At 36.0% G+C, this 144,179-nt stretch overlaps 6 protein-coding genes across 10 annotated transcripts; 5 read left to right on the top strand and 1 right to left on the bottom strand.

Annotated features, from left to right (window-relative positions):
- The first annotated feature begins 6,613 nt into the window (after positions 1–6,613).
- LOC132126927 (membrane-spanning 4-domains subfamily A member 12-like) lies at positions 6,614–22,828 on the top strand. Of its 4 annotated transcripts, none has more exons than XM_059538535.1 (7): positions 6,614–6,737; positions 6,926–7,109; positions 7,350–7,469; positions 7,548–7,604; positions 9,061–9,189; positions 9,603–9,664; positions 10,050–10,188. In XM_059538535.1, exons 2-6 carry the CDS (start codon positions 6,942–6,944, stop codon positions 9,642–9,644), a joined length of 516 nt encoding a protein of 171 aa, XP_059394518.1. In that variant the 5' UTR covers positions 6,614–6,737; positions 6,926–6,941; the 3' UTR covers positions 9,645–9,664; positions 10,050–10,188. The 4 variants fall into 4 exon arrangements, with proteins under 4 accessions (XP_059394518.1, XP_059394517.1, XP_059394516.1 ...); XM_059538534.1 differs by having other exon boundaries at positions 9,527–9,664; XM_059538533.1 differs by having other exon boundaries at positions 9,527–9,673; positions 10,050–10,183.
- A 3,684-nt stretch (positions 22,829–26,512) lies between these two features.
- Positions 26,513–27,856, top strand: pmaip1 (phorbol-12-myristate-13-acetate-induced protein 1). The gene is made up of 2 exons (XM_059538749.1): positions 26,513–26,620; positions 26,721–27,856. Exons 1-2 carry the CDS (start codon positions 26,608–26,610, stop codon positions 26,843–26,845), a joined length of 138 nt encoding a protein of 45 aa, XP_059394732.1. The 5' UTR covers positions 26,513–26,607; the 3' UTR covers positions 26,846–27,856.
- An 837-nt stretch (positions 27,857–28,693) lies between these two features.
- Positions 28,694–35,593, bottom strand: golph3b (golgi phosphoprotein 3b). The gene is made up of 4 exons (XM_059538532.1): positions 35,192–35,593; positions 34,529–34,660; positions 34,334–34,448; positions 28,694–30,566 (listed from the first exon to the last, which is right to left on the bottom strand). Exons 1-4 carry the CDS (start codon positions 35,402–35,404, stop codon positions 30,142–30,144), a joined length of 885 nt encoding a protein of 294 aa, XP_059394515.1. The 5' UTR covers positions 35,405–35,593; the 3' UTR covers positions 28,694–30,141.
- Positions 35,594–36,708: 1,115 nt separating this feature from the next.
- On the top strand, positions 36,709–40,621 carry isl1b (ISL LIM homeobox 1b). Its single transcript, XM_059539094.1, has 6 exons — positions 36,709–36,853; positions 36,987–37,176; positions 38,241–38,485; positions 38,746–39,020; positions 39,898–40,026; positions 40,113–40,621. Exons 1-6 carry the CDS (start codon positions 36,835–36,837, stop codon positions 40,227–40,229), a joined length of 975 nt encoding a protein of 324 aa, XP_059395077.1. The 5' UTR covers positions 36,709–36,834; the 3' UTR covers positions 40,230–40,621.
- Positions 40,622–63,493: 22,872 nt separating this feature from the next.
- Positions 63,494–104,997, top strand: LOC132127844 (integrin alpha-1-like). Its single transcript, XM_059540011.1, has 30 exons — positions 63,494–63,676; positions 79,522–79,642; positions 82,364–82,476; positions 83,854–83,945; positions 85,421–85,535; positions 85,925–86,046; positions 87,256–87,404; positions 87,753–87,903; positions 88,020–88,194; positions 89,270–89,343; positions 90,010–90,154; positions 90,866–91,008; positions 91,583–91,726; positions 94,266–94,526; positions 95,783–95,913; positions 96,527–96,690; positions 96,772–96,908; positions 98,466–98,576; positions 100,599–100,678; positions 101,018–101,147; positions 101,260–101,340; positions 101,444–101,520; positions 102,098–102,187; positions 102,679–102,787; positions 103,081–103,194; positions 103,279–103,383; positions 103,470–103,580; positions 103,672–103,767; positions 104,374–104,487; positions 104,581–104,997. Exons 1-30 carry the CDS (start codon positions 63,634–63,636, stop codon positions 104,641–104,643), a joined length of 3,561 nt encoding a protein of 1,186 aa, XP_059395994.1. The 5' UTR covers positions 63,494–63,633; the 3' UTR covers positions 104,644–104,997.
- A 12,335-nt stretch (positions 104,998–117,332) lies between these two features.
- Positions 117,333–130,213, top strand: LOC132127605 (integrin alpha-2). 2 transcript variants are annotated; one of them, XM_059539542.1, is made up of 30 exons: positions 117,333–117,459; positions 118,624–118,747; positions 119,428–119,540; positions 119,738–119,829; positions 119,946–120,060; positions 120,145–120,272; positions 120,360–120,508; positions 120,587–120,737; positions 121,491–121,644; positions 121,768–121,841; positions 121,951–122,089; positions 122,713–122,858; positions 122,947–123,090; positions 123,174–123,377; positions 123,522–123,652; positions 123,733–123,896; positions 123,988–124,136; positions 124,262–124,372; positions 124,463–124,545; positions 125,862–126,003; positions 126,094–126,180; positions 126,289–126,365; positions 126,459–126,542; positions 126,960–127,062; positions 127,166–127,276; positions 127,418–127,528; positions 128,062–128,175; positions 128,264–128,353; positions 129,336–129,452; positions 129,573–130,213. In XM_059539542.1, exons 1-30 carry the CDS (start codon positions 117,414–117,416, stop codon positions 129,657–129,659), a joined length of 3,540 nt encoding a protein of 1,179 aa, XP_059395525.1. In that variant the 5' UTR covers positions 117,333–117,413; the 3' UTR covers positions 129,660–130,213. The 2 variants fall into 2 exon arrangements, with proteins under 2 accessions (XP_059395525.1, XP_059395527.1); XM_059539544.1 differs by having other exon boundaries at positions 123,733–123,901; positions 123,996–124,136.
- The last annotated feature ends 13,966 nt before the right edge of the window (positions 130,214–144,179 follow it).

Below are 144,179 nucleotides of genomic sequence, written 5' to 3'. Positions count from 1 at the left end.
CCAATGAGGAAACAAAATTTGAGTGGAAACTTTGTAAGTTTTAGAGTGAGGGTAAGGGGATAGAAAATACAGTTTGTACAGTAGAAAAACTATTATGCCTAAGGAATGTCCCCATAATGATAGGAATACCAGTTTGTTTGTTTGTGTGTGTGTGTGTGTGTGTGTGTGTGTGTGTGTGTGTGTGTGTTATATGTTAATTTCATTGTTTCAGGGTTCATGAAAGTATGTATAATTGGTTTGTGAACTGATCATTAAACTAAGAAGCTTAAATAATAGAAATTCTTTGTTTTTACAGAAATGTATGATTTTGTTCAGCAAGGACATATTAAATTGCTCAATTTTATTTTTCAAATAAATGCTGTTCTTTTAAATGTCCTATTCATCAAAGAATCTCTTAATAATTGCATCAGTTTCCACAAAATATTAAGCAGCATCTGTTTAAAACACTGACGATGATGATGATGATGATGATGATAGTAATAATAATAAATGTTTTTGAGCAGAAAATCAGTATATTAGAATGAAGACTGGAGTAAGGATTCTGAAAAGTCAGACTAACATCACAGGAATAAGTTACAAATGATTTATAAAAATGAGAACTGGAGAAAGAGTTTACTTGTATATTAAACACAGTTTGAGTTTTAAGTCAGTAAACAAATTGTATTATCTAAATGTGTCATCTGGGGGCAGTAGCTCTAAACTAAACGTAAAGTGTCAAGACACACGTGTTAGGGACTCTCCTGTATTTTCTATCCACACCTCAACCTACACCTTACAGAAAACTCTGTGCATTTTTTGATTTAAAATAAATAAATAAAAATAAATAGTGCATCAAATTACTTAGGCCTACTTACTAGTTTGAGGTTTGTTGGTTTTACACTTGATCTTGGTGTCAGTACATTTATATAGTTTACTTGAAAAGTCATGTTTGAAATGTCTGGAATCAGAGTTTAATGTCCACTGAAACAGGATTCTGTTTAATGATTAAGAATGTGTCCCTGTGCATGGCAAGAAAACATGAAATTGTGTATGTGTATGTGGTTTGTGGTCAGTGCATCTTCTGCATCCGTTCTCAACCGTTTCTGACTAATATTTCAGTAAACAGGCCAATGGCTTTTACCTCAAAAGTAGATATTGATCACAATCTGACATCACGTGTATGTTGCTCACAAGTTCATAAACGTGTCTTATTCTTGATTCCAATTTGGCCAGTGCTAAAAATGAGAAAGGAACATTTTAATGATGTTGCAAAGTCTGTGCTTTATAGTTAAATATTTTACATGACCCAAAACAGCAAAGGCACCGCTAGTAGACTGAGAAGGAAATATGATACAACCACAAATGTTCCCTGATGAACCTTCTTCAACTTGATACTATAGGAACATCTATTACAGGTGTCTGAGCTTGTAAAAGAGCTGTGACAACACCAGATTTCTGTTCACTTGGAGCAGATCTTAAGAGCTCTGTCCCTTTTTGTTTTAATATGGTGTAAATGTGCCAAAGATACTGTAGACTAAGTAACTAATTTAGCTTAAACAGCACAGAAAAGAATTATGTATCTACAGTATGGCTTTCAGCTGATGAAACATTTACTAATATGGATGTGATATATAATTAATTTACTGTATGTGTTTGGAATATGCATCCTGGTGCTCTATTATTACTAGTTTAAAACAATTACCAAAATTATGTTTTATAATGTCTAATAAGGTTAATTTAAATTATGTCAGACATGTCACTGAATACACTGGTTCTCTTAAAGTATTATTTAATGTTTAGAACATTTAACAATATTGTATTAATCCTGACTGTACTAACTTTTTTTTTTCTTTTCAAGCCCCTCCTTAATGTTTCTTCGCCGAGTCTACGTACACACTCTGAGATACTTCAAAACAGTTTCCAGACTTTATCTCATTTCAGGTAAAATGTGATATTAATATCTTTCACAGATATGTATATATATTATTATCTTTTTTGTTTGGTACTAAATGTTTAGTAAAAGACTGTAAAATGTTTACTTTAAAATAACTATTTAGTTAACACTAAGTTTCCTTATTCTATATGGTGAAAAAAAAAAAAACTATTAATAATAATACAACTATAATAGTATAATAATAATAATAATAATAATAAAACTATTACAGGACATTTTATGTTTCATTTTACAGTAAAATGCTGTTCAGTTTACAGTTTTTTAAGTTAAAAAGACAAAATCATCTTCCAGTTTAAAGTGAAAATGATTGTGTATTTTTATTTGTGCACCTTATATTTTAGTATTTCCCTTGTGATGCGCTTTGATTCATCAATGGACTTTCTCACTGCCACTTGTTTTTGGGGCTTGTATTATACATTTTAGTATTAACATTATATCTGTATGTTAATGGAAGATAAATTTACAGAACATACAGTTTTATTATTACTATAAATTTAAGTTCATTCCATTTAAATAAAATAATGTATTATTACTATTACTAGTATTATTACTATCAATTTAAGTTAAATGCATAAAAAAAAACCACAATAAAAGTGTGTGCGTCTAATTTTTAAGAGATACTTTTATACTCTTTAAACATAATTTCTCCTGCATGCAAAGTACTTTGCTCTCATTTTTTATTGAACTTGAAATGCATATTACAGAAATCGAAAACTTTTCCAAGAATGGAAAGCAGCGAGGTCATCTCAGTTGACAAATCTCCAGTTGTTATCCAGTTAAATCCGCGGGTGACACACGACAGGGCTATTTGTGATGAGGAACAGACTGCTGGTGGAGAAATTCATTATACCGCTCAACCAAAGGCACTGGGGGTAATGCACTGAATGATGAATTATAATTATATGATGTATGGTTTGGAGAATTATCTGTTAATTTAAATATGTCTAGATCGCTGTGTCCAAACATGCCATGATGAATAAAGCATCTGAGCTTAATCTTCCCTCCAGACAGTGCAGATAATGGTGGGACTGATGGTCTTCTCTCTTGGTATTGTACTCCGCATCAGTGCCCCTGGTTATGGTGTTTTTGAATATAGTGGCATAACCTACTGGGGATCCCTTGTTGTAAGTTAAATTGAATGGTTTTGCTTTTTTGCTTCTCATTTCCAGAATCTTTGAAATGTCCTGTGTTTACTTCTCAGAACATCATTGCTGGATCTCTGTCTGCTGTGGCACAGAATAAACGTCATCCGTGTCTGGTATGTACAAATCAACCACCAGTTCAGCCCATTATAACTCTTTAATTGTAACATTGTTTTTAATGTATTTACATAATGTTATCAGTTGTAAACTTAGGTTGTTACAAATGAAGCAGAAGTTCAGATTTCATCTGATAACAAGATTGATTGTCTGGAATCTTGTAGCCTGCAGCTAGTGGTAAAAACTAATGGCTATTTTATTTTATTTTATTTTATTTTATTTTATTTTATTTTATTTTATTTTATTTTATTTTATTTTATTTTATTTTATTTTATTTTATTTTATTTTATTTTATTTTATTTTATTTTATTTTATTTTATTTTATTTTATTTTATTTTATTTTATTTTATTTTATTTTATTTTATTTTAAAAGTAGGTCTCCTCCACTTAAAAGTATTCATGAGTATAATGCCTTTTCACTGATCTGTGCACTGAGTATAAAATACTATCAGTGGTCTGAAACAAGTATAAAACAATTGTTTTATTGCAGGTGAAAGTCTCTCATGGAATGAATATTTTCAGCACCCTATTTGCAATGATAGCCATTATTCTGATGAGCATGCACTTAGCATTAGTGCCAAGAGATCCTGTAAGTTTACATCCTCAGGAATGCACAGTGTATGCGATATTTTCCATTCATGTTTAATATGGATTAATTTGCTTTTTGCTTGTAATTACTGTGGCAATTGCAATTGCTTGTGTGTGTGCATATATTCTGATTGTTAAGATGCTCTAATAACTCACTTAATTTACCTGCTTCAATAAAATCTTTGTTCAATTTTTGTAGTATTACAGTTTTTGGATCGTTGTAATATTGGCATTTACCATCCTTCAGTTCATCATCTCCATCTGTATCTCAGTATTTCCCTGCAAAGCCACCAGCAACAGTGGCTCTACAGTGATGAATGTGGCACTAAACCAGGTAAATGATTTACAGAAGATGCTATTACTCCCATCACAAGGGTGGCAGTCAGTTATCTGTGTTGAAGTCAATTGACAGGAAGATGCAAGAACAAGCAACAACCAAAGAAAGCTATTCGAATGAAAAGGAATGCAATAAAGCTATGTTTCATGGTAAACTACCTTTTGTGCACATTATACTGTATGAAATGGGTATAAGAATATAACACAGCTTGTTTTATTGCTTTCCTCTTTATAATTTAGCAAAGACAGTACAGCCTGATGTACGGTCTGTATGGTGTGTGTCTCTTATAAGCAGAAATAAAACTGAATCTCTTCTGTACTAACATACAGTTTCTTGTCTGTTGCTTCCCAGGAAAACTGAGTCACAGTGAAAAGATCAAAGACTGCAGGAAATTGATATCTCACATTGTTGCTTTATAATCTGTTCTAGTGATAGTTTTGTGTTCATGCTTATGTTGTTAAATATATTAAAATTATACTAATGCATCATTCCCAGCATGTTGACACACATTTTCTTTATGTTTGACACGGTTAAAAAGACTGTATTGGTTAACCAAGTATCTGAATGAGTATATTCTGAAAGTATTTTAAGACCAGTGTTGGGGGTAACACTTTACAAGTAGTGTGAGTTATGTAATCGGATTACTTTTTCAACACTCACTGATTGGACCCTGTTTGAGTTTGTGTAGTTAAAATGGTTTTCATGGTTGTTCATCTGATTTCATCATGTTAAGGTGTATTATCTCCCCTACTTAAGTTCAGTTCTTTCAGTGTTTGATTGTTGGGTCTTGTCTCTAGTTGTGGTAAATGTACTGTTAGACTTTACCCTGTGTCATATTAAAGCCAATCCCATTTTAATAATCAATGTCTTCGCTGCTGACCAGCGATGATCCAATTCAACCATAATAATAAAACAATATATTGCTGAAGAGTGTTGAACTTTCTTCTCCTGCATCTTTTGCAGTTCAGAATGGCAGTCTCTACTGTAAAGATATGATTTTACATTTCCTGTACTACTTTTTAAAAGTAACTTTCCCCAACAGTGGTTAAGACTGTTTTGTCTTAACGTTTGTTAATATAGCGGATGCAGATGCTACCTTGTAGTTTTTATTTGAATTTCAGTAGGAAGAGAGTTACATAATCCTTTAAAATCAAAAGTAAGTTCATATGACACAAGCTCCTCCTCAGCGGTTCTTCACAGCGCACACAAAGATACCTGATCATAAGAGCGATCAGACATCCGCATCAACACAACTCACTTCACTTCAGGTAAAATATTTCATGCATCTATGATTAGTATAATTATAAAGCCTAAAATTATATACACTTTGACATGAGTTCAAAATTCAACCATCATCTTTTGACTGTTCTGATCTTTCACACCAGTGATTGTTTTAGTGTAAGTTTTTGTTAATTTACTGTTACACTTTGTTATATGTCAAAACTACTCTATACATTTTGAAGTGTTCCAGACAATTAAATGATTATGATATGAGCGAGAGTGACAACATTTTTAGCTGTTCTCTTTTTTACTTATTACATTACGAGCTAATGTTAGTCGGCGAGCGTGATTTCACCAAGTACAACATGTTCCTGGATCAAGATCCTTGTTGATCAGAATCAGAATCAGAGTTAGCTTTATTCACCATGTGTGCTCAAAAACACAAGGAATTTGTTTTTTTAAGGTGCTCCTGGTACATACATATGCATACATATACACATGACATGAGAACAAAAAAACAATAACATTTAAATAGTAAGACTTAGCAATAAATAATGTGTATGAATTTGGAACAGTAGATTGATTTATATACAGATTTGTGCATTTTTACTCTATATAGAACTGTATAAATAATATGCATTTGCATAATACTTGAGAAAGGCAATAATTTAAGATGTAGAATCGTTTACGGAAATTAATTACAGTACACTGGTAATGATTCATATGTTAGCTGTTTAAGCTGGAGATGGCATGGGGAAATTTTTTTTTTTTCATTTTCAGGAAATGTCCATTTTAGGTTTACAATCAGGGTCAGGTGCTTCTACACCCTTGTTAATCAGCTATCCCACTGGTTTTAGGAATAAATTATGGGTAAGGTTAGGTTTTAGGGGTAGGGATTGGGTTAAGTCTGTAGTTTTGGACAATAATATTGATCCAGGATCAGCAGAAGATGTTGATTCTGTAACAAAATCCTGGCGACCAATGTAAGTCTTTGCAGTGTGCCAGTTTTAAAGTCAGTCTAGACAAAAGTATCATGTTTTAAATATTAATGCAGATGTACTGTGCATGAAAAGCAGATAACATGAACTGTAAATGAACTGTAAACTGCAGAATCTGAATGCTTAAAGGGTAAATTAATCCCAAAATGAAAACTCTGTTATCAATTATTCCCACTCATGTCGTTTCAAACCCGTAATACCTTACATTCATGTTTGCAACACAAATGAAGATATTTTTTTGCTGAAATCTGAGCGCTTTCTGAGCCTCTATAGACAGCAACACAACTGACACGTTCAAGGCCCAGAAAGGTAGTAAGGACATTTTTAAATTAAACAGTTTTTCAACACAAAAGAAGATATCATCATTTATGTCAGTTTCTTACTTCTGTTGAACACAAAAGGTATAGTATTTTTATTAAAAGTATAGTATAGTATTAGTATTTTTTCCAAGCCAGTGATCACCGCCAACTGTTTGATTACCAACATTAATTCAAATATCTTTGTGTTCAGCAGAAGAAAGAAACTGATGTAAATTATGTAAATTATGACATAATTTAAATTTTTGTGTGAACTATTCCATTAATTCCAGGTGAAAACTGCCTAGAATGGAGAGCAGCGAGGTCATATCAACTGACAAAGCTACAGTTATCATCCAAGTCAATCCACAGGTGGCACAGCATGGTGTTATTTCTGAGGATGGACAGCAGACCGGAGGAGCATATCACAATACAGCTCTCTCAGCATTTATCAGAGCACAACCAAAGGCACTGGGGGTAATGCATTTAATCATTAATTATAATTATATGAGGTTTTGGGAATCACATTTTGCTCTGTGATAAAATAAGGAAAAAATATTGTCCTAAGTCTTGAAGTGAATAGATGTGTGCCTTTCTGATTGCTTTAAGACTGTAGTGCACAAAGCATACTGTACATTACCTTTGTTTGTGTGTCCAAACATGAATGATATCATTATAAATAAATACATACATTTGACCCATATCTGCTTTGTCTAGACTGTCCAGATAATGACTGGAGTGATGATTTTTCTATTTGGTATTGTACGCACCATTGGCTATGATTACCGTTTCCCTGTTTCTATTATTTCTGGCATAACCTTCTGGGGATCCCTTATTGTAAGTTTCTTTTATTGGCTTTACTAGCTTCTGATTTTAATTTCCAGTGACGCTGAACATGTCCTGTGTTTCTTTCAGTACATCAGTGCTGGCTCGCTGTCTGTTTCTGCGCAGAATAAACTTCATCTGTGTGTGGTGCGTACATACAATGTGATCAAATCTTCTTTTCTCATATTATGATGCATTTATATAATATTGTACATACTACTTTTTAAATGTTGTGCAATTTATTCCACTAAAAGAGCAAATCAAGCCATTTTTTTATCTGTTCATTCAATAAAGCCTGCATGCAGTAGTGTATAATGTGGCTACAGCAATATACTTTTATTTACATGATTTCTAATGAAAACTAAAATAATAATGTTGAAAATATAAGGAAATCACAAGATTTCCATGGTAAATGTACTTTTACCACAGTAGTCTGAAAACTGAAATACTTTTACAACAAAAAAAACGATGTGAACTAAAAGAAATATGACTAATTTTCAATATACAACATAAAAAAATGCCTTGAAAAAAATGGTGAAGCCAAGTTTCATTACATATGGCAAGTAACACACTGAATTAAACACAGAATTTTTAAGTAGATAGAGTGAAATCATATTAAATAGAAATTAGTACTTTTATTTTCAGCAAGGAAGCTTTAAATTGATGAAAAGTGATGATAAAGACATTTGTTATGTTACAAAATATTTCTATTTCAGACAAATGCTGCTATATATATATAGGGCTGTCAATAGATAAAAACATTTTTAAAATCAAAATCATTACAATGTTCCTGTGGCTCAGTGGTAGAGCATTGCATTAGCAGCACAAAAGGTTGTGGGTTGAATCCCCAGGGAACACACATACTGGAAAAAAAATAATTAAAATGTATAGCCTAAATGCACTGTAAGTTTCTTTGGATAGAAGCCTCTGCTAAATGCATTAATGTAAATCACACCCTTATACTGGGATTAATCACACACTTCATGAAATTAAGCATAGACCATTTATCTTATTTGAAATGTTTTTGTTATCATTTGCTATATCCAGCAAAGTAAACCAAAACATTGAAGAGTGATTCTCAAAAATCTATATTTTCTGCGAGCTTTTTTTCCAAGATAAATATAGATTTCTTTCCAAAATAGGACTCCAAAAGGAAACTCCAAAAGGACCAAATGATATAAGGAGCCCACATAAGCACATATGAAAAAAAAAGAAATTTTTTTTTATAGTGTATGTACAGTGCAACAGCAAATAGTTTTTTTTACATTCTAAGTCAAGTTGTGACCGAACAGGACCACATGGAGATGCAAAAAAAAAAAAAACCTAAACCAACCAATGGCTGACTGCATAACATTAATAATTAACTGAAAACGCAACATGAGTCTCTGTTCTCTCTGCAATCTCTGATGTAATCAGCCTGGTTTCCTTTATATTAGTGCTGTTTTGGACAGATTGTTTGAATGCAGACAGAGTTTAGCTGCTTATATATATATATACATAATTTTAATTAACTACAAATATTTTACAGTGTGAGTTCAGGCTGTTTTACAAGTGAACACCATTACTACTGTCATCCTTCATGTGTCAGCTTTTCTTCCTGCAGGTGAAAGGCTCTCTTATAATGAATGTGATCAGTGCCATAACTGCAGCGACCGCCATTGTTCTGATGAGCATAGACATTCACTTGTTAATGTATGAATGCTACAGTTATGAATACAGCTGCACATTGAAGGTACAGTGTGCAAGACTATATTAATGTTATCTGTTTAAACTTATTTATTTATTTTTATTGAGGTTTTATTTAGAGAAATAGTTTGTGCCATCATGTACTACTTTTCATTAATTAAGATTGTGCTGGTCATACAATTACAATAAACTGGACATTTTCACTTCAATTAATGCAAAGGCACCATCAAAGCATAATAAAAGTATCCCATTTGACTCGTGCCCTGTGTTTCAAATGTCTGAAAGGGATACATATAATCTAAGAACTTTTATAAACTCATTCAATATAGCTGATATTATTTGAGGAACTACTTTTTTATATTAGCATGTTGAATATTTTTTAGAGAACTGAACTGGGGATCGTTGGAATATTGCTGGTGTTCTCCATCCTTCAGTTCATCATCTCCATCTTTATCTCAGGATTTGCCTGCAAAGCCACCAGCAACATCCACTCTACAGTGATAAATGTGGCACTAAACAAGGTCACCAGGGTCAGTATTTCCTCCAGTAAAAAGCATGTACTTCAATTTTACATCAAACAAGTCACATTCACAAATGTAAAGCTATCAAAATGAAAAGAAAATATTTAAAATGACCATAATATAACATTGCACACCTCAGTGGTCTAAAACTAGGACAAAACACTACAATACAAACTGTTTAATTGAAAATATTTTTTTTGTCTTGCATTGCTGAAATGTAGTTATGTTACTGTAAAACATAAAAACAACAACAGCACGTTTGTGTGTAGTTTTCCTTGGATAATTCCTCACATACTGTATAATCTACAGTGTGGATGTTAGGAAAATTAAAACTTATAAGTCTGAATCTCTTTTGTACTAACATATCTTGTCTGTTTCTTCCCAGGGAAACTGAGTCACAGTGAGGAGATCCTGTTTAAAGGTTGCAAGGAATGAATAACTCACAGCCTTTTTTATTATTATTGTTTTTAAATTATATATATAAAATAATAAATAAATAAAAACGAGATTTAAGAATTACATCAAATATTTGATTGTTGATACAAAAACACTTTTTTAAGGAAAATTATAGAAAGAGCATATACAGGTGCATTTCAATAAATTAGAATGTCCTGGAAAAGTTAATTTATTTCAGTATTTCATCTCAAATTGTGAAACTCATGTATTAAATAAATTCAGTGCACACAGACTGAAGTAGTTTAAGTCTTTGGTTCTTTTAATTGTGATGATTTTGGCTCACATTTAACAAAAACTAAACAAAAATGAAAAAATAAATATTAATAAATTAGAATATGGTGACATGTCAATAAGATAATCAACTCAAAACCCGAGTCTTCAAAATGGTCTCTCAGTTTGGTTCACTAGGATACACAATCATGGGGAAGACTGCTGAACTGACAGTTGTCCAGAGGACAATCTTTGACACCCTTCACAAGTAGTGTAGCCACAAACATTCATTGCCAAAGAAGCTGGCTGTTCACAGAGTGCTGTATCTAAGCATGTTAACAGAAAGTTGAGTGGATAGAAAAAGTGTGGAAGAAAAAGATGCACAACAAACCGAGAGAACCGCATCCTTCTGAGGATTGTCAAGCAAAATCAATTCAAGAATTTGAGTGAACTTCACAAGGAATGGAGTGAAGCTGGGGCCAAGGAATACAGATGTGTCAAGGAATTTGGCTCCAGTTGTCGTATTCCTCTTGTTAAGACACTCCTGAACCACAGACAATGTCAGAGACGTCTTACCTGGGCTAAGGAGAAGAAGAACTGGACTGTTGCCCAATGGTCCAAAGTCCTCTTTTCAGATGAAAGCGTGCAATGTCATCTGCCGGTGTTGGTCCCTTGTGTTTTTTGAAAACCAAAGTCACTGCACCCGTTTACCAAAAATGTTTTGATGTACTTCATGCTTCCTTCTGTTGACCAACTTTCTGAAGATGCTGATTTCATTTTCTAGCAGGATTTGGCACCTGCCTACACTGCCAAAAGCACCAAAAGTTGGTTAAATGACCATGGTGTTGGTGTGCTTGTCTGGCCAGCAAACTCCCCAGACCTGAACCCCAGAGAGAATCTATGGGGTATTGTCAAGAGGAAAATGTGAAACAAGAGACCAAACAATGCAGATGAGCTGAAGGCCACTATCAAAGAAACCTGGGCTTCCAGACCACCTCAGCAGTGCCACTAACTGATCACCTCCATGCTACAATCAATTGAGGCAGTAATTAAAGCCAAAGAAGCCCCAACCAATTATTGAGTACATGTACAGTAAATGAACATACTTTCCAGAAGGCCAACAATTCACTAAAACTGTTTTTTATTGGTCTTATGAAGTATTCTAATTTGTTGAGATGGGTGGGTTTTTGTTAAATGTGAGACAAAATCATCACAAAAGAAAAAATGAATTTATTTAATACACAATTTTCACAATTTGAGTTGAATTACTGAAATTAACTTTTTCCACGAAATTCTAATTTATTGAGATGCACCTGTATGGTTGAAAAAAATTTGTGTTGTTCAACTTAACAGAGCATAAAACCATCATTAAATAAACATAAATGTCTAATACGGTAATTCAGTGCATCTAGGACATTATGGAAGATCATTGTCAAACTGTCAACAACACTAGTCTAATGTAATATAATAATGTTTATTGTATATTATAAAATAAAAAAATTATAAAATATTATAAGCGAACAAGTATAGTGTTGTGGAAACAGTCTAGTTTAGTGCTGGCAGAGAGTTGCTGGGTTAGAAAGATTGACAAACCCTTTACTAAAGGACCAAGAGAGATGAACAGTCTAACTCTATCTATCAAACACAATGCAAATATCAGACATGATCTTTGAAACAAGAACGTAATAGTCCCTGACTGTAATCCCTCATAATGACACACTTTGAAAAGCAATGGATATCAAGAGTTTGTCAAAGGTCATGTGAAGTGCACTTAGAAAGCTATAAAATGCTCTAAAATGTCTTTTTGCTGCTTTTTGCTGGATACTGTTGGTGTAAAACGTCTAGATGACAGCTACATTATACACACACACACACACACACACACACACACACACACACAGCTTCTTCCAGACAGGTGTAACTATCATCTGCTGTCAGAACAACCAACAAAAACATGTAACATTACATGCTAGCAGAGCCATCAGATAAACCGACTCTATACAGAGGTAAATGTGGCACTGTAAATGATTTAGTGATGTTATTATTCCTGTTAGCAGAGTGGCAGTCAGTATTAACCCTTCAGCCGATAGTTATGTTGAAAGAATGATCTAACTAAATTCACAACCAAAGTTAAATCTATTAGAATGACAAGGACATATAGAGCAATGTTTCATGGTAAACTCTCTTTAATTTAGTGCACATCATACTGTATGAAATAAATATAAGAACCTGTTTTTTTTAAAGTTTAGAGTTAATATCTCATATTTCCCAAAACAAACACACACATACACTAACAACTAGAGGAGACAGAGTGTTGTCTACTGGTGCTTTTAAAAGTATTTGGGTTCACAAATTTCTATAATTGATATGCTATCGTGTAGTTTTTATTTGAATTTCAGGAGGAAGAGTGTTAAATAATCATTTAAAATCTAAAGTAAGTTCATATGACACAAGCTCACACACAAAGATCATAAAAGCGATCAGACATCCACATCAACACAACTCATTTCACTTCAGGTAAAATATTTCATTAAGAGCTGGGGGATGTAAACTTTTAAACAGGACGATAATGTATAAATTATTCTCATTTTGTTTAACAATCATATTTTTTTTTTCATTTAGAACATAAATACTTACATGTTTCCCAGAAGACGAAATAAGTACAATATACCCTGATCATCCAAATCAAAAGTTTACATCCCCCGGCTCTTAATGCATTGTGTTCTTGAGCATCAGTAAATGTTTTTACCTTTTGTAATAGTTATGCATGAGTCCCTCATTTGTCCTCCGTGTTAAAAGATGGATCTCAAAATCATACAGAAGGGTTCAAATATGCAGAAAATGTTGGAAAACCAAAGAGTCTGCATGAGCTGGAAGATTTTTCCTGAAGACCAGCAGGCAGTTGAACTACTCCAGACAAACAAGGAACTCATGAACGACTCTCACAAAATATATAAACATTCGTGGATCATACAGGAAATGACACACAGTATTAAGATTCAATGGTATGTAAACTTCTGAACAGGGTCATTTTTTATAAATTCAGTTATTAGTTTGTCCTTTAGATATATATACACTCAGGTACACCTGTTCAATTGCTTGGTAACACAAATTGCTAATCAGCCAATCACATGGCAGAAACTCAATGCATTTAAGCATCTAGATGTGGTGAAGATGACTTGCTGAAGTTCAAACGAGCATCAGAATGAGGAAGAAAGGGGATTTAAGTGACTTTGAATGAGGAATGGTTGTTGGTGCCAGACGGGCTGGTCTGAGTATTTCACTGATGATCTACTGGGATGTTTAGGCACAATCATCTCTAGGGTTTACAGAGAATGGTCCAAAAAGAGAAAAAATCCAGTGAGTTGTGTGAACTAAAATGCTATTTTGATGTCAGAGGTGAGAGGAGAATGGGCAGAATGGTTAGAGGTGATAAAGGCAACAGTAACTCTAATAACCGCTCATTACAACCAGTGTATGCAGAACACCATCTCTGAACACACAACACGTCGAACCCTGAAGCAGATGAGCTACAGCAGCAGAAGACCACAACGAGTGTCGCTCCTGTCAGATAATAACAGGAAACAGAGGCCACAATTCTCACAAGCTCACCAAAACTGGACAATGGAAGACTGGAAAAAAAACTTGCCTGGTCTGATGAGTCTCGATTTCTGCTGCGACATTCAAATGGTAGAGTCAGAATTTGGCGTAAAGAATATGAAAGCATGTATCCATCCTGGCTTGTCTCAGTGGTTCAGGCTGGTGGTAGTGGTCTAATGGTGTGGGGGATATTTTCCATTTTCTAGAATGAAGTTGAAGTTTCTTCCATTACATCAGTGCTGGCTCTCTGTCTGTTTCTGCACAGAATAAAATTCATCTGTGTGTGGTGCGTACATACAATGTGATCAACTCTTCTTTTCTCACATTAAATTAAATGTATGCATTTAGCAGACGCTTTTATCCAAAGCAACTTACAGTGCATTCAGGCTATCAATTTTACCTATCATGTGTTCCCGGGGAATCGAACCCCCAACCTTGCACATATTAACGCAATACTCTACCACTTGAGGTACAGGAACACTATGATGCATTACTACTACTTTTTAAATGTTGCACAATTTATAGCACTAAAAGCACAAAGCAAACCTTTCTATTATCTGTTCATTCAATTAAGCCTGTATGCAGTAGGGTACAATGTGGCTACAGGGTAAATTGTGTTTTTATTTTAAATCACAGCAATATACTTTTTATTAACATGATTTTTAATGAAAACTAAAAAATAATGTTGCAAAAACATTCTGAAGGGGATTTTCAGCATCACTGACACATTTGTGTAAATGCATGAAAGGAAACCACAAGATTTCCATGCTAAACACACTTTTACCACAGCAGTCTGAAAATTGAGACACTTTTACCACTGAAAGGATGTAAACTAAAAGACATCTGACTCATTTTCAATTTACAAAGTAAATAAATGCTCTAAAAAATGGTATAGAAACTATTTATGATATTGCTAGTACATTTCATAATTAGTTACAAAGAAATGGCAACACACTGAATAAAACATAAAATTTACAAAGACTGAAATCAACATACTCCAATAGTTTTTTTTTATATATATATATTTTTTACTTCAAATCTTTTTTTAATGCGAGTTCCACTGTGTAATAAAGACTGTGCTGGTCATAAAACAATGAACTGTCATACTTAGAAATGATACAAAGACCATAAAAGTATCATAAAAGTAGTCCATGTGACTGGTGCCCTGTGTTCCCAATGCCTAAAAAAAGATATTAGAATGTAATATAATTCTGAATAACTCTAAAATGTAAATTCACTTAATATTATTACAAACCCAATTCCAAATAAGTTGGGACACTGTACAAATTGTGAGTAAAAAATTTATGGAATAATTTACAAATCTCATAAACTTATATTTTATTCACAATAGAACATAGATAACATATCAAATGTTGAAAGTGAGACATTTTGAAATGTCATGCCAAATATTGGCTCATTTTGGATTTCATGAGAGCTACACATTCCAAAAAAGTTGGGACAGGTAGCAATAAGAGGCCGGTAAAGTTAAATGTACATATAAGGAACAGCTGGAGGACCAATTTGCAACTTATTAGGTCAATTGGCAACATGATTGGGTATAAAAAGAGCCTCTCAGAGTGGTAGTGTCTCTCAGAAATCAAGATGGGCAGAGGATCACCAATTCCCCCAATGCTGAGGCGAAAAATAGTGGAGCAATATCAGAAAGGAGTTTCTCAGAGAAAAATTGCGAAGAGTTTGAAGTTATCATCATCTACAGTGCATAATATAATCCAAAGATTCAGAGAATCTGGAACAATCTCTGTGCGTAAGGGTCAAGGCCAGAAAACCATACTGGATGCCCGTGATCTTCGGGCCCTTAGACGGCACTGCATCACATACAGGAATGCTACTGTAATGGAAATCACAACATGGGCTCAGGAATACTTCCAGAAAACATTGATGGTGAACACAGTCCACTGTGCCATTCGCCGTCGCCGGCTAAAACTCTACAGGTGAAAAAAGAAGCCATATCTAAACATGATCCAGAAGCGCAGGTGTTCTCTCTGGGCCTAGGCTCATTTAAAATGGACTGTGGCAAAGTGGGAAACTGTTCTGTGGTCAGACGAATCAAAATTTGAAGTTCCTTTTGGAAAACTGGGATGCCATGTCATCCGGACTAAAGAGGACAAGGACAACCCAAGTTGTTATCAGCGCTCCGTTCAGAAGCCTGCATCTCTGATGGTTTGGGGTTGCATGAGTGCGTGTGGCATGGGCAGCTTACACATCTGGAAAGGCACCATCAATGCTGAAAGGTATATCCAAGTTCTAGAACAACATATGCTCCCATCCAGATGTCGTCTCTTTCAGGGAAGACCTTGCATTTTCCAACATGACAATGCCAGACCACATACTGCATCAATTTCAACATCATGGCTGCGTAGAAGAAGGATCCGGGTACTGAAATGGCCAGCCTGCAGTCCAGATCTTTCACCCATAGAAAACATTTGACACATCATAAAGAGGAAGATGCGACAAAGAAGACCTAAGACAGTTGAGCAACTAGAAGCTTGTATTAGTCAAGAATGGGACTTGACAGCTACATTACATTAAACTTGTCTCTTTAGTCCCTAGATGTTTGCAGACTGTTATAAAAAGAAGAGGGGATGCCACACAGTGGTAAACATGGCCTCGTCCAAACTTTTTTGAGATGTGTTGATGCCATGAAATTTAAAATCAACCTATTTTTCCCTGAAAATTATACATTTTCTCAGTTTAAACATTTGATATGTCATCTATGTTGTATTCTGAATAAAATATTGACATTTGAAACTTCCACATCATTGCATTCTGTTTTAATTCACAATTTGTACAGTGTCCCAACTTTTTTGGAATCTGGTTTGTAATTGAATATTATTTGAGATACTGCTTTCCTATAAGAATGTTGAATATTTTTAACTGACATGATCTAGGGATCATTGGAATATTGCTGGTGTTCTCCATCCTTCAGTTCATCTCCACCTTTATCTCAGGATTTGCCTGCAAAGCCACCAGGAACATCGACTCTACAGTGATAAATATGGCACAGGTAAATGATTTAGTGATGATCACCAGGGTCAGTTTTATCCCAGTATTTTACATTAAACAAGTAACAGTAACACATTTCATCGTAAACTGAGTCATAATGAAAAGATCCATAGGCTCCAAGGAAATTAATATCTCATAAAATTGTTGCTTTTTAAATCTGTTCAAATGTTACAGTGTTGTATTTATGCATATTTTGTTATATATTAGAAAATTGTACTTCTGCATCAGTCCCATATATATTCATTTTCATGTTTGACATGATGAAAAAGACCATATTTGTTAACCAGGTTTTTGAATGAGTATATCCTCCTGAACGTGTGTTAAGACCAAAACTAGGGGTAACATGAGTTATGTAATCAGATTACCTGTTTCAAGTATCTAGTAACGCATTACTTTTTAATTTACAGAAAAAAAAATCAGACTTTTTAAAATAATTAATACCAGTTTTCCTTTATTGACTGACAGTTGTCCTGTTACTGTGTTGAAAGAAATCAGGAGTAAATGCAGAGGCGTTGTTTGCGCTGTAGAAACATGTTGCTTACTCTAGTTCCTGTACCCACTAAATTAGAGTTGTTACCTGTAGCCGAAGAACCACTTCTCAATATTATTAACTCGTCATCATCTTTAGGTCACGTCCCAAAACCATTCAAGCTGGCGGTTATTAAACCTCTTATTAAGAAAACAAAACTAGATCCTAGTGTACTGGCAAATTATAGGCCTATTTCCAATCTTCCATTTATGTCAAAAATTAAAAAAAAAGTTGTGTCTGCTCAATTGAGCTCCGTCCTGCAAAAACATTATCTGTATGAAGAATTTCAGTCAGGTTTCAGGCCCCACCATAGCATAGAAACTGCACTTGTTTAAATTACAAATGACCTGCTTCTTGCATCAGATCAAGGCTGCATCTCATAGCTAGTTTTACTTGATCTTAGTGCTGCGTTCGACACCATAGATCATGACATACTCATAGATCGATTACAAAACTATACAGGTATTCAAGGGCAGGCTCTAAGATGGTTTAGATCCTACCTGTCCGATCGCTACCATTTTGTTTATTTAAATGGGGAGTCATCTCATTTATCACCAGTAAAATATGGAGTGCCACAAGGATCCGTCCTAGGTCCCCTTCTATTTTCAATATACATGTTGCCCCTTGTTAATATTATTAGAAAATACGGGATTAGTTTCCACTGTTATGCTGATGATACTCAGCTATATATCTCAACGAGACCCGATGAAACTTCTAAATTATCTAAGCTAACAGAGTGTGTTAAAAATTTAAAAGATTGGATGACCAATAATTTTCTCTTATTAAATTTGGATAAGACAGAGATATTAATTATTGGACCAAAAAGCAGTACACAGAATCTTGTAGATTACAATCTGCAACTAGACGGATGTACTGTTACTTCTTCTACAGTCAAAAATCTGGGTTTTATTTTAAACAGCAACTTGTCTTTTGAAAACCATATTTCCAATGTTACAAAAACTGCATTCTTCCATCTTAGAAACATTGCCAAGCTATGAAACATGTTATCTGTTTCTGATGCCGAAAAGCTAGTTCATGCTTTCATGACCTCTAGACTGGACTATTGTAATGCACTTCTAGGTGGTTTTCCTGCATCTTCAATAAACAAGCTACAGGTAGTCCAAAATGCAGCAGCTAGAGTCCTTACGAGGTCAAGAAAATATGATCATATTACCCCAATTTTACAGTCACTGCACTGGCTACCTTTTAAGTTCTGTATCAGTTACAAATTATCATTACTTACCTATAAGGCCCTAAATGGTTTAGCTCCTGCGTACCTAACTAGCCTTCTACCACGCTACAACCCATCACGCACCCTAAGGTCACAAAACGCTGGACTTTTAGTAGTTCCTAGGATAGCAAAGTCCACTAAAGGAGGTAGAGCTTTTTCACATTTGGCTCCCAAACTCTGGAATAGCCTTCCTGATAATGTTTGGGGTTCAGACACACTCTCTCTGTTTAAATCTAGATTAAAAATGCATCTCTTTCGCCAAGCATAACTATTATCTTTGCTGCTGAAATCTGATGATCCAATTCAACAATACTAATAAAAAAAAATTGTGAAGAGTGTCCTGCATCTTTAATGCATTTTCTTTTGCCTGAGGCTTTTCATTTTACTTTTGGTGTGAAAGCACATTTACATTTACCAAAAATACAACTTTTTTACATTAAAAACAACAAAAAAAGGAAGCCAAGCACAGATAAGGAAAAAAGTAATATACTGCATTACTTTCCATAAAAGTAACTAAGTAACACAATTAGTTACTTTTTTAGGGAGTAACACAATATTGTAACACATTACTTTTAAAAAGTATAACTTTCCCCAAAAGTGCTTAAGACTGTTTTGTCTTGGAGAAAACACACATGCGGTGGAGAGACACACACACACACACACACACACACACTAACAACTGCTTTTTAAAGATATTTGTGTTCACAAATTTCTATAATTTATGCTACCTTGTAGTTTTTATTTGAATTTCAAGAGAGTTACATAATCATTTAAAATCTAAAGTAAGTTCATATGACACAAGCTCCTCCTCTGCGGTTCTTCACAGCGCACACAAAGATACCTGATCATAAGAGTGATCAGACATCCACATCAACACAACTCACTTCACTTCAGGTAAAATATTTAATGAATCCATTAACATCTATGATTAGTAAAGCCTATATTTATAATTACACTTTGACATGAGTTTCAAAATCAACCATCATCTTTTGACAGTTCTGATCTTTCACACCAGTTATTGTTTTGGTGTACGTTTTTGCTCATTTATTGTTATACTTTGGTACATTAAAACTCTACGTTTTAGGGTTTTGTTTGGATCCCTGTCAAAAAGACTCTATAAGTTTAGAATAAGTTTTTATCATAAGTGGCAATCAAATAATTATTATTTGAGTATATATTAGTGACAACATTTTTAGCTGTAAAGTTCGTTTATAATATAATTTAAAAACAATTATTACATTGCAAGCTAATGTAGGCCTTAGAAATGTTCTTGTTTTACCTTGGGAGTATCAGAGTTTCTAACTCATATAATGATGATGTACTGTACATGGAAAGCAGAAGAAAGCAACCTTAAATGAGTTGCGAACTGCAGAATTTTAAGATTTTTTAAAGATATTTTGAATAATTTTGGTTACCAAACAGCCATTAATTTTGGGTATTTTTTTCATACTAAAAGAGTCAATGGTCTGTGTTCAACAGAAGATAGAAACTTATACAGGTTTGGAAATAACCTGCGATCACAGAATTTTTATATTTGTGTTAACTATTCCATTAATTCCAGGTGAAAACTGCCTAGAATGGAGAGCAGCGAGGTCATATCAACTGACAAAACTACAGTTATCATCCAAGTCAATCCACAGATGGCACAACATGGTGTTATTTCTGAGGATGGACAGCAGACCGGAGGAGCATATCACAATACAGCTCTCTCAGCATTTATCAGAGCACAACCAAAGGCACTGGGGGTAATGCATTTAATCATTAATTATAATTTTGAATGATTTTGGAAATACCTTTAGTATCTCATTTTCTTCTATGATAAAATAGGAATAAAAAAATGTTTTCATAAGTCGTTAAGTGAATAGATGTGGGCATTTCTGTTTGTTTTTAGACTGTAGTACATAAAACATTGCAATATTGTAGATTTCCTTTGTGTGTGTCCAAACATGAATGATAATGTTATTGAAAACAAATAAACATTTGACCCTTTTCTGCCCTGTTTAGACTGTCCAGATAATGACTGGAGTGATTCTTTTTCTATTTGGTATTGTACGCACCAGAAATTTCAATTACGCTTACGGTTATGGTTCCCCCATATCTGTCATTACTGGCATAACTTACTTGGGATCCCTTATTGTAAGTATTAGTTCAATTCAATTCAATTCAAGTTTATTTGTATAGCGCTTTTTACAATACAAATCGTTACAAAGCAACTTTACAGAGAATTATGTTTCTACAATATTTAGTAGTAGCTTATGGTGGTGGCTGTCAGTTTGTGCACGTTTGACAGGATTTTAGTATTAGTCAGTCACGTTCAACGTTAATTGCTGAAATTGGGATCTCGCCCGAGATCCTAACCATTTTTCAGTGTAACAAAACAAGCCAATGGATATTGATATTGCATTTCACACCCCGCATGCAATCACACATTCAGCTTTTCGCTTTGGAGCGTTTGTGCTCTAAGAAATCATCTGATAGTGACGAGTTTATGATCATTTGAAAAAGCTCTTTATACAAGTGTGGGTGTGATGGTGCCTCAGTGGTGGTAGAAATCTTTATTGTATTTCCTGATTCTGCTGCAGCTTTTCAAAAAAGAGCCTCTTTGTCCTGTGTTTCTTTCAGTACATCACTGCTGGCTCTCTGTCTGTTGCTGCGCAGAATAAACTTAATCTGTTCATGGTGCGTATATTCAATTTTTTTTCTCAAATTGTTTGTGATGTATTCATACAGAATCATTAACATTACTTGTTTGCAATTTATTAAACTAAAAGCACAAAGCAAGCATTTCTATTATCTGTTGATTCAGTAAAGATTGCATGCAGTATAGGGTACAATGGGGCTGCAGGGTAAATTAAAATTTTCATCCCTAAACACATTAAAAAAACTAAAAAATAATGGGGTAAAAAAATTTCTTAAGGGGACCTTCAGCCTTACTGAGACAAGCATAAACAGAATAAAAGGAAACCATGAGTTTTCAATGATAAACTCCCTTTTACCAGGGTAGTCTGAACACAGAGACACTTTTAGGATCTGAGCTAAAAGAAACATTTTAAATTTACAAAGATAAAAACAGCACAGAAAAAAATGCTAATTTCACAACTAATTGCAAAGAAATGGCAAGTAACTCAAAGTAATTGTGAAATTTATAGCAGAAATCATAGCCTACTTTCCTGCTACTATATATATATATGTGTGTGTTCCTGTAGCTCAATTGGTAGAGCACTGCGCTATCGAGCGCAAGGTTGGGGGTTCGTTTCCTCGGGAACACATGATATGTAAAAATTGATAGCTTAAATGCACTGTAAGTCGCTTTGGATAAAAGCGTCTGCTAAATGCTTAAATTAATTTTTAATTTTTTAAAAGTTTTAAATTTAAATTTAATATGTACAGCTGTTTTACAAGTGAACACCATTACTACTGTCACCCTTCATGTGTCAGCTTTTCTTCCTGCAGGTGAAAGGCTCTCTTATAACGAATGTGATCAGTGCCATAACTGCAGCGACCGCCATTGTTCTGATGAGCATAGAGATGCATCACTCTGCAAGGGAGGACAGATGTTACAAGAGTTACAGTGGCTATACCGATGACAGATGTTTACAGTTACTGGTACAATATGAAATACTATATTAATGTGATCTGTTTACAAGTATTTCTAGTTTGTAATTGCAGTTATATTTATTTAAACAAATATTTCACCCCAAAATTACAATGGTGTCATAATTTATTATGGTACTATTTTAAGGTAATTTTCCCCTAAGAAATATTGTGCTGCATACAATTACAATGAACTGGACAATTCATACTTTAAATAATGCAAGGACACCATAAAAGAATCATAGCAGTAGCATTATGTGAATTATGTGACTTGTCATGTTTCAAGTGGGTTAGCTATATGTATAGTGTCAAGTATAATGTAATATGACTTTTAGAAAATCACTCAAGAAAATTAATATTAGCATATTGAATATTTTTTAGAGAACTGAACTGGGGATCGATGGAGTATTGCTGGTGTTCTCCATCCTTCAGTTCATCATCTCCATCTTTATCTCAGGATTTGCCTGCAAAGCCACCAGCAACACAGACTCTACAGTGATAAATGTGGCACTAAACAAGGTAAATTTAAAGTGTGGCAATTTTCCGTTTGTTATTCCTCACTTGTATAGTTATATCCTGTCTGTTTCTTCCCAGGGAAACTGAGTCACAGTGAGGAGAACCTACCGTTAAAAGGCTGCAAGGAATGAATTACAAATATTGTTGCTTCTGTTGACTCAAGCCATTTTTCTTTTTATAAGTGTTACAGAATAAAAGATAACAAATAATTAAAAGTACATCAAATTATTTGTTTATTGACACAAAGACACTTTTCTGTCTCTGGTGTTTTATTATATATATATATATATATATATATATATATATATATATATATATATATATATATATATGGTGGTCATAAAGGGATGGACATGGTCAGAAACAATGCTCAGGTAGGCCGTGGCATTTATACGATGCCCAATTGGCACTCTAGAAAAGTATGCCAAGAAAACCTCCCCCACACCATTACACCACCACCAGCAGCCTGCACAGTGGTAACAAGGCATGATGGATCCATGTTCTCATTCTGTTTACGCCAAATTCTGACTCTACCACATGAATGTCTCAACAGAAATCGAGACTCATCAGACCAGGCAACATTTGTCCAGTCTTCAACTGTCCAATTTTGGTGAGCTCGTGCAAATTGTAGCCTCTTTTTCCTATTTGTAGTGTAGATGAGTGGTACCCGGTGGGGTCTTCTGCTGTTGTAGCCCATCCGCCTCAAGGTTGTGTGTGTTGTGGCTTCACAAATGCTTTGCTGCATACCTCGGTTGTAACGAGTGGTTATTTCAGTCAAAGTTGCTCTTCTATCAGCTTGAATCAGTCGGCCCATTCTCCTCTGACCTCTAGCATCAACAAGGCATTTTCGCCCACAGGACTGCCGCATACTGGATGTTTTTAAATAGCTGGTTCAGGATTAAATAGCTACCAATTTGTAGGCTACCAGAGAGAAAATGTTGTCATAGTTTAGGCTACTAGCATTATCACAAAACAGAATGTGTTTTGAAAGATCTCTTGACCATAAAATTAAAGTAAATGGGGTGCAGTGTTGTTTGGACCCCAGCATTATTCGACATGAGAGAAAGTAAACGACAGATATGCCATTGTTGGTGAACTATCCTTTTGAACGTGATTTCCCAGCAGACTTGTTAAATTAACGCAGGTAATATAATGAACCTGTATAAATTGCAAATCAAATATAAATGTACCTTACTGGCCAGATTCAGATTAAATATTATTTACGAATTTACAAAAAAACGTCATATAAAGGATGAGTTTGACTGAGTTTATGTGTTATGAAACAGCGCCACCTGCGGGTCAACCTACAATTTAAACACGTGCTGCTTTCATGGCAAGCAGTGAAGCTGTTGAGCTGCAGGAACTTTTCTACTTTTCTACTACTTTAAACGTTTTCCCCAGCATGTGTCTTATTATTATGATTGATTTTTACATGATCAATACTCTTTCTGGATTCATGAGGATTTAAGTAAATTGTATGTTTTTGTCTTTATCCATAATAAACAACTTAAGTGAACTTCATACAATAAGGTCTATAGAACAATGACGTAATCAGAACAGTACTAAAATAAAAACCAAAAGCCAGCAAAAAGAAACATTTAGGCCTATATAAGGCTAAGAATTTAAAATAATGATTGACTTTTCAAAGATTTGTTTTATGTCCATCAAAGAAAAAAGATATGAATTATATTTGAGAAAGATTAACAGTAATCTGGGATCTTTACCCCAAAATTTGTATTTATGAATTAAAAATTACCCCGAATAAAAAAAAATAGGCTAAATAATCACTGTACTCGAGAATATAACAAAAAATATTAAATGTGTTTAGTTTAGTTTACCCTGGAGCACAAAACCAGTCATACGTAGCATGGGTATGTTTGTTGTAATAGCCAAAAATACACTGTATGAACAAGGATTATGAACAAAGTGGTTTTTAATTTGTCACCAGCAGTAAGAGTTTCCTCCATTGAGCAATAATAATTCCTCTGTGCTTCCCCGCCCAGTGGAGGAGACCAGAACTACATCAAATAATTCTGCTGATCATTAGTTTTATATCAATCTTCTGTTCAGGTTATTCATTTTGTATAGATTTAGTAATGTGTACATAGAATTAAGAATGCATATGTTTCTAGATTTATTTTTATTAAATCAAATTAGGTAAGATAAATCCTTTGACCTAAATTGTAGTTAACATTTTGCTCAACACTATTAGGTAATTTGTAAGTCATAATAAAATCTTTAAGCAACAAACATAGTTTTTATGATTTTCACATTCTTCCAAACATAGGCTAAATGTTATCTGCACATGTGATGATGACAATCTTTCAATGCAAATAATAATGCAAATAACAGCTCACCTCAACTAACCAAGAGACACTTCCGTCTGTCAAAACAATGAGTTGCAATGCTGGAGGCATGTCTGAACAAGTGAAACTATAAGAGGGTTACAGGAAAAGGAATGTTTTCTTGTAATAGAATTTGTATATTTGATCACCTGATGAAGATCGAAACTCCATCATGAATAAAACCACAATGATATTAGAGAATTTGAACGACAGATTAATCAATAAAATTAACTGAGTTAGAACTTGTGATAGCCCACACCTTCATTTTTCTCTTGACCTACAGATAACAATTCAATGAATGGCAGTTTTGAGATTAACTGACCTTTGTGTCACTGGAAAATAATGTTCTGATATTGTATAATGCAAAGTATCAACCTTTATTGTGTGTCTGTTTGTACATAATGGACTTGTGGACACGTCATTAATGTTTCTTTCTATTTGTGCATTAAAATTGTTGTTTTGATTTTGAAGTAAAAAGATAATTCCATCAGTAAGTTCAGATGTCTTTGCTATCCATACAGGCTAACTGATTGAAATCCTTCCGTTTGAATTCAGTTGCTGTTGCTGTTGACATATAGGCTAAAATATGGACAATTAAATATGTAGGCCTATATTAATATGCCTGTGTATAAGTCACAGAATAATACATTTACATTTAAGATGCTTTGTCTATTATTAGTTATTCAGTTTAGTTAATGGAAATCAACAACAAATATATATATATATACATTTATATATATATATATATATATATATATATATATATATATATATATATATATATATATATATATATATATATATATATATTTAATGACATTTTACAAAATATACAAATATTATTAAGAATTTGTTAATTTAGCATTTTATTAAACTTGACCTGAGAGGTTTCTTGCCCCAAGTGGGGGTAATTAATAATTCTAATAATTTAATTAATTTAGTTCTTAGAAAATACATGTTGTGCTAAAATTAATCTCCATTTCAATTAATAACACAAAAATAAATGCACACTGGTCTTAAAGAGCATCTTCCCCCATGTTATCGCTCAGTTGTTTTTACGAAACAAGTGCCGATGTTTAACGTTACATTCAAATATTTCTGCTGTTATCGTTCTCACAGTGTCTACAGTGCAGGCTGCTGCTCGTGTAAGTAAAGGTGGTGGGTTTATCAGTTGAATTGAACAGGTTTCCTCTCAGGAAGAACTGAACAGGTAGACGCCATGTAAACAAAACATCATCTAGCGTGACGTGGACGGGAATTCTCAGAAAGTCACGATGTTTAAAACGTCACGTCACGTCACGTCACTCTATTTAACTCTGCCGCTTCTATCTATAGCTATAGTTCAGAGAAGTGCGCTCGTCGCAGTCAGGAGCACTTGTGCATTCATACGAGGAACACACTGTTGAAACACCTGAACGAGTCAACTCTTCGATCTTAGATGGCGAAGAAAGGTAAAACAAACTGACTAATCTGTTTAAAGACCAAGTTTTTTTGTAAAATAACCCAGGTGAACGATCTAATTGAATTACTCTCGGTTACTTCCTTGTACAGAGAAAGCCGCTGTCGTCGAGTGCGCGCAGGAGCTGCGGAGAATCGGAGATCTGCTCAACTGGAAATACAGGTTGCTGGAGCTCATACTAACACTCCAGAAACTACACACGGATGGGAAAAGCTGAAAAGGACAGCTTTTTGGGATGGAAAATGTCAATACCGAACCAACGTGGACCCAGCATCTCGAGAGGATTCATATCCGAAGACGAGATGTGTCGTCTAACAACAACAACAAAAGTTGAACAGGAATATAGCCTTCCAAGATGAAGACGTGGATAAGATGGTCCTTGTGGACTCACAAACACTTCTGGGCTCTTCTGAGCCACATTTATCTCTGGTCGGTTTCTCTGAGGGGTTTGAACTGTGTCAGCAGGAAGAGTTTTCTTTCTTGATGTCAAATGGTGGAGATCTTTACAAAAGGACTTCTGCTTATTCATTCTCATATATTCTCATAAGACTGTAAAATTACACATGGAGGCAAATGGATGCCCTGTTTTGTAGCCTACTTATGGAATTTATTATATATATATAGGCCTAGCCTAATAAATTGCAATTTTCAATTTCAGACTTGGAAACATGACCCCGTTTAGCTATAAAAATGACCTGGAGACATATTTGGGTTATATATGTAATGTGTTTGGTTTTGCTTTTTTGTGGAAAAACTGAAAAACACTTTGAATTTGTTTGCAGGTGTCACTTACTTGATATTTCAAAAGTAATGCAGTGACTTACTTGTGCAAATTCTATTTAGGGACCACTCTTTATTTTTTTCTGAGGACCTGCAGTTGCATTTAGATTCTTTTTTTGTTTTTGAACGATCCCCAATGTGCAAATTCTAAGAGTTGCCTGTTTTAAAGGAGTATTTTTATAAGCCATTTCAATTAATATATTTAAATATAAAGGTAAAGTTTGGGGCACAATTTGTCCAGGTGTAATATATAGGCTATTTATGTGTAAATCTATAATACTTATAGGCAACACTTTTTAAGTGATCACAATGTAAATGTTTCTACTGTAAAACTCAATTTATTGTCAAAGCAAATGAAATGTTTAACACTGTTCTGAGTAATGTTTATGGTGTTTTCTGAAACTAATTCAATATAATCAAGACTACAAAATAAACTGCTTGTAAGTTGCATTTGTGTGATTTGTCCCTTAATTTTTTGATTTATTAGAAAGTTAAACACAACTAGTCTGACTCTTAAACAATACCCATGAGAAGTTTTTTTTTTTTTTTTTAATTCAGTTTTATTTAGTAAATCAAGAACAGCATAAGCAACGTAGTCGTAGACTAACCGGACTAAACTTAACCGGTTCTGATCAGTGAATCAAAAACCCTGAGCACAAACTACTTCAGTGTTTGTATTGATGGTAAATTTGGTGAAATTTATTATTATTATTATTATTTTTACAATTTATAATAAAACTAGCTGCATATACAAAATATGATAGTAGACCTAAAGTATGATTACGATAGGTTATTAAATTTAAAGCAGCTTCATGATTATTATATAAAGCTAATTGTACACATCTGCATTGTACATATGCTGTATAAAGCATTTTTGTTCCATTTTTTCATTGGATATAAACTCCCTGCGCCCCCCGGAAAACCCCCAAATTCGCCATCTTGAAGACATCTGTCGTTTTAATAATACGATCTTCACAAGAGGACAAGAGCGCATAATAAAACTTCACTGAACTGAATCCGTCGGAGCCATTTCTGATTCAACAATCAACTCATTTTAATGAAACAGGTGAACTTGCAGTTCAATCTTATCTGAACTGCTCATATATGATGAGTGAGAGAGAGAGGTCATGGACAATTTACTCAGGTGTGCAGATAATGCCACATTTATACCATGTTCTCAGTACAACAAATGAGGATTGACTTTATTATAACTCAGTCACAGCACTGAAAACTCTAAATCAACAAGAAAACATCTATGACACACAGAGGAGGAGGACATCTAATATTTATATACCTTCCAGGCACTTAAAGATATTCTTTATTATATGGTAAAAAGCAGATGTACAAATCAGGGCATCTATTTCACACCATCTCTACTTTTACAGCTCATGAATTGTTTACTAACAGTAAATCATCATGTCGAACACCTGCTTGCGTACACAAGAAGGGCATATCCCTTCCCTGTGCTTTACCTGTCCTCTTTCAGAACAAGAGACAACCAAAAACATGACAAACGACTTGGAAATATTGCTAACGAACAACAATAAAAATGATTAAAAACAGTATAAAAATTGGAAATATAGCGAGCGGAGAGATTATGACATGAAGAAAGCCATATATATGTGACAAGACAGCTACATCAATGCAGTGATCACTATGAAAAGGCCTCGGGAGTGCAAGCCTTTCTTAAAGTTGGGGCTCTGCTAGTGTTTGACTGGCCTTTTGCATGAAATGAATGAATCTGTGAGGCAACTTAAACCCAGACGTTTGATTTAAGGTGTATTTATGAACTCAATGCTTCCTTGACCTGTCTGTGGTGTATTTGAGTACAAAACCAGAGCCATTCGTTGTCAGAATGAACTGTGGATCTTGTATTGGAGAGATGAACCAGATTTGATCAGCCAAACAAAGAACAAAAAGGCTGAGAGTAATATAACATTTCCTATCAAGCAATAGTCAGTTCATACACAGGCCGATGTAAATCGCCAAGCAAAAAAAAAAAATATATATATCACACATTAGAACATTTTATTCTTCGAGCATTTCTGGAAAGAAGACTTGCAAGGAAGCAGGGACGTGTATCTTTAAAGCACTGACGATAAACCGATGCTTGCTTTTCAGTCTTTTGAAATGTGAAATAGTTTATTTTCTCTCAACTCAAGACCTATTTCAGGTAGCAGAAGTTAATAGAACATTTACTGCTGATTATGCAAATACAACCCAAACAGGACCTTTTCATGTAACCACGACAAGGATCATCAAGCCTGTGTGTTCGGAAGAAATGGCTCCTTATTCAAAGATGCATGGAGTTCGAGATAATTGTAGAATTATACCAGGATCTTGATTAAGATTAGAGTCAAGGCCTATTTAAGTACAGACCCTTTAAAAAAACACTTCCTTCAATGCATTCATTTTTGTTCTTGTGTGAACTTTATGATCTAAGTGCATTAACTACAAGAAGCCTCACAGTGAATTGCAATCATGTAGCAACTATTGGCCATTTGAAGTAGACAGGGCAACACCTTTGTGAAGGTCAGACACAAAACTGTGACAATGAGACAAATCCATCCCTTTCCAAGTATCGTCATCATCAGCATCATCATCTCCTTCAAAATTTGTATTTCCATCATCACCATCACCAATATTAGTCCGAATCAACCAAGCTTGGAGCCAGCCGTCCGAGTCCAATGCCATGAGTACACAGTTGAGTCCCTTTCTCTCTACTCTGGATGTTCATTTGGTGAAAGCGGCCACCACCGCCCACAGCAGCTCGTTGGCTCCTGACTTGGCAGCTTCAGCCTCAGGCTCGAGATCCAGAAGCATCCGCACCCTCTTCATGGCCAGATCGTACTGGTCGTCCAGCAGAGGAGCGAAGGCGTTCTCTAGAACATCAGAGGAATGTGCCAGGAACAGCAGCGCCAGAACACGCTTATCCATCCTTTGGGGATCGTTGACCCATTTCTCCAGGACGGTCTCCTGGACCTTGCGCACCAGCCGCTGCTTGATGGTGTTGTTGGTGAGCGGGTGGGTGGTCATGTCAAAAAGCAGGAAGTTTTGCTTCTCTGTGGTGAGGACGCCCTTCTCCACCAAGTTCTTAGCCAAGCGCTCTCTCACATTTCGCAACTGGTAATGCAGCTTCAATGGATTCCAGGTTTCACCTACAGAATGTAAAAATGGCTCTTGAGATGACTAGAACAACTAGACTGACCCATTTGTAGTACTTTTTTTTTTTTTTTTTTTTACATGTGTAGCAATCTTAAATCTTACAAAATCAATGTCTTATATAAGTCAATATAGTCTTATAGAACAATCTTATACAACACCAAAAACTAAGGGTGCTTTCACACCTGGACCATTTCCCCCTTTAGCACAGTTCATTTGGACATATGTGAACATGGCAATCGTGCTCAGATCCGCGCCGAAACAACTGGTCCGAGATCACCTAAATAAGGTGGTCTCAGCTCGATTAAGAACGAACTCTGGAGTGGTTCAGTTGTAGTGAGAAAGCAATCCGATCCAATGGACCGATGAACAGGGCTATAGCCACTGTATGATGGGTAATTACGTAAGTTCCGTAAAAAGCAGTGCACAGTCCCGGTGTCCCAATGTGCATACTATTCATACTATACTGAAAATTACTAATATCACATATTGTAGAATTTAGGATGGATAGTATGCACATTGGGATGCAGGCGATATCTGTGAGTGAGCACGTCTTCGCCATTAAAATTCCAAGCGCGCCTTTTCATTTTATAATGAATAAATTAATATAATGACAGCTACAAAAAAAACATAAACCAAAACAACAACAAGCCCTCGAAGCTGTTGTCGTCCATCCTGACGGATGACAGCTAGTGGAATTTTGGAAAATAAACTGTGGAACTTTGACCAATGAGAGTGTGTGGGTTTCACTCACTTTCCTGATGAGCGTGACTGACGCGCTGCAAGCTGTCCTTACCAAGCAACGGGGTAAACAGCTGCTGGCTTGATGACGCAAGCGAACTGTGGTTCGGACTCAAATATTATAATATGAACACAGTCCTGCGGGGGCAGGGGGAGGGGGGAGCAACCGAACTCTGGTTCGGACCAGGCAAGTGAACCAAGAGTGAAAGCACCCTTAAATTCTACATGACATCAAAATCACTTTGAGGCATTCTTTCGATTTGGGCGATGCAACAAATTTCTCCTATTTTTTCAGCACTTCAACCATTTGAACCAATGAAGTGCAACAGTCGGGTTGCAGAAATAAAAACTCAAATTTTCTCTGTAGAAAATTAAGATTTGATAATTACTTAAAAACCTTAAATAGGCAAGCCTATTTTGAGCTCTGAGGATGTTAATCTCTGTATTTGTTGAAACCATCAGCCAACATTATTTCAACTTATTTTTAAAATAATCATGTTTAACAACACAATTTGTGGTGAAAAACTATTACTTGTGATTCTGTATATAAAATCCCACCAATCAGAATTGGAGTAAGCAAATTGCTCCAAAAGAGCTTGCAAGGAATGTCCAATCCCATGAAGCACTGCAAATGATGTAACTGAGACAGTCTTGAATAGTATTTATGTATTGTCATTTTTATAAATACAGGCAACAACTTTAAAGGGGAGGTCTAATGCTATTTCACGCATCCTGACTTATTTTCACTGTTAAAGAATTGGATTCTCATGCTAAACATGGCCAAAGTTTCAAAAAAACAAGTTGGACGTATATGACTGAGTATTTCTGTGATATACACTCCTTCAGGGTTCATATAGTATAGTATATATTCATTTAATGCTAAGTCAGCATCTAAGGCTATTTTCATGGAAAAGAAAATGCAAAAAATACAATACAAATACAATAAAAAACAGCAAATAAGCAAGTTATATTTTCTGCATACATTAAAAGCTGACAGAGGGGAATCTTGATGAACATGCATGGTGTAGGGTCCTCACCTTTAAGCAAAAACGCATGAGTCTGTCTTTTATGAACTATGCAACATCTAGTAAAATGTCCGGATAGATTTCATGTAATTTATTATTTATACATGTATCGCACTTTCTTGCCACTTATTTAATATATAATGATTAGTGGTTCAACGGATCACAAATCTAATGGTTCAAATCACATTACGGTTTTTGACCCATGGATCTGATCATTTTCAGATCAGCAACTAAAGAAAAAAGATTTCAATTTCACTTGCTTTCTATTTATTACATAGGGCAAAGTACTTCTTTGATACATCAGCAAATACTACTAGATTAACTAAGAATGTTTAAACATGATTAAAGAGACAAGAGAACAGCAGTAAAAATAAGAACAAATACACAAAGCACATATAAATACAACACAATATGTTACAAATAAAATATGGGTGGTAGTATTTAAATACAGAAATGTAATAATTAGGGAAAATAACACTGCAGAGTGTTCACTGTATAAATTAAACATAGATTTTTATCACAGCTGTTTTGTTGTTTGACGATCATTAATGACAGCTGCATTATTTATTGGCCGCTGTCCCTTTAAGACCTGATGCATGGATGCGATCTAATGATACATCCCTTTCCTTTCTGAGCTGTTTTCATTCACTTGAGACATAACTGACTGCATTTAAATCAATGACTGTTGAGATGGGTATTTTGTCAATTTTATGTGTATGTGTCTGTTCAGAGGATTCAGACGAGGATTCAGTTCTGTTCACATGCCGTCTGAAACGCATGTGTGCACTTCGTGTGTGTGGCTGTGCGCCTCGAGTACTGCACGTGAGTAACAAATCGAGATCCTTTTCGCCTTTTCTCTCAGGAATTGTACAAACCGAATTCCAAAAAAAAGTTGGGACGTTTTTTTAATTTTAATAAAATGAAAACTAAAGGAATTTCAAATCACATGCACATGCTTTCACTGAACGTAATCAGCATTGTTTACATTTAAGTGCATGATGAATGTAAATAATGCTCATTACCTTGATTACGTTCTGGGGTATTCTCCAAAATGACGGAAGGTAACTTAGGGAGAAGAACTGCTTAATAAATTATGTTATTATTGTTTTCTTTGCGCACAAAAAAGTATTCTCGTAGCTTCATAAAATTAGGATTGAACCCCTGATGTCACATGGACTATTTTACCAATGTCCTTGTTATGTTTCTGTGCGTTGATCATGATAATATCACTGCTGTCTATTGAGGGCCAGAGAGCTCTCGGATTCCATCAAAAATATTTTAATTTATGTTCTGAAGATGAACAAAGGTCTTACAGGTTTGGAAAGACTTGAGGGGGGGGGGTAATTAATGACAGCATTTTTATTTTTGGGAGAACTCTCTCTTTAACATGAGATTAGCTGAAACTGTGTGTGTTATGTCCCCTTTTAAATAAATAGGATTCATATTTCTCCATTGCTTTGAATTTTATTATGCCATTCGCAATGCTTCGTGGGATTTGTAGTCCTAAAGCCTAAAGAAACTCAGAAAGCCATTAAGAACACAAGCTTTTACATTTGTCTTTACAGATTTTTAAATACTTTGCTTCAAATTAGTGTCTGCAATGCAATTCCCCTTGTATCTGATCGGTTCGGGTCCATGGCCTATAAAGCTTTAATGAACACTTTACTCAAACCCCAATAGCTGTCATTTCACTCTAAAAAGCATCTCAGAAGTAGAATGGGTTGCGAACAGTGTTTCGTGTACTTAGAAAGTTTTTAAGTGCAAAAATTAAAGTTCTGTCATCATTCACAAGCTCCAAACCTTTGTGACTTCCTGCATGACACAAGTTGATATTCTGAATGTTTCAAAAGTCTTTAGTAGAACAAAAAAGTCAGCAGGGTGTAAACAAAAAACCACAGGCCTATCTTCTTTGTTTCACAGAAGAAAGTCTGTCATATGGGTTTGGAACTGTGAACTTTCCCTTCTTGTATATATATGTTGTATCATTCACAACTCACCACTTAACAACTCAATCCAGCTCTGGACTGTCTCAGGAGGCTGAGTCTCTTTAACATGTTTCAATGCCTCGTCTAGCAACATATCTCCAGTGGGGGCATCAGATTTACATATAACCTGAAGAACAAACAGGTAGAAAGAGTAAAAAAAAGTGAAGCATTTTAAAAACCAGCTGCAAAAATCACACACAAACCTACCTTTCTGGTTAGCAGGCTTTTCCTCCTCATTCCAGTTGCCTCCAGTTGCAGGCGTCCTCTTATGGCCAGTTCAATCAGCATACACCCTCTCAGTCCAGACGATATGCAATCATTCCAGAATGATGTGTAACCCTGAGCAACAAAAATGTCAATCAATTATTATTCTAAGAATAACACCAGCAGGTATCACATAAGATACCCTGCTATTATCATTAGCGTGGATATGAAAAAAAACAATGTCATAATTGAATAAATCAACGAATGTCTAAAACTTTTTACACTTAACTTTAAAGTCAATGCCACTTATGTTCTTGACTGCGTTCATTTTGTGTGACAGTTTGAAATAACTGTCCAAACATTTATAAGCCAAGTTGTTTGCAACTGTTATTATAGGGCTAAGTTGTAAAGAGTTGCACAATTCACAACCATGACAGAACACTTTACGTTACTTAAACAGCTCTACAGACTTTCCTTTCAGCCATATTTTACTATAAAACTCGACTGCGACCCTTCTAGAGGGCTAAATGGTGAAGGTCTCCAGGGCCCGCTGCTCTTAAGACACTTAATCTCTGTCGTGTTTCAGGATTTATCTAACGTAAGTCCTTCAGTTACTAGTCGCTTCCTGTCGACCACTGGACTAAAGCCACAGAAGTCTCGTCAAACCTCTCTATCCTTGAGTCCGAGCAGCAACACCTCCTCCATTAAAGTCAGACGCGTCTCTTTAGCGTCTCCCTGGTCGTCGTCATCCTCCTCTCCGCGGCGGGACTCGTGCTCATCCTCGCCGGGGCTTTTCTCCTTCTCCGCGGCGGAGGCGCTACGCGAAGCCTCGGTCCGTCTCTGCACCAGGCCCGAGTTTCTCTGCGTTAGGGAAGCCATTGTTAGCACAAACCTAAAACACCACCGTGTTAAACAGTCTTTTAATTATACATCAGCCAGAGCCGTTAATGTCTATATTCGCGCTCTTCCGTGCCCTTATAACAGTTTCATCAATACACTTTCCGTTGACGTGGATGTTTACATGCATCCGGGACGTTCCTCTTCTTCCTTATTCAATATGGCGGACATTGATGACGCAATGACGCATGTTAGGTGACGTCAACGAGATCGTTTAAGCGAGAACGCCTGCGTTTCCTGTTACTGTGGGTGACAGATTTAATTTAGAGTTGATAAATGTGGTTTAAACGACAACGTGCTGTTGTCCTCCTGGCTTTTTCTCAATAAGGTATCTGTGTATTAGGTTCAAATAAATGAAACTGTTCCTGTAAATAAATGTAGCTATAGAAAGTAATAAATTATGTGGAAACCTCAGCTGGTGGAAACCTTACTCTCTCTGAAACCAAATAATAACGTTTTAGATACGTTATTTTTAAAACCAAAAACTGACCTAAACTTTGCATGAAGTTTTGTTTTATTAACAACCTAAAGATTATGTATTATTATTATTATTATTATAGTCATAGTAAAACAAGAACGTTGCACTTATTTATTTGTGTGTGTGTGAGAGAGAGAGAACTTTCACACACTAGTCATTTATACACACATTAGATATGTTATGAATCCACAGAAAGTTTCAAAACAGGGCTAAACAATGTGCTTACGGTCATAAATCTATGGATATGTTACTGAAAATACCATTAAATATTTAAATCTATTCAGTTTCAAGAAATGAAACAGAGATGCAGTTGAAAATGAGACTAAGAATCTCACATAAATAAATAAGTTTCAAAATATACAATTTATATAATTTATTTTAGCATTAAATCTATTTAATTTCAAGAAATGTAATGAATAAATGCCCTTTATGTTCTTATTAATAATAATAAAAAGCCTGCTAATACAGCACTGTCAATATCACTGCAAGGAACACCTTCGTTAAAACACTTTATTGCAGAACTTGAGCAGATTTTAAATTGTTGCATAATTCAGATTCTATTCAAATATGCTTATAAGTGTTTTGTACCATCATTTTTCTTTAAAGTATCTTTTGTTCCCTGATATATAATTATATAAGCAATAATTCTCTATGTTATTTATTTGTTTTTATGTAGAATACAGCATTATCAGTGTTCCACATGTTACCTGGGCGTGTCCCAGTGTTAGTGGGCGGGGACTCCGCTGCGTCTATTATTCTCAGTATATACTCAAGTTCATCACTGAGCAGCTGATTGGCGCTCCTGCATTATGCGTCACATCAAATAAATAAAGAGGAGTGAGTGAGTGAGACAGACTAACATTAGTGACCCTGTAGATCGATAGTGTCTTCCTTTCTCTTTAGTGTTTAATATCAAAGAAAACGGCCTTCTGACATGGGAGATCCCCAGAACAGTAAGTTATCATCGATCAAAAGTTGAACTTAGGTATAGCATTATATGAGATGCTTGAGTAACTAGTATCTTCGTTAAATGTCACTACAATTGATAGATCAGGCATATAAATATTGTAATGTGTGTTCTCAAAGATGGTAAGCTGGGCTCCTACTGCGTGGGCTGTGGCCATCAGATCCGGGATCGCTTCATCCTGCGGGTTTCCCCAGATCTGGAGTGGCATGCGCAGTGTCTGAAGTGCGCGGAGTGCCAGCAGTCTCTGGATGAATCCTGCACCTGCTTCTTCAGAGACGGCAAGACCTTCTGTAAAAACCACTACAGCAGGTGCGTGCTGCTTTGCTTCTCAGAAGTAAGTTAGAATAAATCGAAAGGGATAATAACAAAAATAAAACTTTTTAAATGTTTAGTTTAACACTTTTACCTTTATAATAGACTACTCCGACATCCACCAAAAACCCCAGGTGGGAAAGAGAGAGCCACATGATGAATCAAAGCTTTTCCTGACCGTGTCATCCACAAATACATCATTACACTCTTAAAAATAAAGTTCTGGTTCCCAAAAAGAACCTTTCAGTGAACAGTTTTTTTTTCTTAGTGTGGAGAACATTTATTCCCCTTGGAATTATAAGGTTCTATCTGACATTTTTGTCAAAATTGAGTTATTCACATATTCTTATTCTGTGTCAACATATTTACATTATGTGATAGATTTTTTAATGTTGTGTACATTATGGGACTTTTTATTTAAAAAACAATAAGGTTCTATCTACACAGTCGAATGGAACACAAAAACTTTGAAGCTCAACATCTCAAAACTACTCGGAATGCAGATAGAACCTTATAATTCCAAGGGGACGATTTTAATAATCTAAATAACCTTTATTCACTGTAAAGAACCTTTTGTGGAATGAAAAGGTTCCATGGATGGGAAAGGTTCTCTGTGGAACCATTGATGCCAATAAATAACCTTTATTTTTAAGGATGTATGGTAACACACATGACACTTAAATAAGGCAATAAACATAAATTTAACAACATAAAATGTAACATATGAAGAAACATTTCAGTGAAAAACCAAACCAATATGAGCTTTTACTGAGAATTCTGGGAATGTAAATTGAAAGTTATATGTTCTTTTTCACTCCCATTTAACAGTATTTTACTGTCTATTAGATTTACATTATAATTTTTTTGTCTGTTTGTATGTTTTTTACATTGACAGTCATTTGCCTTAGAATTAGGATTATTATAATTAATTTATATTTCCATGTATTTTTTAAAATAGACATTGTATTATTAAGTGCAATTTTCTTCCATTAAAAAAAAATGTAGTTTGTGATCTATATAAAATGTCTCTTGGCTCTTTTCTCCTTTATATTTTCTGTCAGATTATGCACCAGTAAATGTGCAAAATGCCACAAAGCCTTCATCAGCAAGGAGTATGTCATGCGAACACGAGCAAATATTTATCACGTCCAGTGTTTTCGATGCGAGGGCTGCAATCGTCCGCTAGTCCCTGGAGATGAGTATGTTCTGCGGGACGGTCAGCTGCTCTGTACAGACCACCATGAGCTTTTCAACAAATTCAGTGGTACTTCAGATAACCAACAGAAAGAGACTGTTGATCCGTCCGGTAAGTGGAGTTTATGAAGTTCTAACACTTATGAACAATATCGAATCGCAGTTGAATTTTGTTTTGATAGTGATGATGTTTCAATGTCTTATTTTTTGGATTTGTGAAGTCAAATGTATCAACCTTTTATAACCATTTAGCACTATATTTAACTTTTTTTCAATGTTGGAAGAACAGCTGACATAATTGCAACCACATTTTTGCTATGTGTAAATGAGCAAAAAGTTTTGAGGTAAAACCTCTCATTATGTATCTGACAGAGGGCATCAGATCCACACCGTCCTGGTCTTCGATGCCGAGGAGGTCAGAGAGATCCACGCGTGTGAGGACGGTGCTCAGTGAGTCCCAGCTACACATGCTGCAGACCTGTTACAGCGCTAATCCCAGACCGGACGCCCTCATGAAGGAGCAGCTGGTGGAAATGACGGGCCTCAGTCCTCGGGTCATCCGCGTCTGGTTCCAGAACAAGCGATGCAAAGATAAGAAGAGAGGTCTGATGATGAGAAACACACAGAAGCAGCTTGAATGCTGTCTGGTAAGTGAGCTGTTACTTACCCAAAGTAACATTTACTTTTCTGGAACTTTAACTTTTAACAATTCACTTTTTATTTGAAAGGAATTACATTCTATCATGCATTTCCTCATATTAACTATTGTCCATGGCAGCTTTTCATATGCGTCTGCAAGTTTTCTTAGTGGTGTATATACTGATGTGGCTTAATAAAACATATTTTTGTCCAAATGTTTTTAAAAAGAAATCTCTTATGCTCAACCAAGGCTGCATTTATTTGATCAAAAATACAGTAACGTTTTTAATATTGTGAAATATTATTACAATTTAAATGAACAGTTTTTTTATTTGAATATAATTTAAAATGTACCTAATTTATTCCTGTGAAGATCAAAACTAATCAATTTTAAGGTTACAACAGATTTTAGTTTCAAATTAACTTTCTATTCATCAAAGAATCCTGAAAAGTTCAATCTATCACTGTTTCCACAAAAATATGAAGCAGCACAACTGTTTTCAATGCTGATAATAATAAAAAATGTTTCTTGAGCAGCAAATTAATATGTTAGAATGATTTCTGAAGGATCATGTGACACTGAAGACTGGAGTAATGATGCTAAAAATTCAGCTTATTTTTTGATTAAAGCATAGAAGTGAGTATAGGAGACTGGTGTTTAGTTGTTTAGTTTTAAAAACATTTAAAAAAAATCTTTATCCTTTCAAATTTTAACAAATGCATTACATGGATGCATTTGATTTCTTATTGTACTGAAGACAAAAGCAATAATAAATCCTGGAAAAGCAATAATAAATCCTGGACCAGAGAGCTCCTCTACACTCTAGCAGCGTCTATGGCTTGGTTAAATTGCATTAGAGAACTCAAGTGTTTCATTCCCCGAAGGTTTCAGATGATCCGCTACTGCTGGCCAGTCCAGAGCTGGACAGTGACTTGTTGATAAACCCACCCTGGAAACTACTGACAGACTTCATTCTGCAGAAGGATGCCGAACACAGATCATACCAGCGATTGGTAAATATCAAAATATCAAGATATACAAATGATGGCTTACTAACACAATTTTATACTGTTGTTCACTTGATTGATTTGGTTTTCAGCTTTCTTTATCAAAGGAAGGTCCCTGTTCCACTGGAAGAGAAGTTGTGTCAATATCAGCTCAGCTAGCAGACACACCCAGCAGCCTCACAGCAAGTCCTGCAGACATCAGTGAGTAAACTCAGCCTCTCCCACCACTGACACAGACGGTGCTGGACAGTTAACTGGGAAAATAATGAAGGTCTCCTTTATATTACACTGCCTTTTAAAAGTTTGGGGTCTGTAGGAATTGTTTTTTTTTTTTTTTGAGAGAAGTATCTTAGGCTCATAAAGGCTGCATTAATACAGTAAAAGCAGAAATATTGTGAAATATTATTACAGTTTAAAAATAACTGTTTTCTATTTGAATCTATTTTAAAATGTAATTTATTTCTGTGATTAAAGATGCATTTTCAGTATCATTACTCCAGTCTTCAGTGTCACATGATCCTTCAGAAATCGTTCTAATATGATGATTTGTTGTATTTATAACATTATAAATGTGTTTAATGTCACTTTTGATCAATTTAATGTGTCCTTAAAGAATAAAAGTATTAATTTCTATTAAAAATAAATAAATAAATAAATTTAAAAAAAAAAAAAAAATATATATATATATATATATATATAAATATATATATATATATATATATATATATATATATATATATATATATATATATATATATTTTTTTTTTTTTTTTTACTAATCCAAAACTTTTGAGTAGTAGTATATATTATTAGAATAATAGTCAATTATTGTGTTTAAAGTTCATAATCTCAGGATTTAGAGTTTGACAATGTGTTAGTGCTCTGACTAGTATTATTTTACCATGTATTTTTCAGCTAGAATGAATTGTTATTGTATTTTATTCCTCAGCATATGTAATTATAAATGGTTTTATGAAGCTGTGTGCATCGTTTTGTTCATTTGTTCAGTTTCTTACTTATGTGAATTCATGTATTTTGTTTTTGTAGAAAGTTTAACTGTTAAATTATTGTATTTATTTCTTCAAATATTATGTAATCATTTTGTAAATAAACTGGTGCTGTGTTGTTCATGTGCCATTATAGTCTAATAAATACATTATAAATATTACTTTGGTGATTATCAAGCAGTTTTTGTACTATTTTGATTTCTCTGACCAAAATTGAATCCATTGATCAGTACAAAAACATAATTTATTTAAAAATGTTAACCAAACTTAAGGACATTTTAGGACACACTGTAATTTTTTTTTCTTTCGATATTTCAAATAGAACAAAGATCAATGCAGTACAATTTACAAAAAATACTATTTACTTAACATGGAATTTATTGCCAATATATTATTTGTAAAATTTATGAATTGTACTGCATATTCTGTAGAAATAATAAGAAAGTGGCTGTTATCTGTATGCCCTATGTTTTGTCCTTAAGCAAGAAGGATTTCCATTTTTAATACTGTTCCTTGAAGGAAAAGAAAAGCAGATGTGCTGTTCTGAAGCTCATATTGCTCTGTGAAGTACCTCTCTTATGCAGGACCTGTGTTTTGAACTGAATCATGTGCCGCATAATCAAATCACTGTTTCCCCCATTTCTCCGCTGTTAAGCATGTGAGTGAACTGAAAAGATCTTGTTTGGAGATGGTGCTTTATAGCATTGGTCTGGGCTCTCAACCTTTTGTGCTCCAGATCAAATAATGAAAGAGGTGCTGCACTTCAACGGGGCAATTCATCCTCACAGAAAGAGATGAATTAATGGATCAAATCTCTGCTTTTTGCTCTCAGAGCTTTCATCTTTGCCCCTACCTATTTATTGTCAAGTTACAAAACAGAGTGAGAAATATCAAGCCTCAACCGTAATTATCTACGTCTTTGAGAAGGTTTTATTAAAATGCTAATTTTGTGAATGTGCCGCAACAAGGAAAGTACATCTAAGTGGTTGCATGAGACAGAAACATCAAGCATTTTTATTTTACTATTGATCTATTCTTTTATGAATTTTAAATAATTTTAAGAATTACATTTTGTTGTGTTTTGTGCTTTGTTGTGATTGAAGTTTTGTTTTGTGGTGTTTTGTTTCTTTTAGTGTTTTTTGTGTGTCTTGTTTGCGGTTTTGTCTCTTGTTTTTTGGTGTTTTGTTTTGTTTTATGTTTTGTTTGGTGGTGTTTAGTCTTCTGTTGTGTTGTTTTTGTGTTTTGTTTTGTTGCGATTGAAGTTTAGTGGTGTTTTGTTGTTTGTTGCAGGGCTGTTGGTTTAATGCATTAATTAATTAGTTATGAAAAAATAAGGTGATTAAAATATTTTAACAGTTAACGCACTGGCCCAGCCCTCAGACCATCATCTTACATTTCACACAAAGTTGACAATTATGACGCAAGGCAATAACTACATAAATATATCATACCAGTACTGTTTGTCCCGAATATAACGAGTAGAAATGTGAATGTATACTACAGTTCATTAAATAAGTTAATATTGTGTTATATTTTAAACACAATATTGTCTGGTTTTGATTACTTTTGCCATCAAAAACATAACCTATATAGACATAGCAGATTTACTGTGTGTCTCCGAGCACATCTGCGTTTTGAACGAACCATGTGAACCAATGATTCAAAGGTCCATTCATTAAGAGAGCCATTTACTGAATTACTTAATGAATCAGCGATTTGAACAATTTGAATGAATGACTCACAAAGACATTTTCCTCCACCTGCTAGCAGTTTTAGTTTATTATTTAGAGTATTATTTCATTTAAAAAAGGGGCAAAAAAAAAAAAACTTTAAAGGGATAGTCCGCCCAATTTAATTAAATTTTTAAAATTATGTCATCATTTATTCAAACGTGAATGACTTACTTTCTTTTGTGGAACATAAAATAAGGTATTTCAAAGATTGTAACAAAGCTGTTTTGTTTACCAGTGACTTGAACCATTGCATGAATGAAAAAAAAATGAAAAAAACCTGAGACGTTTCTCAAATTATCTTCTTTTACCCACCTTTTTCCTCGACGCAGAAGTAAACCTATGGGTGAGACTTCCATTTAATTAGGCGCTTTTGGTAAATAAAGAGGAGAATAACAATGTGTAGTAAACGGTAAAACTGTTTGCAGTATAAACCAGTGTTTTCTTAATTATGATAACAGATTAAAATAATATGATAGGAAAAAATCAATTGTCAATATCAAGCAGCCAAACAAACTGTTTTGTACAGCTTAAAATAGCTGGACGCAAATGAGACCGGAAGCTAGACCCATAGAATTTACAAATGGTGGCGCCCATTTTTACGTCAGGAAAAAGGTGGATATTTTATGTTATGTTATGTGTAATACATTTAATGTTGAATCAAATAAAATATTTCATTCTAAAACTACAATTTGTAATGTTTACTTAATACTTTCTCATTTAAAACAAAAATAGCTTTAAATAATCTTTTGGGGGTATTTTCACAGTCAAATCTAATTTGCAAATAATTATATAAATTAATTGCCACACCATGTAATTAATTACAGTAAAAAATTGTAATTGACAGACAGCCCTAGTTGGTTGTTTTGTTGTGATTTATGTTTTATTTTGTGGTGTTTAGTTGTTGTCTTTGGTGTTTTGTGGTGTTTAGTTGTTGTGCTTGGGGTTTTATTTTGTGGTGTTTAGTTGTTGTGTTTGGTGTTTTGTTTTGTGGTGTTTAGTTGTTGTGTTTGGTGTTTTATTTTGTGGTGTTTAGTTGTGTTTGGTGTATTGTTTTTGTGGTGTTTAGTTGTTGTGTTTGGTGTTTTGTTTTGTGGTGTTTAGTTGTTGTGTTTGGTGTTTTATTTTGTGGTGTTTAGTTGTGTTTGGTGTATTGTTTTTGTGGTGTTTAGTTGTTGTGTTTGGTGTTTTGTTTTGTGGTGTTTAGTTGTTGTGTTTGGTGTTTTATTTTGTGGTGTTTAGTTGTGTTTGGTGTATTGTTTTTGTGGTGTTTAGTTGTTGTGTTTGGTGTTTGTTTTTGTGGTGTTTAGTTGTTTGTGTTTGGTGTTTGTTTTTGTGTTTAGTTGTTGTGTTTTTTGTTTTGCTTTGTGGTGTTTAGTTGTTGTGTTTGGTGTTTTGTTTTGTGGTGTTTAGTTGTTGTGTTTGATGTTTTGTTTTTGTGGTGTTTAGTTGTGTTTGGTGTTTGATGTTTTGTTGTGTCTTGTTTTGTTGCGTTTATTTGTTGTGTTTGATGATTTTTGGGGTTTAGTTGTGTCTGGTGTTTTGTTTTGTGGTGTTTAGTTGTTGTGTTTTGTGTTTGGTGTTTTGTTTTTGTGGTGTTTAGTTGTTGTGTTTTGTCTCGTGGTGTTTAGTTGTGTTTGGTGTTTTGTTTTATGGTGTTTAGTTGTTGTGTTTGTTGTTTAGTTGTTGTGTTTTGTGTTTGATATTTTGTTTTGTGGTGTTTAGTTGTGTTTGGTGTTTCATGTTTTGTTTTGTGGTGTTAAGTTGTTGTGTTTGATGTTTTGTTTTGTGGTGTTTAGTTGTGTTTGGTGTTTTGTTTTGGGGTGTTTAGTTGTGTTTGGTGTTTTGTTTTGTTTTGTGGTGTTTAGTTGTTGTGTTTGGTGTTTGATGTTTTGTTTTGTGGTGTTTAGTTGTTGTGTTTGGTGTTTGATGTTTTGTTTTGTGGTGTTTAGTTGTTTGTTGTTTTGTTTTGTGGTGTTTAGTTGTTGTCTTTGGTGTTTTGTTTTGTGGTGTTTAGTTGTGTTTGTTGTTTTGTTTTGTGGTGTTTGGTGTTTTGTTTTGGGGTGTTAAGTTGTTGTGTTTTGTGTTTGGTGTTTTGTTTTGTGGTGTTTAGTTGTGTTTGGTGTTTGATGTTTTGTTTTGTGATGTTTAGTTTTTGTGTTTGGTGCTTTGTTTTGTGGTGTTTAGTTGTGTTTGATGCTTTGTTTTTTGGTGTTTAGTGTTTGGTGTTTTGTTGTGTGGTGTTTAGTTGTGTTTGTTGTTTAATGTTGGTGTTTGATATTTTGTTTTGTAGTGTTTAGTTGTTGTGTTTGATGTTTTGTTTTGTGGTGTTTAGTTGTGTTTGGTGTTTTGTTTTGGGGTGTTTAGTTGTGTTTTGTTTTGCGGTGTTTAGTTGTTGTGTTTGGTGTTTGATGTTTTATTTTGTGGTGTTTAGTTGTTGTGTTTGGGGTTTTGTTTCGTGGCGTTTAGTTGTTGTGTTTTGTGTTTGGTGTTGACTTGACTATTATGCCTTTATTGTTTATTATAAAAGCAGTTATTTTTCATTTAAAAATAAGATTTTTTTATAGGCACATTTGAGCAGTCATTCATTACTGTTAATACTTTTTACCTTTGAAAAAAGTGTTGTGAGATGAATATTGCATGAAAATCAATTTAAAAATGGGCCGATAATAACATCACACTTCAATTACAGATGCTGAAAATCAAGAAGCAAGTACATTAATATGCATTCACCATTGTCAAAATGATTACATAGAAATTTAATTAGAGATCAGACAAATGCATTCCTTTCTTTGAGGCAAGTGATTTTCTCTTTTGGAGTTTTAATTTTTTACTTTAGTTGTAGTTTGCATCCACGGTTGGCAAACAAATACAGTGTGATTTGTATATGATACATGCATAGTAAAATCAGTTGACTGAATTCTCTAATTCCCCCCATTTCTGTTGTTGAATTGAAAAGACCCTGTATTCTTTATACTGTTGCTCTGGGCTCTCAAAACCGTACAGACACCATTGTGCTCTATAGATCAAATTATAAAAGAAATGAAGCACTTCAACAGGCCAATTCATCCTCACAGAAAGAGATCAATTAATGGATATAATCTGTTTTTTTGCTCTCAAAGCTTTCATATTTGCCCTGATGTATTTCGTCACCTCAAGTTGCAGAAAATAGTGAGAAATGTGAGACCTCTAACATAATTAAAAAATAAGATGTTTTATTTGGTGTTTGGAGTTTTATTTTGTGGTGTTTAGTTGTTGTGTTTGGTGTTTTGTTTTGTGGTGTTTAATTGTGTTTGGTGTTTTGTTTTGTGGTTTTTAGTTGTGTTTGGTGTTTTGTTTTGTGGCGTTTAGTTGTTGTGTTTGGTGTTTTATTTTGTGGTTTTTAGTTGTGTTTTGTGTTTGGTGTTTTTGTGGTGTTTAGTTGTGTTTGGTGTTTTGTTTTCTGTTGTTTCGTTTTGTTTGGTGTTTAGTTGTTTAGTTGTGTTTTGTTTTGTGGTGTTTAGTTGTTGTGTTTGGTGTTTGATGTTTTTTTTTGGTGTTTAGTTGTGTTTGTGTTTTGCCTTGTGGTGTTTAGTTGTTGTGTTTGGTGTTTTGTTTTCTGTGGTGTTTAGTTGTTTGTGTTTGGTGTTTGATGTTTTGTTTTTTGGTGTTTAGTTGTGTTTGGTGTTTTGTTTTGTGGTGTTTAGTTGTTGTGTTTTGTGTTTTGTTTTGTGGTGTTTAGTTGTTGTGTTTGGTGTTTTTTGGGGTTTAGTTGTGTCTGGTGTTTGATGTTTTGTTTTTGTGGTGTTTAGTTGTTGTGTTTGATGTTTTGTGGTGTTTAGTTGTTGTGTTTTGTGTCTTGTTTTTTGGTGTTTAGTTGTTGTAATTGGTGTTTGGTGTTTTGTTTTGTGGTGTTTAGTTGTTGTGGTTTGTGTTTTGTGGTGTTTAGTTGCTGTGTTTTGTCTTTTGGTGTTTAGTTGTGTTTGGTGTTTTGTTTTGTGGTGTTTAGTTGTTGTGTTTGGTGTTTCTATTTTGTTTTGTGGTGTTTAGTTGTCGTGTTTAGTGTTTTGTTTTGGGGTGTTTAGTTGTTGTGTTTGGTGTTTTGTTTTGTGGTGTTTAGTTGTGTTTGGTGATTGGTGTTTTGTTTTGTGGTGTTTAGTTGCTGTTGTAGTAAGTTCGTGGGTGGAAATGAAGAGGACAAGGGGTCAGCTGGACTGCTGATGAGTTTATTAACAAAAATAAAGTAATCTTTTCTAACACCAATGGTGACTTTTACTCTGACATTGATACACTCTATCGCAAAACACTTCCGGGTAACTCCTTCCGGTTCAGGTGCAGGTCAGCAGTCCTTCTCTCTCTCAACTGCTCCTGTTTCTCCTGGCGTTATACACTCTCTCCACGCCAATTACTGAAACAAGAGACAGGTGTTGATAATTTCTGTCCAAACCACTCACACACCGTCCGTCTCCTGATTCTCTCTCCCGCTGCAGACTTCGCTAAACCATGCCCCCCCGCCACAGTTGTGTTTGTTGTTTAGTTGTTTTGTTTGGTGTTTGACATTTTGTTTTGTGGTGTTTAGTTGTGTTTGGGTTTCATGTTTTGTTTTGTGGTGTTTAGTTGTGTTTGGTGTTTTGTTTTGGGCCGTTTAGTTGTTGTGGTTTCTGTTTGGTGTTTTGTTTTGTGGTGTTTAGTTGTTGTGTTTGGTGTTTGATGTTTTGTGGTGTTTAGTTGTTGTGTTTGGTGTTTATATTTTGCTTTGTGGTGTTTAGTTGTTGTGTTTGGTGTTTTGTTTTGGGGTGTTTAGTTGTTGTGTTTTGTTTTTGTTTTGTGGTGTATAGTTGTGTTTGGTGTTTGATGTTTTGTTTTTTGGTGTTTAGTTGTGTTTGGTGTTTAGTTGTGTTTGGTGTTTTGTTTTGTGGTGTTTAGTTGTTGTGTTTGTTGTTTAGTTGTTGTGTTTTGTGTTTGATATTTTGTTTTGTGGTGTTTAGTTGTTGTGTTTTGTGTTTGATGTTTTGTGGTGTTTAGTTTTGTTTTGTGTGTTTTGTGGTGTTTAGTTGTGTTTGTTGTTTAGTTGTTGTGTTTGGTGTTTGATATTTTGTTTTGTGGTGTTTAGTTGTGTTTGGTGTTTCATTTTTTGTTTTTTGGTGTTTAGTTGTTGTGTTTGATGTTTTGTGGTGTTTAGTTGTGTTTGGTGTTTTGTTTTGGGGTGTTTAGTTGTTGTGTTTTGTGTTTGGTGCTTTGTTTTGTGGTGTTTAGTTGTGTTTGGTGTTTGATGTTTTGTTTTGTGGTGTTTAGTTGTTGTGTTTGATGTTTTGTTTTGGGGTGTTTAGTTGTGTTTGGTGTTTTGTTTTGTGGTGTTTAGTTGTTGTGGTTTTTGTTTAGTGGTGGTGTTTGGTGTTTGATATTTTGTTTTGTGGTGTTTAGTTGTTGTGTTTGATGTTTTGTTTTGTTTTGTGGTGTTTAGTTGTGTTTGGTGTTTTGTTTTGGGGTGTTTAGTTGTGTTTTGTTTTTGGTGTTTTGTTTTGTGGTGTTTAGTTGTTGTGTTTGGCGTTTGATGTTTTGTGGTGCTTAGTTGTTGTGTTTGGGGTTTTGTTTCGTGGCGTTTAGTTGTTGTGTTTTGTGTTTGGTGTTGACTCGACTATTATGTCTTTATAGTTTATTATAAAAGCCGTTATATTTCTTTTAAAAATAAGATTTTTTATAGGCACATTTGAGCAGTCATTCATTACTGTTAATACTTTTTACCTTTGAAAAAAGTGTTGTGAGATGAATATTGCATGAAAATCAATTAAAAAATGGGCCGATAATAACATCGCACTTCAATTACAGATGCTGAAAATCAAGAAGCAAGTACATTAATATGTGTTCACCATTGTCAAAATGATTACATAGAAATTTAATTAGAGATCAGACAAATACATTCCTTTCTTTGAGGCAAGTGATTTCTCTTTTGGAGTTTTAATTTTTTACTTTAGTTTTAGTTTGCATCCACGGTTGGCAAACAAATACAGTGTGATTTGTATATGATACATGCGTAGTAAAATCAGTTGACTGAATTCTCTAATTCCCCCCATTTCTATTGTTGAATTGAAAAGACCCTGTATGCTTTATACTGTTGCTCTGGGCTCTCAAAACCGTACAGACACCATTGTGCTCTATAGATCAAATAATGAAAGAAATGAAGCACTTCAACAGGCCAATTCACCTCAAGTTGCAGAAAATAGTGAGAAATGTGAGACCTCTAACATCATTATCTACTGATTTTGACTGAAAACACTTTGACCTGTCATTATTATGCACCCTCATGGTTTTCCAAATGGCTTACTTTCTTCTGTGAATCATAAAAGATTATAAAGAGAAGATATTTTTAATTATTTCCCGGTGTCATTATGTCAGATTACAATAACATAAAATAGATTGTAAATAGATTATTAATGGTCATTTCAAAATGAAAATTTACCTTCCATTTTTAAATATGCTCCTATGACTCCGATGTTAAGCAGGCCTAGGTTTTTGAGGTAGTAAAACGGAGACCCCAGACAGAACATGAAGGACAGCGCAGCACAGCCTGTACGCTTCTGACATATGTTGTAAAATAAACAAAGCAAATATGCCGAGCCAACAAATGTACACTGTTAATATTAGTTTAAGCTGTTTGGCTTGTGGTTAAGCGCCTGGATCTGCACGAACGGGGGAACACACGCAACGGCCTTCTGTGTGAAAAACACCGGCGGCCACTAGATGGCAGACTAAACACTCAATATATTACAGCTGGAACACATCTATGCAAAATAAAATAAAATCTAAAATAAAACAAAGCTGCAGAAAAAAATAAATAAATAAAAAATTAAAATAAATAAATTTACAGCTTGAACACAGCTGTTGCACTGATATAAAATAAAATAAAATACAATTAAATTAAAAACTCATCAGTTTACAGCTGGAACACCTGTTGCCTTTTTTACAGCTGTGCCACTGAATGAATGAATGAATGAATGAATGAATGAATGAATGAATGAATGAACGAACATCAATTTACAGCTGAAACATGGCTGTTGCATTACATACATCTGAGCTGTTGAAAATAAAAGAAAATATTATTTTAATTTAAAATTTAATTTAATTTTACATAAAATTGTTAAATAAAATCAAATGAAAATGTATCAACCTGAGGTGAATAGTTGGTCTTCCAGTTTAGCTGGACTTGCTGCACTTTCAGTTGAACTATGCCTGCTGCTTTATGTACAGGGCAACCAGCTAAAATCCAGTCTGGGTAGACTGGGAGACCAGTGCAACCAACTTAAATCAGCTAAGACCAGCAGAATCAGACTGATTTCAGGTTTGAAGATAAAGAGAGGCAGGAAGAAGAAGGAGTAGCAATGCACATCTCACACGTGCGTTCCCACAGTGGGCAGAAAGCTCAGCCTTTGCCCCTTGTGGCTGACAGTGTAACTGATAGCTGCAGCGGTCTGTGAAAACTACAGATATTTACACTATTAAAGTATTCACTTCCAGACCTCAGACATCCAGCTGCACTCATTACTGATGATGAGAGTTATGATGATTACTGACTGTTCAGAGGAAGGACAGGCCTTTCTGGGCCGTTCTGTTTAACTTGTTCTGCAGTAATGGGACAGCAGGATTCTGTCCTGATGAGGGGTTTTACAATCTAATCTGATCTGTGTGTGAAACCAACAGAAACAGAAAGGAAAGGAGAGCAGAGGGGAGGGCTGGATGATCCTGAGGTTGTATCTCCACAATCCCCATGAGGAACTATCCCCAAAAGGTATTGAAATATGTCCTGTGTAAACACAGTCTTTGAATAAACAGTCACATTCAAAATGCCTTGCCTCCCTGACCATTTTGGTAACATATTTGTGTGTTATCCAAGACAGAGGACAAAGTATCTGATTTAGTTCTGTGAAGATGACAATATAACCAATATAAATATAAAATATAAATATAAAACCAATATCAGTCACATTAAAACCATCTTGGAAATGTTTTCAAGATGTCTTCATAATATATATATATATATATATATATATATATATATATATATATATATATATAATTTGTTATCAGGGAGAAGAAAATAACAGAATTCCTCTGTGATGCATAGCCTATATGTACACTGATTTTAATCTTAAACAAGATCAAAAGCACCAGCAGAACATGATCAGCTCATCTAAAACATCAATGTGCTCATTTACACAGTAATGAGTTTATCATAACTGATAATGAGCCTATGTGAAAATGGGAAACATGAGCCAGTCAAGTAAATCGATGATAATACTAACTCTCAATTAAAAGTTTAAGGTGTTCCTTAAACTTAAACCTAGCCCCTGCTGCTCACATCAAAGGAAGCACAGAAAGTTTCAATTACGGAAGTTAGAAAATGCAATTTCCAGGCCTTAAAAAGAGAAATAAACAGTCGCTTTCTTTACTTTTCTGCGCAGTCGACCCGTGATTCAGCATGAGCTGCACTGACAGGCGTGCTAAATCACTCCAGAGAGGTTGGCCGTGAAGACCTCCACTCACTCCAGCCCATACTGGAGACATTTCCTGGCCCATTCGTTAGCTGTAAGCCCCCTGTGTGATCCTGCAGCCAGTGCCCCTCTTTAAGACAACAGCCGCACACTGAGAGATACTGTTACCCCAAACACACGCTTCAGGCCTCTAATGGAATATACAATGCTCCACAAAACAGAAACTATTGTGGATTATTTATGAGCCGAGGGGACAGCAAATGCAGATGATGGGCAGCTCTTTAAAAAGCTTTTTCCTTGCACTAGTACATCAAGTGAGCTCCATGTAATCTCATTTGAAGATGTATGAAGGCACTGAAAGACAATACCATTGGTGCTAGGACCCTTTAACAAGTTTAGTATTGGACCATATTATTTATTCAAAAATAACCTTAGCTACATTAAGAATGCAAGTCCGTTTTACAGTGACATAAATGTATAATTCACTCATGAAACTCTACATGGCGCAGGCTGATGGGTCGTTAACTTAAATTGATGATATTCACAGCATTAAACGACTTGTCACAAGCTGATTGGTTCATGCTGCATCCGCAGGCAATAAGCTTGCTGCTTTACATTCAAAATGATGTTTAGCATCCACTTGAGCATTTTGCAGCGCAAAAAGAGTTCCTCTTAAATCCTCCACCTCCCCCAGCTCCACCTGTATAGATCTGCTATGGGGTTATTTTATGTGCTATTTGTGCAGCAGCAGTATGTCTTAATAAAATACCCGCAGCACTGTATTGCCATATGCACTGGCAGTAGCAACTTCCCATACTTGCTTGTAGCAGCAATAATCTCAACTATAACCAACAGCAGCAGCAGCGGAGCAGATCTATTCCGCCAAGACCACATACATTAACATTGTCATGTGCATTACCATGCTAAAATCTTCAGAGAGCTGTCATGATTACAACAGGCTTACATCTTCCCCAGCTAACACGAGTTACATAATCAGATTACTTTTTTTCAGGTAACTAGTAAAGTAAGGCATCACTTTTAATTTAAAAGAAAATAACGGTTACTTTTTTAAATAGAAAAAAATGGGTTTTAAACTGGCTACTGTACAGATATGACTTTAGATTTCCTTCAGTCTGAGGTTTAGTAATTTAACTTTTGGTGTGAATTAAATTAAATAAATTATAATTAAAATCAAACATGGAAGCCCAGTCCAGAGGTGAAAAAGTAATCCAAAAGTAACATTTTGCTTATGTTTTCATTTAGCTATGAAAAATATTATTATTATTATTATTATTATTATTATTATATTTGCAGGTAGCTTTATTTTTATTGGAGCTCCAGCTATTTAAAGATAAATTCCCATACCAGGGCACCAAAGAAAATTATCAAATAGATTCAATAAAAGCGGATAAAACAAAATCAATGTTTTTTCAATTTGAAATGTGCACAGTTTGCCTAAAAAGAACAGATGTTGATGCCCTTTCTCCACACAGCTTCACAGTTGTCTTCAAAACTCAACTTTGAATCAATGATGTCCCTAAGTATTGATAAGATTGCACACACTCCACTGTTTGACCCTTAATGGATCTCACGCATAGAAACATTCTTTCAAAAATCAATTACCATATCCTTCGTCTTCGATACATTCAAATGAAGATTACACCACTCTATAAAGTAGGGCTGTGAATCTTTGGGTAGGCAGCGATTCGATTCAATTCACGATTCATAGGTTTTCGATTCGATTCAAGAACGATTTTTGCACATTTAGAATGATTCGATTCGATTCGATTCACAATTAAATTTGATTCGATTCGATTATAACGATTCTTTAACTGCATTCACAGGATTATTTAAATGATTCCCCTAAATTCTTTAAATGCTCAGTCACGGGTAAATTACACCAGTCTATATGGTTAGAGAACCATAGGTTAGAAAAAAAAAAAAAACCTTTTGTCCATTGTTAATGATGCTATGGCATGACATGGCATACGTAAACATTTATGTAAGCCAAGATTTAAAAAAAGAGCTTTACAAGTATTATGCATAAGCTAACATTTTGTCACACCAGGGGCGTAGCCATCATTTCAGAAGTGACAGAAATGTTGTTACACCCCTACTGCAAAGTCATTTATAACAGCTCCATGACTAGTCTCATTATTCTGAAGCAGACATTGGAGTTTTACAACTGTCCTGATATTATAATTAAGAAAAAACTAATTGAAAGAATTAAATTCTTGAAAATAAAGCATTAATGAGTAGTTTGGCATAATGTTGTTTTTATTGTTCTTATTAAATTGCTTCATGCTTTTTTTTCAAAATCAAAATCATGTGGTGCAACCAACATGTGAAAACATTCAGGGGGAAAAAAACTACAAGTGTAAATGAACAGTGTAAACTATCACCTTATTATAGAATGCCAAGGACACATTCCTCATTATTCATAAACAAAACCAAGGCTAAACAGCCAATGCCATGTGCTCACAGAAGCTCATTATTTGTGTAAAATGAGACCAAGCGACACAGGCGTGCAGTTTTTTTCCGAAAGCATTGCAGATGTCATTAGTTCAAAATAGGACAATTAGAGGAAGCTCTGTCCTGTACCTTAGTTTTAGAAAACATGCAAGAACAATCATCAAGGCTTGATAGAACAACAATAACACAGATCTGAAGAGTTACAATCAGTAGTCATTGTCTGTAAGGAAAGGGATAATGTGAGTGATATATTTGCAGTGTAAGCAATTAAAACTCACAACCTCACACATTCTGACCTCAAACACACAAACACAAAAAAAGTGAAATATAGATTTTTTTTTTTTTACATTTGACAGCCACCTGTGGTTTTTAGCTTTTACTTGTCTTGAAAAAGGTTGCTAACAAGTGGCTAAATGTAACTATAGAGGCTGTCGGATTCATTAAACGTCATCGGAAAGAGCAGAAAATCTCATCTACACACTAGTCGCTTCCACAGCCTCATTGTGTTTAGAATTGCTCTCTTGCAAACTATTCCAACTCAAACTTTCAGAGAAAGTTTATTTAAAAAGAGACTGAAAAAGCTGTCGAACGCTTAATGATGGTGTTCATTTACTGTATAGCATACTGTATAGAGTGATTTCAATACAATTTTGATGACCATTTCTCCATTGGGCTTGTTTTGGCCATGTTTTTGCTGTGATGGAGCTAGTTTTGAGTACGAATCAGGTTGGTTTTGTAATGCAGATCTAGAAACCCTGGAATTTATTAGCCACAACTCTCCCAGTGCATTATTATTCTCTAGCAGCAAGCTGTTGAGTGTACATCGGTTGTTGCATTGTGGGATTGAATGAGAGCATTTAGTAATGGAAATCCACTATGGTTTTGGACACCACTACAAATGGCCGTCTCGTCAAATAATGCACTATGTGTATATATTGTTTTTATATTATTTCTGTCATCTTTATTTTATCAACCTTTGATAAAAATGGCAATAACATCACATTATTGTGGCACACACAATGTTTTGAGAACATTTTGAACTCCCCACCTAACAAAACAATGCTCTAAGAAACTTTTTGCTAACATTTCACTGAATGTTCAAAAAATTCAATCATAAAAAAAAATTATATATATATATATATATATATATATATATATATATATATACAACCCAAATTCCGGAAAAGTTGGGACGTTTTTTAAATTTTAATCAAATGAAAACTAAAGGAATTTCAAATCACATGAGCCAATATTTTATTCACAATAGAACATAGACAACGTAGCAAATGTTTAAACTGAGAAATATTACACTTTTATCCACTTAATTAGCTCATTTAAAATTTAATGCCTGCTACAGGTCTCAAAAAAGTTGGCACGGGGGCAACAAATGGCTAAAAAAGCAAGCAGTTTTGAAAAGATTCAGCTGGGAGAACATCTAGTGATTAATTAAGTTAATTGATATCAGGTCTGTAACATGATTAGCTATAAAAGCTTTGTCTTAGAGAAGCAGAGTCTCTCAGAAGTAAAGATGGGCAGAGGCTCTCCAATCTGTGAAAGACTGCGTAAAAAAATTGTGGAAAACTTTAAAAACAATGTTCCTCAACGTCAAATTGCAAAGGCTTTGCAAATCTCATCATCTACAGTGCATAACATCATCAAAAGATTCAGAGAAACTGGAGAAATCTCTGTGCGTAAGGGACAAGGCCGGAGACCTTTATTGGATGCCCGTGGTCTTCGGGCTCTCAGACGACACTGCATCACTCATCGGCATGATTGTGTCAATGACATTACTAAATGGGCCCAGGAATACTTTCAGAAACCACTGTCGGTAAACACAATCCGCCGTGCCATCAGCAGATGCCAACTAAAGCTCTATCATGCAAAAAGGAAGCCATATGTGAACATGGTCCAGAAGCGCCGTCGTGTCCTGTGGGCCAAGGCTCATTTAAAATGGACTATTTCAAAGTGGAATAGTGTTTTATGGTCAGACGAGTCCAAATTTGACATTCTTGTTGGAAATCACGGACGCCGTGTCCTCCGGGCTAAAGAGGAGGGAGACCTTCCAGCATGTTATCAGCGTTCAGTTCAAAAGCCAGCATCTCTGATGGTATGGGGGTGCATAAGTGCATACGGTATGGGCAGCTTGCATGTTTTGGAAGGCTCTGTGAATGCTGAAAGGTATATAAAGGTTTTAGAGCAACATATGCTTCCCTCCAAACAACGTCTATTTCAGGGAAGGCCTTGTTTATTTCAGCAGGACAACGCAAAACCACATACTGCAGCTATAACAACAGCATGGCTTCGTCGTAGAAGAGTCCGGGTGCTAACCTGGCCTGCCTGCAGTCCAGATCTTTCGCCTATAGAGAACATTTGGGGCATCATTAAACGAAAAATACGTCAAAGACGACCACGAACTCTTCAGCAGCTGGAAATCTATATAAGGCAAGAATGGGACCAAATTCCAACAGCAAAACTCCAGCAACTCATAGCCTCAATGCCCAGACGTCTTCAAACTGTTTTGAAAAGAAAAGGAGATGCTACACCATGGTAAACATGCCCCGTCCCAACTATTTTGAGACCTGTAGCAGAAATCAAAATTGAAATGAGCTCATTTTGTGCATAAAATTGTAAACTTTCTCAGTTTAGACATTTGCTATGTTATCTATGTTCTATTGTGAATAAAATATTGGCTCATGTGATTTGAAAGTCTTTAAGTTTTCATTTTATTAAAATTTAAAAAACGTCCCAACTTTTCCGGAATTCGGGTTGTAATGTATTGGTTATTAATGTTATGTTAAGGGAACATGCCAACATTATGAGAATGTTACTTTTGATTGTTCTAGATATGTTGAAACTTGGAACATTTTAGTCCAACTAAAACGTTTCAGAAATGAAACCGTTTATAAAAACTATTTCTAAATACAATTTTTGGGCTAGCATTTTGAGAACATTATTAGAGACCAGATAACTCTGAACAAATGTTCTACAAAAATAAATGGAAGTATGTTCCTTTAGAATTTTGAGGGAACCTTGGCAGAACATTAGCCAAAGTTCCAAGAATATTGCTTGCTAGCTGGTGTATTACATGCCTGATTGCATATCAAAATGAATTTTAGAAATGAAAAACATGTTCAAGTACATTTATAATGCATTTTTTTGTATAAATAAACAGAAAAGAAAGCAAAAGTCATGTCACAGACCATAATATCGTATGTTTTGAGTAACAGTTTAGCCAATGCCTTTCCTGTAGCAAGGAAATGACATGTAACAGCTTTCTGCTGCCGAAATTTCAAGGTGCTGATGAAACAAACCTAGATTATATCCATTGAAATGTTCTTTGAGCCTGCAAGTGGCTGCCAAACCGTGCCGTAACCTCCCTTCCTCTTCCCTCTACAGAAGACGTGCAGGAAGCATATAACAATAGGACCCCCTCTGCTCAAGACTTGCTTTGAGAAAAGACCCACATTGGGGACCATGCAGCTCACACAGGCCTGTTTACCATTAATCCAGACCAGGTGATGTTCAAGCAAGGTCACGAGAGAGAGCAGAAGTCACTGCCTGGTGGTCTGGCTCTAACCTGAGCCAGTGATCGGTCCTGTCAAGTGAGTAAGTGAGGCCACATGGTCTCCCAGATGTGATGTAACAACATGCCGAATGCTTGTCATAAAAAACATAAGACGTCCCGCTGTGAAGAATTTTTATCGCAGTGCAGTGCTTTGATCAGACGCACTGGGTTCCAGGCATGATAGACCCTCCATGAAGACACTGTAGTTGTGGATAGAGACCAAAGTGGGCATTAGATTACAGCGAAGAGGGTGAATCTCAATGAGAGTATCACCATAGCAGTCTCGTTCTTTCTTTCTTATGGCTAGACGTTTGACATTTGAACTCAAGCGTCCTGGTGGAATAGGTAGCTGGTTTTTCTTCAGCTCTTGTTACATTATCACAGTCCTCTTCAAAATCATACCAGACATATGGACTCTCACACTCCTAAACATGATCACTGAGCAGTCATTGAGAACCTTTAAATTGGTGTTGATTGCTTGGGTACCTGCTGAGAGCTGTCAAACAAGCAGATCAGTAAAGGGCTATCCTGTGTCTGCCAATCAGTGAACATGACCATATAGATTAAAGAGCAGAAAGCTCTCATCTGTTTGTATTGGCTCGTCTCAAACTAACATGTCCAGATGACAAATAATAAATCAATAGATCAATAATATTAAAGTAAATATTAAATTTCAATCACAAATCACAATTTAAATTATGAATTAAAGGCACTACAACAAAATGTTATTTAATTTAATTTAAGCCTTAGAATATGGAGAATGCAATAAGAATAAGAATAAACTAATATTTATAATTGTATAATATTAATTATAATATTAATATTAATCATGTAAATAATTAACAACTAAAAATTGGAGATTAAATTGACTATTTAACCATTTTATTATTATTATTATTATTATTATTATTATTATTAATAAATTCATATTAAACAAATTTAGTAATTAGTTTATTGTGACAATATCACATAGTAATACATTCTGACAATTTTTTTCTTATTAGATTCTCTTATATTCTCAGATATCTGTATTGTAATAAATATGCATTACTTTGTTAATTCAAATCATCATATTAAATACATTTGATTGAATAAATAAATAAATTAAGTGACTTCGTAATGAACCTGCAATGTTCCAATATCTCTTAATGCTGGAGTCTGCAGGATTTGTGGTCACAAGTTGCAAACAACTGTGTGATTGGGGAGGAAGGGAAAAAAAAACAAAAAAACATTGGCATACGCAGAATTCCACTAAGAAAGTTCACACAGATCCATCCCAAGCCAAAACAGTTGCACAAAAACAAACAGGCATGAAACTGGGGTGAAGGGCACTTCATTAATAACCCGTATCATTGTGTCCAGCAAGTTTCCAGATTTTTTTCAGAATCATTCCAAGGTCCTTTGGCAAACAACAAGAGCTTGATAATTTGGCGTAATGTAGTCAGTCAGTGATTTCCTAATTAACCGTCAAAAAGCCGCCACTTAGTGTGACAGCGCATCTGACTGTGTTTAAGTATTCATTATACTGTTTACCAAAATGAGTTATGTGGGAGTAAGAATGCAACATTTCCAAAGCATTGCTGATGTTGCCTAATAAATGAGTGGGTGTGGACGGAGTAAACCACAGAGACACTCAGTCATCCAACTGGGCAGGAGGGGAAACACATTCATTAAACTATATATGAGTGCCATAATGCCACAAATCAGGAGAAAAGGTTCCATCAGGTTTGTTTGTTTCCCAGCATTCCTTGTGTTCTTTCTATCTTCAGTTGAAAAGAAATTAAGGTTTTTGAGGAAAACATCCCAGGTCTTTTCTCCACAGTGTAGACTTCGTGTCTACAGGGAAGTCGTGGCCTAATGGTTAGAGAGTTGGACTCCCAATCGAAAGGTTGTGAGTTCGAGTCCCGGGCCGGCAGGAATTGTAGGTGGGGGGAGTGCATGTACAGTTCTCTCTCCACCTTCAATACCACGACTTAGGTGCCCTTGAGCAAGGCATCGAACCCCCAACTGCTCCCCGGGCGCCGCAGCATAAATGGCTGCCCACTGCTCCGGGTGTGTGCTCACAGTGTGTGTGTGTGTGTGTTCACTGCTCTGTGTGTGTGCACTTCGGATGGGTTAAATGCAGAGCACAAATCCTGAGTATGGGTCACCATACTTGGCTGAATGTCACGTCACGTCACTTCAACAGGGATCAATGGGTTGAAGGTCCAAATTGCTGTTTCTACGAATACTCTTTCGTAGTGATGTAGACAGAAGAACTGACAGTGTATACAAGTATGGAGAAGGGGGATTGTTTATTTACACATATTTACATGTCTTAGTTTCAGTTTATTGTTTAAAATGGTCCATTCATGTGCGTATTCTTGACATTTAAATCTTTTGAAACCTAAAAGATTTCTTACGCTAGCAAAAAAGTGACCTTTCCACGTGACTACATAATGCGAGGAGACATGGACATGCTTTGCCGAGCTAGTGCAAAATGAGCATTAATAGTTAAAAGGGATATCAATTTTTATTTTTGTAGTTTGTATAACCTAAACACACACACACACACACACACAAATATATATATATATATATATATATATATATATATATATATATATATAATTTATGTATTTATTTTAATTGAACAATGGTTTACTGAACAAATTGCTCTTTTATAAATTAATTCAATTATTATAAAAACTATTTTAAGGATAGAAATCTACTTCAGCTTCTGCTCTGATCTATAACTTGAGCGATTACGTGAGGGGTGAGATGTTCATTCATGTTTATTTCATGTTAACACAAGCAAAAAAGAGGAGGTGATCACACTCTGCGCTGCTGTTGGAACTTACAATTTTCAGAACAAATATGTGTACTGTTACACCTCTAATTATTAGAGATCTGCAATGGTTTATTTTTGAAAATGGAGAAGAACAGAACATAGGCCTGAAGAACAGACATCTGACTGTCCTGGACACGAGAAATCAGATTATGTTGTTGTATAAGAGGACTCCTTGTCCTCCATCAAACATCTTTTCCGCCACATTAAGGCGAATTTATTATTTTAAACCAATCTGACAGGCATCTTCTGAAATAATGGCTCATGTACGGCTTTCTGCTGAAAAGCAAATCACATCTTAAAAGCTTTCCTTTGGTAACAGGGTAACTAATCAAGATCATGCTGTGTCCAAAATAAACAGACCAGCCATAAAAGAAATTCTGAAAGTTTGTGTGTGTGTGTGTGTTAATAATATTGGTTATTATTGTTAAATCTGTGTTATTATTGATATTTATTTATTTTTGGGCCATTTGTTAACAATTTTAGGAAGGATTTTAATAAGGCTTTTTATTATCTCTAAACAATTATATCATTATAGAATTTAATTCATTTTCTTTACAAATCATTATGTTGTGATTTAAAATGCCCTAATAAAGCAAAAACATTGTTTGGTTATAATCTGACCTATTGGCTAAATATTTGTCAGTCAAAGCTGCCTCATTTCCTTCAGTCAGGGGGAGGGGGATTTGTTTGGGATATCCATACCCATAAGCTGTTGGTGGGGTATGTCTTACATGCATCGGATGTGTACGGTCTCTTCTGTAACAGGCCGTGTCTGCTCGTTCAAAGACAGGCCTGCAGATGGGTGTGGTGGAGGAAATTGATTAAAGAACGGCACAGACTAAAAACACTAATCAGTGTTTTCCTGAAACAGGATTCTGAGAGGAGCTAGAAAACAGAGGAAGCTGGAATAATGTAAACTATCTGTTTCTCTAGAGATTACATTCTTTTTCGGAGATACACAGGACTCGAGGGGACTATACAACTGATGGCCTCTCGCTCACTGACAATTTGGACGTTTCATTTTTTACGTGACTGCTTGCCATCTTTAAATGTGATTATTGCAGGAAGAATTCTCCAGAACCCCCTCGGTGCTGCTTTAGTCTCTGATGAAGAGCAGGTAGTGTATACGAAGCAGACTTATGGCCACATTATTGTCAGGAACTCAAAATAACTGATGACTAGTGAGATTTCAGTTTTGCTTTGAAGGTTTGAGATGGTATCGAGCACTGTTGGCATTTGCAATGTAAAAACAGCATTTATGAAAATAGAAATTAAGTTAAATAGACACAACAACAGAAGAGCTAATGACCACTTTAGACCAGCCAATGACCAAGCTGGACCAGCCAATGACAAGACAAACCGATGACCATCTTGGGCCAGATAATAATAAGTTTAGACTGGCTAATGACCACCTTAGACCAGCCTGAACCAGCTATTGACCATCTTGGACAAGTTAATTACTAGTTTAGACCAGTTAATGACCACATTAAGGCCTTTCCACACGGAGCGTGTAAAAGCGAAACTAATATCAGACGCAATGACGTGCTGGAATAAAACAATAGATTTCTATGGATGCTTCCACATAGACCGCAAACATTCGCGTACCGAAAATGCAGAAGAAGAAAAAAATACAACCAGTCCAACGAATCTTTGCAGTTCGCAAAGTGATTTGCTTGTCTTATCATTACCTGGTTTCAGATTGTTCATTAGCTGGTCTGAGATGGTCATTAGGTTGGTTTGCTGGTCTTCAGCTGTCTAAGCTGGTCATCGGCTAGTCTAAACTAGCAATTATCTGGTCTTAGATGGTCAATATGTGGTCGAGGCTGGTCTAAGCTGATTCAGCCTGCATAAGCTGGTCCAGCCTGGTTATTATCTTGATGCTAATTGTACTTCTAATTATATTTTAGGATGTAGGCCTAGCCTATTCTTGTAAGCATTATAGGTAGCTTGTGTTTCTAGTGTAGAACCAATCTTTGTTTACGTTAAACTTAATGTTGTATATTGAGCAGCGGTTGATGTTAAATCCATTTACAAGATACATATCTAAGGAAAAATGCATTGTTGGTCAGCGCCACCTAGCATACACGTGTGAATTAGCAGAAGGTGAACAATCATTTTGCATTCGGTGTGAAAGCACCGTTGGCAATTTGCCTTGGTTTGTCGCATTGCGCTCACAAACGAGGTTCTACACCAGAAACACAACTATCTATAATGCTTATAAGAAAATGCTACATCCTAAAATATAATTAGAAGTACAATTAGCATCAAGCTACACTTGAATATGTAAGTATTAATGTATTTGCTTACCCACTTTAAACCATCATCCAGTGCTTGTAATAACTTCCAGTTGTGATCTATAGTTGATTTTTACTAATAAGCAGATACATGTACTCTTTAAAAATACCACGAGCTGCATACAGAACACATTCAGAAAATATACCATATGTCTATTTGCTTTCATATTTCATGTGTAGAAAAAGAGTCAATGCTCTCTGACTCATAAAACTCGTGCATGTGGAAGGAAACAACGATACTCTACAGATAACATAATTCAGTGGACAATTAATAGAAATGTTATTCTGTACAAAGAACATGTGAGAATAAATCTGTTTGGACCAGCTTCAACCAGCTATTGGCCATCTTGGACCAGCTAATTGCTAGTTAAGACTAGCCGATGAGCAGCTTAGACAGCTGAAGACTAACAGACCAGTTGATGATCATTTTAGACCCGCTAATGACCATCTCAGACCAGCTAAGGAACAATAAAACCAGATGATTATTAGACCAGCAAATTACAATCTGTGACATCTCATGACTAATTTAGGGTGGCTATAGTGACTAGTTTAGACCTAAGTGAGCAGTTTAGACCAACTAATGACTAGTTTAGACCAGCCAAGGTAAAGATAGTTAGGACTAGCTACTGACCACCTTAGACCAGCTTATTAACAGGTTGGACCAATTAATGATCAGATTGGACAGCAAATTACCATCTGAGATAGATTATGACTATTTTAGACTGGCTAGAGACTTGTTTAGACCTATAAAGGTTAAAACAGTTTAGACCTGCTAAATGACCAGTTTAGATGAGCTAATGAACACCTCAGACCAGCTAATTACCTGGTTGGACCAGCTAGTGACCATTTTAGACCTGTTAATGAGCAGTTTAAACCAGCTAATGACCAATTTAGACCAGTTAGATTAGATTAGATAATCTATATATAATTATTAATTCTGCCTAAAACTCTGCTAGTACAGCTACTTGACTGTGAATGAGAGAGAGAGGGAGTCCTCCCTCAGATGCCCAGCTAAACCCTCCCTCACCGCTCTCCTCGCTTTCAAATACGCTTTTTAAAGTCAGTCAAGTTGTAGTTCAGGCAAAAGGTGTGAGATCTGTAGACTTTGCGGATGAAGTGTCCTGTGTCTACCTCTGAGAGTATCTGACTCGAGTGCTGTCTCCAGAGAGTCGAGCTGCTGCTCAGTTGAGCGTCTGCTCTTACAAGGACAGGAGCCTCGTCTAAGGCTCTGACAGCGAACCGGGAAGATGCTTTCTGGAGTCGTTCATTTCACACTAGCAACGCTTTTGGGTACGTTTTTTTTTATTGTGTCGTATTTCGCCTGTTTTCGGTCAAATGTATGATGATGATATCAAAATTCTGAGCGCGAATCTGTGCGCGTTGTTTATTCGGTGCATGTCGCTCTGTATTCCAAAGACCATACATACATTATAATATAGCCTATTATTAATCCGGTGTGTTATATCCAGTTTGGCAGGCTGCGGTCTGTTAATCTGAACAAAAGTTTTTGTTATTTATCTTCTCGTAGACGTAGAGAACATTACTTTAACGCATTTTTTTTTTGCGCAGCACATGCTTGCAAAGTGTATGTGCATATAAAATGTTACAACGCACTTTTAGTCTTACATTAAGAGCAACTGGCTATGTTGTATGAAGATATAAAATATGACTTCTGAGAAAAATCATTGAAGACTTACTCTCACATGAGATAAAGACTCCAGTCACATCAGTCTCCTACTGAAGAAGTCAGGGGCCGTTCTAGAAAATAATTTCCTAACATTAGAAATAAATACAGTATTATAAAAGCACTGAATCTAGGCTATTAGATTTTCTTTATTTTTATATATATTTTATTTAAAGCTTTTCACGTTTTACAGAACAGCCCCCACCCCATGCCAGCAAATAAGTAACAAATAAATAAAGTAAATGTGTAATGAAAAAAACAACAACACCAAAACAGTTATGATAAATGCCTATATGTATAAGTGCATATATACACAGAAACATACAATATCCATACATACTTATGTACCAATACACATAATAAACATCTACATACACATACATTAAAGTCAAATACTTAAAATAAAATGCCAATACCAATGATTACCCAATTATAGAAAAAAAGTGAGTTATTGCACCCTGCAAGACGCTATATAATCTACAGTACCACACCCATTAGAGCATAAGTCCAAAATGTTAAATTCAATCATCCTCTTCCAGAAATTCCATAAAGGACTTCCAAATCTGTAAGAACAGGGTTTTTTTCAACTGCTTACACACATTTTTTTTTTAACTTTTTTTCAAAACTTTACACATAAATCCAAAAATTGCACATACAAAATGCCTCACATCTCTTGCAAAATGAAGCACTGCACTCAAAATATCACAAACACATCTCAAAAGCAAACATTTGCAAACACCTTTGCCATAATATTAATTCCTGTTAGATTTTTGTGTGTTACATAAAGAATTGTGTTGTGTTTTGCTAAGTCAAAGGCAGAGATTTAGCGTATAGTTTTGCAGATTTGGTCTGTGGTTCTGCTGTTTGAGTGTCAGCTTTCAGAACTTGTGTGACAAGTAAAGATTTTGTGTGAAAGCAGTTGAAAAATGCTTACAATTCAAATACACAGATGATGAATCCCCTGCCTAGTGAACATTGAGATCAATAACGCTAACAAAAAAACTCTTACTAGGATTCAGCAATTATTTTTATGGCTCAATGTCTATTACAGCACACATCAATTAAATTACAGATACAGATGTATAATTCAGCAATGAACTTTGGGGGAAACAAAAATCATTTTACTACTGTAAATCTTACAGTAGGTAATCTTCCTGCAGATGAAAAGCACTGGAAGTACAAATACCAAAGAACTGTATAAACTTGGCATGTGCTACAATACAGTACAGTATAAAAAATAAAATAAAAAAGTAAATTTAGCATTCTCTTTCATTACAGTATACAGTACTATAGCAGTGTCTTGATCTCCTGACACAAGACTAGCTATATATTTAGGCAGTCATTTCTCACTTCTGCAAAAATGCATTACACATTATAAATGGTTACAAATAAAATTTGACAGTCACACGCTTGGTGTACAACATGTGCTACATTTTGTTGTAGATATAGAATAGTGAAATATCCATTATTTAATGTAATTGTACAGTAATTATACTGTATGTGTAAGTATAAAACCCCTGTAGATGATTGGCTCAGCTCTCTCTGTTGTTAGGATGCAGAGATTCTGATTGGTGTGATCAGTTTTGCAACCTTATGTTTAACTTACTCATTGTTAAACTTTTTGAGAAATGTGTCTTTGTTTTGAAAACTGAATTAAGTGAGTGCCAACTAAAATCAGTTATATTAGCATTTGAGAAAACTGCAAGACGACTAGATTCTTACCTAACTCTGCTACTACTTTCCATGATCGGCATTCTTTTTGATTTCATGTTATTGTTATGCCTTATATCTATGATGAAATTGGATCGAGCGGTCGGAGAATCAGATCACCAAACAATTATGTGATGAATCTCAGACCTATCTAGACTGGAGTAGATTTCTCAGAGGACTTACCTGAAAAGCAGTAATTATCTGATTCACAAACAAATGTAAAAACAATTCTTTAGTGCACTGGGCCTAGCTTTGTGGTTTTGACTCAAAAAGAACCGATTCATAAGAGAACACATTTGTTAATGAAGCTGAGCTACGCTGCATTTGTGTGCAACCATCATGCACAGTTCAAAAGAGTGTTTTTGTCATTATCTTGCATTACACTGTCTTTGCCGTAGATGAAAAATAGCACATGAAACATTGCTCACATATATATTTTGATCTGTGATAATTCTGGGGTGGCACATCTTTTTTTCTTAGGGTGGCAGTTGCTACCCCGTGCTACCCGGTAGATCTGGAAGAATCTCGTAGGTGTCACTATACAGTACAAAACCATCAGTACTATTGAAATGAATACGAGCCATCTAAACAAAAACACAAATTTCCTAATGGCACCTCAAAATATAAATCAACATTTTGGCTGTTGTCCACAAAGCTGCATATTGGCAACTTTTAAAACACCTTTAATGTAAAGCTTTAATTAATGTTAGGCTATTAAATCAGTGTTCCCTCCCTATTAGTTTAACCAAACGAAGACAGCTCATATCTCCTTGAGTGCAGTTTCTTAGGAATGCATGTGATGGAGGCTCGTGACCCGCCTTAAGGAATTGAGTTGTAGATGCAGCTGCAGTTAGAGGTTCACACTGACTCACATAAACTGCAGGATCATCACAGTGTCGCTTCATCATGCACTTACAGGAACAGTTTACCCAATAATTAAAATTGGCTGACAATTTACCACCCTCAGGCCATCCAAGATGTAGAAAAGTGTGTTTCTTCATCATAACAGATTTAAATAAATGTAGCGTTACGTCACTTGTTCACCAATGGATCCTCTGCAGTGAATGGGTGCCGTCAGAATGAGAGTCCAAACAGCTGATTAAAACATCACAATAATCCACAAGCAATCCACACCACTCCAGTCCATCAATTCATGTCTTTTTCTGAAGTAAAAGTGTGTTTGTAAGAGTCAAATCCATCAAGACGTTTTTAACTTCTGACCTTTGCTTCTGGGTAAAATATGAGTCATTTATTTGTATTGCTTTCTCCACTGAAAAAATGTTGTCTCGTCTGAATCAGGAGACAAATATGCGCAGATCAAGCACCTTTTACAAGAGAAAGCCAGAAAATGGTTTTAAACAAATATGTTGGTGGATTTTGATGTGAGAGGACAACAGGGGATGGACATTTTGTTGGAGGAAGTGTTATTATGGACTGATATTTTGGCCAGAAGGTTAAAGTTAAAAGTTAAAGTTCAAAAGCAAGCAGCTTTTCACTTCAAAAGATGTTAAATGTTAGATTCGGGGATTATTGTCATGTTTGGACTCTCATTCTGACGGCACCCATTCACTGCAGTGAATCCATTGGTGAGCAAGTGAACTAATGCTAAAATTCTCCAAATCCATTCCCATTAAGAAACAAACTCATCTACATCTGGAAATGTCTGAGGGTGAGTAGGCCTACATTTTTATTTTTGGGGTGAACTGATCGTCTAACTCTGGTCCAGACCCTGGCTACCACCTTTCAAAATACTGGTTTATGCATATATGGTCCTATGATAAGCATAATACTACATTACCAACGGAGTACGCTGATACTCTTTGGTGGTTTTATTTTAGATCCTGTCATTCACTTACTTTTTTTTTAGATGCTCCGAGGAACTACAGATCAGCACCCTAGTGGTTAATAGTTAGTTTGTGCATGTCTGTCTGCACTGCTCCAGAGACCCAGATGTGGTTATAGCAGTGGTGACATTAAAGCTGTGTAAATTCCTAAAGGAGATGAGTGTGCAGGTGTTTTTGGTTTGAGACATTAAAGGAAATTAATCTGTTTTCAGTCAGCATGCGTGTAATCTGCATATGGATGCGTGGGACATCAGATACATACATATTCACATGCATGTCTAAGGCCTGTGTACAACCCGAATTCCGGAAAAGTTGCTGCTGTCCAGCTGCTGAAGAGTTCGTGGTCGTCTTTGACGTATTTTTCGTTTAATGATGCCCCAAATGTTCTCTATAGGTGAAAGATCTGGACTGCAGGCAGGCCAGGTTAGCACCCGGACTCTTCTACGACGAAGCCATGCTGTTGTTATAGCTGCAGTATGTGGTTTTGCATTGTCCTGCTGAAATAAACAAGGCCTTCCCTGAAATAGACATTGTTTGGAGGGAAGCATATGTTGCTCTAAAACCTTTATATACCTTTCAGCATTCACAGAGCCTTCCAAAACATGCAAGCTGCCCATACCGTATGCACTTATGCACCCCCATACCATCAGAGATGCTGGCTTTTGAACTGAACGCTGATAACATGCTGGAAGGTCTCCCTCCTCTTTAGCCCGGAGGACACGGCGTCCGTGATTTCCAACAAGAATGTCAAATTTGGACTCGTCTGACCATAAAACACTATTCCACTTTGAAATAGTCCATTTTAAATGAGCCTTGGCCCACAGGACACGACGGCGCTTCTGGACCATGTTCACATATGGCTTCCTTTTTGCATGATAGAGCTTTAGTTGGCATCTGCTGATGGCACGGCGGATTGTGTTTACCGACAGTGGTTTCTGAAAGTATTCCTGGGCCCATTTAGTAATGTCATTGACACAATCATGCCGATGAGTGATGCGGTGTCGTCTGAGAGCCCGAAGACCACGGGCATCCAATAAAGGTCTCCGGCCTTGTCCCTTACGCACAGAGATTTCTCCAGTTTCTCTGAATCTTTTGATGATGTTATGCACTGTAGATGATGAGATTTGCAAAGCCTTTGCAATTTGACGTTGAGGAACATTGTTTTTAAAGTTTTCCACAATTTTTTTACGCAGTCTTTCACAGATTGGAGAGCCTCTGCCCATCTTTACTTCTTAGAGACTCTGCTTCTCTAAGACAAAGCTTTTATAGCTAATCATGTTACAGACCTGATATCAATTAACTTAATTAATCACTAGATGTTCTCCCAGCTGAATCTTTTCAAAACTGCTTGCTTTTTTAGCCATTTGTTGCCCCCGTGCCAACTTTTTTGAGACCTGTAGCAGGCATTAAATTTTAAATGAGCTAATTAAGTGGATAAAAGTGTAAAATTTCTCAGTTTAAACATTTGCTATGTTATCTATGTTCTATTGTGAATAAAATATTGGCTCATGTGATTTGAAATTCCTTTAGTTTTCATTTTATTAAAATTTAAAAAACGTCCCAACTTTTCCGGAATTCGGGTTGTACTATGTTATAAAAAGCTCTGTGATATTTGTAAATTATTGAGTCATTTCCCATGTATTTCCTATGTCTGTTAAATGCTGAGTCATTGGAGATTATGATTATAATTATTATAAGATTGCTTGCAGTAGTGTTTTCTTGATTAAATACATAAAATTGCATAAGGAATTATTTTATATTATTATGTTAATAAATGGCACTGACTAACAAATGCCTTAAATATCCCAAAATTTAGTTATTTTTTATATATTTAATAATATTGCTAATATTTTATGATATTGTAGACTAATAGATTGCATATGATAAAGTTCAGTCTGTGAATCCTGAGATTTTTTTTCCATGGATAAACACTGTGTCCAGTTTATCTCCAGTCTTTGATAGGAATGCATTCCTTCTGTGTGTGCTTTATGTACAAAACGCCTGCACTGTCTGGGATAAATAATGGATTCATTGAATGCTTAACAGATTCATAACAGCAGAACGGTTTGTGCTCCCTGCAGTCTGTGAATTTAAAGATATACTCTATTTCTCCCCAAAATGAAAATCTCATCATTTACTCACTGCTCAAACAAATATATATAGAAACATATCATGAAATATAATGAAAGTCATTGTTTTGGACCCCATTTACTTTTCATTGTATGGACAAAAACTATCTTCTAATATGCTCCACACTGAAACAACATGAAGGTGAGTAAATTACAACTGAGTTTTCATTTTACGGTCCACTATTCCTTCAGCGCAGACTCATTAAACATGTTTCACTTCATCAAGTGATTAGTTTTTATCCTGAGCATCTAATATGGCAGACTGTAGTTTCATTTCAGCCCTTTTTGTCTAATTTAATAAAGTGGACCAAAAATAGGGTCATTAGGAGATGAATGGTCAAGCTTAAGTTAGCCATCTGCCACTCCCCTCTCACTGGCATGAAGAACATCTCCACAGATATAAATCCAGAGCACTTACTGGCAAGGGCTTCAAATCTCCCAGAAGACCTTGCTTTGAACTGTCTTCTTCCATACTTGGAGACTTCAGATTGCTGAATGCATTCCATTACATGCAGACAAGCCCCAGTCCTTTCAAAGGAAATGCTCTGACTCATAATTATTGTAGAAGACGGTTGTAGACAAATTTGGAGTTGATGGTACCCAATGAGGAGTTCAAGAGCAGGCTGGTCATAGATCATGTCATAGTGACTTCGATGCGATTTGGCAAACCACTTACTTGTCTGAGAACTGGCACAGAATGTGCAGTTCAGTTTAAATGATCATAATAGATATAATTACCGCTTTGGTCAGCCTCCAATTTTAAACAACTACTCAACAAGCTACTGTGAAAATATTCACACTGAATATGATCAATGGCTACCATGCGATCTGGAAGGTTTCTCATAAATGGTTGTGATAAGGCTCGTTTTTTGCTATTGTGACATGATTGCAGGAAGTACTTTGGGTTCCAGGGTACTTTTAAACATTCTTGATAACTGGGAAAAACATCTCCCGTCATCTGCTTTGTGCCAGCGGCTGTCAAATTCTGGAAAAGTACTGTTGGTTGTTTGGGCAAGTGAACCGGAGGCTGGCACGTCCCTCACTGGTGCACTGTTCAAGTTTCCATCCCATGTGCGCATACTTAGCTTCCTTAGGTTCAAAAACATCTCCAACTTTGATCTACAAGTGACTACTTGGGAAAATCATGTCTTTCACTCAAAAAAATGTAAGCGCTCATAGGTTTAGTTATCCAGTTTAGTTAAATGGATAGTTCACTTTAAAATGAAAATCATAATTTACTATCCCTTCAAACTGGTATGACCTTCTTATATGGAACATAAACAAAAGTATGTTTTAAAGAAGAATTTTTAACTGTTTTTGTCCATTCAATGGAAAAACAATAACATTAGACCCCATTGACTTTCATTGTATGGATTAACAGTTTTGTTTTACAGAAGAAAAAAAAGTAATATTAGGAATGATATTATACCTTCATATAACGGTTACCTAAAGGTTTTGGTGTAAAAGTGCACCTGAATTTAAAGCTTGTCTTTGAAGTGGGTTAAGTTTCATATAGAGCCGCTTCTTGTACATTTAAACCACAAACACTGACGACTTAAAAAAAGAAAAGAAACAATGCACAGGAAGTAACACTTCTGAGAATGGAAGACTATCATTGTTCACTTAAGTTCAGAGATCTGCTGATGTTTTGCACGTCTTTGTACGAACTATTCATGCATTTCACAGTTTTTCCTCAACGGATAAGACACATTTTAATTAAATGTAACACAATTCTTAAAACTATAACAACATAAACAGAACTGTCAAGTAGACAAATAAAAAAACGTACGTTTATGCTAAAAATCACTTCAAAACGTAGTTTTCTTTAATATAAATCAGACGTTGCTTTCAAAGAAAGACTGATGGACTGAACACTCATTACACACTGTCAGATTTAATAAAAACAATATGACTAAGGCCTCTTACAATGAATGAGATTTCACAGAGCAGCCTCAAAACATTTTAAGCCTTGCAACATAATACTGCAGTAATCTACATTTATAGTGATTATCCTGGTAAATATAAGACTACAAAATTTTAAACAATTCCTGAAAATACAGGTTTTTTTGTGTGTGTGCTTACAATACTGGAAGAGTCAACCATCATTTTGAGGAAAAGTAGTTTCCGAACTGGGATATGCGAACTTAGGAAATGCATTACCATCACACACATTTATGTGATGAAAACTGTAAAAATTTGATAAGATGTGTGATTGCATTTATTCTGAATCAGCATCTGGATCAGGAAACAGGTTACTGTACTACATCGCTCTGCTTGCTGTGATGCCAGAGAAAAGTTTACCAGAGAAAAGGACAAATGCAGTAGCGCTGATCACATCTGACACAAATGTTTGGGTGTTACATACCAGGAAGAAGCCAGGCGCTTAGAGGGTAGGAGGTGAAAAGTAAGAAAGATTTGTGATGTCAGCCGAAAAGGAAAAACACTTCACAAGTGCCTGTTCTTGGTAAAGCAGAATTCCTCAAAACGAGGACCGTTATAATGAAACATTACAGGGGAAACCCCTGATCTCCCATAAAATGTTCAAAATAACAAGCCAGACATTTAGAAGCAGCTAAAGAGCATGACCCCAGGGGCACGACCCGCAGACCTCTCTCTCTCAAAGACTGTAAACCTCACAGCACAAAATAATGAGAGAACAGATACTTTACAGGTGCTTTTGCATCTGTGTGTGTTTATGAGCCGTCTGGGGCATTGTCGAATGCTATTTTGCATGCTTTGTTTCAATAGGCCAACATTTTATGTTTTGAATATTTGCTGTTTCTGATGGGGATGTCACCAGGGTAGCATTACTAGCTGGCTGACATTGTGTTTGGGGATTTTTTTAAGCTCTCTTTCTGCAGTTACACTGTTATGCCAGTAGTCACAAGTAAGTTGTTGAATCATTCATTTAACCAATTTGTTCAAAATTGCTGATTCATTCAGTAACAAGTATCAAGAGGCTGTCTTTATGAAAGAATCACTGAATCATTCACTCAACCAATTATAACCTCTAATTCACCCTGGAATGAAATTGCTGCTATGTTGCTCATTTTGCGCATTTTTTTTTACTAACAAACACATAGTAACTTAGAATTTTGTGGCTAAAATGTAAGGAACTCCTGTTTATTGAACTGTTGTTTAAAAGATTGAATTTTAACTTATTCCTCAGTTATTTCATTTCAATTTTAATCAATTTCAAGTTAATCAATTTATATGTATGTATTGTTTTTTATATAATGATACATTGCTAAAATAAAACTAAGCTACTTTATAAGGCTGTATTTAGTAGGAGGACCGTGCAAGAGAAAGCTAAACAAAGATTGTCTTCATGAGCCTTTTTATATATCATGTGATTGAACTTCACCCGGGATTCAGAAGGAAAGGGCAAAAAAGCCCCCGCTATGATTGCATTATCTCCACTTTAACCCAACAGCAAATAACATGCCTTTGCCAGACACAGAAAAACAAAACTTTCAGACTGCTAACAAGTTGACATGCTGCACAAACTCTTGTTTTAGCAGGCTTTTGAGGTCTCTGACATAGAAACTTCATATTTCTTGCAATATTAATGATTTTTGCTGTAGAGCGATATCTAAAGCAAGATATACATATAAATCATATATATTGATAGGCTATATATTTTAAAGCAAGGTCCATTTGCTGCCAGTACATAAAATAGTGCAGCTTTTTCCCCATCTCACCATAATGTTTAGCTTGAACTTTGGCCTCTACAGAGATCTAATCCCCAAACTCACATGAATCACGTACCATCCGGGATAACTAAGCAAGCTTTGATTTAAACAACTCTGCAGCTGAGAAAGATCAGTCAGTCCATGTACATGATGGTTTTAATTTCAGCTGCATGTAAAACGGCAGTCCCGGGGAATGTTGGCCTTCAGCGCTGCTCCAGGAAGTGAGCTGGAGAATATCTGCTGCAGAGAATCGAACTCCCCTCCAGCAGGACAGCAGCCCAACTGTTCCCAGAGCCACACTAGCATGTGACGTCCTGTGATTAGCCACGGGGGATGTTTCCTTTTATTCTCATGCTATAAAACATCTATTTTATGGCTAATTTTGCTTTTCTGATTCAGACCACAGGATCTGAATGTCAGTGTCATTAATATATTGAGGAAAAATATACACAGTCAGAAACGTTGAATAATTAAGACTTTTTATGTTTTTGAAAGAAGTTTATCCTTACCAAGGCTGGATTTATTTGATCAAAAATACAGTAAAAACACTAATATTGTGAAATGTTATTATAATTTAAAATAACTGTTTTCTGTGTGAATATATTTTAAAATGTAATTTATTTCTGTGATCAAAGCTGGGTTTTCAGGAGCATTACTGCAGTCTTCAGTGTCACATGATCCTTCAGAAATCATTCTTATGTTGATGATACTGGTGCTCAATTCCTAAAAACAATACAGTTTCTTTTCAGGATTATTTGATGAATAGAACATTTAAAAAAAAAGTTTATTTGAAGCAGAACAGTTTTTTGAAACAGAAATCTTTTGTAATATTATAAATGTCTGACTGGGTTAATGGCTGTTCTAAAATGAGCTTTTTCATCATAGGAATAAATTACGTTTTAAAATATATTCAAATAGAATATATTTCTTTTGAATTGTAATAATATTTTTACTGTATTTTTCACCAAATGCAGCCTTGGTGAGCAGAGCTTCTTTCAAAAACATAAAAAAATCTGAATTATTCCAAACTTTTGACTGCCAATGTATATTTTTGTTCTGGGAAAAACACGTTAAATATATTGTGTCAGTGGAAAATATATTTAATTTAAACCTTCAAATGCCAATGTATTACAAAATGAGGCAAAAATATATAATTTTTTTTTTATATATTTTGTACAAAATATACAAGAAATGTATGTAATAAAACATGCAAATATTTAAAAAAATTGACACCTAAGAATAAATAAGCTTTCCCTTGATGTATGGGTTTGTTAGGAGGACAATATTTGGCCGAGACTTAACTATTTGAAAATCTGGAATCTGAGGTTACAAAAAAATAAAAAATACTGAGAAAATCACATTTAAAGTTGTCCAAATTCTTAGCAATGTGTATTACTTATCAAAAATTAAGTTTTGATATATTTACAGTAGGAAATTTACAAAATATCTTCATGGAACATGATCTTAAAATATCCAGATTTTTGGCATAAAAGAAAAATTGATCATTTTGACGCATATAATGTTTTTGTTGTATGGGATATCATGACACTTATTGTTCACGCTTGATTGTTTCTTTTACTACCTTTTTTTGGGTTGAAATGCCGGAAGTGACCCGCTATGCCCTGTGTCGTGTATTTTTAGTCTCAAAACATTTGTGTGATATGCTTGAGAAAGTTGGGTTCCTGGTCCGTCTGTGCACCATGTGGCTGTGTGGGAACGGCTGTTTTGGGGAGTGTCTGGGTGTGTTTGCGTGTGAGTGTTTGTAGAAGGTGGGCGTTTGACAGAACATGATCGGGGGTCTCTCCCCTGTTAGTGCGGAGGAAACTGGAATGAAAGCTTCTGGAATCAGCAGGGAGCATTATGTCATTCTGTGGGCGGACTTTTTCATGGCCAGTAAAACACTGGTCCTCCAGAGGACACATCTGAAGGCAGTATATTCAGGAACATGATATTGGGGTTGTGTGGTGAATCCACTAAAGAGTGCTGCCTTTGGCAAGTGCAAAAAATGTTGAATTTACCAATAACATGTGCCGAAATTAAATCAAATTTTTTTTTTTCCAAATAAACATTCAATGCATTCACTGCTATATTTCCAAGGATTGCTGCATAAGAGTAGGGCCTCAACTTAATTTTCTTTTCAATTGAGTAACAGGACACGTTCAACAGGACACATTTACTTGATTATCTTGAGATCTGCTTTGTCATGAAAGAGCGTGTGTGAGCCAGACAAGGCCTCGACCCAGGCCTCGTTTCTCATAATCACGTAGCTCTCCCGCTGCCAAATGGGCTGATTTAAAAAATCTTAGCCCAGATAAATCCAGCACATTGCCGGTGTTGAATGATTAAATCTTATAACGTAATGCATTTTATCAGATTTTGGCAATGTCAAGTTACACTTGATTGAACCTGAAGGGGAAAGACAGCATCGTTTAACAGGCTTTGCAATGTAAGCATGGATAGAGCTCGTCACTTTAAACGTGTTCCCCATTTTCTTCTTATTTCTCCACAGATACCAAGACTTTGCTTCACAAACAATTGGGCATGATGACACATTTTGATGATGTCAAGTCATCCAGCTATGTTAGTTTGGCAAGGTTTTCCAAAATGAAAACATGAAAGGTCATGCATGCTTTTGGAACTTTGCAACAGAAAACTCAAAGCTGCTGACAGCAGTTCTTTAGTATTGTCTTCATGTGGTTTGTACAATGGATGGAGAAAGTTCTGCTGTTTGTAGGCTTTAGTTTTGTTTTCACGCTTTCCCCCTGCTTGCATGCGTAAAGGATGTCCTGTCTTACATGAACGAACATGCATTATATTTATATTTGAATCATTTCGTGGAAACTCAAGTGTGACTTGTAAGAAGTGCTCTATGCATGTGTGAGACCACCATACAATGTAGACGATTCAGTCCAATTTCCAAAACTAATGATTCTTGTGAGCCAGTTCTGTTAATAAGCAGTTAACACACTCTCATGGCAATTTGTAACTTTTTTGCATTTTGCATTGGTGGTGAATTAATTTTGTATGAATTTGTAAAATCTCTCTTGTAGTTTTATATGGCCTGCTTAGGCTCCCCTGTGTTTTTTTGTTTAGTGGTGGACCTTCTTGTTTACTACTTTTTCAAAAAATTATTCATTTTTGTATGGATCAAATCATAAAATAGTTCATTTTTTTCATTGTATTGTAAATAGTTACCAGTTTAAATCATTCTCAAAAACCGCCCTGTATAAAAGTTGACTAAAATAACATTTAAAACCATTAACCATTGTTAAAATATAAATAATATAATATACAAATAAAAATTTTAATATTTCAGTTGCTTTTGTAATTCTTTTTTTTTTTTTTACTTGACGTACTAAAATAGCTAAAGCAAAAACTGAAATAAAAGTTCATAAAAACTATATAGACAGAAAAACCTGGAACTAAAAATAACAAAAACACAACAGAATTACTAAAACTTCAGAGTAAATTATATTAAAATTAATAGTATTTCAATAATATTAAACACTGTATTTACAGAATTAGCTGAGAGAGTTTATTTTATACATAAGCAAAAATGTAAATTAAATATGCCAGAATGAATATTCAGATTTACTTCTATATATTCATGATTTACATTTATATATAAAGATTTTTATCTTTATATTCTGATTTACAAAGATATATTTTGGTATTCAGACTTACAACTATATATTCTGACTTACATTTATATATTCAGATTTATAAAAATATATTCTAATTCAATTCCGTATCCACAATTTACATTTATATAGTCAACGTTTATAGAATTATTTCCAGTTTGGTGCTTCAGAGTTATTATGTTCAGTTAATATTTAGTTTATATTCCATCTATGGAGGGATTCTGCTGTTCTTTAAGAGTAAGAAACCCCTGAACATTCTGAATCTTGAGTATAAATTGTGTTCTTGGAGTGCTGTGATCCACGTGTCTGGGCATCTTCCCCATCTGTGATCAATGCAAAGGGACTCTTTGGCTGGTGGCCATCTTGAATCACCTAATTGCCTTTGTATTTTCTCTGACATACTGTAGAAGCTTGAAATCAATCACATCGATTGAGGGAATGGATGAGACATTGCCATTCACCAATCCTGCAAAAAACATTGAACCCCAATGCAAGTGTTTTAAAGGCCTGTCTTTTTATGTATTCTCAAGGTTATGTGTGTGTCACTGTGTTTGCAGAGCACTAGCTTAGAGAGCGTCCTGTGTTAAACCTCATCAGGAAGTCTTGCCTTTTCCTCTCATTATAAATTACAAACACCGTCTTCATTAATAGAGGAGCCAGTTCTCCTGGTTTTAGAGGATGGTGTGTGTCTGTGAGGAGATAGATTTGGTCGAGGAGGAAGCCAGCTGTCCGGTTGCCTTTGGCCCTCTACATCTTTGTTTACAGCGTCAGTAGATTGCAGAGGAAATTCATTCTGTTTATCTAACTTACAAATCCGACCCAAAACAGAACAGCTGCCCCTCAGGATGGGAACGGGTTGGCGCATGTCTTCTTCATCTGTCTTCTTTGTCTACAGTATGTCATCTTCTTCTGCCTCTTTGTCTTATTTCTGTTGCTTTTCTTGCTTTTCCCAAACATGATCGTTGGACATTTGTTGTTTCGCTGACTTTCAGTTTCTCAACTATTCTTCACCTCCTCCACCTCCACTGTTTTTCTTCAGCTCCTCCTTTGAATTGTTTTGCAGCTTTTTCTTCAGATTCATCACCTTCTTCTCTTCTTTCACCTTCTTCCTGTTATCATTCTTTGTCTTCTCATTTTTCTGGATGTTCTTCATTGTGCTTTTCTTCAGCTTCTCCTCTGAGGTTTTCATCATTTTCTTCTTCCTCATTCCATCCTTATTTATCTTCTTCATTGTTATAGATCTTCAAGTTCCTCAGATTCTTTCTGGCCTTCTTGAGCTTCTGGGCCTTATTTAAGCTCCTTTTCAGCTTCTTCTGCATCACCATTTTGTTGAGCTTCACTTTTATTAGCTTCGTCTTTAGATTCTTATTCAATGAAGTCTACAGCTTCGTTGTGTTCATCTGTTTTGGTCTTCTTCTTCACCTTCATAGCCTGAATATCTTTATGTTCAACTCTTGTTCTTTCTTGTTACAAAACACATTGCTTCCGTCTAGATTGAAGAGGAAATTGATTCTGCTTATCAAACTTGCACAACAAAACAGCAGTTCCTTCGGGAAAAGCCCACTGGTCAGCACGTCTCTAATGAACATGTTTCTTCTTCTTCTGCACTTCTTCATCTTCTTTTTCTTCTGCTTGTTTTTCCAAAATACATCGATTGTGTCTTTCCTGTCATAGCGGACACAAACATACGCAGCCTCCCTGTTTCCTCATTGAGCTATGACTACATGTTCTACCTTCATTATCTCAGAACATGACAACAGACATAAGGCAGCACAACTGGATTTCTGTCTTTTCGTATTCTCACCCAGATCCAGCCATCTACTCAACACCACAGTGATTTGTTAATCTTCACAATTCCTATCCAAATCCTGGAATTGAAAAAATCATGACTGGAATTCCGTTGCACACAACATGTGAAAAGTCTCTCTGTGGCCTCTGCACAATGAAGCATTTACACACTATATTTCGTTCTCCTTTTATACACTACTAAGAGTCAGACTCTGGTGGTCTTCATGAAGAGGATATTGTCCAATAGGTCAGGACAGCTTCTCCGCATTGCTCTGTGAAATTCCTCTGCCTTCTATGTGTGTATTGCTCCCCGTAGGATTTGCATGTTTCATTCCCACACAACTGGGCATGAACAACTGGGACTATTTCTATCTCTCTCCCAAAACAAAAAAAAGGGAAACGGAAAGTCAGTGTGTTTATTTACTTATTTATATTAATATTCATTATAAATATTTAACAATTAATAAACAGCTTAGTAATTGCATTAACATGTCAGCTGAAGAAAATATCATTTATATTATCTGCTCATTGGAATCGTTTTTTTTTTAATTGGACAAACTGACCCTTAGTCTTATTTCTAAGATAAAGTGAGATGCATATTGTATGTGATGCTTATGTTGTCTTTTTTATTGTATGTTTCTTGATAGCTCTGCTGCCATGGTTGTCATGTTTCAATGTAGACGAGAAGAACCAGATGTCATTCAGTGGACCAGTGGAGGACATGTTCGGATACACCGTCCAACAATTTGAGAACAGTGAGGGAAAGTGGTATGTTTTCATGTCATATCTATAAATGCTTAGGGGCCAGTTTCACTAAACAGGGCAAATGAGCATCAGAGCACAATTCCAAAACAACGCAGATGGGCGTGGAAATTTCTGCAGGTGATACACTGCCAATGCGCGATTTAAAGAAAACAGACGCAACATCTCATTTACATATCAAACAATGCAATCTACCAAGCGCAGCGCTAATTAGCCTAGTCGCATATAAAGAATAAAGAAGCCACAGTATGTTGAAAATAACCAGAGGTCAAAAAATTATGGGTTGCAAGAAGGTTTGATAGACCTCTTTAGTAACTTTCCAAAAATACTGGTAAGTTTCCAAAATTGCTGGAATGTTTCTGAAATTTACTGAAAATGTTCCACCTTATGGCAACCCTAGACCTGGTATTGCGTGACTCCTAGTTGAGGGTTCCAAGTGTCTTTTATTTTCTAAAGCCAATAAAAAATAATGGCTAGGCAAATAACATTTTCGGATAATGTGCTCTTCTGGCATTCAAAATAAATGAATACCTATGGGAAAAAATCCTCTCCCTTCTACCACATGCTCTCTGTTCTCTGTTCTCTTGTTCTTGGTGCCTCTTCCTAGCAACAACAAATGCAGCCATTGTAAGTGCAAAATAGTATAAATCATTCTTTTTTGGGAATTAAATATTGGTGCAAATATCAATAATTTGACGAGCGCAAACCTTAGTAAAAAATGTTGTGTGTTTCATTTTAATACTCTCCTCCCATAAATTTTGCGTCTGAAAGGGAAACTCCTACAAATGCATATTCAATAAGGTCAGGTGCAAAAATAACTGTCAGCGCCTTTTTTTAGCCCTAATTCTTCACTGCGCGGCGTTAATAAAACCTGACAGAACAATTTTAACGCTAAAATACGGTTTGAGCTGATGCAAGCTGTTAGTAAAACTGGCCACAGGTATGCTATTTATTTGAATATTTACTGTATATTATTAGAAAATTTAGATTTGAAAGTTTAAAAATCTCCGCAATATTTGCATACTGAATTCTGATTGTCCATTGCTTTTTTGCCTCTATTTACCATTTTGTACAACCAAAACAAGTGTTAGCACTACCGACGCTATGGCAAACATTTTTTATGCTCTAATTTACTACATAATAAACAATATACTCAGAACCATCCCATAATAATGCTAGAATTGTCATTGTAAACCCATGAGCATCACTGATGTAGTCTGCTTTTGTAATGGCTCGTTTTTTCCCAATAAAGTCATCAAGCTAATGTACTAAGGCCTGCTAACTCCATTACGAATATAAATAAATGGGAACGAATTCCCTACTGTATGAAACAGTTCCCCTCAGCGAAACCTCAGTGAATTCATACATCTGTAGTCTCTTATAAATGGGTCCAGCAGCACGTTTTAGCACCACTTGTAATGGTTAACCCTCTACAGTACTTTCAGCTGCTGTGAAACCCCCAAAACCTCTCACAGGTGGCCTTGGCTGACTTGTAAACCTTGCCAGTTAGATGATTTGACAGACGAGATCGGGATGGGGGTTTTAATGAGAGTACATTAGGGTTTTTTGAGGTTCATGATAACAGAGAATCAGCAAACATTTTTAATGGAAAACCTTTTACAATTACATATCAATTACATTGATATTCTGTTGAAGCTGACTTTGGATTTTAAGTATTTTTATTTAAAAGGCTTTCATTAGTAAAAAAAAATTGAGGACGAGACTTCAATTGACTTCGCATGTGACCTCAAACTATTTTGCAGAATATTTTTGCTGCTCTTTTCCATCCATTGAATGTGAATGGAGGCAGAAAGGTGCTGAGAATAAAAAATGACAAAGCATCATAAAATTAGAAGTGGTTATAGAAGTGGTTTAAGACATCAGTGTCTTTTTGAAGCTCTCATATGACTTCAGAAGACTTCTGTGGATAAACTTCATGCTGCTTTTTGGTGACATTTCAGTATTATTTATACTTAACAAACTCTGTCCCCATTCACTATCATTATATGGAAAAGAACAGCCAGGACATTATGCAATATTTCTAATTTTGTGTTCCACAGACGCAAACAAATTTGCAATTTGAAATGACATGTTTGTATTTTCTTTTGTGAATTATCAGTCAGTCAAGGCTAAAATATACAGTATAATTTAAAGATTTTGGAGTTGACTGGTGTTCAAAGAAGTTGTAACCAGGCAAGATTGCATGGACTCCCGCTTGTATCCACTACTGTCTCAAGGCTCATTTGTGCACAGGAATGTTAATGACTTGAGTTGTTTACATGCTTACACAAGGATGTCTACTTTTAGCACTGTTGTCAGAAACCTGAGGAACACGGCGAATGTTCTTTATTCGGCTAAGTGTACTCAGATGTAGAAGAAAACATAATGAAACATACACGACCTTTCATGTTATCTAACTGTAAAGCGCATAAATCATTGGGCTTCAAGGGTAAAACATCACATATCCTTCAACATCATATTCAAACTCTCTAACAGTTATTGTTAAAGAAAAAAAAGAAACTATTTTCTCCTCGTCGTTCTGACATGTGTTCCATTTTGCTGTAATATTAAAAATAAGCATGTGCATATTTATGTTATGCTTCTCTTTCCCTCTGGAAAACTGGCGACTCAATCAACTGCACTTTGGCTCAGCGTGTTTCCACTTTCTCACAAAGCCCAGGGGTTTTTTGTGGTCAGGGATGAATGACCCCACTCTTTTTTCTGCAGGGTTCTGATTGGTTCTCCTCTGACTGGACAGCCAGCTAAACGGACTGGAGATGTCTACAGGTGCCCCGTTGGAAAAAACAAAAAGACTGGATGTGAAAAATTCCTTTTGCCAGGTGAGAGGTGGCCTTCCTGAAAACATTTGTGTATTCGGTTTGTGCCGTCATTTTTTCCGCAAACTATTTTTATTCATTGCTGTGTATCATCAGTCTGCATTTACGTACACTGTGGGTGTGGTTTTAACAGAAAACTTGTTATAGGAAGGGTAACAGACATTACCTCAGTTGGCGAGAAATTGACTTCCTCCTCAGTTGGTACTTTGATGGTCCGAAACACTGCAGCATGACTCAAGGGTCATGATTTCGGCTGATAAACATGAACTAATATGGCACTTGACTTGGCATGCAAACTCCTCCAGATTTGAGAATGAAGAAGTTCTTTCCAAAATTTCTGAAGGATCATGTGACGCTGAAGAATGGAGTATTGTTGTTGAAAAAGCATCTTTGATCACAGGAATAAATTACATTTTAACGTATTAAAATAGAAAACACATTGTAAATTGTAAGAATATTTTACAATATTGCTTTTTTTATACTATATTTTTTTTTAACAAAAATGCAGCCTTGTTGAGCAGAAGAGACCTTTTTTTTTTAAAAGTGGAAATTTTACCAATCCCAAACTTTTCAGTTGTGGTGTACTCTATAATGCATTGCAAAAGAAATTTGGGGTTTTGTATTTTTGAGTAAAACATATTTAGTGTGGAAAAAAATATATTATGTTGGATGCGGCTTGTAAAATATTTATAAAAAAGTGAAACATGAATGCTAATTAAAAATACAAATCAGAATAGATCCTACTGTATTTACATTCTGAATGCACTTTTTTAGCCTTTTTTTATAAATGATATAATGTTTTGTTTGTTAGACTTGTTGTTAGCCTGTAGCGCTAAATCTGTTTTTATATTAACCTCGGCCTGAATGTCTGACTCTCTGAGGAGGCCTAGACAGGAAGTGATCCAAAAAACATTTTAATGTCTAATCCACAGATAATTATATAATCCTTCACCAGATAACTCAATGTTACATGTCGTCTTTCCTTACTTCAGGGATCTGCCTCAAAATCAGACACTTCTAACGGGAGTTCTGATCTCAGAACAGATTCGTCTGTACTCTCAGTGCTTTCACTGTTTAAATATGTCTCAATGTACAATGTAGATTGTACTGGTTAACAATACTATTTTTCTTACTAGTTCTCATGCCCATGGCTTACATTGTTTCGCATTGTGTATTTGTTTTTTTCTCTATTTAAAACCCCTCATAAAGGATTCTAGCAATGTCTTTTGTTTTTAAAAAGGCAAGCAGAAAGACGATCTCAAGGGTGTGTGTATGAACAAAAATGTTAAATCTGCTTATATGGGAAAATGCAGGGGAGTTCTTGTTTAGATATTCTTGGGATTTTTACTGTGAGTGCATATTTGTCTATTTTTCTTACAGAAAGCACAACAATTCCCAACATAAATGAAGTGAAGGAAAACATGACTATGGGGACGACGCTGGTGGTTAACCCAGACGGCAGTGGCTTTCTGGTAGGGAACATCTGTGGATGTGTTTGCACTGAGGTCTTCTGTTACTTCAGTGTTAATTAATAGTGTCTGATCACTATTGACTTTTGAAATCATTACATTAAAAAAGCTTTGTGGAAACATTTGTTTTTTCTAGTTAATGTTCATAATTATAGAACATGCCATTACATGCTGGCACTATGCTTTCCAGTACTCAAAAAATGGACCTGGACTTAATGGGATCAAACAGGAATCCCCTATAAATCAAGTGCTATCCGAATGGATAAACTGACATTCTGAGCAAAGAAAAAAATGCAATGGAAAAGTAAGAATTTCGGTTTATCCAGTAGGATCTTAGTTGAACCCATGAGGACTGAGTCCAAGTTATTACAAAAAAAAATGCTTTAGGATTTTGTTTGACAAGGTGTGAAACACAGAACTTAAAGTAAGTGACAACTGGAGATTTTCAGCACTTTTTATTTCCCTAGTGTATTTGACTGGTCCTACAGTGAGACAGATGATGTTTTAATATACAAATATTCCATGTAACCATTTTAATAGAAGGTAATGAAAACGAAACAGAGTTCAGCATGTCACCCCTAAACATTCCCATGTACTATTAAGCTTTTCGACACATTGTTTCCAGCTGTTCCCAGTGCAGTTCCAGCTCCCATATGCTGCAGAGGACTGAAACAGAAATAGTTCCACATAAACATTACAAATCAAATAATTCATTGTGGGGGGTCTCAACTCTCAACAGTTACATTAAAAATGTAATAGTCATTCCACAAGACTGGCTATATGTGTATATCCTATCATTCAAAAGTTTGGGTTCAGTATAATTTTCAAATATTTTTGAAAGAAGTGTCTCACCAAGGCAGCATTTATCTGATGAAAAGCACTGTAAAAACTTTTATGAAAATTGATGACAATTTAAAATAACTGATTTATATTTGAATATTTTTTTCAAATGTAATTTATTCTTGTGATGCAAAGCTGAAATTTTCAGCATGATTTTGAATAAATGTTGTTGTTGTTGTTTTTTATTCAACATTGATAATAAATCAGCACATTAGAATGATTTCTGAAGGATCATGTGACACTGAAGACTGGAGTAATGATGCAGAAAATTCACAGGAATAAATTACATTTCAAAGGATATTAAAATAGAAAAGCTTTATTTTAAATTGCAATCATATTTCACAATATTACGGTTTTTAATATATTATAGATCGAATACATGCAACCTTGATGAGCGTGAGAGAGATATCTTAAAAAATCTTGCAGTGTACATGTGTATTTTTGTTTCTATTTTAATTACAGTTAAAGTTTTATTTATTTTTATTTCAGCAGTGTACATGCATATGAATCTTTGCTGTCCAGCCAAATCATGAAAATATAAGACAAAAATAATAATAATTCTGTGGTGACCCTGAAGTTTCATGTCATGTCAGCTACTCAGTGCTCCAATCCCTCTCTCTCTCATTCCCTCTGGACAGGCCTGTGGTCCTCAGTACGGCTACATGTGTGGAAAACAGCAGTACATCACTGGGATCTGCTCAAACGTCAGCTCCTCCTTCAAAGTCCTCAACTCCATCGCTCCGACTGTACGAGGTACGCCACACATGGCCTTGTGAGTGTACTGTACATTAGCACATTCCAGCCGTGTAACCCACAGCCGGTCCCCCCTGTGCTGCATGTCCATGTTAGGACAGTGTTTAGGAGAGCTGACATCTCCCAACGCAACACAGAACAAGCGACTCATTATAAACACACACTTACATACTCTATGATGTTTCATAGCAACAACTGTCACTTCCAGTTTCACGGCTCAACATTTTTGTTGAGTTTCAGACAGCTATGTCATGTAAACCTACTAGTGGCTGTTGGCATTCAGCTTTATTTCAGGAATTTAAATGAAAACAATGTGGTACAGTATTTATTGCTCTTTTTCGCTATATAATTGTAATGAAGGTGCTCATTACGTTTTTTGCTTGTTTCAGAGTGCAAGCAGGAAATGGACATTGTCATAGTGTTGGACGGTTCCAACAGCATCTACCCCTGGGAACCCATCACCGAATTTCTGGTCAAATTTCTCCAGAAAATTGACATCGGACCAGCCCGGGTGAGATTTGTCTGGAGATCTCTGGAGAGCAACCATGTCTTGAAACACTTTAGAAATGACATTAGGTTCAAATAAAATATCCACTTACTGCATCACTGGACGTTTTAACACAACACGCTTTTTTAAAGGAATGGTTGGCTCAGAAATGAAGGTTCACTTCTCCTGTAGTGGTTTCAAATATCTACGACTGACTTTCCTGTTTCAAAACCCAAAAAAGATATTCTGAGCATTTGACCCCACTGATTTTTGAAAAACAATTACTGAAATAGTTTATTTTTCCACACAGGTCAAAATAAATGTATACAAGTGTAATTTTAGTATTTTTTATGTACTGTTATTAATATTTTGAATCTTATATTGTTTTTATATTTCCAAATTATCATTTTAATTTCCATGTCAATGTAAAAAAGAAATTGTATTATTATTTATTGGTATTTTTATTGGTATTTTTATGTTATTATTTGTTATTTTGTTTTAGCTAGTTGCCAAAGCAATATCTTCTTTTTGCTTAGTTTTATTTAATGCACTAAAATAAAACTAGATTGAATAAATTAAAGCTATATAGACATATAAAACAACCTAATAACTTATAAAAATTAAAAAATAAATAAATAAAATAAAACTTTAACTGAAATGAAAATAAAAACAAGTAATACATTTTTTTAAAACTAATTGTGTCTGAATGATACTACAATAAAATCATAATGAAATTTTTTTATTTAAATTTAGTTCAAAAAACTTTATTATCTATCAACCAGTGATAGAAATGTGTCTTAAAGACTACCACATACACAATACACAATAATAAGAAGTGTGCACTTGTTAAAAACCATAGCGTTTTGTTTTGTCAAAGTTGTGCGCAGTTGGTCGCCAGCTTCCACTAACATCATAACAAGGAGTATTACATGAAGACTTTCCATGGAGAAGCTACTGGGTGCTTTGATTCTTGGGAAATAAAGGCTTTCTTGAGCACACCGCTGGAAAATAAGCTCCAGTACTTTGAGCTGGGGGAAGATCACATGTTCCATGGTTAAATAAATGTTTGCAGGGCTTTTTTGAGAGAGTGACTTCACTTTTGAGTCAGCACAGACAGAGACGTTTAGCAGAGAGAGACAACGGTGTGTCTGAGGGCCACCCGAACTCTCTGTGTTTTTTAGCATCGCCTGAGCTTTATGTGTGACTTTCTTGTTTGGGTTTTTGATTCTCCAGGTGGGCATCGTGTCTTATGGAGACAATGTCAGCCACGAGTTTAACCTTAAAAAGTTCAATAACAGAGAAGACCTTCTCATTGGAGCTGCTAATACAATTCAAAAAACCGGCCTAAAAACCATGACAGCTCTCGCCATCGATACAGCAAGGTATCACACAACAAGATTCAAAGAGTCATTTTAAATAGGAAAATAAGCTTTAAATTTAAAACAGCAATGATGTGATTCTGGATAACATGATCATCAAGCAAAAGGGGGAATAAGAAATTCTGAAATTAATGTCCTTTTTTTATTCAAGTTGCTATGCTGATTTAATTTGTAATATTTGTAATATTATTAATATTTTAATTTGTAATGAATAGAGTTGTATTTGATTATATTCGTTAAATGCATTTTCAAAAAATACCCTAATAATATTTTTTTTCAGTGTGTCAATTCAAACAAAGGAAGTTGTACACTTTGCACAGAATCCTGACCTATGTTGTTTATTTTCTAAAGGAAAGAGGCCTTTACAGTGGAACGAGGAGCAAGACCAGGGGTCAAAAAAGTCATGGTGATCGTCACAGATGGAGAGTCACATGACCACCACAATTTAAAAAATGTCATTGATCAGTGTGAAAAAGATGGGATTGAGCGGTTCGCTGTTGCTGTAAGTGTATTCATCCGTGTATGATAAATAAATACTGTGGTCAATGGATTCAATGGTTTCAGTAGACAGTATAGATTGCTGTTCATTTTTAGCACATGTCATTTTGTCTTTTGCAGGTCCTTGGTGACTATAATCGAAAAAATAAAACCAGTGAAGAAATAAAGAAGTTTACTGACGAAATTGAATCCATTGCTAGCAATCTCAAAAGTGATCATTTCTTCAATGTGTCGGATGAAATAGCACTAGTGACCATCGTGGATGCCTTAGGGAGCAAGATCTTTGCCTTAGAGGGTAACGTACCTAATATAATATCTTTTGATTCCTAATACTAAGTATTAAACTTAAGGTTGGACATACAATTTACACATTGCATATGATAATTCAGGCAAATAATCCCCTAGACTGGCATTAAAGGAATAGTTCACCCCAAAATGAAAATTCGCTGATAGTTTACCACACTCAGGCTGTCCAAGATGTAGCCGAGTTTGTTTCTTCATCAGAACAGATTTGGAGAAATGTAGCATTGCATCACTTGTTCACCAGTGGATCCTCTGCAGTGAATGGGTGCCGTCAGAATGAGAGTCCAAACGGCTGATAAAAACATCACAATAATCCACACCAATCCAGTCCATCAGTTAATGTCTTGTGAATGTCTTATGAAACAAATCTATAATTTAGACATTTGTAACTTTTCAACCATTTCTTCTGGCTAAAATGCAAGTTCTCCAGTGTAAAAGTCGTCACGTCTGAATCAGGGGAGAAATATGTACCGATCAAGCACAAGTTAAAGTGACAAATGAAAACAGTCAAATCAGTTGTAAACAAATATGTTGGTGGATTTTGATGTGAGAGGAGGACAACAGGAGATGAACTCACTGGAGGAAGTGTTATTATGATTTATGAATGGGTATTTTGACTAAAAGCATCTGATGTTAAAAATGAAGTTAAAAATTTTGACTAAAATGCACCCAAAGTGAACACCTCTTGATGCATTTGTTTCTTTCAAACAAGCAGCTTTTCTCTTCACAAGTCATAAACTGATGGACTGGAGTGGTGTGGATTATTGTGATGTTTTTATCAGTTGTTTGGATTCTCATTCTGACGGCACCCATTCACTGCAGAGCAGCCATTGATGAGGAAGTGATGTAATGATACATTTCTCCAAATCTCTTCTTATGAAGAAACAAACTCAACCACATCCACATGATGCCAAGTTTTGCACAAACATGACTCTCCCAGTTTCTTCCAAAAAATACTAAATTTTTAACTATAACTGTCTAGTTAGGCATACTTTTACTGCAACTAAGTGAATCACATTTAAAATGTTTAATGCCATTAAAATGTAAAAATGGCCTTTGTCTAACAGGCACATCAGAGAAACACACCTCCTCATTTGAGATGGAAATGTCTCAGTCGGGATTCAGTGCTCATACGTCTAAAGTAAGTGTCCTGTCATTCTGCTATCTTGAGAACTGTAATTCAGATCAGATTCTGACCCCGTCCTGTTGTCTGATTTACCTCATCTGACATCCTGCTGCTGGTGTGTCACGCATAACTAATGTAACTAACGTGCAAACTCTTCAGTGTTTGGTTATGAATCACAGAAGGATGTTCTCTATCTCTGTCAGCGTGTCACATCCTTTCTCAGTTTGACAGAGACAGCAGTGACTTCACTAGCAGATTTTTGAATGCATTGCTGGGTAGTCTGCAAACACATTGGGCCTTTGTCATGAAATGTGGATGGAACAAATAAACTGGAGTTCAAATCACACAAATGGAGCACGTGTGTGGCACGTATGGAAGTAAATGGAGCAAGTTTCGGGGGAATGTTGAAGTAAAAATGAATTCTGTCCCTACATAAAGAGTCATTCTTCCAAAACTTTGACATTTCAGAGTTCATCATAATATCATAAGTAATCTGTAGTCTCCTGAAGACACGTGGTAGATTTACTGTATATGATAAACAGATTAAGTTTATGCTTTTATTCAAACATAAACATTGATCAGTGCACACACATACAGTAAAGCACTTCACATATAGTAGGTAGAAGCTCAAATGTGCTTGTTATTGTAATATATGTAACATAATGCATATCTTTCTGACAGGCAGGTGTGATGCTGGGAGCTGTGGGCGCTTTCGATTGGAACGGGACTGTAGTGATGCAGTCTGGCCAAGAGTTTGTCATTCCCAAAAAAAACAGCTTCCATGACCCTGTAAAGCAGAGATACGAAGGCATGGCGGGATATGTAGGTGAGGACTGAAAATACATTAAACTTCTTCTTTTGGGCCACTTTTATTCATAGACAGAAAATGATGGACTCAAATATTATAAGTATCAGTTTTGAACTCACTGCATGTATTTGTGTCTCATCCATTGCAACAACAGCTTTAGTAACTACCTATACCTCTAACTTCAAGCCTAGTTAAGGCCTAGAAGACTAGAAAGACATTAAGTCAAAGACTTGAATGATTATACTTCTCGGGTACCAAGTAATAGACAATAAAAATGCTGTATATACATATCAGGAATTTTATTTCCTTCATAATATTCTCCTCGGAGAGACATGGAAGCTTACAATAGAGGACAGTATGGTCCTAGTAGTCTAAACACATTGTCACGATCTTCTGCTGTCCCATAAACACTCACAGTCCAAGTGCAAACACTCACACTCTCCGCACATCCCCTTTTAAGGCTGTCGCTCCAGAAACAAAAGCAGTGAACGTGTTTGGAGAACAAGTTGCACGGAAGCACTGTTTCACAAATGCTGATTTATGAAAAAAGATTGATAATCAGTCAAGCTGGTTTATTTTAGCATTATTCCCACAATGTCTGCTGTAAAGAAACAGTTTATGATTTGGGCCCCAGCTGTTTCGTATTAGGCGTGCAGACTGCTGTAACTGGCTGTGAAGTTGGGTTAGTTGTGTGGTGGTAAAGGTTACAGTGTGGTTTTTTGTTTGCAGGTTATGACGTGCAGTCAGCGCACACGCCCCACGGTGTGCTGTATATCACAGGTGCACCACGGTTTAACCACAGCGGCCGGGTCACTGTGTACCGCTTCGACGGAGAAAATGTCACCATATCACAGACCCTGGAAGGAGAGCAGGTAGCTTCATAACCACAACCTCTAACAGTTTTGGGTGGATCTCGCAAGAACAGATTTAGATTTTAACAGAGTTAGATTTTAAAAGTAAATATTTATCTAATTAAATTTGTTCATGTTCAGATCACATTCCACACCAAATTCAAAAGAAAATGAAGAAATTATTTAAATTATTGTATATAAATGTATTATATATTTTAATATGAATAATTTATTTTAGAAATATATATTGTCCAGTATTATATTATTATATTAGTTTATTATTTTATATTATTTTATTACTATAATTATAATTAATATAACGAATATTTAATAATAAAAAATATATATATATAGATATATGTGTGTGTGTGTGTTTGTGTGTGTATAAAATGATTAAAACATTTTATTTTGCTTATATTCATGAATATTAAGCATATTACCTTCCCAAATTGTCACTACTGTAATGTTATTACTGTAATCTTTACTTTTGAATGTTTTTTCATTACCATTATTTCTAAAAGATGTTCATTACTGCATGTTTCCAATGAAGTTTAATTCTCAGTGGTATTCATTAAGTGTGTCATGTTCTTCTTAGATCGGCTCCTATTTCGGCAGTGTTCTCCAGACGCATGACATCGACCATGACAATTACACTGACATCCTTCTGGTAGGAGCTCCCATGTATATGGGTCTAGAGAGGGACGAACAAGGTCAAGTCTACGTTTACAGACTCAATGAGGTGTGTATGTGTCTTTAATCTGTGTGTGATATGCCTCATTCCACATACTGAAAACACGTGTAGGGGAGTGTAGTGCCACCATCCCACGCTGAGAGCATGTGGGAGCTGTAAATCTGGACCTGTCCTCAGGGAGTGTGTGTTGTGTTGGTGTTCAGCCTGAGATAAGTGCTCCCAGAGCAGGAGAAGGGCTGGAAGGAGAGCGTGGGTAGGAGCTTGGCATCATGGGAATGGAAATCTGATTAAACTGTAATATATCCAGCAAAATACCAGCCTCTGTGGAGCACCTGCTTTCAACAGCTTCCAAATAGTGGCTTAAATTGAGCAGTTTCCATCGGTTTTGAGGTGTTGTACATTGGTCAGTGTTTCTTCGTGAAGCATTTGTGTTTACAAGCAGAACTGTATTGATTGCACATATTGTTCATGCTTTTTCTCCATGATTTTTAAATCAAAACACAATCTCTAGAAATAAATTCAACTCTTAAAACCTCTTAAAAGTCTTTGACCTTCTTACAGTGTTTCCCAAGAAGAATGTTCAAGATACTATGGTGTAACATGGTGTAAATCCATTCATTTCAATGCAAAGCTTTGCAGGGTGTTTCATAACAAAACAGACAGGAGATTAGATTAACAAGATACCCTCTAATGGTCGTTCATGTTTCTTTGTGCTTTAACTAATAAAGAAGAGATGATCAGTTCACGTGCCGGTTGAACTGAGGTGATAGCAATCTGTCAAGACACATTAAAGAGCAACAAAACAGCATCAGTTGTATGAATCTCTTACGAAATGACCAAATTTGGGATCTGAGACATGGTTTTATACCGCAGTAACCTGCTCAGTCTTGTCTGTCTGCGTGTTTTCAGCTTCCTCTTTGCTCCGTGATGTATTTTTCACTGCGTGAGAATGTGTTGTGTAGTGTGAGAGCGGCAGGTTTAGTCAGACAGTAACTAAAGGTGGCGAGTCTTGGAGAAGGTTCAATTGGGAGTTTCGCGAGAGGTGATAATGTTCCCTGTAATTGCGCTTTTGTTTAAGTAGGGTGGCCAAATGTGCCGTTCAAATGGGACACGTCCTGGTCAGGTTTCAGCTGTTTGCACTGTGCAGGTCGATCGGAGCAGAGCTATAGAGAGCAGAGCTCTTATGCTTCTGAATCGCTCTTGCATGTTTGTTCGTTCGCTTGACTTGAAGCATCGCTGCGCACTTTAGTGTCTTTTTTGATCGGTGCGTAGTGACACGTCAAGGCAAACGAACGAACAATCACGTGCGCATATTTGCATCGCTCTGATCGTTCCCTGTAGAGCTCGCCTTCTCACACGCAGCCACGCGATTGGTCGATTAGCCTATATACTAGGGCTGTGCAAAAAATGCACAAGGTGATTTACATGGGCATATTGTCAGTAAAGGCACTCCTGTGATTAGTAGTATATCTCCAGCACATGCGTTCAGATCAGGATTGCCAGGTTTTCAAAACAAAACCTGCCCAAATGTTTCTCAAAACTAACCCAATCGCGTTTCATTCCGGGCAATAAAATACATAATTTTTGGCGGGGTTCCCTTGGTAAAATTAGCATTTTAGGGGCTAAACATCACGTTATTTGTATTGGGGTCGCTTCGACCTGCGGACATGGAAAAACAACCGCAGACTTGGCAACACTGGTTGGCCTTTACTACACAGAGCCGTAGTTCACTGACAATCCACACAAAATCGATTTTAAAATCGGAGGCGATTCTTTGTCGATTTTGAAAGCGATTTTGTGTAGCTTGTCGGTGGACTATGGCTCTGTGTAGTAAAAGCCGCTCCACCTGAACCAGTGTTGCCAAGTCCGTGGTTGTTTTTCATGTCCGTGGGTCGAAGCGACCCCAATACCAATAACGTGATGTTTAGCTCCTAAAATGTGAATTTTACCAAGGCAACCCTGCCAAAAATACATGTGTTTTAACCCCCGGGACGCAATTTTTATCGGGGAACCTACTGGAAACGCGATTGGGCTAGTTTTGGACTAGTTTTGAGAAGCAAGTGGGCAGGATTTGTTTTGAAAACCTGGCAACCCTGATCTGAACGCACATGCTGGAGATGTACTTCTAATTACAGGAGCGCCTTTACTGACGAGATGCGCATGAAAATCGCATTAAATTTTTTGCACAGCCCTACTATATACAATACCTGCATGTTATTGGTCAAACTGCTATGGATATTTTAAGCAATATTAAAATCCTGGCCAAGACATGTCCCGTATGAACGGCGTATATGGCCACCCTACGTTTAATTAGGTTGTACAAGTTTGTCATATTGATCCAGAGTGAGCTTCTTGGTTTGAGCTCTGAGGCGCTAATCATTTCTTACATAGGAGAGTTGCAGCAACTTTCATTTTTATTATTAGTACTTTGCTTCAGTTGGAGGTGACAGTTTTGTTCTCTTGAACGCATGGGATGGAAACAGTTTATTTGGATTTTCTGCATAACTTTGGATGGAAGCTAATGACTGGCTGGGTCCGAACCTTCATTTTTCCCCCATATATTCTTTGTCTGGTTGTTACTCCTCAGAGCGGGCTGTTTGAACACGAGATGACGCTGAAGCCGGTGAATCAGACGTGCTGTACGTCTCACTCCCAGAGCAACTGTAAGAGCGTTAATAAGAACGAGCCCTGCGGCGCACGCTTCGGTACGGCCATAGCTGCCGTCCCCGACCTCAACCTGGACGGGTTCAATGACATAGTGATCGGATCACCTCTGGAGAACGACCACAGAGGGGCGGTGTATATTTACCACGGCTCTAAGAAATCAATAAAGGAGAAGTATGTACAGGTAAAGAATCTTCAAAGCATAGCATCAAGTGGTCTTCAACATTTTTGAGGCCAAAGAGCCCTTGGTGGGGAGAAAGGATCACTGCAACATATTCATTTACTTGTCATATACTTGTTCATCCATTCATCCACTCTCCAAATATTTAAGTATCCTAAGTGGAGTCACAGGGATGCTGGACAGTAAAACATTTAGGTGAACTGAGCCATTTACCTTTATCTGTATTTGATGTTGAATTTTTCATATTAACATAAATGTTTATTATAAAAGTAAAAATAATAATAACAATGGTCTCAATGTAGTTTGGGGACCAATTCTCACTATTAACTAACTATTAACTACAACTTTTGCCACAAGTTAAGTCCTAATTTGCTGCTTAATAATGGTTAATAAGGTAGCTGTTAAGTTTAGGTACAGTATGGGGTCAGATTAAGGGATCTAAAATATGGTCATACAGAATAAGAAATGATATATGCTTCATAAGTACTTATAAACAGCTAATATGCTAGTAATATGCATGCAATTAGTTATTAATAATAATAATAATAATGTGCTTTTGTTTATTGCATAATGTATAGTGGGATATGTATAATATTAATATAAACTTCTTAATAAAATAATATTGTATTTCTATGTATTTTAATTAATCTTTATATATATATATATATAAACTGTAATATAATTAGAAATGTTGTATTTTTGGTTAATGCCTATAATGCAATATTTATTTATTTATTTTAAACTAGTAAATATTGTATTTCTTAGTTCATATAATGAAGTATTTATTTTTATATGTATATAAATAGTATAATAATAGTATGATAAATACTGTGGTCATGTTTAATGCCTATAATACAACATATATAATATATTAATATCTGCTTTATTAATAAAATAAATGTTATATTTCTACTTTATTCATATGATGAAGTATTTATTTATATAAACTTTCAAATAGAAATGTTTTGTTTAATGCCTATAATGCAATATTACATTAATAGAGACTATATTATATATTAATAAAATAAATTAAGTAAAATAATAAAATAAGTATGGTATTTAATTTAATTAATAGAATTCTGTATTTATTTTATTTATGCAAATTTATACATTGTAATTTTCAAACTTTTTTTTTTTAAAAATCAGACAGTAAATGACCTCCTGCAGTGTTGCGGCCCTATTTAAGACCCTGCTCTACATTCATAAACTCCTTCAGCAATTAGCCGTCTTAAATATGATCTGTTTATGTCTGTGTTTAGCGCATTGCTGCAGGAGGAGACGGAGAGAGCATGAAGTTCTTCGGCCAGTCGATACACGGCATCATGGATTTGAATGATGACGGCATCATCGACGTCACTATCGGAGGAATAGGAGGAGCCGCGCTTTTCTGGTGAACTTTCGTTGAATTTATTCCTCTCAATCTGTCCGGTAGTACACCATTTCAAATTCCCACTAATGTCCAGGGCTAAAATAAAGTCATGGGTATGTAACTTAAACCCACTACCCTCTGGACGTCCAGCTTCCTCGTTCCCACCCGCAGCAGCTGTCTCGAATTTGGACCCGAGCCTAAACATCCCACATCGCAGAGGCTTGTCCGTCAGGGACCTATTTCTGCTGGCCTCTGAAACTGTGTGAGAGTGCCTCCAACCATCAGATAAACACTTGGCAGCATTTCCTCTTTTAGATCCTCTGTAGAGATCACAGATTCCAGAACGGCCACAAAATGACCCCTAAACGTCGAAACCCTGCGACTGTAGAGCAAAGCCATGGAGTCTAGTGACCTCTGCCATCTTCACTCCCTAAACTGCACCACCCAGCCTTTTTTGGAGCTCTCAATTTGCCTGTAATTGACCACATATTGTATTTTTGTAGGCCACCTGAAGCGTTTAGTTAAACGGAACTCAGTCTATGATCTACAAACCAGCTGTTCTTGCACAGAGCACAACGAGCTGCCTATTAATCCTCCGTTCAAGTAAACATCTTGTTGTATTTGTGTAATCCAGGTCTCGGGATGTCGCAGAGCTTCTTGCCAATATGACCTTTGACCCTAGCAAGATCAATCTGCAGCAGACCTGTCAGGTTCAAGGGAGGACCACAGTATGTGTGAAGACCATAGTGTGCTTCGAATATCGAATCAAGTCTGACAAACACACATACACAGAAACGGGTGAGGAAGTGATGCACAAGCTTTATGGGTTTTCAGTAAAATCCTTCCAATTTTGCTTTTTCAAATGGTGTTTTGCTCCAGTCATCAGGTACAGTTTGACTCTTGACTCGCTGAGAGCGATTGCTAGAGGACGGTTTAACGAAACGGACAACAGGAGGCTTCAGAAGAACGAGTCCATCGTGAACCAGCTTTGCAGAGAGCACACCTTCTACACGTCGGCAAGTAAATCAGTCTTTTTCTACGCAAGAGGGTCGCACAAACTTCTGCCATGTGATTTGTAGCTTTTTTATGTTCAGTTGTGTGTACGTGTGTATATAAAGAAGAAACGCTACTGGAGCTCCAAGTACCGGTAACAAGCTACAGTTTAGTGCATAAAAAACATGAAAATAAAAAGGCAAATATGTCAGGGTGGTACAACCGTCCTGATATTATAATAAAGAAATACACCTCTTTAAATGGATGAAGTTTCTGAATTGAAATGAATTTCAACTGAAATTCAACTTCTGAATTGTGATATGTTTAGGGAGCCAAAAGACAAAAATGTCAGGGTGGTACAACCGTCCTGATATTATAATGAAGAAATACACCTCTTTAAATGTATATTATATATTATAAATATATATATATATATATATATATATATATATATATATTTATAAATATAAATATATATATATATATATATATATATTTTTTTTTTTTTTTTTTTTTTTATTAAATTGCAGTTATTTTATTAATTCAATTTAACTGAAAAAGTTGTATTGGCAGCTAGCTGAAATAAAATACTTTTTTAATATTAAATGTCTTTTGTATATTTAATTTAAATAAATTTAATGTTCGTTTTATTTCAAATAATAAAAAGGTTTTTTTATGGTTTTAGTTTTTGTTAAGAATAACAATTATTACTGTTTCTTGAAGCAGTTTCGTTTAAATATTACAAGTATTTGAAGAACTCTGATGTGTTGAAACAGGAAATTACAGTATATTATGACTCAATGAGTGTCTTAAAGTGTCAGATGATTTGACCTTTTTATGACAAGGCAAGGTTTAATGTGGTACAACCGAAAATAAATAAAGAATAATATTATTTATGAAAATCTGTAAAATAAAAATAATAATAATAATAAAATATTTTTTGTTTATCTATAAAAATGTATTTATCATCTTGCCATTGACCTTAAAAATATATTTTAAAGAAAATCTGTTGGTGTGTGTAATATGTGTTACTTTGGATAAAAGCTTCTTCCCTCCAGACGAGCTTCTTAAAAAACCAGTCCCTCTTCTTCTCCGAAACCATTAACTGTCTATCGTTTTTAACTCTGATCTAGATTGTTACAATTAACATCTCTCAGTAGATAAAGAGCATAAAACGAAGCGTTTGAAACCAGAGAACTTGAGTTTAATAAAAGCCAGAGTTTCTCTGATCAAAGGCCTGAGGCCAGTAAAACCAGCCCAGCCTCCATCGAGAGAGCGCAGCACGTCCTGCTTCACTGCATACATGCCCCCCCCCCCCCCAAGATCTAGAGGAAGTGTGCAGTCTGTGAGAAAACTGAGCAGAAGAAGTGATGCCCCCTTGTGTCAATGATGGACGGCTACAATACTGCATGATCCATATGAGAATATGACTTAAGCCAATAATATATAGTTTATACTTCATGGCTGCTTGCAACAGAATGAATCTGATACATTCCTATAACTTTTCAGTCTGTTTATGAGTTGCTAGACAGACAGTTAAGCTGACAAAAATTTGCAACATCCTTTATTATCCCCCACAGGATAAGCTGGATTTCAGAGACCCCATTATGGTCACGCTGGAATTCGGTTTAGCGGATGAAGACTCGGGTCCAGTTCTAGACGGGGAATTACCGACGTCACTCAACAAGACTGTAAGATCTCATGCTCTCTTCCTCTGTCGGAGCCGGAGGTTTAGACTGTATGTGTGGCTGCTAACACTCGTTACAGAAGGAGTGAATGTGGGCGGCTAATGAAGTCTCTTTAATTTTACAAGCACTGTGAGACTTTCTCCATGCTGAGCTGCTCTCTCACTCGCAGTTATAATCAGAGTATTTAGCTGAAGCTGGATGGACTGACAGAAGTAATGTCATGTCATTAAGTGTTTTATTTATTTTTATGATGACTTTATTCATTTAAATGTAGCTACATTTTTTAAATCATAAACATGAAAAGACATGCTCACTTTTAACGAATCTGAACAATTTCCTCGTGAGTTTTAAAAATCTTTTTAAATTTATTTTGAAATTGAGTTAAATATCAAGTATTAAATTATAAAGGCAACATGTTGTTAATAAATTAAATATTTCTATATGTATATAATATGTTATGTTATTAAAATATTATTTTTTATGTATAATAACATGAGAGCAATATATAAATACTCAGTCATCATCAAATATATCAAAAATGTCAAGCATGATATTATAAAGACAACGTTGTTTACAAATTAAATAATGAATTTAAAATGTATAATAATGTGTGATGAATATAGAAATACTCAAATATATTCCACAAAATGTTTTTAAAATAACAAACATGATATTATAAAGAAAGACCGCATGTGTTTTTTTTTTATTTTTTTTACTAATTAAGTCATATATTTAAAATGTTGATTTAAATATAGAAATACAATTAAATTAAATATTTCACAAAATATTTCAAAAATATCAACCATGATATTATAAAGATATGTTGTTTACAAATTAAATAATATATTACAAATGTATAATAACATTAGGGTTTAATATTAAACTCAAATGTTGTTATACATATATTTAAAATATAATATATATATATATATATATATATATATATATGTAATATATTTTTTATATATACTATAATATATCATATATATTCTAAATATATTTAGATAATAAATATATATTATATATATGTATTTTATAAGTATTTAAGTAGAAAATCTGAATATATTTTTCAAAAATATTTTTCTAAATAAATATAATATTAATCTCATGAATTCTGACCAGTTTTTAGAAAGCAAAAACCATTTTTGTGAATTCAAATGTTAAATAAATAGCTACATAAAAATTTGTGTTAAATATTCAATTAAAATGTAGCTTTAAAAATATATATTTTGTAAAATTGTTCTCCAGAGGCCATTAAATCCCCAGCGCCCCCTAGTGTAACTACTGTACAAACCCCTGAGTTAGAAACAGCAGGTGATATTTGTATTATACACATGGACTTTATGCATTCATTGACTTTACACAGTTATTTAACTGAACTGAATGGTGAATATTTATCCTTGTTCTTTCAGAGCGTTTTACAGAAGAAATAAAATCTGTTGCATCATTCGAAGCATTATTTTCTTGTTTATCAATGTAAAAAGGTTTTGACACTGTTTTGTACAAAGTGCTGTAGGAATAAAGGGGGGAATAAATGATACATAAAGTAGAGGCTGGAATGAGTCCTGATTTGACTCTAGTGCAGTCCATCCAGAACTGGAGGTTTCTTACATAACTCTGTTCATGCACGCACGCACACACACACAAACCCAAGGAGACAGCTTTTCAAGCTCACAAGATAAGGTTATCAGGAGGAAGAGCACATTTTCCTGGAAACATCACTGAGTGTTTGCTTCTGCTGCTCCCTCAAGTTCTTCTAAAGCACTGGAGCAGGATAACAATTCCTGACACAAATAATTGTGGGAAATATTTGGCTTAATTGTTGTTGCAGTTGCAGGACATTGTTGGAAAAGGATGTAAAACAATAGCTGATACTGTACAGCAGATAATGATACTGTTTCAGACCAACAGTGTTTGGCAAACTTAAAGAGATGAAGATGCTTTCGAAGCTTGTTTTTATGACCATTCCTGCACGTCAAAATAAGTAGTCCGTTATTAAGTTTCTATGTATTTTCTTTGCTCTAGATTGCATTAGTGGACTGTGGGAATGATGATGACAAGTGTGTTGCTAATCTACACCTTAAAGCCACTGCAAACATCTCAAGGTATTATTAATAGTCAGTTAAATCGTCCTGTTTGTGTCTTTCTGCTTCATTCTTTGATATTGTTATATATGTGAAATGCCGATTCAGATAAATATGACATTATCTGAAGTGGCTGTATTATTCGTGTACATGATTCCTTGTTTATGCTTATGTATTTTTGTAATTTCCTGTTGTCTGCTGCCCCCTTCTGTTGACTTTTGAGAGAACAGGGCCAGAACAAGTTGTTCTGTCAAAATCATCAGCCTCAGATTTCTCTGCAAGACATTACAGCGAAATAATAGAAGCCAACTAGAGCACTAGATGCAGATTGACTTTGTCCATCTTCATGTATTTCTATAGACTTCTCATAAAAAAAAGCAACCAGGAGAAGTTTTATGTCAACATCGACATCCACAACAGCGGAGACAGTGCTTACAATACTAAGGTTACATTGAGCCACACGGGAAATATCCACTATGTGAAAGTCGAGGTAGGATTTGTCTGTAATATATCTGTAATATGGCAAGAACATTTAAATAAAGTCATTTAAATGAAAGCTTATTTTCAAAAACAGTTTGTATCTGTTGTCACTTTTTTTGCAGCCCAAAGATAAAGACTGTGAAACGAATCATACCAGAATATTATGTGCAGTTGGATATCCTTTTCTTAAAACTGGCAAAAAGGTTAGATTTGACTCTTAGGCTCTTACTATTAAATTAACAAGATAAAATAATGTGCATTATTATATCTCGTTCTGTTCACACGCTTATCATGTTGATCCAACAGGAAAGCTTCAGAATCCAGTTTGAGCCTAATGCCTCTCATATTCCTGAGAACATTGTGATCAATGTTACTGCAACCACGTAAGAATTATTCCCATGATTGCTCACTAATTAAATCCACTTTTTACTTTGTTTGAGTCAACTAAACAGAGAATAATATGGAAGCCCATTTCCACCACTAAATAAAAAATAAAAAAGAGAATTGTGACTTTTTATGGTGCAGTTATGATTTTTTTTTTCTCAGTATTGTAAATGCACTCAACTGCAAAAACTAAAGTCAGAATTTCAAGCTGTAATCTTGCAGTTCTGACTTTTTTCTTGTAATTTAGAATTTGTCTCTCGCATTTGCGAAATTAAATCTCGCAATTCTGGCTTCAGAATTCTAAAAAATATATAAAATTCACAATCTCAAGTTATAAAGTCTAATTGTTTAATCTTGCAGTTCTGACTTTATAACACACAATTGTGACTTTACTGTATATCACACAATTCTGCCTTTATATATATTTTGTTATTGCAAATTAATATCTCACAGATTGTGAGAAAAGGTTCAGAATTCTGAGATGAAAAGTCACAATTACCTTACCTTTAGTTTTTTATTCAGTGGCATTGATTAGGGGTACAGTATTTTGATTTATGATTATTATTTTGACTGCAGTGACAGTGAGGAGTCAGATTCAGACTTAAAAGACAACTTTGTAAGCATCGGCATCCCTGTGAAGCTTGAACCCGACCTGAGATTCGATGTGTAAGTGGCTTTTTAAACCAATCAGCTTTGCCAAAATAAGCATCTGAGCAGAACTGAGCTAAGTAAAGTTAATGCATTGACAGATGAGATTTATTCAGTCTGCCACTCTTTCTTTACACTCTTAAAAATAAAAGGTGCTTAAAAGGTTCTTCACAGCAATGCCATAGAAGAACCATTGAGTCAAAGGTGCTTTAAAGAACCATCTGTTTCTTACCTTTTTAGAATCTGAAGGGCCTTCTTTCGTCACAAAGAACCTTTTGTGAAACAGAAAGGTTCTTCGGATGTTAAAGGTTCCTTATGGAACCATTTAGACAAAAAAGGTTCTTCTATGGCATTGTGAGGCACGATTATTTTTAAAGAGTGTAATGTATCTAAAATTGACTTAACATATATAAAGTAATTTGCATAGTGAAATGTAATTAAATGTCATATGTTCAAATTATATAAACACCAGGACAGCTGGTCAGAGTCTCAATATGTTTTTATCCTAGTAAAAAGTATATGATGGAGGACCACATCATATTAAAAGAGAAGGATACGATACCCAGTGTTATCAACCACACTAGTGTGATCGGGGACGAGGTGAAGATCAACTACGAGGTAAGACTCAAAACGTCAATCTGGAGTTTGAATCACTTCTTTCAGGGCATCATGTGAACAAAATGAGGAACTTTTAAAGAGAACTATGTCTATGTCATAGCAGTTAAAATTGTACAATGGCTAAACTAAGATACTGCATGGCTGAGGAGTCATCTTGGAGTCAAATGGAGTCTGATGCCAATGTCAAATTGGCATTGGGTGTGGTTATGATCCAGATTCACTTAAACTGGTTCGAATGTGAATGCTCAGTTTATGATCAATTTCTGATTGATTTCTCTTTTGTTGTTCAACAGATTGAGGTTGATCCTAAAATGCCGAGTCCTGAACTGCAGCTCAACATAACATTTCCATATCAAACGCCTGCCAAAAACATGCTGCTGTACTTGACAAATATCAGCCACACACCGGTAGGTGCTCCAATTCCTTAAATCTATTGTGGCACTGACTACAGTATGTGACATATCTAAAACTGCGTCATTTCATTCTTACAGGGCATCAGCTGTAATGCCAGCAACCTGATTAACCATTTAGACATTAAGCCTAACAATACTTACGCAGTGAATCCTAAAAAAGAGACCTTGAGTGTATATCTTTTGGTGAGTAAGCAGGGCTTTTCTCATGAATATGTGAAATGGATATCTGATGGTAAGTGTTTTACTCATATCATTTTTCTCTCTTTCAGAGTTGCAAAGAAAAAGTAAATCCCTGCAAGACATTTAGCTGCTCCATCCCACCTGGAGAATTAAAGCAGATCAACACCACGTTCAGAGTGTGGCGACCCACCTTCATCAAAGTACGCCCTTCATCTTCTCATTTACTTTCTCAATTCTGCTGCGTGTGTGATCTGTCAGTATGCTGTAGTAATAGTAATAATTCCCCTATAGGGAGAATTTTCCAACATTCACATGGCAGTCGATGCCAACCTGGAGACCAAGGAGGCGGGCCTGTACGTGTTAAATGACAACGTCAAGAATAGAGAGGTATGAAAATGATCGAGACCTGGATATTGCACTAATATAAATATAAGCAGCAATTCAAACAACCTTAAAGAGATTCATTCACTTTTTTTACTTACCCTCAAGCCATCCCAGGTGTGTAAGACTTTCTTCTTAGAGATTAATACAATCAGAGTTATATTAAAAAAAATGTCCTGGCTCTTCCAAGCTTTATAATGGCAGTGAATGGAGGTCGGGATTTTGAAACCCCAAAAAGTGCATCCATCTATCATAAAAATTGCTCCACGTAATTCCAGGGGTGAATAAATGTCTTCTGAAGTTAATTGGAGCATTTGTGGAAGAAAAAAAATCAGTGTTTAAAACTTTATAAAACCATAATCTCTAATTTCTGCTGACTGTTGTCCTCACGTTCAGCGGATGACGTAGGCGTAGCTTGAGCTCTGGTAAGAAGTAACGAATGCAGAAGTCCAGGGGAGTGATTGAAACAAAACACATTGAAGTACAAAATAAGGATTTGTAAAAAAAAAAAATTCAGAGGATTTCAATATAAGCCAAGAGGAGACTGGTTTTCCTTTGCTTGACAGTACTTTTAGCTTTTAAATAGTGACTTGTGTTATATCTGTACTGCAGGTGAAGATTCAAGTCACCAAAGACATACGAAGTGGAATCCCACTATGGATTATAATCCTTAGTATTCTAATAGGACTCTTAATCCTGGCACTTGTCATCTTTGCTCTATGGAAGGTGAGCATTTTAATTTATTTATGTTAATTCCTCTGCACACTCACAGTATCACAGTGGTGCTGAATGTTGACTATGTTGAATGCTCTCCTCCAGGCTGGATTCTTCAAGAGAAAATCAGTCAAGGACATGAAGGAAGATATGAAGGACTCTAATTGAAGCTTGTGGATCTGTAGCCTCCACCCCTCAGGTCAACTCAAACTTCACCGCTAGCCAAGGTCATGGAGATCACAAAGCATCACCAGGAACATTCAGAAATATCAAGATCAGAGTCATGTAGGACAAATGGGTTCACAACTAGAGTATTGTAGAGCATACCAAAGAGAACCCAGCGCTTTGCTTGAAACATTGATGTATTTTCATGTTGCTCATGCTCACTGCAAAATTCGACTGAATTTGAACTCAAGTAAACCTCTGAGATGCCACAAGATTAGTGGACATTTTGCCAAACCACGAGTCAAGCTTGGACAGCAAAGCACCAAAGGTTCATCTTGTCTGAACTCAACACCCCACCAGCCAGCATAGCAAGGATCAGGAACCTGTCCTGACAACATCTACAGAGATCTGCAATCCCGTAATCAGAACCATACACTGGTATTTGACAAGAGGTTTATTCCAGTAACTCACTTTTAGAGCTTGTTTTGATGAAGCACTGTACAGTGACGTTTTTCATTTCAAAGCATTTGTTTTGATTAGTGTTATGGGCTATGAATATTGGCACATTCCTTTTTTTGGTTCACTGTTCAAGCAGTTTTTTGGCACTGATGTTTTTCACACTTTTTGTCTTGAAGTATGAAGAGGGAAAGGTCTGTACTGTAAATGTAAAGCTTTAAAGTGTATATAAAGTTATTTTTGCAATACCATGTTGATGCTAAAGTAATGGCTTTATCAAAATGATTACAACATCTGTATTCATTGTGTTACCTGTCTTGTTTCCTGAGGTAGAAAGCGTGTCCTTGCCCGCAGTATTTCTCAGGTATTCCAGAAGCTTGCAGTGAATGTCTGGAATCATCAAATTGGACAGCCCACAACTTTCTTGCTCAATTTTTGCCATGTGTAGATATCAGGAAAACAATTACTTGACTGAAACAGAAATGTTAAAGCTAAAGAGTGTAATTCATGCACTTCTATAACAGCACCAAACTAAATAATGACTGTTTTCAAACAGGATTCCCAAACGCTCTCCTATTGGTCAATAGCCCCGCCCTAAACTCACACCATTGGTTAAGTTAGTATTGCTGTTGTCAGGAAGATCAAACAAACAGAGAAATATTTGGAGATTACCAGAAAGACAAGGTGCTTGTACTTTTAAGGTGATTAGTCTAAAAATGACTCTTCATATTAATTTGGAGTAGAAGAGAGTTTTTTAACAATATAGAGAATTTAAGTTATGAATCCCAATAAATATCACACACACAGTGCAAAAATGGACCATTATACATGTGTGGTTAAATTATACAAAATGCAAAAGGAGACTAAATTACAGATATTGCAAAGAGTGCAATCAAACATACATATAGAGTGTAAGAGAGCCTTAATTTATGAAGCTCTGGGTCTTTGAATGGGAAGAAGAATTAAAGCAAGATTAAAGCATAAATACATTTGTAATTAATTAATGATTCATCAAGCCATTGTTTTGTGGTAATTGCATTGTTTCTGGTTCCACAGTTGTTGTTGTTTTGTTTGTTTGTTTTTCAGGGGGGTTTCTTTTTAAGTCCATTTGTTACTTTCCCTTTCTTCTATTATTTTCTTCATAAAATCCTTAAAGACAATGTAAGCAAATTGCAAGGTCATTGAAATATTTTGATCAGCACAAAGCACATGTTTTCAACATGTTCCTGTTTTTGCCAAATGTCCAATTTAACCCCCAAATGTGAATATTTTATTTTATATTTTATGTTATATTTAGAGAAAACGAACAGAAAGAAAGTGTTTGCCAATTCTGTTTTTCTGCTTTACGATTCAAAAATATAATTTAATTATTCTTTATTTTATTTAATTGGTGGTTTAAATGAACACTCAGTCGTTGGTGAAAACTGATCAATTGAGTTTTTTTCTTAGTAAAGCAAAAAAAGAATGCATGCAAAGATGTGAACAGTGTTGTGCAAGTTTCAGAAAAAGGGCTTTGTTTCTTATTCATGTGGTACTGCCTTATTATGTGTATGATATATCTTATTATGTAACTGTCATTTCAACACAAGAAACTATTTTTTCTTTAAAGTTGGCATGAAATTAGTTTTTGCTGTGTGGGTTTAAAAGGTGTTTCTCATTTGACTTCTCAGGTGACTCATTTTTTGCACTGCGAAGTCAACATCCACTCTCATATTTGTGTCATTTAGACATTTTTTTTGTTGAATGGGATGCCAAGATTCTATTGTATAAAATATTACAATCAACTGCATTCATCTTTCAGTCACACAAAAACTAAATAATTTGGTGAAAACATGCAAGATAATCAAGCCTCACTCAGATGAAGACCATCGGTCTTGGGCACCTGTCAGATTCTCTGCTGTGAAGTTTCTATGTAATGCACTGGTTTGTCATATTGTACATACGTTTCAGCACGGATTTAAAAAGCTTTGCACATATTGTCGAAAAAACGTGCGCTTGTCGAAAAAATAAATGCTTATTTTATCATTTAGACACTTTAATAGACATGTTTTGTGTGTGTTTTTATTTATACAGTACTATTTTTATACAGTAGTACAGTATTCCAGGAAGCAAGGAAACAGTCACCACAGGGCTGCCAGCTCTTACACATTCAGCATGAGACTCGCGCTGTTGACACTTTTCTCATGCTCTCATGCCACTCATCCATTTTCTCAAACAGTCAAAAGCACCTTGAGTTGAAACTGTAATAATAGGATACTGGCTAAACAGATTAGGAAAAGGCTACTGTGCCCAGATATACTGCAGGAAATCAGTATCTGCATAATTACAACAAAAATTGTTTATTGCTCCACCAAAGTAAACAGTTCAAAACAAAGCCAAAGCAATGGCTAAGCAAAACTCTGCATGTCTCTGAGCAAACACAGTCCTAGTTTGGCTATAATGAATTTGAACTCTTTTTGGTTTACTTTCTAATCGTAGGCTCTCGCTAGTTTGAACCATTTTCCATTTCTGCCTTGTTCTCACCCTCTCCCTAAATGCAGGTGTCCTTATGGCCATTCATCATACTTGTTTGTTTGTGCCATCCTTGACATATTGTTAAATGTCAGCCAAAGTTCACTGGTTCACTCTAGTTCATTGGCACTGCCCAATTGTAACCCCATACTTTTTTTTTTTTGATAAGATTAGATAAGATTAAACTTTATTATTGTCATTATGCAGAGTACAAGTACAAAGCTAATGAAATGCAGTGCACATTAATGAAATACACTTGCCCATTAGAGGCACCTAAGACTCACAGTCTGTATTCAGACATCCAACATTGAAGCAATCATTGAAACTATCCCAATCTTGGTCAGTATACTGATTATGGTTAGCCAGGTTAGCCATACCTACTATTTTTGAATGAAATATCATAACACATTTCATCTCCGTTATCACGAAAACCCATGACACAACACCTCCAATCACAGCGCTCTCCATTCACCGGTTGTTGACGTTTTTTTTTTTTTTTTTAAATGGCGCAAATAAAGATGCGGTTGTTGGCCACTTCAGAGTTCTGATACTGGAACTTTTTCAAATAATTTCCAGAGGAAGTTAAATACTAATGTCGTTCCAAACCTGTAAGACCTTCGTTCATCTTTAGAACACGAATTAAGATGCTTGATGCATGCATTCTGACGGGGAACCTGAATGCGCTGTGCCTTGTTTACAAGCAGAGCAGTGCACACGTATGCATTGTGGTACTGTGAACATGCCTCAAAGACTGACGCGGAAGAGAAGAAATAGAATAGAAATGTTTAATTTTGGGCGAACTATCCCTTTAAGACAGTCACCTGTTGCCACCTACTGGCATAACAATCAAATCTGATGACTGAAACCAGCTAAAGTTTATAGCGTTTCTTAACCACATGAATGCAGTGAATGACCATGCTTACCCATCTTATTTTGCAGTGCTACATTTAAGCTATTTTATTGAAATGTGAAGATTTAGCAATTATAAAAGACTAACAATATAACCAGTAAAACGATTTGCGCTACAAAATGTGACGTAACATTCATCCAAGTATGGTGACCCATACTCAGAATTCGTGCTCTGCATTTAACCCATCACAAGTGCACACACACAGCAGTGAACACACACTCACACACACACACTGTGAACACACACCCGGAGCAGTGGGCAGCCATTTATGCTGCGGCACCCAGGGAACAGTTGGGGGTTCTAACCACTAGGCTACGACTTCCCAAAGGTAATGGTTTGTTCATAAAGATGATCATCAAATAAAATTATAAGAAATATAAAAGTTTGTGATATAAATTGAAAGTTTTGGTACAGATAAAATATAATTAAGCAAATGACACCAGAGTGCCTCGCACGTGACATCTAGATGGATGAACTGATATTGATAACAAGCAAATAAACTAAGTCATCAATATTTTTTGCTTCCTAAATGACATCCGAAACACCATGGTTTAAATATGTGTTTCACTGGCCAGATATTTGGCTTACATCATGAGGCTTGACGAATAAACTTAGGAGAATTCAGCAGAAATTGAGCAAGTTGTCTGGGATATTGCTTACACATTTCCTGTTTGCTTTAAAACTATGCCAGTTAGGTAAACTCCTCAATTACATGATCATCCCAGTCTGAGAGATAAAATCCCGTCAGGAATCTTGGTTTAATCATTGTTTGCTTGTGTGTGTGTGTGTGTGTGTGTGTGTGTGTGTGTGTGTGTGTGTGTGTGTGTGTGTGTGTGTGTGTGTGTGTGTCACAGTCTGCCGTGGGCGCGTTTACTCTTGAGTATGATGACTAGTGCAGCGTTTCCTCAGCTCTATGACTCCGCCCCTTCGCCCACCTGTCCTCGCGCAGTCCAGTGAAACGCAGGAAAATATTATGATATCATGCCTAATTTGTGTCCATGTCTAAGTTGTGTCCTTTTATAGTTTCTCGATGGTTTATAATCTGCTATTTTTATCTATGCCTTTTTCATTTGGATACTTACTAAGTGTACAATAAAAAGTGTGACGCCCTTTCACGACCATTCAAAAACTACAGCTTCCTTATTTGGTCATTGGTCAATGTTGCATAATGTCAACATGAAAGGAAGATGCAATTCTACCGGAGCGCTATGGCAAGCCGAATTAACTTTTATTCATTCGCAGGATATGTATTCTTGATATCAACAATTCAATTTTCACTAGTTAAAATGTTCATTCTTGATATCAATAATTACATTTCCACTAGTAACAATTAGAATTTTTGATATCAAAAATTACATTTCCACTAGTAACAATGCTAATTCTTGATATCAACAATTACATTTCCACTAGTAGCCTAACAATGTTAATCCTTGACATCAGGAATTATTTCAACTAGTAAAAATTAAAATTCTTGATATCAATCATTTTTAACCTGGGAATGCCAATAGGCAAGCCAAATTAACTTTTATTAATTCGCAGGATATGTATTCTTGATATCAACAATTCAATTTTCACTAGTTAAAATGTTCATTCTTGATATCAGGAATTAGATTTCTACTAGTAACAATTGCTATTTTTGATATCAACAATTACATTTCCACTAATAACAATGTTAATTTTTCATATCAGGAATTAGATTTCTACTAGTAACAATTGCTATTTTCGATATCAACAATTCAATTTTCACTAGTAACAATGTTAATTCTTGATATCTGTAATTGTATTTTCACTAGTTAAATGTCACCATAGGCTTCCATTCAAATTTAATTGTTGATATCAAGAATTGCTTTCTTACTAGTTGAAATTCCGATTTCACATATCAGAAATACAATTCTTAATAGTAAAGACCTTTATTTTTGATATCAGTAATCACACGGTTACTAGTACGGATGTCAATCCTTGATATCAACAATTTAATTCTTGATATCAACAATTTAATTCTTGATATCAACAATTTAATTGTCACGAGTGACAATGTTCATTTCTGATATCATGAATGTAATTGTTACTAGTAAGAAAGCCATTTTAGATATCAGAAATTATATTGATATCAGAAATTAATTTTCAGATATCAAAAATAACAATTGTAACATGTTGAAATAGATTTACTGATATCAAGAAATAACATTTCAACTAGTAACAACTAAATTGTTGATATCAAGAATTCACTTTTTTACTAGTAACAAAGTAATTATTGATATCAACAAAGGCAGCTGATATCTGAAATTGTCCTTGCAACTAGTGAAAATAGAATTACTGATATCTTAACATTTTAACTAGTAACAATACTTTTACAGATATGAAGATATGCCATTTTTACATGTAAGAATAACTATGGTAATGAGATCATGAATATGAATGAGATTTTCGACACTCCTCCTTTTTCAACATTGGCCAAAGATGGCAGAAGAACATCCATGGGCAGAAACGGCTCCTCCTTTATTTATTTGTTTTTTCAGTGACATTTTTTAATTATATTATGGCTGGAGTAATTTTTAAAATTTTTGTAATTGTAAAAAAAATAATAATAAGGTGTTTATTTTTGGTTTTATTACACTTTCCTCTAATACATCAAATAAAAAATACAACTAAAAGAAAAAATATAACAGATAATAATGCTTCCATCATACATGGCTACATGAATGAGTGGTGTCCTAATAGGAGTTATTTTTATATAACATGTTGTACGGTTCTTAAAGCATCGGTGGACAAGATGGATGGTTAATAAATTTACACTGTTATCGCCATAGAGGTTGATAATTGAAAGAAGTCTTTTAGTAGTATTGAGAAACACTACTACACGTTAGTAGGCGGAGTTCAATAGTGTCTGTCAAAATAAAAACAAAATAATTATTAAAAATAGCCTACAGGAGCGTTTTATTTTCGTGAGAGGGCAATCGAATGTGCCCATTCTCTTTTGGGCTCTGTATCTTATCGTTTATCTGCAATAAACATTCATAAAGGGTTGCACTCGTCATTAAAGGGTTAGTTCACCCAAATTGCTAAATTATGTAATTAATAACTTACCCTCATGTTGTTCCAAACCCGTAAGACCTCCGTTTATCTTCGGAACACAGTTTAAGATATTTTAGATTTAGTCCGAGAGCTCTTAGTCCCTCCATTGAAGCTGTGTGTACGGTCTACTGTCCACGTCCAGAAAGGTAAGAAAAACATCATCAAAGTAGTCCATGTGACATCAAAGGGTCCGTTAGAATTTTTTGAAGCATCGAAAATACATTTTGGTGCAAAAATAGCAAAAACTACGACTTTATTCAGCATTGTCTTCTCTTCCATGTCTGTTGTGAGAGAGTTCAAAACAAAGCAGTTTGTCATATCCGGTTCGCGAACGAATCATTCGATGTAACCGGATCTTTTTGAAACAGTTCACCAAATCGAACTGAATCGTTTTAAACGGTTTGCGCAAGCGGCAACATTCTGATCTGGAAAATGAAGCCTACCCGGAAGTGCGAAAAACTGCAATACATCGAAAATCCGCCAGGGGAAGGTCCCAAAAGGGAGCAAATGTCCATAGCCCCCATGTTAAAATGTCCGTTTTCACAGCATAAATTCATGTTTTTACAAGTTGGTCCCATGGACTTTTATTGTATTTTTCGATAGCTTCCGAGTGCCTGACAACTGTGAGGGGGGTGATTTTTTTCTAACTCGTTAGTTTAGATCGTATTTAGATATAAAATATATGACAATAAGGGTGTGGTTAACTTTGAGTGACAGCTTGATTGACAGCTGACAAGGCAGCACCACTTGACATATAATACTACTGTTTCTGTATCATGAAATGTAGTTTTAAGAGGTTTTCAGACGAGAATGTAGTTGTTTAAAGCTCAAATCTGTGGTTTATTTAAAGATTTATGAAAATTATATCCGGTTGATCCAGCAATGACCGGGCGCTCGGTGTTCATGTAGCCCGCCTGAAGCAGTCTTTCCTCGGCTAGACCTTCTAAAGTTTGCTGCCAATGCCGCGGACTCTGGCGTCTCTGTAGTGGTTAAACATGAGATATAATTCATCTTGTGTATATCTAATGGGCGATTTTTGGTCTCGTAAATCTATAATTTTTTCCCTGGGCAATCGTTTTGGCTGAGGGGAAGTTTCATAACTTTATAAGCTATTTAACTTTACCGATGTATGGTTAGACTAGAGCGCTGACTTTGTATGTTTAACTGAATTGTTTGCTTTATTTGTATAGCTTCTTATACCTTTTACTTATACTTTTATAATGGCTAATATTGATAAAACTGAAATTTAACAAAAAGAGACTGGGTTGAGTTTTGTCATTTTAAATTTTAATACAACGAAGATGATCTGTAATGTTGTTTACTGCAAAATCTGTTGTTTAGTACAAATGCACATATTGCCTGGAACGTAAAATGTTTAATATTTTTATATTATATTTAAAATGAAAAGAGGCAGGTTTGTGTTTTATATTTAGTTTTTTCATAAATAGGCAAACATTATGTGTAGTTGAATATAATCAATATGCGTTGCCTGAACCACATTTGTGTGGCTATAATGTTTAAGATTTCTTTTAATGAAAACGAAAATAGTTAGTATGGTGTTTTATAACATACTTCGTTGCCTAAAATATACACAGAGATAATCGAATTTGCAGAGCGAGCTGAGTGAATCGCGCGGGGTTAGGATTTCCCAAGATTTTCCAAGATGGCTCAGCCCATACCCCCCATAAACGGCTTTAAACCCGTTCTTCAGAAAGTCTATGGGTGACGTCACAGACGCTTTGTCCATATTTTTTACAGTCTATGGGTTTGCGTCTCCAATACGCATTAATCCGCAAATGACTTAAGCTGTTAACTTTTTTAATGTGGCTGACACTCCCTCTGAGTTCAAACAAACCAATATCCCAGAGCAATGCATGCACTCAAACAGTACACTGACTGAACTGCTGTGAAGAGAGAACTGAAGATGAACACCGAGCCGAGCCAGATAATGACTCGTTCACTAGTCAAGAACTGTTTCTGTCAGACGTGTCCGATTCGAGAACTGAGGAGCTGATGATACTGCGCATGTGTGATTCAGCGTGAAGCAGACCGACACACAGAGCGTCTGAACCGAACTGATTCTTTTGGTGATTGATTCTGAACTGATTCTGTGCTAATGTTATGAGCCCAGGTAAACCGAAGGCTTGCAATCATCGCCAATGACGCCATTACGTCGAGCGCAAAAGAACCGGTGAACGAAACCGTTTTCTTCAACCGGTTTATTGAATCGAACTGTCAGAAAGAACTACTGATCCGAAAACCGATGCAACCAGTTCTTGACTCGTGAACGAGTCATTATCTGGCTCGGCTCTGTGTTCATCTCTCTCTTCACATCAGTTCAGTCAGTGTACTGTTTGAGTGCATGCATTGCTCCGGGATATTGGTTTGTTTTAACTCAGAGGGAGTGTCAGCCACATTAAACAAGTTAACATCTTAAGTCATTTGTGGATTAATGCGTATTGGAGTCGCGAACCGTTTAAAACGATTCAGTTCGATTTGGGGAACTGTTTCAAAAAGATCCGGTAACATTAAATGATTCGTTCGCGAACCGGATATGAGAAGAGAAGACACAGAAGAGAAGACAATGATGAATAAAGTCGTAGTTTTTGCTATTTTTGGACCAAAATGTATTTTCGATGCTTCAAAAAATTCTAACTGACCCTCTGATGTCACATGGACTACTTTGATGATGTTTTTCTTACCTTTCTGGACGTGGACAGTAGACCGTACACACAGCTTCAATGGAGGGACTGAGAGCTCTCGGACTAAATCTAAAATATCTTAAACTGTGTTCAGAAGATAAACGGAGGTCTTATGGTTTTGGAACAACATGAGGGTAAGTTATTAATTACATAATTATGATTTTTGGGTGAACTATTCCTTTAAATTATGCACATATCCAAAAAGGAGTTCATTGCTATGCACATATCCAAAAGGGAATTCATGATAACTAAAATAAAAAAATTTTACTAGTGAAAATGTAATTTTAACATGCAACAATAAAGTTAAAGATATCAAGAATTATGTGTATTACTAGTTGTAATTTCATTTTTGATATGCTAAACGCATTTCTGCATTTCTGATGACGTCATTTTTGATATCAAGAATACGTGTCGTTACTAGTGGAAATGTAATTGTTGATATCAAAAATTTAATTCTTGATAATTGACGTCGGTTCTAGTGACCGTGTGATTACTGATATCAAAAATAAAGGTCTTTACTATTAAGAATTGTATTTCTGATATGTGAGATTGGAATTTCAACTAGTAAGAAAGCAATTCTTGATATCAACAATTAAATTTGAATGGAAGCCTATGGTGACATTTAACTAGTGAAAATACAATTACAGATATCAAGAATTAACATTGTTACTAGTGAAAATTGAATTGTTGATATCAATAATTAACATTGTTACTAGTGGAAATTAAATTGTTGATATCAAAAATAGCAATTGTTACTAGTAGAAATCTAATTCCTGATATCAAGAATCAACAGTTTAACTAGTGAAAATCAAATTGTTGATATCAAGAATTAACATTGTTACTAGTGACAATTAAATTGTTGATATCAAGAATTGACATCTGTACTAGTAACCACGTGATTACTGATATAAAAAATAAAGGAGATCATGAATATTAATGAGATTTTCCGACACCCCTCGTTCTAGCTTCAGCATTGGCCAAAGAGGGCAGAAGAACGTCCATGTGCAGAAACGGCTCCTCCTTTATTTATTTGTTTTGTCGTTGAAACGTGAAAATTATATTATGGCTGGATTAATTTTTTTTTTGTTCGTTTGTTAATTTTAAAAAAGTAAATTGATGCTGTTTCTTTTTATTGGCCACCCAGTCCTTCGGATAATTAAAAGGAAAAGTGAACAAGGTATTAATTTAGTTTTAAAAGTAACTTCATGTCGTTTTTTCAGGTGTTTATTTTTGGTTTTATTACAATTTCTTCTAATACATCAAAAAAAAAAAAAGGAAAACCATAAAAGGAAATAATGCATCATACAAACATTTTACTGGACTTTTTTTTTTTTTTTTTGGTAATATTGCTGGCAACCTGAATGAGTCCTGTCCTAATATGAATAATTTTTATATAACATGTTGTCCAGTTCTTGAAGCATCGGTGGACAAGGGGAATGATAAAGTCTATTGAACCTCTTTCTCATGTCTGTCTCAACCATTTCAATGTTAACCCTCTTGGGCTTGGATTTCACATGTTGCCACTGGAGTCCTCTTCCAGATCTTAGAGACCTTGCGCTCTTCCACCTTCAGTTTGAGGATGCCCGTGCTTGACCAATCCATCACCTTTCACCTCAGCTTCTTTAGCAACGCAGTGGTCGTCTTGAAGGTGTGTTTGGCATCGTTATCATGTTGGAATACTTCCCTGCGGCCCAGTCTCCAAAGGGAGGGGATCATGCTCTGCTTCAGTATTTCACAGTAAATGTTGGCATTCATGGTTCTCCTTAGTGAACTGTATCTCCCCAGTGCCGGCAGCACTCATGCAGCCCCAGACCATGACACTTCCACTGCTTGACTGAAGGCAAGACACATTGTCTTTGTACTCCTCACCTGGTCACCGCCACACGCTTGACACTATCTGAAGGCTTTGTGCTCTACCATCTGCACCACAGAACAGAAAACTAAAGTCTTTTTATATTATTGTTTAACACTACCAGACGTTGGTAGGCGGAGTTAAATAAACTGTGCCAAAATAAAAACAAAATAATTATTAAAAACAGCCTACAGGAGTGTTTTATTTTCATGAGAGAGCAATCGAATGTGCCCATTCTCATTTGGGCTCTTTATTTTGTCATCTATCAGCAATAAACATTCATAAAGGGTTGCACTCGTCATTAAATTATGCACATATCCAAAAAGGAGTTCATTGCTATGCACATATCCAAAAAGGAATTCATGATATCTAAAATAACAACTTTTACTAGTGAAAATGTAATTTTAACATGCAACAATAAAGTTAAAGATATCAAGAATTATGTGTATTACTAGTTGTAATTTCATTTTTGATATGCTAAACGCATTTCTGCATTTCTGATGACGTCATTTTTGATATCAAGAATACGTGTCGTTACTAGCAACCATGTGATTACTGATATCAAAAATAAAGGTCTTTACTAGTAAGAAATTGTATTTCTTTTGTATTTTTGTATTTTCTTTTGTAATTGTATTTCATGTTAGGCTACATGTGAGGTTTTTCTTAAATAGGCATAGAATAAAATTAGTAGGCTAAGAATCTGCATATTTCATGTCATTGTAGATCATATAGCCCTACAGTAAAATTCAAATGTCATTGAATAAATGAATTTCTGTTTGGTCAAAAAAATAAATTTAAACAAATGAAAAAACGAAAATCAAACCGTTTCTCATTTATCTTTATTTATTTTTAAATAGAAAATCAAATGACCAAAATATACACGGACCATCGTTACTAGTGAAAATTGAATTGTTGATATCAAAAATAGCAATTGTTACTAGTAGAAATACTATTCCTGATATCAAGAATTAACATTGTTACTAGTGGAAATTGAATTGTTGATATCAAAAATTCTAATTGTTACTAGTGGAAATGTAATTGTTGATATTGAGAATGAACATTTTTACTAGTGAAAATTGAATTGTTGATATCAAGAATACATATTCTGCGAATGAATAAAAGTTAATTTGGCTTGCCATAGTATGGGAGCGCTGCTATGACATCACATCCTATGAGCCATGGGAATAGTTTAGGTTGTTTCATTATTAACAGTTACAGCAGGACTGGAGACATCGCTATCTACTCTTTCTTAACCATTTCTCCAGCAATGGACAAAGTGGAAAAAGTTGTGATACTACTGATATTATTGCAGGGTAAGTACTTGTTTTGCTTACTTAATGATGCTTACAAGTTATTAATCTTCATAGTTTTCATTTGGATGGACAGACATGTTAATATTAAAGCTGCAACAAATGAAGATTTTGTGGTAAGGATCTATGGTCCCACTTTATATTAGGTGGCCTTAACTACTATGTACTTACATAAAAAATAAGTACAATGTACTTATTGTGTTCATATTGTATTGTAAAACACTTTTGCTGCTATTGAGGTGGGATAGGGGTAAGGTTAGGGAGAGGGTTGGAGGTATGGATAAGTTTAAGGGTGGGTTAAGGTGTAAGGTATGGGTCAACAGTGTAATTATAAATGTAATTACAGAAATTAAATACAGATGTAATCGCATGTAGTTTAAAAAAAAAATATAAGTACAATGTAAAAACATGTATGTACACAATAAGTACATTGTACTAAATTATTAATTAAAATCTAAGTACATAGTAGTTAAGGCCACTTAATATAAAGTTGGTCCTGTTCTATAAAGAAACTGTTTTATATACTTAGTAAACTGTCTGTAAAAATATCTTAACCTAAGAGCAACTGAAAAAAGTACTATTTAAATTGTATGTATTGTACAATTGTACTTTAGGACAAAATACTGTATGCTGAATAATTTTTTTTTCCTACCCATGACATTTCTTTATTGTTTTAACTATGAATCTTTGGCAAATTAAAAAAATTTAGATTTAAACTATTAATTTAACTAATTATGCTTTTCAGGTAAATGTATCTATTTATATATTTTTCTGTATGAAAACTAACATCGATTTTATGTATTTATTTACTCACTCACTCTTGGAATCTATACTATTAAAAAAAAATACACATTCGGACATGATAAATCTGTGTTGATGCAGATAAATCTGTGGATAATAGTTTAGTGAAGATGTCATGGTTTGTAGTGAAGGTGTGTTTGGTGTAAAGTTTAGAAAGGGTTGGGTTCTCACTTCAGCTTATCAGTATTGTTTGAAATATGCCGAGATACTGCTGGTCATAAAAAAGGCTTACCAATGTCAGATGTCTCATGGAAAAAAGTTTTTTGTAGAACTAGAATCGTATTAAATATACTGTGTGTGAATATACATTTCCAAACAAAATAGGGTCTAAAATCAGAGCTGAGAATATCAAACTTTTCCTCGCAGGTTTCTGTATTGCTCACACTCAGGGTTTCAATGTGGGAACAGCAGGGGCTAAGATCTTCTCAGGTCTTGTGGTAGAAGAGTTTGGCTACACTGTACAACAGATAAGCAATGATCAAGGAAAATGGTAAGATATGTCACACACCACATGATCAAAATGTATAAAAATGCATTGTGGATTTAAAGTCTATTTTTGAAAAGTGTTGGACTGGTGCTATGAATCACGGTTCACTCACAGATTACAGTGGGGGATTTGAGACTGCTTTGTTAATGACTAATTCTTGTCCAGAATACCAGTCAACTTTTAGGGAAAAGTATTTGGCACTCTACCAATCTTAAAGGAACATTCCCCTCTAAAAACAAAATATTTCTCAACAGTGTACTCACGTTCAGGTCATCCAAGATGTAGATGAGTTTGTTTTATCAAGGGAACAGATTTGGAGAAATGTATCATTACATCACTTGTTCATCAGTCGATCCTCTGCATTGAATGGGTGCCGTCAGAATGAGAGTCCAAACTGCTGATAAAAACATCACAATAATCCACAAGTGATTCACACACACCACTTATCTGACGGCACCCATTCACTGCAGAGGATCCATTGGTGAGCAAGATGTAATGCTACATTTCTCCAAATCTATTCTGATGCAGAAACAAACTCATCTACATCTTGAATTGCCTGAAGATCATTTTTGGTTGAAATATACCCTAATTATAGGGAAACATATCATAAGTACGTTTAAAAATTGAGTCATTTGCATGCATAATTAGTTTGATTGCATAGACGAATGGTTATTTTTGCTCAGGCTGCTGGTGGGTTCTCCCTGGAGTGGATACCCTCAGAATAGAAAAGGAGACATATATAAGTGTGACATCAGTGCTTCCAGAACACTCCCTTGCCAGAAACTAAACCTTGCAGGTAAATTTCTCTTTATTTTAAATAATCATGCACTTACAAAAAGTATTGTGGTATGAACATGGGCTTTTGGACATGGTACACCAAGATTATTTAAAACTATCTGACACCAAAATACTTTTTAAGTCCTTTAAAGTCCATTAAATCAGAATTATCAAATTTTTCCTACCTGTCATGGAAATATATCTGTGTCTTGACAGACTCTATCAGCATAGATGATGTGCAGAGCATCAATGTCAACATGAGTCTGGGCCTGACTCTCACTCCAATGGCTAAACCTGACATGTTGATGGTATGCTGCAGTAGCATTGTGTCCCCATCAGGGGGCCGGATCTTACTCCTTTTTGAAAACATTGCTCAACATAATGGAGGAAACTGTAGAAAGCCGATGGCATGTTTGTGTTTCAGACGTGTGGTCCTCTGTGGGCTCAGCGCTGTGGCAGTCAGTATTTTTACCCAGGAGTCTGTGCTGAAGTGAGCCCACAGTTTACGATCCAGTCATCCTTCTCTCCTGCCATTCAAAGTACATCTTATTTCGTACGGTCAGAAGTGTACAAAATATTTAATAGGATAAGTGAGTGATTCTTAATCTGAATTTCTCTTTCAGCTTGTGGTGGGCCAATAGATGTTGGCATTGTTTTGGACGGATCAAACAGTATATATCCATGGCCTGATGTTACAAACTTTCTCATTAAGCTTCTGGAAAATCTCGATATCGGACCAGATAAAACTCGAGTAAGTACTGTTATTAACCTTTATCTGAACTGATTTTTTCTTTGATTTATATGATATGACTTAATTGGGATTCTGTTTATTTTTTAGGTCAGTATAATGCAGTATTCAGAGGATTTGACGTTTCATTATCATTTTAGTTCTGACCAAAATAGAGACAAAGTTCTTTCAGAAGCTTCTGGTATTAATCAAATAACTGGATATGATACCAACACCTTTGAAGCACTTGACAAGGCCAGGTATTTTTTATTTGAATTTATTTCTTATTTTTTTTCTTTATTATTTGTGGGGGAAATAAAACATTGTTTGTATTTCAGACAGACAGCTTTCCTTCCAGAAAATGGTGGCCGTCCTGGTGCCACCAAGGTGTTGGTGGTGGTTACAGATGGAGAATCTGCTGATGGTGATAAAGGTCCAGAGGTCATTGAGAGATGCAACAAAGATGGCATCATTCGCTTTGGCATTGCTGTGAGTGAAAGAGAGATCAACATGAAAAAAAAAGCATTACGTCAACAAGATACAATACGATAATGCATTTTGATCTATCATACAAGTTGAAATGAGAGAACATTCAATCATGACCACTTCCGTCAAGTATATTTATGACAATTATAATTGCATACAGTTAGTGTTGGCGGTATGGTTATGTTCTGGGCAACACTCCACACGCCTGTCCATGCAGCCATGCTTGGACAGAGCGGGGAGAGCAGCAAGACAAACCCCCCTGGGGTACAGAACAGAACCATTAAAGCATACATAATTACAATTCACAATTACGTGTGTTGTAAACAAAATGTGATAGAGACTGCTTCCAATGAAGACACTGTAAAGAAAGAACAAAGTTAGATCGGATTGCATGTTCAGTTGGTGGAGTTGGGGTTGGAGGAGGGAGTTAATTGCAAGCAGCGATGCGATGGAAGAGACACTGAAGAATGGGAATTTAAATAGACCGCAGGTGATAGGTGTAAAGACTGGATTGGTAGACGTCAGGAACAACTGACTGTCAGCTGATGCAAGCGTGACTAACGTGGCCTGACTGAACTAACGCGATGCTCAATTTATGTGAAATACAATTAGTAGTGAGATTCATTACAGAACATAAACTATTTTAATTATTCATTGTTTAAAATTTTATACTAAAGTGCCTAATTTTACGGTTTTTATTTCTTTAAAGAGACGAACATCATTTTTGAATTAACTGTCATCTATGAATTTATTCAGATTCTAAAGGAAAGTGCCAATATTCAAAAATTCATCGAGGAGATTGAATTGATCGCTAGCACTCCAACAGAGAACTACATGTTCAATGTGTCATCAGAGCAAGCGCTGATCTATATCGCAGGAACGCTGGGGGACAGGATCTTTAACATTGAAGGTAAATCATTCACATATGCCAAATTAATAATGAATTTGTTCATCCGGTGTCAACCTTTTTATCTTAAAAAAACAGCTTTGAATTAGGATAAGCATTCAAATATTTTGCCTTTTTTCATTTGAGGCACCAGTCAAGGTCAGGAATTTCAACTGGAGATGTCCCAAGTTGGATTCAGCGCACATCAGACTAATAAGAAGGTGCCAGTAATCTTTCAAAATATCTGATTGAGTAATCTAACTGATTTCTAATGTGCCATACTGATTCAGAAGAATTGAAGGCATGACAGGGGGGCATTTTATCCCACAGGATGTGATCATGCTGGGTGCTGTCGGAGCGTATGGATGGAGCGGGACCGTCGTCCATCACACAGCTGGGAAATCACACATTTTCCACAAAAATGCTTTCGAGAAAATCCTGGATGACAGAAACCACAGTTCATTACTTGGTGAGCCAGCCAGAAAATTAACTTTAAAGTATTCTGAATGAACGAAAGAAAATATATAGAGGTCTTTTTTCATATCCATGCTACTGTCCAAAAGTTTGGGGTCAGTAAGATTTTATTTTTAAATGAAATAACACTTTTATTCAGCAAGGATGCATTAAACTGATCATAAATATTAGTTCACTGTTTCAAATAAATGCTGGTCAAATAAAAGCTTTTTTATTCATCAAACAATCCTAATAAAAAATATGAAGCAGCACGACTGTTTTAAACATTGATAATGATCAGAATTAATTCTTGAGCATCAAATCAGCAAATAATTATGATTTCTGAAGGATTGTGTGACACTGAAGACTGGAGTAATGATGCTGAAAACACAGCTTTACCTTCACGGAAATACATTTCCTTTTAAAATATATCCACATAGAAAATAGTTATTTTAAATTACAATAATATTTCACAAAATTACTGTTTTACTGTATTTTTATTTACAAAAAAATATAGCCTTGCTGAGCATATACTCCTTTCAAAAAACATTTACCCCAAAATTTTGAATGGTAGTGTAACATGCAGCTTTTACTGTATTTTTGATGAAACAAATGCATTTTCTGCTGTCTTGTGTTCAGGATACTCTGTGGCGTCTGTGATTGACGGCTCGTCTGAGTTTTATGTGGCCGGTGCTCCTCGTGCCGTTCACAGAGGACTGGTTGTAGTTTACAGTATGAACAGCCAGAATCAGCCGCTCATCATAGATTCACAGAGAGGAGATCAGGTACTCGTCTGTCTGTGATCTTTAATGTGTTTTAGCTGTGTTACACACTCAAGTCCTGTCTTAGATCAGTGTGGTGTGTGGTTTGCAGATCGGCTCTTATTTTGGCAGCGTTCTCTGTCCTGTCGATGTGGACGCTGACGGTGTGACGGATCTGCTGCTGGTCGGAGCGCCGATGTACATGAGCGAGGAGAAATCTGAAACAGGAAGAGTCTACCTCTACACCATTACCAATGTGAAACATTTACTGCCCATAAAACTAATCTTAATTCAAAACAGGTCCTCGTGTTTAAAAAGATTGCCTCATGTTGTTCTCAGGGCATCTTAAGCAACCAGGGGAGGTTAGAGGGACCCTCCACGTCAGAGAATGCTCGGTTTGGGACGGCCATCATTGCTGTCCCCGATCTAAACCTGGACAGCTTCAGAGACGTTGTGGTTGGTGCTCCGCTGGAAGGCAATGGCCAAGGTGCCATTTACATCTACTATGGAGAAAGAAAAACCATCAGAAAGCAGAGCTCTCAGGTAGAGCACTCTAATAATTATATATATATATATATATATATATATATATATATGTATACTGTAAAGGGTGTAAAATGCTGTAAAATGTCCCTTCGTACTAAACAAGTCTTCTTATTTAGTTGTCTCTCTTCTTATTTTCTGCAGAAAATACTTGGATCTACAGTGGGCCCAGCGTTTCGTTTCTTTGGACGCTCTTTAGATAGTCGTGGTGATATGAACGCTGACTCGATCCCTGATATTTCAGTCGGAGCGGCTGGGAAAGCAGTGCAGCTCTGGTGAGGATCTCCATCTAGTTGTTTAAGATCTATAAAATCATAATGAAAGCATGATGCTCATACAGTATCTGTGATCTCAGGTCAAGGACAGTTGCAGCTGTCACAGCAACGGTCTCCTTCAGCCCTGAGAAGATCAGCATTCTGAGTAAACCTTGCATGTTCGGAGGAAGGATGGTGTCGTGTGTTAGTGCCAAAGTCTGTTTCAGATCAACATTCAGACCCACAGTATTAGCGGGTAAAGTAGGTAAGGTCGTCTCTCATGTGTTTTGTATCTCATGTATGTTAATTGCTCCAAAAATCTCCATGAAAGTGAATAAAATTACACTTTTGTTTAGATATCAAGTACAACCTGACTCTTGACGCTGGCCTGCAGTCATCTAGAGACACTTCAAGAGCCCAGTTTGACAACTCAGAGCGTCTGATCCAGAAATCTCTCAGTGTCTCTGACAAAGAAATCTGTGTTGATCATTATGTCTATGTGCAGGTGAGTTTTTGCCACTTGCTACAAGCCACATGTTGTTCAAAATAACAATACTCTGTTGTCTAGCTTCATTTCATTTAAAAGTGCTTGACTGATCATTTTACACAGATGCTTTTATTGTTTAACAGGAGACCCCTGATTTTGTCAGTCCAGTTGCTTTGCGAGTCGACATCAGTCCACAGAATTCAGAGACAGGGCCTGTCCTGGATGCATTTCAGCCCAAAGCCTGGGAATTTTTCGTAAGATCCCCTCTAAATTTAGTTAAGAGTCAGTCATTATCAGTTTCAGTCATTTCAAAGTTTGTCTCAAATGTATTCCTGTTTGTTCAGATCCCTTTTGTAAAGGACTGTGGCTCTGATGACAAATGCTCTTGTGACCTGAAGCTGACTGTGAAAGCTGTTAATGTATCTAGGTAACCTTCACACAAACACACACACAAGTAAAGTATAATGTAAAATGGTAAAACTTCTAAGAATGTCAATATGAGATGAAAATTTTAACTTGAAAACAAAAGCAAAAATAACTGAAATAAGTTGATATATAAGTCCCTAAATTATTGAAACAAAATTTTTAATAAAAATAAATTAAAACATCATACAGATATATATATATATATATATATATATATATTTGTGTGTGTATATATATGTATGTATGTATATATATATATATATATATATATATATATATATATATATATATATATATATATGTATATATAATATTTAATATATGAGTGTGTATATTTATTATGTATATATAAATACACAAATATACAGTATATAGTTGAAAATATATGTAAAATAGTGAAAATATTTAAACATATTTACAAGTATACATTTCTATTCATATTATTTAATATTATTATTCATATAATTTATATTATATATAAATATATTTAATATATTAACAACATATTTTTCCAAAAAATATACATTCATGTGTATGTATTTATATATACATAATAAATATACAAAGAACACACACAGATATTTATAATTATTTATAATTATAATTACTAAGGTTTCCACATTTTTTAACACTCCAAAAAAGCATGTCTTAAACTATTTTGTGCTTGAAATGGCTGCATTTGTTGTCGCTAGGAAGAGGCACCACAGAGAACAGAGAGAGCATTTGTAGAAAGAAGGGGATTTTTTCCCACAAGTATTAATTTATTTGGAATGCCAGAAAAGCATATTATCCGAATCCGAACATATCCTTCCACTAATTGGTGCTGCGCTTGGTAGATTGCGTTGGTCGATATGTAAATGAGATGTTGTGTCTGTGTTCTTTAAATTGTACATTGTCAGTAAATCACCCGCAGATATTTCCACGCCCATCTGCGCTGTTTTGAAATTACGCTCTCACACTTATTTTTCCTGTTTAGTAAACATGTTCTAAAATAGATATTTGAAGCATATCACATTATTTGTTTATATGCATGTCAGGTTACATTAACTGATATCAGAGAAACATTAACATGCGAATGTGATGTTGAATTATTAAAATTAATTACAAATATCAAGGACCGCTTCAAGTAAAAAGTCAATCAGGTTCTGCTGATAAAAACGTTTGGGAATCTCTAGGATCTCTAGGACTCAGCATTTTTGTTAGCGTGAACTGTCCCTTTAAGAGTCAACCCAAAACAATCAATGACTAGCAGCAGATCTAGGTGTATTAAAAGAACCAGAATCCTGAAATGTAAAAAGATTTTGTTGTGTTTTGCAGCTCATCTTCACTTCTAGTCAGTCCTGACAGAAGAAGACTGTCCTTCATCGTGACAGTAATGAACATGAAGGAAAATGCGTACAACACAAGAGTGTCTGCTAACTTCTCCAGTAACCTGTTCTACGCCTCTTTCACACCACCTGTACGCCCACCGTTTCGTGTTCTGGCATAAGTCTGCTCTGGTTTGTGTACGAGAAATTGTCTCTGTGAATCCTCTTGCTTGTGTGTGCAGGCAGACAACACTGAGGTGAAATGCAGTTCAAAAGCAGGCTCACTCGACTGCAGAGTTGGATACCCGACCCTGACGCCTGGCCAGACGGTAAGAGAAAAGCATCTGTGTGTGTGTGTGTGTGTGTGTGTGTGTGTGTGTGTGAGACCATACACACTTTTTGTTTTCTTCAATAATGTCATTTTGCCTCATCATCAGGTAACATTTGAGATCCACTTTGACTTCAACTTAAATCACCTCGAGAAACAGGCTGTTGTGAACTTTGAAGTGCAAAGGTAAAAGTACTTGTTGTTAACACAGTTCTCTACCAGCTTTTGTGTAACTGTTTGGTTTCAGCTGTAAATAACCCAACACATAACCATTTCCAGTGACAGCGAGGAGGAAGTGACATCTGATAACAAGGTCTCTCTCTTCATCCCAGTCCAGTACAATGCTGAAATCATCCTCACCAGGTCAGAGGTCAAAGTCATGCTCCGATAACCTGTATGTGCTTGTGAAGTGGTCAAACACTTGAAATACTTACGATTTTATGTAAGAAGTCTCTTCTGTTCACCAAGACTACTTTTATTTGATTTAAAATAACAGTTTTCTATTGCAATATATTTATAAATGTCATTTATTCTTGTGTTTTCAAGCTACATTTTAGCATCATTATTCCAGTCTTCAGTTTTAGTTTTCATCACTGTTTTCATCATTGATAATAATAAGAAATTGATTATAATAAGAAATATGATTATGCAGACTTATTATATATACTATATATATTATACTGCATATTAACCTTGACCTCTATCACACAGAAAAGGGCTCATACGTTTTTGTAATGTAAAAACTGTAGTTCCATTTATTATTTTAAATAATTTTTCTAGAAACTTAAACTTGGATTTTTGCGGGATTGGTCCTGAGGATCAAGTCAAACATACTGTCTCAGGTTTCGATGACATCGGCCCAGAATTCGACATTACATTACGAGTGAGTAAAAACAACACTATATTTCACATTAAACTACTATGTTTCCCTCTAGAGTTAGCAATGTGGACTATGCGATAGTTATTTGAAGCATGTCTTTCTGCAGGTTTCAACAGGAACTTTCCCAATCAACCAGGCTCGTCTGACCATCTCGCTGCCCTCTAGCACCAAAGCTGCAAATCCTTTATTATATGTGACTTCAGTCCAAACAGCACCTGTGAGAATAAATAATGCTCTATTAAAATGCATTAGGAAATCAATTTCTTTTCAAATAAAGTATTTAACTGCATAAGTATTTATACTGTAACTACCACTGGGATGAAAAACCAGAACATTAATCTGTGTTTCTGCTGAGTAGGTTGTAAATGTGCAGTGTGACAGCAGCCATCTGATTGACCCACTGAGGATCAGAGAGAAAACACACACGGCCCACTTCACTAAAGAGAGCTTCAGAGGGACAGCAGAACTGGTCAGTATGTGTGTGTGTTTATGTTAAATTATACATGCTGTAATATAGGCGTTCTGGGTTTTAAATATAATAATAATAAATGTTTCTTTGCAGCACATTAGTATAATAGAATGATTTCTAAAGGATCGTGTGACGCTATCTCACGACCAATTTGTACATATTTTACGAGGTGGCTAATTCGTACGACCTCACTCATACGATTTTGTACAATTTGTCTAGACCCCAGTGATGGGTAGGTTTAGGTCATTCGTAAAAATTCATATGAATTGTTCATCTCATAAAATATGTACGATTTAGCACAAATCGTTTGAATTTGTACTAATGAGCTCATACAAATTCATACAAATTAGCCACCTCGTAAAATACATAAAGAATGTTGTAAGATCAGGCTGGTGACACTGAAAACTAGAGAAATTATGCTAAGAATTCAGCTTTGATCACAGGAATAAATGACATTTTGAAAAATAATCACATTTGAAATTATAATAATATATGCTAGTGTAAAATACGTTTTTTTTTTTTTTCATTTCCAGGATTGTAAGGCAGCAAAATGTGAAACCATAACTTGTGTCCTCAAAGATCTGGAGGTGAAGACCAGCTACTTCGTAAACATCACCACTAGGATCTGGAATGGCACATTTGCCTTTGTGAGTGTCTCTTGAGGTGCTTGAGCCCTATCTACTTCTGTTATCTGTCCTGAGCAGAAGCTTTATTCCACTCTTTATCTCCTTCCAGGCTGATTTTCAGACGGTTTTAGTGGCTGGAAGCTCTGAGATACACACATCTCAGCCTGATCTCATAGTCATCACACACAAACAGCAACAGGTCAGTTCATCCCCGTCTTTCAGTTGTTTTTAAGATGTTCAACTTTGCTTAAATAATAACCGAAATCAGCTTGGCCTAGATGATTTTCTGTGCTTGGCTGGTTTAGTTTTGTTGGTTGACGAACATAGCTGTTCTGTTCATCAGAAGAACTAACAAGGAAGTTGGTTTTTGTCCAGTATGCTCGTTTTAAGCACTTTTGTTATGTTTTCCCATAAAAAGCCTAAACATTCTTAAAATGACATACTCGAGAAGCAGAAGTTTGGAATGAAGTAGTTCAATGTCTTTAATTAAGATTACTTGTGTAACAGACCACAAAGTCAAATAGGTTTCCTTTAAATTTATGTAAATATATATGTGTGTGTGTGTGTGTGTGTGTGTGTGTGTGTGTGTGTGTGTGTGTGTGTGAAATACAACTAATATTTAAATATTTAAGCCAATACACAATATTATAATGCTCCTTTATTTAAGTATTTACTGTTCCTCTTTTTTTTATTGTTTACTTGACTAGTTTTATATCCAGAGAGTAATCAAACTAAGTAATATTATTTGTATTTAAAATGATAACGATTGAATATAAAAATTGTAAGTAAACTAATTATAACGCTTACATTTCCTTGGTTATTCAAACAGCTGCTACAGAAAACGAGCGAAGAACATTTACAGCGAGCGCATGCACTGAGCAACAAAACTGCGGTGTTTCATCGATGCCTCTGATTGGCCATTGCATTCATAAAATCAATGGAATTGTGTGTGATTGGTTATAACGCACCACATTGTATTATTAATTATATATATTAATCAGGTTTTTACTAGCATGCTTATAATAATCACCTTGTTGTCAAAGGCTTCAGCAACAGGCAATATGTCTGGCTATTGTCGATACACAATACTTTCATTCATTGGAACAACCCTACTGAGTGTGTACATATATATAATGGTTGTGGTAATATGCTTTATCTACTTTTTCCTGACTCTGCTGCAGATAAAAATTACAGTGAGTAAAGAAGGAGCGACTGGAGACATTCCTATTGGTATAATCATAGGAAGTGTCATTGGCGGCCTCCTCCTTTTGGCTCTAGTTACAGTGATCCTATGGAAGGTACAGAACGAGCTCTTTGTTTTAGCATTTAGAATTGCAACTGTACTAATACACTGTAATTTTGACAAAGTTAAATTCTTTGTTGTAATAATATACATTACAACACTGTTGTCCCACCAGGTTGGCTTCTTCAAGAGGATGGCTTTGCCACAGGGAAATGAACCGGATCCGGCAGAACAAGAGGGTCTGTGTGAGAATCAAGCATGAACGGGACATAAATGCTCATCTCTGTGGAGAATTTTACCTCGAAATGTACAGATTAATAACTGATATTCAGTTTACTGCCATTCGGGTCCTGCCAGGAGGTCTGGCTGGTAATATCTACTGTATTTTAAAGTATCTCACAACTGTTGACTCTCATGCACTTTCTTGTTCAGTGCTCACTCTTGTTAAGCCCTCAAAAGAATGAACGAATGTGTTGTTACACGCATGAGAGCCGGGATGTGTCTCCTTAAAGCCAGAGGGCTTGGGGTGAATGTCTGAATTTTTTCCCTCTGTCAGTTCCTGCTTCCTTCTCGTTCTGACTTGCTTCAGTTTGTACTTGGTTCTTAGTTAAATCATGACAGATAACTCTGTAAAAACATAATTTGAAGTGTGTCTTTTTCATTAATTTTCTGTTGTTGGGTGTTTCGGAGACGTTTACCTCGCTTATGCACAAACCTCCAGTACGATGACACACTGTGGTTATAACTCCTTGATGTGAAATACTTATTATGAATGACTCTTACTGTTGTGATTATTCAAGCCCCGGGGGAAGATTAAATTATATTCTTTTAACTGTTTTTGTTGGCCTGGTTTGTTATTTTGCCTCTTCTGTGTCACTATTCAAGAATAAGCATATCTTAAAGAGATGAATGATTATTAGGTTTGTCTTTACCAAAGCAATTATTCTTCAGTATACAGTAATGCTAAACATCTTAAAGGGTTAGTTTACCCAATAATCAAAATTATGTCATTAATAACTCACCCTCATGTCGTTCCAAACCCATAAGACCTCCGTTTATCTTCGGGACACAGTTTAAGATATTTTAGATTTAGTCCGAGAGCTCTCAGTCGCTCCATTGAAGCTGTGTGTACGGTATACTGTCCATGTCCAGAAAGGTAAGAAAAACATCATCAAAGTAGTCCATGTGTCATCAGAGGGTCAGTTCGAATTTTTTGAAGCATCGAAAATACATTTTTGGTCCAAAAATAGCAAAAAAAAAAAAAATAAGACTTTATTCAGCATTGTCTTTTCTTCCATGTCTGTTGTGAGAGAGTTCAAAACAAAGCAGTTTGTCATATCCGGTTCGCGAACAAATCATTCGATGTAACCGGATCTTTTTGAACCAGTTCACCAAATCGAACTGAATCGTTTTAAATGGATCGCGTCTCCAATACGCATTAATCCACAAATGACTTAAGCTGTAGCTCATCATCTCCTCCGGCCTTCAGCTAGTAGCTTATAACAAATATTATAAATGTTATTTTTTACGATGAACTGTTCTGTTTTTTTTTTTTTTAGGCATAAACTATAAAAGGCTGTCGTGACTGTCTGTTACAGGAGTTTTCTCCCAGTAAAAACATGGATGCTGATTATGAGGGGCTCATCATATGGCCAGTGGTCCATTTTTTTTGAAATACAGAATTAGGTAACCCAAAATATTTAGATTTTGCATTACATTTACATTCATGCATTTGCCAGATGCTTTAATCCAAAGCAACTTGTGCTGCATAGGGTACACATTTTATTGAGTTAAGTTATCCGAACATAGACTATTTTCAAGTACTTTTTGTGTTTTTTATTTTCTAGTTTGTGGTCTGTATCATGTCATCTGCAATATATTCCAGTCCGAGCCCTTACTTGTGATTGCCATCTTGAGTGATAACATCAATTTAATTCAAATCAATTTAATCATCTCAATGTGCATATAGCACAAAGACAGTTGGGGCAAATTCTTTAATCTGGGTTGAATGTTTGGTAACACTTTCTATGAAGCCCATATTTATAGTACATAAAAAGGGTATTCTTAAGCAATTATAATGAATGCACAATGAAAATGTTGCATCCATTTAAGCAGCAATGGATTATATTTCTCATAGTTATAATGTATTACAAGTCACATATCTTACCATGTTGCTTGTTACTTTACATAAATCAGACCACTTATAAAAATTAATAATAATATTATTTTTTTCTCAAACAGCCATAAGATCAGATACCAAAATAATTTGTAATATGATACTTTTTTTAAAAACTAATTTTATTGTAATATCCGTTTGATTATTTTAATTGTCCACCAACAGACAAAGTGACTATAAAAAACTTTGCCCTAACCCTAACTTTAACCTAAGCCTACTAATACTCTGATGAGAGTTAGCTGGCATGTAGTTGCAAAGTTATAGTCAACAGACTATAAGGGGACCATCAAAATAAAATGTAACCTAATATATAAGTAAATGTAGTAGATTTAATATGATATTTATTGTGTGTTATAAATAATCATACTCTTAAAAGTTATGACCAAAAATAAGTATTATAATGTATTTTAAATCGAGTTAGTTCAGTCAGGCCACGGAGGCATAGGTTGTGACCAGCTGATGTGGTTTCTCCTGAGTGACTGCAGGAGCGCTGATGACGACACAGCTGTTCACGATCGGCCAGATTCACCACATGACAACGATCACGTGTTTCGGGGTATATTCAACATTTTCAGTTCCAATAATGGCCACAAATCTGTGTTTCAGAACGGTAAAAGCCTTTTAATGTAGTCGCCTGTTGTACTGAGTCACATTCATCATACTACACAGATGTGTATATACCCCTCTGTATTAGCGTTTAAACAGCATATGATCATGTAGAACTTTATTCTTGAAATATATGGTGCCATATTAAGCAGTATAAAGTATCTGTGCTCATGAAACGTTCTGAAATGCCTGCGTATTCTACAATTCTGCATTTAATTTACTTAATCTGTTATAAGTATGCGAGCACCGCTTGAGTGCCATTAACAGGATGTCTGTTTTCTCTTTATGAACCGATTTTGGATAGGCTTCTGAGGCAGAGTACAGCTAAATATAGAAGTGTTGGTTATAACCAGTGGATAATTCATACAACGTACATTTAATAAATTAATTAATAAAAGAATACAACAATGACCGCAAGGAGAAGGAGGAGAATGAGGATGAGAAGGAGGAGATGAAGAATGAGAAGGAGATGGAGAAGATGTAGAAGAGGGAGAATAAGAAGGAGATGTTAGAAGATGGAGATGGAAAAGAAGAAGTTGAATAAGAAGGAGAATGAGAAGGAGATATATATATTTAACCCTTGCTGCTTTAACTACAGGGGACTGCTGTTTTATCCCTCAAGCGAGGGAAGAACTCCCCTCAAAAAAGGAAAAGGGATTGCTGCTATGTGAAAAAAATACAAAAAAAAGGAAAAGGGGAGAGAACACCCTTGCTGCTATGTGAAGAAAAAAAAGGGACTGTTGTTTTCTCCCGCTAGGGAGATCACCCTTTGCCGCGATACCTGCAGGGGACCACTGTTCTATCCCTCAAGCAAGGGAAGAACACCCCTCAGAAGAAAAGGACTGCTGTTCTCTCCAGCTGGAGAGAACACCCTTTGCTGCTATAGTTGCAGGGGACTGCTGTTCATCCTTCAGCAGGGGATGAACACCCCTGCTACTTAAATCAAGATGGGACTTGCTATTCTCTCCTTTGCGTTTAGAGGGGAAAATACCCCTCTCCTATCATAGGCTGCATTACGGACCTCTCAATAACATTATCTTTCTCTTTTGCAGGAATTGTACAAGGACAATTTCGGAGGTTCTTCTCTTACTGCTCATACCAAGCTCATGGACATAACTGCTTGTTCTTGCGGTTCTCCCACTGGAGAGAATACCCTTTGCTGCTATTACCAGCTACTTTAATTAAAGAGAGGCCCACTATTCTCTGCCTCATTAGAGGGGAGAATACTCCTTCGCTATAGGCTATATTAAGGATACCTCAATAACACTGTCTTTTCTCTTTGCAGGAATGGAACAAGGGGGGTTCTTCTTCAGGCAGTAATACCTCTCATTATGTTTTGGGGGTTTATGTTAAAGCTCTTGTATGTTCAATTATTCTGGGAGCAAGAACACCCATAAGGAACCATACCGCCAAAGATAAATTGTGTTCAATAAACTCAAGTAAACTTGCCAAAGTGGTTCCTGATGCAGTCAGCTGTCAGATCGCTCCAATGACTACCACTCTCCTATTAGACACGGGGCATATATACGTGGCATCACTGCTCAATAAGTATGTTCAACGGCTCGCAACCCTCCCTCCCTCCCCATTATAAGTATGAGCATATTACTGTGCACCTTCTGGATGTCATCTTATTTGTTTCAGATCACTAAAGCTTTCAAATCTTAGCTGGCATGGACCTCACTGCTGAGAGACACTCATTTTCATAACCAGGCTACAGGATAGACATCCCACTGCCACATCTACATGATTATCACTGTTTGCTTAAAGACATTACTAAGAATCTTAATTGTCATGTATTTCTAAGCTGATGGTTCCGGGGGGTTAATGTTAAAGCATTCAATTAGTCTGGGAGCAAGAACCCCCATAATGAACCATACCGCCAACAGGCGGACAGAGTACACAGATTCATTACTTGAGTAAAAGTACAGATAGCCCTTGCTAAATTTTACTCAAGTACAAGTAAAAGTACTACAGTCAGTTGTGTACTTAAGTAAAATTACTGAAGTACTTGTTTTTAAAAGTACTTGAGTATCAAGAGTACAAGAGTACATTTTCTAAATATTGCATTACTACTGCCACAATGCACTTCAGCTCATTTGAGTGACAGTATTAAGCACCTTCCTCTCACATTGACATACAGGCAAAGGCATGAGAAAACACTTTCAGCTGAATAACAACATTCTCACACACACAATCTATGTGTGACAACAGTGTGTGTGTGTGTGTGTGTGTACTGTAGGGCTGTAGTCAACCAAAGAAATGCTTAGTCGACCAAAGTCCTGTCCTGCGCAACGATCAGTCGACTAAAAAAAAAAAAAAAAGACGTGAAAAAACGCGATGTTTTGCATTTTGATTGAACATTTATTAAACAATTGTCATAGAGTATTTATAAAACAACAACGAAAAAACATCAATAATACATAAAACTATAATAATTATACAATTCTTTGAAAATTAAGTGATTTTTTTTAACTGCAAAGTGAGGAGCACACGTCTGGCCACTGACCGGATCCCTTCAGTAATTCCACCGAGAGCATGTTGACAGCGTTGTCCGTTACCACTGACACCCGCTTCTCTGGTGGAATGTAGTAAGCGTCCGCGGCTTGAGTGACATTTTCTCCCGTGTGCGCTGCTTTGTTTCTAACACAACGCTATTCATTTTACAGTCCGCATCGATAAAATGGGCTTTAACTGTCATGTATGCCTCCATTCTAAGCGAAGATCACAAATCAGATGTGAGACCTACAGCCAGGGAGGATTGGAGTAACGGTCTTGTAGTTTTTTTTGTTTTGTTTTTTAAATGCGGCCAGACAAAAGATTTAAATTCCTTGGACATTTTGTCGACAAAAGCCAAAACAAGTAGCGTTCTAACTGAATGAATACAGCAAACCTACCTATATTCCTTACTGAGCGCGAAGCAGCAGTGCAGCCAGCCGCAGGTACGGTTCCCGAGTGTTCAGGTGGTGCGCTAAACTCCGGCGCTGTTATGTCTAAATGAAAGCATTTAAAGTTTGGGATAAAACATAGGCTAATTATATTTAGAATGCAGTAATATATAACTGGTAATAAAGGGAATAAATATAAAGGAGTAAATCAATGAAAATTTCTTCATTGGTGAAAAAAAAAAATGCAACAGGTCGACCAGTATAAATGTCAGTCGACCAAGACGTCATCGACCGATTAGTCGACTAAACGACTAAAGTTGGCAGCCCTAGTGTACTGTACTTCAATTCAATCAAATGTCATGAAGTCTTTGGCGGAGAGCTGAAGGTGATTGTTGATAGGCTGTCCCAATCAGTGGCGCCTGCACAATCCAATCACGTTTGAGAGGGAAACAGCAAATTGAGGGTTTCCGTGATTTTTTATTTTTTTTTCGTCCACACAGAGACGCGTTTCTGTGAATACGCACAATTTTTTTTTTATCGGATGGTCGTTCCGTCCACACAGATCCGGTGTTTTGAATTTTCGCTTGGACGGCGAATCCGTATATTTTCTGAAACGATGACGTCATCAGCCCACGACTCACCCCTAATCAGACACTGCTATGTCACGTAACAGCAACAAAAGCATGAACAAACACTGAACGATTGTATTTTTATTAACTAACATTAACAAAGATTAATAAATGTATTGTTCCATGTTCGTTTGTGTACCACGCGCAAGGTTTATTAGTATGAGCATAGTCCATGTCTTCTTCTCCGTTCTAAGTGTATCTCTGTGGCAGAATTACAGCGCCACATGCTGGTCTGGCATGTATACTACATCGTTTTGTAGTTTCGTGTGGACGCGGATATTTCTTGAGACGGGGAAAAAAAGATCGGATTGGGGTAAGCTCCGTCTCCATGTGGATGGGGCCGAAGAAGTAACGGGTACTTACGGTTATGAATAGAAATGTAGCGGAGTAAAGAGTACTTATTTGCATTTCAAATGTACTTAAGTAAAGTCATGAGTACTCCCCAAAAATGATACTCGAGTAAAGTAAAGATCCCTCAAAATTGTACTTAAGTACTGTACTCAAGTAAATGTACTCCGTTACTGTCCGGCTCTGACCGCCAAAGATAAATAATGTTCAATAAACTCAAGTAAACTTGCCAAAGTGGTTCCTGTCTGAATAGTGGTTATTATTATTCATGAGATGATATATTATAAGGGTTTTTATCATGCATTTATTATAATGCCATATGTTACAGCAGCTCCTATAGCTGCCGGCAGCTTGGTTATACAACGCACTTTTTACGCACATCAACAGTCTTGAAGTCCATGTCTACCTTTCTGCTTCTTTATTTAGCAAATGCAAACATTAAACATACTTAAGAGACGGTGAACATCAAACCTGTGTGTGAGGTAAAAACTGTATGCGTTCCCCCACCAAACTCACTTCCCTCTACGTGTATAACACCGGTTTAAAAACACTCTGTGCACCTACTGCCCCCACCTGGTGACAGCCCGAAATACATATACATTGACACTGGCTCCAACACCATAAGAATTACCCTTATTATCTATTATAAATATGGGCTACATAGAAAGTGTTAATGAAAGTGTTTTCTCTCTCTTGTACTTGCAGGTTCTGTCATGGTTCTTGGATTCACTGGCTCATGCTCTCTGTGTTTGTTTGGTTGTGTTGGAGGCGTGGCTACTGATTACCACTCACCTGACTACCACAGACAGCTGCAGTCACTTTCACCGGCCTATATATATATTCATCTCACTTCCTGTCTTTGTCAGATCGTTTGGAGTTTTCTGTGAGTCGTCCTGTCCCTGGCTGTCTTGTTCCCGTGTTATTGTTCTGGTTCCTATCTTGTCTTCATGGTCATTCCGTTCCATGTGTTCCATGGAAGACTGGTTGCCCATCTGCGTCCCTGTGCTGCCAGGAGAGGACCATCGTGCACTTGCTCCCGTCTGACCCACCGCTACAACTCTTTGTTTTTTCAATAAAAAGCTAAGATTTCACTCGCTACTGAATCTTTCTTATTTATCCTGACAGAACAATCTGACAATGGATTCAGCAAGTGCGGCCGAGTTTATAGAGTTCCTGGTCAACAACAAGGCTCGTATGGAACATCAAGAGGAGCAAATGGCGGCTACGGGTCACGCAGTGCAAACCTTGGCAGTGCAGGTGTCCGAGCTCACCAATCACCTTCAACAGCTTTGTGTGCCCACTGCGCCACCCACACCGCCTGTTCTCCCCACCCCTCCGAGAAGCGATCACCAGCATGAGCCTCGTCTACCCACTCCGGAAGTGTATGCTGGTGAGCCGCATTTTTGTAGAGACTAAGTGTGCTTTATTCTTCTCTCTTCAGCCACTCACATTTGCCACAGAGCAGTCTAAGGTGTCTCTGGTCATAACACTGCTTTCAGGACGTGCGGCTCAATGGGGAACGGCAGTGTGGGAGAATCCAGATCAATGCTGTGCTTTGTTCCAAGCACTCTCCGAGGAGATGAGACGGGTCTTCAACCGCACAGTGGCTGGGCGCGAGGTGGCCCGTCAACTCGCCAAGCTTTGTCAGGTGGATAGACCCATCTCGGACTATTCAATCAAGTTCCACACCCTAGCGGCAGAGTGCAAGTGGAACGAGGAGGCACAGTGTGACATGTTCCTGCATGGGTTGGCTGACCACATTCAGAAGGAGATTTTCACGCTGGAGCTTCCCATGGATCTTGATGGTCTCATCAATCTGGCACTTCGAGTGGATGCACGGTTACAGGGACTAGAGGGGTGTACTCATCAGACAGTGGTTTCCGAGTTCCAGGAGCATCACAGAACCAGCAGCGGTAATGCGGTCAGTCTGATGAAATTGCAAACTATTTTCTTCAAGTAAAATGATTATTATTAATTGAACTCATCTCTGACTCCTGGTCTTCATTGCAACATATCTGGTGCTTGGGTTTTAACTGTAAATTCCCCTACAGTTAATGGTGGAGGATGCACGGGCAATCGTTCTTTGGTGACATCCCTGATCAATCATCAAACCAAGGTAGGAAAGATTTTATATTTAATATTATTGGTTAGGGACTGTCTGTAAGTGGAGGGGGTCGAGAGAAGGAGGAACGATAGACTCACTCAGACGTGAGGGGGTACATACCAGCTCCGGGGTGGAGTAGGTAAATTGGTGTCACGGTACACCTGTAAGGCAAGGCAAGTTTATTTATATAGCACATTTCGTACACAATGGTAATTCAAAGTGCTTTACATAAAAGAAAGTAAAATAATCATGAAGAACAAAAATAAAACAAGCAATTTTAAAACTTTTAAAATGATTAAAACATTTACTTAAAATGTATTTAAAAACAGTTAGAAATGATTTTACATAAAAAAATAATAAAGTAAAATAAAAAAACAGTGAAAATATAGTGCAATCAGTTCGGACATTGCACAGTGCTCATTCAATAAATGCACAGCTAAACAGATGGGTTTTGAGTCTAGATTTAAATGTGACTAGTGTTTTAGCATATCTGATCTCTTCTGGAAGCTGATTCCAACTGCGGGCAGCATAGTAACTAAAGGCGGACTCCCCTTGTTTTGAGTGAACCCTTGGTATTTCTAACTGACTTGATCCTTGTGATCTGAGTGGTCTGTTAGGTCTATATTCAGTGAACATATCTGCAATATATTTCGGTCCTAGGTCATTTAGTGACTTCTATACAAGTAAAAGTACTTTAAAATCAATCCTAAATGTAACTGGAAGTCAGTGTAAGGACCTGAGGACTGGTGTGATATGTGCTCAGATTTTCTGGTTCTAGTCAGAATCCTGGCAGCAGCGTTCTGGATGAGCTGCAGCTGTCTAATGGTCTTTTTGGAAAGGCCGGTGAGGAGCCCATTACAATAGTCCACCCTGCTGGTGATAAAGGCATGAACAAGTTTCTCCAAGTCTTGACTGGAAACAAAACATCTAATTCTTGCAATGTTTTTTAAATGATAGTATGCTGATTTAGTTACTGCTTTGACATGACTACTGAAACTAAGGTCTGTCTCCAGAATCACACCAAGATTCCTGACTTGATTTTTAGTTGTTTGACCCCTAGAGTCAAGGTATGCATTCACCTTGAAAACTTCATCTTTGTTTCCAAATGCAATGACTTCAGTTTTTCCTTATTTAACTGAAGATAGTTGAAGATAGTCAATGGGGCTGTAGTCATTTGGAGATACGGCTAGGTAAATCTGGGTATCATCAGCATAGCTGTGATAGGCAATTTGGTTCTTTCTCATTATTTGACTTTGTGGAAGCATATACAGGCTAAACAAGAGCGGTGCAAGAATTGAGCCTTGTGGGACTCCACATGTCATGGACGTCCACTTAGACTTATGCTCTCCTAGACTCACATAATAGCCTCTCCCTTCTAAGTATGACCTGAACCATTTGAGTACCATCCCAGAAAGCCCGACCCAGTTTTCCAGTCTCTCTAGTAGTATGTTATGATAGACAGTGTCAAACGCAGCACTGAGATCTAGCAATACCAGTACCGATATTTTGCCAGAGTCACAATTTAAGCGAATATCATTTATTATCTTAATGAGTGCTGTCTCTGTGCTGTGTGATGGCTAGTTTCACATTAAAAGCATGAAGGCTGTCTTTATAGATGCTATAGTGAATTTCAAGCTCCACATCCGCTCGGCTTTTCTGCATTGCCTTTTCATAGTCTGAACTGCTGTTGATCTTCTCCAAACTGATTTCTGTCTGTTTGTTTTCTTACTGACTATTATTGGTGCAATATTATCAATCACATTCTTAACTTTTGAGTTGAATGAATCAAGGAGAATATCAATAGAGTCTGCAGAAATTCTTGGTGTTAAAGATATAGCCTCCATAAATAGTACACTTGTGTTCTCGTTTATGCATCTCCTTCTGACAGAGACAGATCTAGATTCATTGGTAGCAGAGATCAATATATCAAAGAAAATACAGTTTTCAGATAGTGATCAGATAGTGCTATGTCCTTAATAACAATGGATGAAATGTTAAGATGCCTACTGATGATTAGATCCAGAGTGTGTCCACCTTTGTGTGTGGGTCCATGCACATGCTGAGTCAGGTCAAAAGTGTTTAGAACCGTTATCATTTCTTTTGTAGTTTTGTTTTCTGCATTATCTATGTGAATATTAAAATCCCCTGCAATTGCAAAACAGTCAAACTCTGAGGAAATTATTGATAACATTTCTGTGACCTCTTCAACAAAGGCTGGAGAGTATTTTGGAGGCCTGTAAATAATAATAAACAGAATGCGTGGGGCAACTTTCAGCACAATCCCTAGATATTCAAAAGACAAGTACTGACCATATGACACTTGCTTGCATTGATAGACATCTTTAAATAGAGCAGCTACACCCCCACCTCTCCTAACAGTCCTACAAACACTCATGTAAGTGAAGTTAGGAGGGGCTGCTTCATTTAGGATTGTTGCACTGCAGCTGTCTTCTAGCCATGTTTCATTTAGAAACATAAAATCCAGATAGTTTGTGGTTATAAAATCATTGATTAGAAATGATTTATTTTCTAGTGAGCGAATGTTTAAAAGTGCTAACTTGATGGCAGTGCTTTGTGTCTTTATATCAATCTTAGTTTGATGCATAATAGGCCGCAGATTAGATGAGTTTGCCCTTCGGCTTGAGAAGGCCTTAGACTTTCTATCACGTGATAAAACTGAAATAGAGAAAGCTACAGGCACACTGGGTTCCCGCTTGTTCTGTAAGCATTTGTGAATGTTGCTGCTATTATAGCGGGGACCCGACACATATCACTGAGAGCTGCTATCAGTTGTTTTTGGTTCACCTTCAGCAGATAGAGGGTTTGGGCCCTGGCGTTGTGGCAGCGGTCGGAGAGCTCTTATAGGAACAGGGCCCACAGGCTTTGGTGGCTGGGGGGCCCGCCGTTTTTTTGTTGATATCTGAGGGCTAGCAGCAAATGAGTGAGAGAGTTTAGTCCCAGCATACACCAATTCCTTCATTTTCTGTGAGAAGCACAGAAGTGGAGATGCTGGAGAGAGGGATAATGTGTCTGGTGAGATGGGCTGTGTCTCTGGTGTTTACGGTGGCTGTGGTGTGTTGTCCTGGCTTCCCTGGCTGTTTTCCAGAAAGTCGTCCTTGGGTGGTGAATCTTGTAGCTGTTTTGATACATCACAGTCTGTCTATGAGGAGCTCTGTGGGCAGGGCTCAGCAGAGATAGTGTCCATGAGCAGTGCTTGTTTTGGCTGCATGGTGTTATCAGTGTCCTTGTGGGATATGTCAACCACATGATGACTCGGACCCAGTGTGTGTGTGCTGAATGGACTGACACACTCTGCTGAAGGATGACGGAGGGAGAAGTAGATATTGTCCTTAAACACTCTAGCACCAAGTTTGTTTGGGTGGAGGCCATCCGGTTTAATCAGAATCAGAATCAGAAAGAGCTTTATTGCCAAGTATGCTTGCGCATACAAGGAATTTGTTTTAGTGACATAAGCTTCCAGTACACAGAGACAACAACACACAGACCAAAAAAAAAAAAAAAAACAATTACAAAAAAGGAGAATTACAAATTGGCAAATAAATAAGTGTATAAACAATTGTGCTATAAATGATAATGGAATAGGATTGAGTGAGATGCAGGAATGTTCTAGGATGGAGGGGTAACAAATAAATATAAGGATATTGCACATTTTTTGCATAAGCATAAGTTTAAGTGGGAAACATTTAACTGTTCATGAGGTAGATTGCCTGGGGGAAGAAACTATTCTTGTGCCTTGCTGTTCTGGTATTTGCGGCTCTGAGGCGCCGGCCAGATGGCAAAAGTTCAAAGATGGGGTGACTTGGATGTGAGGGATCCAGAGTGATTTTCTGAGCCCTTTTCCTCACTCTGGATGTGTACAGTTCTTGGAGGGTGGGCAGGGGAGCACCAATAATCCTTTCAGCAGTCCGATCAGTTCTCTGTAGTCTTCTGATATCTGATTTTGTAGCTGAACCAAACCAGACAGTAATTGAAGTACACAGGACTGACTCAATGACGGCTGAGTAGAACTGTTTCAGCAGCTCCTGTGGCAGGTTAAACTTCCTCAGCTGGCGAAGGAAGTACAACCTTTGTCGGGCTTTTTTCACAATGGAGTCAATGTGATTGTCCCACTTCAGGTCCTGAGAGATGGTGGTTCCCAGGAATCTGAATGACTCCACTGCAGCCACAGTGCTGTTCATGATGGTGAGTGGGGAAAGTGCAGGGGGGTTTCTCCTAAAGTCCACAATCATCTCCACTGTTTTGAGCGTGTTCAGCTCCAGGTTGTTAAGACTGCACCAGACAGCCAGCTGCTCAACCTCTTGTCTGTAAGCAGACTCGTCACCGTCCTGGTTGAGGCCGATGACTGTAGTGTCGTCTGCAAACTTCAGGAGCTTGACAGAGGGGTCATTAGACGTGCAGTCGTTGGTGTACAGGGAGAAGAGCAGAGGGGAGAGAACACATCCCTGAGGGGCACCAGTGTTGGTGGAGCAGCTGTTTGACATGAATTTCCCCAGTCTCACTAACTGTTGCCTATCTGTCAGAAAGCTGGTGATCCACTGACAGATAGAGCTAGGAACAGAGAGCTGGGTCAGTTTGGTCTGGAGGGTTGTTGGGATGATGGTGTTGAAAACCGAACTAAAGTCCACAAACAGGATCCTCACATAAGTCCCTGTTTTGTCCAGATGTTGCAGGATGAAGTGCAATCCCATGTTGATTGCATCATCCACGGACCTGTTTGCTCGGTACGCAAACTGCAGGGGGTCCAGTAAGGGTTCAGTGATGTCCTTCAGATAAGCCAGAACCAGTTTTTCAAACGACTTCATGACGACAGACGTTAGAGCCACAGGTCTGTAGTCGTTAAGTCCTGTTATCTTGGGTTTCTTTGGAATGGGGATTATGGTGGAGCGTTTGAAGCAGGAAGGCACTTCACACAACTCCAGAGATCTGTTGAAGATCTGTGAAAAGATGGGGGCCAGCTGGTCAGCACAGAGAGCCGAAAAGCACGAGAGGCCGTAAAGGGCAGTGCATTTACGGCCGGGTAAGCCAACGTAGGGGTATGGGAAATCCCGAGAAGAATGTAAGACGCTAGACGGGGGTTCTAGTCGTAACTCGCTCTTCCAACTCTCGATCACCCACCATTACAGACGGGGGCGCCCTGAGCTTAGAAATAGGCCAGGTCAGTGGTTAGGGAACAGAGTATCCAAAATTAGTGTTTAAAAATAAATAAATAGGGATTATTCATATGTGCACCTATAAAAATATAGGCATATATGCAAAGGGAAAGTATTGATTGATCTGGGATGCATCAGGAACAGCCCCGGAAGATCTTAAATTTAGTTTTCATGACCCTGATTGGACTGTACCAGTATATGGAAATTCTGGAATATACTTTGCAGTTTCATCAAGCAGAAGTCAAGTGCTGTTGGTAAGATTGCCGCCTCAAGTGATATGATAGAAATATGACTGACAAATTAGGTAACTTGCTCAGCCCTGATAGAAATAATGAAACAGAAGAGAGCAAATGCTGTAAACAGTTTGGCTCTGAAGCTCTGACTTTAAAAATATTCTCTGAATTCATTGAAAGAATCGTCAGTCTGAGCTTTGATTCTGATTGTAATGTTAAAACAAAAACTTGATTGGCTTTAAACTTAGAAAGAACCAGAGAGATAAAAAAAATGTTTTTTTAAATATGTGTGCTGATTTGTTAAAAATTATCCCAGAAGTAATTGAGTGATGATTTAATCTGATTCTTTGTGCATAGGTTTAAATGACAAAGAATGATACCATAAGATCTGTTCCCTTTCAGTCGGTCACGTTCGACGTTACAAATGGGATCTCGCCCGAGAGCCCAATCACCTTCGAGTGGTACAAAACGAGCCAATGGTACACAAAGTACCTTGGTCTGCGGGATTTGCATCGCAAGCTCCGCCCCGCAGAGTGGGTATATAAGGAGCAACGCGAGCAACTCGCATTCAAGCTTTTGCTTCGGAGCCGAGCACATCGTGTGCTGCTTTCACCAGAGTGCTACAAGCAA

Source organism: Carassius carassius, chromosome 45 (genome assembly GCF_963082965.1).
Source record: "Carassius carassius chromosome 45, fCarCar2.1, whole genome shotgun sequence".
NCBI lineage: Eukaryota > Metazoa > Chordata > Actinopteri > Cypriniformes > Cyprinidae > Carassius > Carassius carassius.
This window is presented reverse-complemented; position numbering and strand designations above follow the sequence as displayed.

Bases quoted from the DNA above. Each gene is read 5' to 3' on its own strand.
- golph3b (XM_059538532.1), bottom strand. From the start codon at position 35,404: ATGGCTTCCCTAACGCAGAGAAACTCGGGCCTGGTGCAGAGACGGACC. The intron at 34,661-35,191 runs GTTTGACGAGAC...TTTGTTGCTCAG, and splicing joins TCGGACTCAAGGATAGAGAG to GGTTACACATCATTCTGGAA. The intron at 34,449-34,528 runs GTAGGTTTGTGT...TTTGTTCTTCAG, and splicing joins AAAGCCTGCTAACCAGAAAG to GTTATATGTAAATCTGATGC.
- LOC132127844 (XM_059540011.1), top strand. From the start codon at position 63,634: ATGCTTTCTGGAGTCGTTCATTTCACACTAGCAACGCTTTTGG. The intron at 101,341-101,443 runs GTTAGATTTGAC...TTGATCCAACAG, and splicing joins TTCTTAAAACTGGCAAAAAG to GAAAGCTTCAGAATCCAGTT. The intron at 103,581-103,671 runs GTACGCCCTTCA...ATTCCCCTATAG, and splicing joins GGCGACCCACCTTCATCAAA to GGAGAATTTTCCAACATTCA.
- isl1b (XM_059539094.1), top strand. The intron at 38,486-38,745 runs GTAAGTGGAGTT...TGTATCTGACAG, and splicing joins AGAGACTGTTGATCCGTCCG to AGGGCATCAGATCCACACCG. The intron at 39,021-39,897 runs GTAAGTGAGCTG...CATTCCCCGAAG, and splicing joins AGCAGCTTGAATGCTGTCTG to GTTTCAGATGATCCGCTACT.
- LOC132127605 (XM_059539542.1), top strand. From the start codon at position 117,414: ATGGACAAAGTGGAAAAAGTTGTGATACTACTGATATTATTGCAGG. The intron at 120,273-120,359 runs GTAAGTACTGTT...TTTATTTTTTAG, and splicing joins TCGGACCAGATAAAACTCGA to GTCAGTATAATGCAGTATTC. The intron at 123,653-123,732 runs GTGAGGATCTCC...CTGTGATCTCAG, and splicing joins GGGAAAGCAGTGCAGCTCTG to GTCAAGGACAGTTGCAGCTG.
- LOC132126927 (XM_059538533.1), top strand. From the start codon at position 6,942: ATGGAGAGCAGCGAGGTCATATCAACTGACAAAGCTACAGTTATCATC. The intron at 7,470-7,547 runs GTAAGTTTCTTT...TGTTTCTTTCAG, and splicing joins CCTTCTGGGGATCCCTTATT to TACATCAGTGCTGGCTCGCT. The intron at 9,190-9,526 runs GTACAGTGTGCA...AATATTTTTTAG, and splicing joins AATACAGCTGCACATTGAAG to AGAACTGAACTGGGGATCGT.